Genomic DNA, 129,585 nt, shown 5'->3' on the forward strand with positions numbered 1-129,585 from the left:
CAAAGAATTCATTTAGTTTCTCTGCAATAGCCTTATCGTCTTTGCGTGTTCCTTTAGCATCTCTATCGTCCAGTGGCCCCACTGGTTGTTTAGCTGGCTTTCTGCTTCTGATGTATTTAAAAATTTTTTTGCTATTACTTTTGGAGTCTTTGGCTAGCTGTTCTTCAAATTTTTTTTTGGTCTTTCTAATTATATTTTTACACTACATTTGCTAGAGTTTATGCTCTTTTCTATTTTCCTCATTAGGATTTATCTTCCACTTTTTAAAGGATGCCTTTTTGCCTCTCACTGCTTCTTTTACTTTGTTTTTTAACCACGGTGGCTCTTTTTTGGTTCTCTTACTATTTAAATTGGGGTATACATTTATGTTGAGCCTCTATTATGGTGTCTTTAAAAAGTTTCCATGCAGCTTGCAGGGATTTTACTTTTGGTACTGTCCCTTTTAATTTCTGTTTCACTAACCTCCTTATTTTTGTGTAGTTCCGCTTTCTGAAATTAAATGCTACAGTGTTGGGCCACCATCCCTACCCAGGCCTGGCTGCCGGGGATAAGGGCCAAGTGAGCCGGAAACATGCAGGTGGGGAGGAAGAGGCGACTCCAGCTCGTTCAGCCCCTGTCCCCAGCAGCCGGGCCCAGGCAGGGGGCAGCCCGCCGCCACCTCCCCAGTCAGGCTTTCTTAGGCAGCTGTGGCACTGCACAGAGTAGTGACTCCAAGTGGACAGAGTGAAAAGTGGCTGGTCCTGCCCCTTACACTCCCTGCCTGGGCCTAGCTCCCAGGGACTGAGGCTGAGTGTGCCAGCAGGGGCAGGCACAACAGGAGGACAGAGTGGCTCTTCCTCCCTCCCCTCCCCCTGGCAGGCCAAGCAGCAATCTGGGGGTGGAGGGGGCATTTGATCCCACATGCCCCCCCATGTGTCACCAATGGGTAGCAGTCTGGAGTCACCAGCTTCCACACTGCAATTGCCATGTGTTTCTCCACAGAGATGGCAGCTCTCATTTTGGTGTCCTTGCGCCGCAGAGCTGGAGCAAGCTCCGCATACAGTTGCAGGCAGGTGGCTTTCCACATTCAAAAGTTCTGCAGCCACTGCTCATCATACCAGACCTGCATAACAATGCGATCCCACCAGTCAATGCTTGTTTCCCGAGCCTAAAAGCAATGGGCCACTGTGCGCAGTTGCTCCGTGAATGCCAAAAGCAATCTGGTGTTGCTTCTTTCCATGGCACACAGCTGGTCAGGAAACTCTGATTCCTGTTCACATAGGTACCTCATGATTAACTGCATTACCAGCTGTGACGAGTTAATGACAATCTCCACAACAGTAGAGAGCAGTGCAGGATACATCCTCTCACAGAGATGGCAGGCGCACAATTAAACAGGGGATGTTGAAAAATGCTGCGAAACGTAGTCAGAAGCCCATAGAATGCTGGGACCGAAAACAATGCATCATGGGACATTGAACTCACACCCATGAAGCACTGTGATCCACTCAACCTTCCCACAAGTCTTAGCAGCAGAAGGTGGCGAGTAGCACTGTGGGATAGTTACCCACAGTGCACTGCTCTTACTGTTGATGCTAGAGCACCAACTGTGGACGTGCTCGGACGACAAAGGGAGCGTAGTGTGAACATGCAATAGAGATGTTATTATAGCGCTTTTTTATCATTGACGTGACTTTTGTTGACAAAACTCTGAAGTGTAGACAAGACCATAGTCTTAGTACCTTTCCCAGACCTGAAGGAGAGCTCTGTGTTGCTTGAAAACTTGTCTCTTTTACCACCAGAGGCCACTAAAATATATTACCTCACCCACCTTGTCTCTCTAATATCCTGGGACTCACATGGCTACAACAACACTGCATAATACTACAAATCAGTCAGCTGTCACACAGACCTCTTATCTTCTCAGCTGATAACCACCAAAGGTTACAGTTTTAGCTTATCTAGTGAGCAGATTCAAGTGAAATGATTGATAACATTCATGTTTCTAGAGCCTTTCACCTGAGAATCTCAAAGCACTTTGCAAACATTGGCTAATTAAGCCTCACACAATGCCCATGGGAATTAGTTTACATCTCAATCCTCCAAGCTAATATATGTGGGTAGAGTTGTGTGCCTACATAGAGCTCCACTAATTTTAGTGAGTTGCTGCACAAACATAAGGGTTTCACCCACCCACCTTTAAAATCTCTTGGGCTCACCATGCAGAGATATATTCATGTGGATCAGTTTACTGGGCCTTAATGGCAAGTCAATGAAAGAACCAGTAGTTTGAATCCAGGATTCCTGATTCTCACACCCCTGCTCTAACCACTAACCTTACCATCTAAATCCAGTGCAGTAATTATTCCAGAATAAAGTCAAGAACGGTTACTTACCTTCTGTAACTGTTGTTCTTCGAGATGTGTTGTTCACGTCCATTACACATTAGGTGTACGCGCGCTGCGTGCACGGACGTCGGAAACTTTTTCCCTTAGCGGCTCCCGTCGGGCCGGCAGGGCCCCCTCCTTCCCGCCAGAGCGGCGCCCCGCTCCAGGGTATATATATCCCTGCCGACCCGACCCCTCCGGTTCCTTCTTGCCGGAGACTCCGACAGAGGGGAAGGAGGGTGGGAAGTGTAATGGACGTGAACAACACATCTCGAAGAACAACAGTTACAGAAGGTAAGTAACCATTCTTTCTTCTTCGAGTGATTGTTCACGTCCATTACACATTAGGTGATTCCCAAGCTTACCATTGGAGGTGGGTAGGAGTCAAGGTACAACTAACTGTAGCACAGCCCGACCGACCATCGCGTCCTCTCTGGTCTGATGATGGATCGCGTAGTGGGCTATGAATGTATGTACGGACGACCAGGTGGCTGCCTTACAGATCTCCTGGATAGGGACCTGCGCCAAGAAGGCCGTTGAGGACGCTTGGGCTCTAGTCGAGTGGGCCCGGATCTCCGGGGCCGGAATATTGGCGAGCTCATAACAAGTGCGTATACAATGCACAATCCATGCCGACAAGCGCTGTGTCGAGATAGGCAAGCCTTTCATACGTTCCGCAATAGCAATGAACAGCTGAGGTGTTCTGCGGAACGGCCTGGTCCGTTCCAGGTAAAATGCCAACGCCCTTCGGACATCCAGGGTATGTAGGCTGCGGTGGTGAGGGTCCGTATGGGGTTTAGGAAAAAACACCGGTAGGCAAATGTCCTGCCCTATGTGAAACTGTGATACCACCTTTGGGAGGAATTTGGGGTGCGGCCTCAGTTGCACCTTATCCTTATGGAGCACTGTATAGGGTGGTTCCGAAGAGAGGGCCCTCAATTCCGATACCCTTCTGGCCGACGTGATGGCCACGAGAAACGCCACCTTCCACGAGAGGTGCGTGAGGGAGCAAGTGGCTAGGGGCTCAAAGGGAGGACTCATGAGTCTTGTTAGGACTAGGTTCAGACTCCACGCCGGAACAGGCGGGCGCGAGTAGGGAAACACCCTTTCCAGCCCCTTGAGGAATCGGGCCACTGTGGGGTTGGAGAACACTGACACTCCCAACTCTCCCGGATGGAAAGCCGAAATCGCGGCTAAGTGAACTCTAATTGAGGCGGGCGCAAGCCCTTGATTCTTGAGGTGCAGTAGGTAGTCCAAGATCGACGGAACTGAGGCTTGTAAAGGCTGTATGCGTTGAGGCTCACACCAGTGGGAGAACCTTTTCCATTTTGCCAGGTAGGTCGCTCTTGTAGAGGGCTTCCTACTATTAAGGAGGATTTGCTGAACTTGGTGAGAGCACCTGTGTTCTGCATCATTCAGCCAGAGAGATACCACGCCGTGAGATGTAGCGAAGACAGGTTCGGGTGGAGTAGGCGACCTTTGTCTTGCGTGACTAGGTCGCGATGGAGGGGGAGGGTGATTGGATCGGCTATGGACAATTCCAGCAGGGACGTGAACCAATGCTGGCGTGGCCAGGCCGGGGCGATAAGTATGATCGTCGCCCTGTCCCTGCGGGTCTTGAGGAGAACCTTGTGTATGAGTGGGAACGGAGGGAAGGCATATCTTAGGCTCCCTCCCCATGGGATCATGAAAGCATCTGCTAATGATCCCCGGATGAGGTTCTGGAACGAGCAGAACTGAGGGCATTGGCTGTTGTCCCTGGTGGCGAATAGATCCACCCGGGGAAAGCCCCACCTCCGGAAGATCGAATGCAGGACGTCTCGCCTCAACGTCCATTCGTGCATTCGGTAGGATCGGCTGAGGCGGTCTGCTAAGCCGTTTTGAATCCCCGGAAGATACGTCGCGATGAGGTGTATCGCATGGGCTATACAGAAGTTCCATAATTGGAGTGCCTCGTGACAGAGGGGAGAAGACCGGGACCCTCCCTGCTTGTTTATATAGAACATGGCGGTAGTGTTGTCCATCAGGACTGCCACGCTGTGACCTTTTATGGTGGCGCGGAAGGTCTGACAGGCGAGGTGAACCGCTCTTAGCTCCTTCAGATTGATGTGAAGCAGCTTGTCTTCTCTGGACCACATCCCTTGGGTCCGCAGTTCCCCCAGGTGCGCCCCCCAACCCAGGTCCGATGCATCTGTTACCAACGTCAGAGTGGGCTGTGGGGCAGCGAAGGGGATCCCTTCGCATACCTGTTGGCGATCGAGCCACCAGCGTAGCGAGCTGAGCACCTGGTTTGGGATCGTGACTACTTGATCCAATGGGTCTCTGTTGGGGCGATGCGTGTGGGCGAACCACAACTGTAAAGGCCGGAGCCTCAGGCGTGCATGTCTGACCACGTGTGTGCAAGCTGCCATATGCCCCAGAAGCTGCATGCAACACCTTGCCGTTGTCGTGGGGAATTTTTGGACCGAGCTTACGGCTCTGTGAATTGACATGAACCGTGCCTCTGGTAGGCTCGCTTGCGCGGTTACCGAGTCCAGGGTTGCACCGATGAAGTCCAGCCTCTGTGTGGGGACTAACGTGGATTTGGGCACATTGACCCGGAGGCCGAGCTTGTCGAACGTCTGCAAGGCCAGCGTCATGTGAGATCGGACCTCGGCCTCCGACCTGCCCGCGAGTAGCCAATCGTCCAGGTACGGGAACACACGCATCCTTCTTTTTCGAAGGAAGGCTGCTACCACGGACATGCACTTTGTAAACACCCGTGGTGCTGACGCCAGGCCGAAGGGCAGGACCGTAAATTGGAAATGGCGCTGGTCGACAACGAAGCGCAGAAACCGTCTGTGGGCCGGATTGATTGCGATGTGAAAATAGGCATCTTTCATATCGAGGGCAGCATACCAATCCCCCGGATCCAGGGATGGGATAATAGTTCCAAGGGAGACCATACGGAAGCGCGCTTTGATCAGAAACTTGTTTAGATCGCGCAGGTCCAAAATAGGACGGAGGCCCCCTTTCGCCTTGGGGATCAGGAAGTATCTGGAATAGAATCCTTTTCCCCTTAGGTCTAGAGGGACCTCTTCTACTGCTCCTGCAGTGAGAAGGGTCTGTACCTCCTGTATGAGGAGTTGCTCGTGAGAAGGGTCCCTGAAGAGGGACGGGGAAGGGGGATGGCAGGGAGGGGGCGAGGAAAACTGGAGGGTATAGCCCACCTTCACTGTGCGCAGGACCCAGCGGTCCGATGTTATGCGCAACCAGGCCCGGTAGAAATGGGACAGACGGTCCTTGAAACCCAGAGGAGGGTCCGGTATATGAAGTGGTACGCTGTCCTCGGGCGTAGCTTCAAAAGCCTGGTTTATTTCCCGGCTGCGGCTTGCCCTGGCCATGACTCTGGCCTTGGTTAGGCGTATTGTTACGTCTCCGCCTGTTATCCCTGCCTCGACGGCGATAAGGCTCGTGCCGGGGGTGAGGGTGGTATTGCCTCTGTGGTGGCTGGGGCTTAAAGGGTTTACGCTGCGTTACCGGAGTGTGCATACCCAACGACTTAAGGGTCGCACGCGAGTCCTTAAGGCTATGCAGCCTGGCGTCCGTTTGGTCGGAGAACAAGCCCGAACCTTCAAACGGGAGGTCCTGCAGTGTGGTTTGCACCTCTGGCAGGAGACCTGAAGCCTGCAACCACGCCGAACGCCTCATCACGACTCCTGACGCAATTGTTCTAGCCGCAGCGTCGGCTGAGTCTAGTGCGGCCTGTAATGAGGTCTTGGCCACTGCCATTCCCTCATCCACCAGGGCCGTAAACTCCTGATGCGCGTCAGGTGGGAGGGAGTCCTTAAACTTGGCAACTGATGTCCAAGAGTTAAAATTGTGCCTGTTTAGAATCGCCTGCTGATTGGCGATCCGCAGCTGAAGGCCCCCAGATGAATAGACTTTCCTCCCGAATAAGTCCAATCTCTTAGCTTCCTTGCCCTTGGGGGCAGGAGCTTGCTGGCCATGCCGCTCTTTTTCGTTGACCACCGAGACCACCAGCGAACAGGGGGACGGGTGTAGAAAGAGGAAGTCAAACCCTCTAGATGGGGCGAAGTATTTCCTCTCCACGCCTTTTGCAGTTGGCGCACTGGAGGCCGGTGTTTACCACACCGTCTTATAGTTGGACTGTACTGTCCGTATAATCGGGAGAGCGACTCTGGAGGGGCCCTCTGGGCTCAGGATATCGACCATGGGGTCGTCCTGCTCTACAGTTGTGCCCGATGGTCAATCGGGGGAGGGCCGGACACCAGTGTGCCCGCTACCGCCTCGTCTGGCGAGGAGGAAGAGGTCGGGGCCTTCTGCCCATCCTCATTGTCCTGCAATCCGGCATCAGCCAGTTGTTCCTCTGCGGCCTGACCCGCAGCGTGGGATTGGGACGGCAACGTACTCGGTGCCGAGTCCACTCCTTCCCGCTCCGGTGGTCTAGAGACCGTTGCCTCCCTATACGATGGCGGGCGGTGCCGCGGGGAGCGGGAGCGGTACCGGGATGGCCAGGATCTCGAGGCCCTCGATGGGGGTCCTTGCGGGTGGTAGGCCCAGGGTGTCCAGAATGGCCATTGGCTCGGTTGGCCCCATTGGGACTGACCGTAGTCTCTGCTGGCCCGTGACCTATGGGCATACCCGCCGTACCGGTCTGAGTCAGCCCCCGAGACCACGGACGGCGACCTGGAAGGCCACGGTGGAGCCGTAGGATGGTGCCTGTCCGGTTCTGGGGAGTAGCGCCTCCGCGACCAGGACCTGGAATAGCGCCTCGCCGACCTGGACCTGGAACGGTACCGGTGATCGCGGGACCGGGAACGGCTACGACTGGTCGGCCTTGGGTAACGAACCGCCGACGCTTCGTGGTGCCGACTCGTGCTCGGTTGCTGAGTCGGTGCCGACCGCTTGTTGAAGCCCGACTACTGCGGTGCTTCCTGCGCCGAGGGCAACCGGGAATCCACCGAGGCGGAGCTCGACCGGGACCGGTTCCTGGAGCAGTGCCGAGACGGCGACCGTGATGGGAGCAACATGACCAGGTTGCCTCTACGCGGCAGCATCGGCGGAGCGCCCTCAGTGCGTGCTGGGGCCTCGACGGACAAAGCGATGAGGTCCTTAGCTGCCTCAAACGTGTCCGGAGTGGAGGGCTGTTCCACGAGCTCCTCTAGCCCTTCATCCTCACTCGACGCGCCCATCCCGGGGCTCGACGGGCCTTTCGGCGCCGGAGCCACTACCGGGGTCTGTGTTGGGGCCGTATCGGCCTTAGGGGCACTCGAGGTCTTTGCCGGTGCCGGCCTCTTGTGCGGGGAGCGTCCTTGGGCCTTAGACTGGCCCTTCGCTTTCGCCGGCGAAGACGATCAGCGTCGTGCATTTCCCCGCTGGGTCGGTGCCGCGGGCTTCGGGTGACCCGCCGGTGCCGGTTCCCGCACCGATGCCGGGGCACTCCGCACGGAGGCAGACGGTGCCGTTGAAGTGGAGGGCTGTAACGCCGTCTCCATGAGCAGCTGCTTAAGGCGAAAGTCCCTCTCCTTTTTAGTTCTGGGCTTAAAGGCCTTGCAGATCTTGCAGCGCTCTTTCTGGTGAGCTTCCCCCAGGCAACGGAGACACGAGGCGTGGGGGTCGCTCAATGGCATAGGCCTGCGGCACGTGGCACAAGCCTTGAAGCCTTGGGCGTGTGGCATACCCCGCCGCCCAGGGCCGGTGCCGGGGTTGAACAAACAACCACGGCAGGACTTTAAGTACCCTAATGAGCTGTTAACTACTGGCTCAACACTACTATAAACTAACTGATAACTGCTAGATAACACTAATGACTATTGCTAAGGGACACTCTCAGACGAGAGACAGAGTTGTTCCAACGCCGCCACGGACGGTAAGAAGGAACTGGAGGGGTCGGGTCGGCAGGGATATATATACCCTGGAGCGGGGCGCCGCTCTGGCGGGAAGGAGGGGGCCCTGCCGGCCCGACGGGAGCCGCTAAGGGAAAAAGTTTCCGACGTCCGTGCACGCGGCGCGCGTACACCTAATGTGTAATGGACAATCACTCGAAGAAGAACTTTTATTCCAGAATTTGAAGTCCACATGGGGCATTATATGACCATTGTTATGGTGGAATAATTATTCTGGGCACTTTTCCCTGTGTAGACAAGCACAGAGTAGCAGGCAGAGACTGCAAACCATGGTGGAGAGGGTTGCCAACTTTCTACTCACACAAAACCGAACACCCTTGCCCCACCCTTCCTCCGAGGCCCACTCTCTCCAACCCCCCGTCGCTCGCTCTCCCCACCCTCACTCACTCGCTTATTTTCACCAGGCTGGCTCACGGGGGTTGGGGTGTGGGAGGGGGTGATGGCTCCAGCTGGGGGTGTGGGCTCTGGGTTGAGGCTAGGGATGAGGAGTTTGGGGTGCAGGAGGGGGCTCCAGGCTACGGCAGGGGATTGGGGCATGATATGGGTGTGGGTGAGGGCTACGGCTGGGGGTGTGGGCTCTGGAGTGGGGTTGGAGATGAGGGGTTTGGGGTGCAGGAGGGCGCTCCAGGCTGGGATCGAGGGGTTTGGAGGGCATGAGGGGGATCAGGGCTGGGGCAGGGGGTTGGGAGGGGGTCAAGGGTGCAGGCTTACACTTACCTCAAGGAGCTTCCAGAAGCAGTGGCATGTCCCTCCTCCAGCTCCTACGCGGAGGCGCGGCCAGGCGGCTCTGTGTACTGCCCTATCCACAGGTGCTGCCCCTGCAGCTCCCATTGGCTGCCATTCCCAGCCAATGGGATCTGCAGAACCAATGCTTGGGGCGGCAGCAGCGGGCGGAGTCCCTTGGCTGTCCCTCTGTCTAGGAGCCGGAGGGGGGACATGCCACTGCTTCTGAGAGCCGCACGGAGCCATGGCAGGCAGGGAGCCTGCCTAAGCCCTACTGCGCTGCTGACCAGATTTTTAATGGCCCGGTCAGTGGTGCTGACCGGAGCTGCCAAGGTCCCTTTTCAGCTGGGCATTCTGGTCAAAAACTGGACTCCTGTCAACCCTAATGGTGGATGACCAGACACAAGAGAAAATCCCAATCTCATTTCACAACAGAGGGAGTGAGATTGAGGGGCTCAAGAGTATGAAGAGAGAGAACTGGCAGCTGCTATCTCCTGGGAAAGGGAAGGCAAGACAAATTTCCTCTTATTTTATCCCTGTTTGATGGAGATATGGGAGCAAGGACATGAAATTCTAGGGCCTCAGGGAAGGGAGTGGTTTAGGGGCAAACACTCTTTCATACGCCATTACTACTGTCACTTGCTAATTGACAGGGAAGGCCCAAGATGTTGGCTCAGGTACGGAGCCCCCAGGCAACGGAGGCAATGCTGCGGCCTGTCACTGTCATACACACACACACACAAAAGGTATTTAGGTTCCTAATTTCCACTGAAATCAATTGACAAATAAGCAATGGGGGAAAACTAGTTTGGCAGCAGCACTGCTGGAAAGGATCTTGGAGTTGTGATGGATCACAACCTCAACATGAGTCAGCAATATGATCCTGTTGCAAATAAAGCAAATGTAATTTTACGTTGCATTAACAGAGGCATAGCATGCAAGTCATGGGAGATGATAGCACAACTCTACTCAGCGCTGGTTAGGCCTCAGATGGAGTACTGTGTTCAGGGCCGTCCTTACCCATACGCAAAGTACGCAGCTGCGTAGGGCACCAGGGAATTTGGGGCACCAAATTTCCTGGTGCCCTGCACAGCTGCGTGCTGCTCCAGCCCCTGCTCCGGTTCTTCCCCAGGGCCCCCGCCCCTGCTCCGCCCCAGTCCCACCTCTTCCCCGCCCCAGCATTGCCTCTTCCCGCTCCCACCCCACCCCCGCCCCCATTCCCCTGAGGACTCCAGAAGCTGTCGGGCCTGCACTCACTGGTAAGTAGAGCAACCTGGCCCCAGCCTACTCCACTCCCCTAGCTCCGAGCTGTGCTGTCAGAGAGCCAGGGGAACAGAGCAGGCTGGGGCTGGGTCATTCCACTTCCCGCAGGAAGTGGCCAGCTCCCCTCCCCTCCCCACGGAGGCCTGGGGCAGCCCCCCCCGCTTCTCCCTGCGGAGGCCTGGGGTGGGGCCCCACACAGCCCCCCCACAGAGGCCTGGGGCCAGCCCCCCCTCCCCCCCCGGCTTCCTCCTGCGGAGGCCTGGGGCCCCACACAGCCCCCCCATGAGGGGGCTGCGTAGGACACCAAAATAGCTAGGGCCAGCCCTGACTGTGTCCAGTTATGGTAATCAATGTATAGAAAGGATGCAGAGAACCTGGAAAGGATCCAGAGGTGAGCGACAAAGATGATCAAAGGGATGGAATGCAAACCATACGAGCAAAGGCTGAAGGAACTAGGTATGTTTAGTTTGGAAAAGAGGAGATTAATGGGGGGACATGATAGTGGTCTTCAAATACTTGAAAGGCTGCCATAAAAAAGATGGAGAAAAGTTGCCATAGAGTATAGGACAAGAGGCAATGGGTTCAAACTACAGCATAGCAGATTTGGATTAAATCTCAGGAAAGACTTCCTAACTATAAGAACAGTAGGACAATGGAGGTTGTGGAAGCTCCTTCACTGGAGGTTTTCAAAAGGAGACCGGATAGTCATCTGTCTTGGATGGTCTAGACGCAATAAATCCTGAATCTTGGCAGGGGGTTATACTAGATGACCCTTGGTCTAACCTTATCTATAGCCTGGGTTTAGGTGCCTAATTCCAGGAGGGGGTGAGTCTAGGCACACCCCTGTCATTGGCATTTCCCACTGGCTATCTTAGACACCTCTCCACCTAACATGCTGGCTTTTTTTTAATGGGCCTCTCTCTCCCCATTCACTGGCTAAGGCACCTGACTCAGGCTTTGGGGATCCCATTTTTGTTCCTGGGATTTTCTAGATACCTAATAGGTATTGCAATGTCTAGTTCTCTTTGTGGATCTGAGGCTCACGCACTGGGTCCTGCCCTGATGGTTTTTACTTTCCCATATAACCCCCTTCAGGTCACTGACAGAACAAGAGAGCAGGGACTCCTTAGGGGACATGATGATGTTTGTGGCAGCTCAGACGGGGTTCTTCCAAGAGAGAGGGAGGGAAGGGGGCTGAATGATGCAGACAAGGGAACCACACATGGGCTCAGGGCAGATCAGATGAGGCTGACCCCTCTTTAACATCCTCTTAGAGAGAGGGGGGAATCACTGAGGGATTGCAGCTAACTCAGGTCATGGCAACCCCTCTAGCTTGTCCCTATTTAACCTTCTCAGAGACAGGAAGATGGAGAGCAGTGTAAGTATCCCCCTTTCTGGAGTAATGGCAGAGGTCAATACGGCATCTTTCTCTGTGGCTTGGACCCAGGAGGAGCGCTGGGCATGACACTCTGAAGCCTGAACAATCCCATGGAGCAAGGCTAAAACACTTGCAGGCAAACTATCCACATGGGAATAACTCCCTCTGCTGGTGAACGTTTACACCTGCAGCATGTGGAACAGAGACCCCAGCTGGGGAGAGTTTAGAGAAGTGGTTCTCAACTTTTTTGGGCTCAGAACCCATTTGTAAATGTTTATGGCCTGTCATTACCCAGTAAATGTGCAAATGGATCTTTGATGCCTTTCTGAGGGACAAGGGTGAGCTATGAGCTCCTAGAGCCTCTATCTCAGGGAGGGAAAATATGGACTTGAAGTTCTGTTATCATGGATATAGTCCTACTGGTGAAGCAGGAATGAGGCCCTGGGATTTCTCACTCATGGAAGACTACAATCCCCTAAAAAGGTAAACTGAGACTATCAAGGGAGCTCTAGTGGCAGGTGAGAACTGTTCAGGGCCGCCCAGAGGATTCAGGGGGCCTGGGGCAAAGCAGGGGAGCTGCGGCGCTTGTATTCACCCAGTAGCGGTCTGGGTCTTCGGCGGCATTTCGGCAGCGGGGGGGCCTTCAGTTGCTCCGAGTCTTCAGCAGCACTGAAGGACCCACCGCCGAAATGCCAGCAAAGACCTGGAGCGACTGAAGGGCCCCCCGCCGCCAAAATGCCACCGAAGACCCGGACCGCCGCTGGGCTAGGGCTCGCGGGGCCCCTGTGGGGCCCAGGGCCTGGGGCAAATTGCCCCCCCCCCGGTGGCCCTGGAACTGTTGTGGGGCTTAAGGCAAGAGGTACAGACACAGATACATGGAGTGAGCCTATGGGAATCTCCTATCCCCATCTGGCTCTGGGACCTGCAACAGTCCCTAAAAGATTGAGGGGGAGGCTCTTGTGGAACAGCCAGGGGCTCATATGTGACTTGGTAGTGTTTAAACTGGGGAGTGGGGGGGGAAAGGAGGGTCGCAAAGGGTTTCAGACCCGGTAATAACTAAATAAATGAGCTGGGGCATACCCTTTAAGCACTCTTTTACTAAAGTTGCTGCTTGCAGTTTGGGATAGACCCAAGATCATTTTAAGCATTGCAATTCTGTTGTGCTGGTTGCTGTCAGCCATCCTCTAAGCAACCAAAAATGACTCCACCGGGTCTCCCTCCCTGGCTTGGTGCTGCCCAGGGCAGGAACTCAATACCCATGCCACCTTCTGACCTGCCCCCAATTTGGAGCCAGGCAATGTCAAGCACTTCCTGGTTTAGCCTAAAATTAATCAAATTGAAATCCATTTTGGGAGGTGGAGGGAATGAGGAGAGTCAGCTGCTACTAACTCCAGTCATCAGTACCCCCTTCTCCACTCTCCTACCCTCCTCTGTGAGCACCCAGTAGCACCAAACACATTCTGCTCCCAGAAGGGGTTTGGAAGTGACAAAACATACTATTCCCTCAGTAATCCTGTGACAGTCCCCCAGGCTGGGAGGAGCCAGAGGCACTCAGCGCAGTAGGGTGACCAGACAGCAAATGTGAAAAATCGGGACGGGGGTGGGGAGTAATAGGCACCTATATAAGAAAAAGACCCAAAAATGGGGACTGTCCCTATAAAATCGGGAAATCTGGTCACCCTAGCACAAGGCAGGCATTCTCACTGGTCGGGGAGTTGGGATTAACAGCTCAGGGGAGAGGAGATCCCAGGACTGTGTAAGAAAGTGACGGTAATGTCTCCCTGGCCCCAGCAATACAGAGCACTTACAGTGCCTCAGAGAAGAAACCCCAGGGCTGAGTCTGCAGGAAAGGAAGGCCAGATCCTCAAAGTTATTTAGGTACCCAAATTCCACTCCTTTGAGGGTCTTGGCCTTCTTGTTTCCTTTGTCCCAGGGTGAGGGCTGCTATCAGTTCATGGATCCCAGGAATGAGAGTGTGGGGGATGAGACTGTAGCCTGGGACATGCTGACAATGCAGAGGGAGAGGAGACCGTTGGACAGTGTGTGCGTGGGGGGGTGGGGGGAGGGAGGGAGGGATAGATATTTTTCCTTAGCATCTGCAGGGGATGCTCTCCCCAGGTGAGAGAGTATGGACAATGCCCCAAAGAAGAGACCCCAGGACTGAGTGTGAGGAACTGCAAATGTCTCCCTCATATCAGCAAGGGATGCTCTGGCATTCAAGAGGGATTAACTCCTGCATTTTTTATGAGAAAGCCTGAGTCCCTTTCAAATCTCACCAGGAAGAGGCACTAGCGAGTCCCTCTCCCCCTCCCCTTCTCCCAGCAGTGCCAACAGCCCACCTGGCCCTTTGTTTGTTTCCCTTTATGAAATGTTGGCCCTAGGTCCATCTGGCTGTTCTATTCGCTCCAGCCCTGGAGTTAGCTATGGAATCCCCTGCCAGGGCTCTCACCCATGATCTCACTTCCCTTGGGTCTCTCACCTTCCCTCTGATGTTACTTTTTGGGGTTTACAGGTCCTGAGATGTCAGTAGCAGAGATAAAGTAGCTTCCCACAGACCCCCCTGCACCTCTTTGGGACAGCTCAGGGGCAAAGTCATGTGGGATATTTATAGAACAGAATTCTATGGCAGTGACCTAGGGAAGGGCAGAGAGAACCACAGCTGTGAAACCTAATGCCTGGCCTCCTCTCTGCTGAGGGCAGGAGCCATTGAGAGAGAGACAGGAGGAGGAGGTGGGGTGAGAACTGAGGCGGCAGAAAGAAAGAGAGAGATGTTGGGAAGAAAGTGAAGGGTCAGGGAAAGAGAGAGACTGAGGAAAGAAAACGTGCTAGGACAGGGGAAAGAGAGCTGAAAAGGAGAGAGAATTCGTGGGGAAGAGAGAGGGGTTGAACTGAATTGACTGTGTTGTGTATTCTGTACATAATCAGAAACTATCTCTTTAAGGGCTGAAGGAATTGCAGGACAGGAAAAGGCCAGTTGGCTCATCAGGGCTCTTCCCACTTAGCTTATCCTTGGCACAGGCAGCTGGTGAGAAGCTACACATGCTACCCCTCCTCTGCAGCAATAAAGGCCTTTTAGGTGTCTCTTTCTGTCCCCTCCCCCGTGATATTGTTTTTAAAAAGCCATCCCAGCTGGTGCATCCCAAAGGCAAAATATTTGCTCTTCCCAAGTTTCTCTTGAGGCAGGGGGATGAATCACCCTCCTTGAGAGTACTCAGAAAGAGGTAGGAAGGGGAATTCCTCCTCTCCTTTCAGAGACAATTCTCCTTTAGATCACTTTCCTAATTAGTCTTTTGGGGGAAATCCTACTGTGATTGCTCCTGCCTGGACATAACCTGCCATGCTAAAGTCATACCTGGAAAACCCTCTGTTATCATTATGCTGGAGATAGAGAACGAGGAAGCAGAGGAATGTAACAGTGGCACTTGGAAAAGGGAAGAGAGAGAGTAGGACCCACTGAGAAAAGGGGAGAGAAGGATGTGGTGAGGGAGGAGAACTGGGAGAGCTGGAAAGGGAAAGTGAGTTTTGGGGCAAGGAAGGCATAAGGGTCGGACACAGGTTTGAGTTGTTTTTCAGTCTCACGCAAATCATTAACAATGAGATTTTTTTCTAAATCTGCTTTTCAGCTGATGATAAATTTTAGCAACACGGAAAATTTTTCAGCTGGTGAAATGCAACCGAAAATGAAGTTAGAACTGAAACTGGTTTGCTCAGTACAGTATTCGCTTCCGAAGAAATGGTGTAATATTTGTTGACTACTGAAGCCCAATCTGAATGGTGAACATTCTCTGGGACTTCAAGAGAGGATACTTCAGCAGCAAAGTTTGGAATTAACATGTATCCATCATGGCCATGGGCCGCAACAGCTATTTGCATGTGTGTCTGCAATGTGCAAGATAAACAGTTCTTAGCACATGCAATCATGTCTCCCTCTCAGGATAAAAGACTTGAACGTACACCTAAGTGATTAACACTTTGTCTACACTTCACTTTCATTGGTAAATTTTTCGTCGGGTGGGGGTGTCAAAAAAAAACCCTGACCGACAAAAAGCACTGCTGTGGACAGGGCTATGTCGGTGGGAGACAATCTCCCGCCAATAAAGCTACCACCCCTAGTTGGGGTGGTTTTATTTTGTCAGTGGGAGAGCTCTCTCCTGCCGACAAAGAGGGGCTTCCCTGCATACCATACAACGGCATGGCTGTAGTGGCACAGCTGTGCTGATGTAAGGTGCGCTGTGTAGACATAGCCTTAGGGCCAGATTTTCAAGTCCTTAGGCACTTAGAGATACAGATAGGTGCCTAGCAGGGATTTCAAAAATGTCTAAGAGTATGTCTACACTGGCAGAGTTACAGCGCCAGTGATTACAGCGCCGCTCAGAGAGCACTAAAGGGAAATCGCTGTTGTGTGTTCACACTGTCAGCTGCCTGCACAATAGCGTGTTCACACTTGCGGCACTTGCAGTGGTATTTGGAGTGGTATTTGGAGCTGGGCAGCTATCCCAAAGAGCATCTCTTCCTCTTTTGCCGCTAAGAGTAGTGGGAAGGAGGAGGGGGTCATGGGGCATCCTGGGTCCTGTCCCAATGCCCCATGATGCATTGCTTCACATCCCAGCAACCCCTGTGCTTCTGTCTGCATTTGGCACCATCTTTCAACAGTTTGTGTACTGCGCACTGTGCCTCTTCAGTCCTCAGGAATGGATCCTGAACTGTTGACCAGTATGCTGCTCGCTCTGACTAACACATCACGAGTGGCAGTGGAGTTATTCCTTAAACTACAAAGGCAAGAGGAGTATGACATATCTCGCCACGCGTAATAGCTACAACACGAGATTGCGTGTGGCTTTCACGGAGGTGCTGACCACAGTAGAACGCTGCTTTTGGTCTCGGGAAACAAGCACTGAGTGCTGGGATCACATCGTCATCCACATCTGGGATGACGAGCAGTGGCTGCAGAATTTTCGGATGAGGAAAGCCACATTCCTGGGACTGTGTGATGAGCTTGCCCCAGCCCTGCGGCACAAGGACATGAGAAAGAGAGCTGCCCTGCCTTTGGAGAAGCACGTGGCGATTGTACTGTGGAAGCTGGCTACTCCAGACTGCTACCGATCGGGCACTAACCAGTTCAGAGTGGGAAAGTTGGACTCGTGTTGATGGAAGTGATGGAAGGGCCATTAATCACATCCTACTCCAAAAGACCGTGACTTTGGGAGAGGTTTAGGCTGGATATTAGGAAAAACTTTTTCACTAGGAGGGTGGTGAAGCACTGGAATGGGTTACCTAGGGAGGTGGTGGAATCGCCTTCCTTAGAGGTTTTTAAGGTCAAAGCCCTTGCTGGAATGATTTAGTTGGGGCTGGTCCTGCTTTGAGCAGGGGGTTGGACTAGATGACCTCCTGAGGTCCCTTCCAACCCTGATATTCTATGATTCTATGACTCTGGGCAAAGTGTGTGACATTGTGGATGGCTTTGCACAAATGGGCTTCCCTAACTGTGGAGGGGCGATAGATGGCACGTATATTCCAATTCTGGCACCAGACCACCTAGCCACCGAGTACATTAATCAGAAGGGGTATTTCTCTATGGGACAGAACCTCCTATAGACTTCAGACATTGGGATAAACTTGTCTAACGGGGAGTATGGAATACATTGGCTTAGTGTCTCCCTCGAGTAGCTGCCTGAGTATTTCTAACCATTTGCTATTTACAGCTAAAGAAGTTCTCCCTTAGCTCAAGTGGCAGAGGCTAGACTTTGGAGCTCTAGGTCTAGTCTTAGCTCTCCATAGGTGTGTTAAGCAATTTATATAATAGCTGTGTCTGCTGTCTACAGTGCATGTATTCATTACACTGGCAGTTGAAGAAAATTAATACTGCTATTGCTTGGAATCACAAGAGGTGGTGAAATGCTCCTTGTAAAAAATATAGTTTAACACATGGACAGCCACATTCTGCATCAGCTACAGTTTCCAAATGGTTTTAAGACATAGCAGCCTTGAGATGACAAAGGCAGGGATTGCTGGGGTAAGGTGCATATCCAAAGAAAAGACAGCAAACTTTCCAGCCAAGCTCAGATGAAAAAAAAAAAGTCCCTGCCTCTTGCTTCTTTGGACATCCAGAATGGCTGAGGAGCTCCTGGGTTGCCAACCTGAGTAAACTCCCTTAAATCCAGGGGATTGATGTAATCTCTACCATTTCTCCCCTTTGTACCTTAATCAAATCTACAAGCATCACCTCAGTCTGATCTGGGTTAGGTCTCCTCCATTTAACAAGCCCAGTCACAGACAGCTGCTGGGTACTGAGTCAAAATTACAAATTCCTTGGGATAGTGGCATCATTTTCTATTTGTCTGTAAACATGTTTATAGTACTATAGAAATAAATAACTGCACCAGCTGATGCTGCTAAAACAGAGATGTTTAGGCAGGTGTTAGCTGCATAGCAGAGGTACCACAGCTCACAAAGCCTCAGTATCTCCCAAAGGGTTCTGTGACAATTTTTGAGATAGGCAGGACCTTGAGTCACCTTGTTGCCTCCCTGCTTCCAGTCAGAGGGAGACTTATTTGTGCTTAACTGGCTCCTAGGCACCTCCAGTGTGTGTGAACCACCCAAACAATCTTCTCTGGGACATGCCAGCCCTTACTTTCCTTTGCAGGTTAACAAATAGGTGCATCCCAGTCCCCGAGTCCCTTTGAAGGGATCCCCTGTAGTGTCCAGTCCCTTAACCACTGAACACTCACGGACTTCCCAGGTCTGCTGTCCCAAGGAAACAGTGTTCACTCCACCTTGTATGATTGTACTCAGGGTCAACACCTAGCTTAACAGCACAGCCGTGAGTTATATGTATTGTGAAAACACCCGTAAGTTTATTTTCAAATATCAAGATTTAAGAGATAGTGAGTAAGGCTAATGGAAACAACAGGTTATATATAAAACAGTTATAATCACACTTTATAACTTAACAGGCTAACCTCCAGTCTAAATCAGTTTATCTCACCCCAAATGTCCTCTGCAGTGTTTTCAACCGAGTCTGGTTGAGATCCCATTTTCATGAATGTAAACATGCTGTCTATTTACTTCCTAGGTGCAGGATCAAGGGGTATCTTCCTTGCCTTCTTCTTACATCCCACAAAGTTCATTGTTTGTCCCCAGAGTCAGAATACCATCTCCCACCCTGTGGCTTATTCTCCAGTGCCCTGCCTCCTGCTAACTTCACATCCCTCCCTTGACTTCATATGTAAATAGGCCTTCCATTGTGCTAGCACATGTACATGTTGAATAATAATGAGACCCTGTTGAACCAGCCATAAGAAAGCCCTAAGAGCAGGTAAGGAATCACCCAATACTACGCTCTGGGAGATCTCAAAGGAAAGAATAGAGTCACTCAAGAGCAACTTGGTCTAATCCTACTGTGGGCTATCACCAACTACCAACTTGTAAAAACAACAAGGAGTCTGGTGGCACCTTAAAGACTAACAGATTTATTTGGGCATAAGCTTTCGTGAGTAAAAACCTCACTTCTTCGGATGCTACCAACTTGTAGTTAATGGTAACAAAGCAGCTGATAGAGCTATGAAAGGATGTAGTGGATTCGCCACCATCTTAAGCATTTAAACCAGGATTAAATGGTTTTCTAAAAAGGTATGCTCTTGTACAATCAGAAATTTGGGGGAGGGATAGCTCAGTAGTTTGAGCATTGGCCTGCTAAACCCAGGGTTGTGAGTTCAATCCTTGAGGGGGGCCATTTGGGGATTGGTCCTGCTTTGAGCAGGGAGTTGGACTAGATGACCTCCTGAGGTCCCTTCCAACCCCAATAGTCTATGAAATTATGGGCTTGATGCAGGAACTACTGGAAGAAATTATATGACCTGTATTATGCAAGAGGTCAGACTAGATGATCAGCCTAGACCTTCTGACCTTAAAATCTTTGAATTTAAACATTTCACCATGGACATTTGTTCTTCACTCCTAGGAGATCACTTACCACTGAAACCAGCACACAGCCTGCAACCATGGTCAAAAAAGTATGAGGCGACTCCAGGTGTCACCAAAGCTGTCTTCAGGAAAAGAAGACTGGGTGATAATTGGCAAGTCCATTACAAGAACTGGTTTCTTGAACAAGAGCCAAACACCCATTTATTTAAGAAATGCTCAGTCCTTGCATTTCCATAGAAAGCATTGACAGCCTCCTCTGATAACATACAAAGTACCTCCTGGCAGAATTTCACCTGCTGAGAGGGGTGAAAGTCCAGTTTACATGTCATTGCCCAAAGCTCCCTCAGCATATCCAAAAGCAAATCAAGCATCTCTAAAAAGATGAAGAAAAGTTGTTCTCTCTTGCCAAGAGGGCAGGACAAGAGGCAATGGGTTCAGACTATAGCACCGCAGATTTAAATTAAATCTCAGGAAAAAAGTTGCTAACTGTAGGAACAGTAGGAAAATGGAACAGACTGTCTAGGGAAGTTGTGGAAGCTCCTTCACTGGAGGTTTTCAAAAGGAGGCTGGATAGCCATCTGTCTTGGATGGTTTAGACACAACAAATCCTACATTTTGGCAGGTGGTTAGACTGGATGATCCCTGCAGTCCCTTCTAACCCTATAGTTCTATGTTCTAATTAAAATTCAAGTGGCAGCTGTGACAGAATTGGGACTATCTGAATCAAACTGTGAACTCCATTTTGTATTGTAAGCTCAATTTTGTATTACAACCTCCTTTCTGTGTCATATGCTGAATAGACAAAACAAGACACTTTATTGTAATCAACCAAACTTGATATCTTTTTATAGTGAGATTACAAGTTAGTTTGACAGGATCTATTTTCTATAAACTATACTGATTGGCAATAATTATATTACTCTCCTTTAATTCTTTACTGAGTCTCATTATCAGTCACCCCATTATCTTGCTCAGCTAAAGAAGCTAGACAAATTCAAACTGGAAATAAGGTGTACATTTTTAACAGTGAGAGCAATTAATCATTGGAACAATTTACCAAGGATTGTAGTGGATTTTATATCACTGACAATTTTTAAATCAAGATTAGATGTTTTTCTAAAAGATATGCTCTAGGAATTATTTTTGGGAAGTTCTTTGGCCTGTGCTATATAAGAGGTCAGACTAGATGATCACAATGGTTCTTTTTTGGCCTTGGAATCTATTAATCTATTTCTTGTCCCAGACCCAGCTGGCTTATAAGCAGGTGGGTCCCAATGATTGGGTCCACTTGCAACAGACTGATATCTCTCCACTGCTGTAGTGAACCAAACTGTGACAGAGACAATGAAGAGTAATGATGAAATTTCAGAGAAACAATTCTGGGAGTGGAGATATGGTTCTAGAATGCTATATTTTATTTATTATTACCACCGTAGTGTCTAGGAACCCTAGTCTTAGGGTTCTAGAATCTGAACTGTGGGGGGAAAAACAAGCACCGGTGCTCAAATGTAAAGATCAGCTTTGGGGAGTGGTTTGTTTGGTTACAATCTACATTTGAGACTATTTTAATGATTTGTTAATGCTTGGGAGGGTTGTGATTGTTTTATACATCTTTTATAGGCAGGATTATAGTTTTGAAAATAATTGGTCTGGACTTTCATTATTGTTATTAAGTGCCAGCAGCACTCTTGGCATAGTTGAGCTGGATCACATGTTTAAGTATATGAACATTGCATCATTCTTGTTCACATAGCTATTAATTAGTTGTGCTTCTCCTCAGAGCATCATCTGACATATACAGGCATTTGTCATTCCATCTCTTACTTCCAGCACCCTCTGCGATTCCAGTTTTGGGACAACATGCAGCTCCTGACAATATACCTTGACTGAAACATGCAGCACCCCCTTATAGTCAAGCCTTGTCCTCTTACACAGTTCTGCTAGTGCTACGGTCATGATCTGGAGCCCCTTTATAAATCCAGTTTTGGGGCTCATCTGAGCTCTAACAGTGGACGTCAGTCTTGATTTGCAGCTCCCACTGCTGTTCAAGTCCTGAGGTACATACATACAGTGATGAGCTGCCAAAAGCTTAACAACCGGTTTCCTCCTCACCCCACGAGGGGGTCATGGCCCGCCCCCACCCCCCGGGACTCCTGCCCCATTCAACCCCCCGCATTCCTTGATGCTCCCCCTGGGACCCCTGCCCCATCCACCCCCTTCCCTGTCCTCTGACTGCCCCCCACCACCCCATCCAACCCCTCCTCTCATTCCTGTTGGCCCCCGGGACCCCTGCCCTATCCAACAACCCCTTCTCTCTGTCCCCTGACTGCCCCTGGAACCCCTGCCCATGACTGCCTCCCACCGCCCCATCCAACCTCTGCTCCTTCCTGACTGCCCCCCTGGGACCCTTGCCCCCATTCAATCCCCCTGTTCCCCACCCTCTGACCGCCCCGACCCCTATCCACCCCCAACCACCACCCCAAACTCCCCCACCCTCTATCCAACACCCCCTCCCTGCTCCCTTACTGAGCTGCCTGGAGGTGGCTGGTGGCGCTACAGCTGCGTCGCTCGACTGGAGCCGGGCCACACCTCCTGGCTGGAGTCGGGCCATGCCGCCACCGCGCAGCGCCTGGAGCACCAGGTCAGGCCGAGCTCGCAGCCCACCGCCCAGAGCATACGCTGGCGGAAGGGTGAGCTGAAGCTGCGGGGGAGGGGGAACAGCTGGGGACTAGCCTCCCTGGCCGGGAGCTCACGGGCTGGGCAGGAGGGTCTCGTGGGCCACCGTAGTGGGTGCCCACCCTGCCCCACCCCTAAGAGCCAGAGGGACCTGCCATGGGGCGAGGTGGGGAGTCAAAGTCCCGGCAGTGCTTACCTGGTCCCTCTGGCTCCTAGGGGTGGGGTAGCATAGCTAGGGAGGGGAAAAGGGGGTTACCTGCCGCGGCGCGGGCAGCCCTCCTCGCACCCCCCTGCCCCAGCTCACCTCCGCTCCGTCTCTGCCTCCCTGGGTCTGAGCGCGAAGCCGCCGCTTGCTTCTCAGCCCTCCCAGGCTTCCCGCGCAAACAGCTGATTCGCGGGAAGCAGGGGGTAGGAGAAGTGGGGCGGAGTGTTCAGGGGAGGAGGCGGAGCGGAGGTGAGCTGGGGCTGGGGGCAGGAAGCTGCCGGAGCACCCACAGAGTCGGCGCCTATGGTGCCACTTTAAATTTAAAAGCCCTTGGACAACCTGTTCTAAAAGGGCTTCTAAATTTAACATCCGGTTCCCGCAAACCGGCTCCAGCTCACCTCTGCATACATACACCCAGTACTGCTGATGCACTTCAGTTGTGACCCGCAGCACTCCCAGCTATTTCAATCCCACCCACCAGTTGTGCTACATGAAAAGAATAAGGTATGTTAGTAAATTTTTCTCCAGCTCTGCCATTGCCACTCAATTCTGCAATACCTGCTATAACCCACTGAGCTCCTCCAATGCAGCCAGAAGACTGGAAGAAAGCTAATGTGCCAATATATAAAACGAGTAAATGGATGTCCTGGGTAATTATAGGTTTGTCAGCCTGATATTGATCCCAGGCAAAACAACTGAATGGCTGATATGGGACTGGATTAATGAAGGGTAAGGAGGGTAATATAATTAATACCAGTCAACATGGATTTATGAAAAATAAAACTTGACTAACTTCTTATTTGTTTTTTATGAGATTACAAGTTTGGTTGATAAGGGTAACAGTGTTGATGTAATATACTTAACCTTCTGTAAGACATTTGATTTGGTATTTCTTGACATTTTAATTAAAAAACTAAAATGATACAAAATTAACATGGCACACATTAAATAGATTAAAAATTGTCTAACTGATAGGTTTCAAAATGTCATTGTAAATGGGGAATCATCATCGAGCAGGTGTGTTTCTCATGGGGTCTCACAGGGATTGGCTCTTGTCCCTGTGCTATTCAACATGTTTTGTCAATGACCTGGAAGAAAAAAAGTTTGCAGGTGACACAAAGATTGGGTAAGTGGTAAAAACTAAAGAGGACAGATCATTGATACAGAGCAATCTGGATCGCTTGGTAAATTGGGCACAAGAAAACAATATGCATTTTAATATAGCCAAATGCAAAGTTATACATGTAGGAACAAAGAACAATCCATACCTACAGAATGGGGGACCCTATCCTGGGAAACAGTGACTCTGAAAAAGATTTGGAGGTTATGTTGAATAACCAGCTACAATGCTGTGACCAAAAGGATTAATGTGATCCTTGTACAGGTAAGCAAGGGAATCTTGAGTAGTAGTATGGAGGATATTGTATATGGCACTGATGTGATTGCTACTCAAATACTGTGCCCTGTTCTGGTGTCCACAGTTCAAGAAGAATATTGATAAATTGGAGAGGGTTCAGAGAAGAGCCATGAGAATAATTAAAAGTTTGGAAAACACACCTTATAGTGATAGACTCAAGGAGCTCAGTCTGTTTAGTTTAACAAAGAGAAGGTTAAGGGATGAATTGATAACAGTTTATAAGTACCTGCACCGGGAAAAAAATTATGATAACAGGCTCTTCAATCTAGCAGAGAAGGTACAACAAGGTCCAATGGTTGGAAGCTGAAGGTAAACAAATTCAGATTGGAAATGTGTACATTTTTTAACAGTGAGGTAATTAACGATTGGAACAGCACAAGGGTTGTAGTGAATTTTCATCACTGGCAATTTTTAAATCAAGATTGGCTGTTTTTTAAGGCATATGCTCTAGTTCAAACAGGAATTAATTCAGTCCTGTGTTACACAGGAGGTCTGACTAGATGATCTCAGTAGTCCATTCTGGTTTTATAATCTATAAATCTATTAATCTTAATTGCAGTTCTCCCAGATATCATCCTCAAACCTAGAGATTTACATCACCATAACTTGATACTAATGCTCAGCGCCCCCTGCTATTCCAATCCTGGGCTCCTCCAGACCACTCCACCAAGAAACCTCAGTTCTGACCTGTTATTTTAGTCCTACACTCTCCACCCAACTCTGCTAATAATTCAGTCCTCCTGACCCACTCAGTACGTCTTGTTCTTCTAGACTTGGCCCCCTGAAAGCTTAACCAATGCACACAACCTGCTATAGCAATCATGGGCTCCCTCCAACTCTGCCGATGCCCTCAGTACTGACATGCAGCACTCTCACCATTCCAGCCCTTGAGTGTTTGAGCAGAATGGTGTGAATTTATTCCATACATTTGAAAATTGCAGAAATAGGAACCAAAGCCTTAAGTCACTTAAAATCAGGATTTGAAATCAAGTTTTCAGAGGAGAAAGTAGTGTGGCTGACCCTAGAATTAAAACAGCTTCTCATTGACCTGGATGGAACTGGGCCTCAGGACAAGGCAGTGCTCGTTTGCAGCACTCAGATGAAAAGTATTAGATATTGCTTTCCCATCAGACCAAATGCAGTTCAGCCTGACAGCCTCCACCCCAGCACCTCTTCTATTGCTGTACTGTACAACACATACCCAGTGGGTCTGAGTGCCACTCAGCCACCACCATCCAGAGGAGGGCTAGGATTCCATCTGCATTATTCCCTAGTCAGTCTGGATGGGAGGACACTCCTCTTCCTCCAATAGTCAAAAGACAGGGTTTCTCCACTGCTGTGCAGATGAATACCCCTTCCTCTGACAGCCCTGGGGAGTGAGAGACCGGGGAGCACAAGGGACCCCAGTTTTCCTACTAAACACTGACCCTTAGAGTCTAACACACAGCACTGCAGAGGACTGACCCCTCAGGCCCCACAACACACAGTACTGCAAGGGACTGACCCCTTGGGCCCTGTAACACACAGCACTGCAGGACACTGACCCCTGCAGCACCCATAACACTAGACGATGTAGGTCACTGACCTCTAAAGGTGCCCACAACACACAGTAGTTCATATGACTGACCCAAGGGCACCTGTATCACAAGCACTAACCCTCTAAGGTGTCCATAACAAAGGACTATGCAGGGCAGTTGCCCCCTAGGACACCCATTATGAAGGATAGGGAAGGGCACTAACTCCTTAGGATGAGTATAACGGGGCAGGGGAGGGCAGGACACTGACCTCTATGGCTGGCTGTAACTCTCCCAGGGGAGCAAAAGCTCAGTTTGGGGACTAGCAGCTGGGTTTCCCATGCAGCAGTGCAGAGCACTCCCCCTTATAGGCACTGGTCCAACCTCCCAGGCATTCCCTTCCTGTCCTTCGCCAACTTCAATAGTGCCAGTTTACAGCACATTGGGAAATACCATTTCCCTCTCCCTCATCCTGAGGGGATATGCTTCTGGGGTAACTGGCTCAGGCAAACCCCCTCCAAGTTCTTCCTTGGGGGAATAAGGAAAGAGGGCTGGGGATAAATGAGCGATTTACCCCTTGTATGCAGGAGGGAGCAATCGTCCTAAAAAGCACAATCCTCTCCCCTCCTAGAAAGAGCTTGGGCAGTGCTCTCCTTCAGGGGGATTTGGGGAGAGGAAAGAACTGGAGAAACTATTCTAGAAGAACTGGTGTTTGGAGGCAGCAAGCTTGAAGATTCCCTGTGGCTCCCATGCATGGCCTTGTGAAAGGTTATCCAGCTAACCAGAAGAGAAGGGAACCAGAGATTGCCTCCTGCAGGGCTGTTCTGCTGGATATCTGGGGGCCCAGGTAGGAGACAGAGAAATGGAAGGAGACTAGAGGAGTCATGCAGGTGTCATACTCACCAGAGTCTGCTGGTACTGAAATGCCTTTTTCGGAGGGATGTCCCCAGTCATATCCAGAATGAAAAAATATTGGGGAGGGGAAGGTATGCGGGGAGGCGTCTTCCCTTCTGCCTCCCCACTGCAGGATTATGGAATGGGAAAAAACAGAGGAGGGAGTCGGAGTGCTCCAGCTAAGAGTCCAGAGAACCTGAGAGTGAAGGTTAGGGGCGGGGAGAGGAGAAAGAGGGAGAGTGTAACCAGAGACCCCCCACTCTGTCCATACTCTGACACAGCAGCCGCTTCTCTGCTCTAATATCTGTCCCTGCTGCACTGGCACTGGGACAGCTCAGTAAATTAAAAGGTGATAAGATTTCTGTCTCCCTGCTCAGACAGCATTGCTTCTCCATCCAAGGCCGGAGACAGGGAGGGGTGATTGAATGGCAGGTTCTTGGGGCAGAAGGGGCTTGATGGCACTTGGAGGCTGGCGGAGAGGAAGATTAAAATTGGAGGGGATGAAAGTTAAGAATCATCCAAACTAGATATAGGGAAACTGTCATCTAGGCCAATGCTTGAAGGTATTTATGCACCCAACTCCCAATGATATAAATGGAAGTTAGGCACCTTTGAGGATCTGGACCCTCGTCTATTGGGGCCTGTGCAGGATTATTCCCTACAGCACAGTCCCTAGTACAGTTTTGTGCATTTCAAATGTCCCAGATGATAAGACTGCTACAGCAACCCGTGGGAGACTATTCTACGTTAAATCTCACTGTGCACATAGATGCCCTCACATTCAGTGTACGTTTTTTTGTTTTTTAGTTATTTCCTATTACTCCTGGTTCTATCCCTTAGCCCACCCACCCCCGAGCATTTGTTTTCCCTCCTTGATGTTTACACTCTTGTAGCCAGTAATCATTCCACACTATCACCTTCATTTAGTCAACCTACGTTTACTACAACTCTTGTATTTCTCATTTCCTTCTTTCTTCTGAAAACCAATTTTTTCATCATGTCCACAAGAAGAAACTTTTATAACTCATTGTAGATAAACTAATTTAATGAAACCAGCTGGAAACATAAATGCCTTACTAGGCCACCTTACTATTGTCATCCACGTGCCTCCCTCTCTGCCATTTGTCTGTTGGGAGGCCTGTGGGAGGCCCGTGCTTGTTTCATGTCAAATTTAGATTGCAGGCTCCTCTGGGTCCTTTGTTTTGTTGAGGCACCTCCCAGTTTTGGGAGCACAGAAATAATAATGAATAGTCACATCCTCCACCGCCCCAATCACTTTTGTGGTTCTGAAAACCCTGCACTTCGGTAAGTGGGTGCCCAGAATGGAATGCATGCTCTAGATCTGATCTCACCACTACTATCTTTTGAAAAACTCTAGTTCCCTGCTCTTCGTGTATGGCTCCAAACCACAGTGGCCATTATGTCCTACCATATCCCATTTTGAAGATGTCTAATCAAGTTGCTGTTCTCTATCACATCGAATGCTCCACAGGCTCAGTGCTTCCCAGGTTTCTCCCTACTGTTAAATAATTGTATTTTTGCCTAGACTGAATTTTTCCAAGTTAAAACATTTTTATCCTGCCTATTTTTCTAATCTCTACAGGTTGCTTTAATTATCTCCATGTCCTCAGTGCTGATTGTAACTCCTTCCACTTTAGCCTCATCTGTATCATTAACATACTGCTTGTCTTCTCTTCCAGATTATTACCAAAGATCATAAATAAGAACAGACGAGACCCCACCCCTAGATACTTTCCCAGTGCAGCATGTCTTTGTTCTTCTGCCAGATTTCAACCCATGCAAATGTTGCTATCCAAGCTGAATTTAATTCATTTTCCAAATTAAGATCAGAGTTTCTGGGAGAAACAGAAGAAAATGGTAAATATTTTCCTTAACAGTGCCCCCCATTATCCCATTCACTACCTGCTGTGCTGCAGTGGAGAAGTAAGCATACAATATATACTTTGACCCCTGGGCAGATGATAATCATAGAATATCAGGGTTGGAAGGGACCTCAAGGGGTCACCTAGTCCAACCGCCTGCTCAAAGCAGGACCAATCCCCAACTAAATCCACAAATGGCCCCCTCAAGGATTGAGCTCACAACCCTGGGTTTAGCAGGCCAATGCTCAAACCACTGAGCTATCCCTCCCCCTGCATACATTGCAGTGTCCCCCTAAAGCCCTGTGCATTCAGGCACCAGCAGTATTTTGCAAAAAAGTGCAGCTCAAAGTTGCTTTAAAGGACAGGCAGCAGCACAGATGGACAACAGAAGATGTACAGATGGACGGAAACTACCCAACTGATAGATTTGTAAAAGGCTTATTTATAGGAACCCCTTTGGCTAGCATTAACTTTTTCTTGTGTGTCTTCTTTTCCCTAAAAGCCTTAAGTGATCCTTTTAGGGGTTTTTTTGTTTTTTAAATCAAATCTTAATAGTTTATTAAGGCACTTTGAAAATGAAGAATGCAAGCAACAGGAACAGCCAGAGGAATATAGCATTGGGTGCTTACTACTGCATCTTCATCTGCCTCAAGTACTCCAGTTCTTTTTACAATTCTCCAGTTACCTTCTACACTGCTGGATTTTAATAATTCTTCCATTGTACTTCACTCACAGATTTCTTCACAAAGTCTGGAAAATGAGGCAGGGAAGTACGAGGGGCACGGACAGCAGAAGAGACGGTGATGGGTGTTTTTGAGGGAGATGGGAGGAAATGGCTCCTTGACTTATCTACAGTTCATTTGTAAACTCTTTGGGGCTTAGTCACAGAAATGACTCTCTATAGAAGATTGAGTAATCTTTCACTGGTAATGGGACTGGGTTTTATCCCCTTCAGCCTTCTCTGCATGCATCTCTGCAGCCACTATGTGGCTTCCCATTGGTACTGCACTTTTGCCCCCATACACAGGTTGCAAAAACACTAAAAGCATGGGACAGGGAGATGTCATTCAGGGGAACCTTTATGATGCCCATTTCTGTGAAATTCGGTGGAGTGGGGGGCCTTGGGGAAAGAGATGATTAAAAAATCCTCTGCCTATATTTTTCCTCAGTGTGGGCACACTCCTTAATAAATAGACTCTCAGTTTTAATGGCAGGTGCTCTGAACAAAGGATAATACCCTCACTCTTGTGGGAGATTTTCCAGGACCTGATTCCATTCACATCTTACCAGGCATACCCACACTAAGGCTGATCACTGCTGTAAGGAAGTCTGCATCATACCGCAGTCCCACTGTTCCTCAGTTGGGCACACTCCCTACACCAGAATGCCTGGGCAATAGCACAAGAACACAACCCCCCAAGCAGAGTCCGTGGGCACATCTGAACAAAAGCTCATTCATAATTCTCTCATACACAAAGTTCCATTATGGGGGTAAAAAACAGAGGGAGCAGTGTTCCAGACAGGAAACGAGGCACAGATATAACCAAACATTAACTCTGTATTTTGGCATCCAGAGGCAGTACATACAGGCATACAAAAAAAGTATATATGAAAGTGGCAGTGACATTGAGACCTGGTGCAGCTCTACTGGATTTCCCTTCACCAAACAGAGAGGAGATGCCGCATTGACACGCATCCATTGCGAAACACCAGAGGAAAACTTCTCATCCAGAGAGGAAATACCCTTTGAGTTGCTATCTTGAGCTCCAAGGTAAGGTGCCAACTGGCAGACATGGTCACTAGTATTCTGCTCCTCAGCTGCTGTGTGTAGGTTGTATATCTGTGCAGCAAACCTTTTAACTGGAAGAATATGACCTTCATATCTGCTAGGCAGAGCAAGAAGGAAGGAGACAAGCAGCCTTCTGGCCTCCCTCCAGAAATATTTTAAAATAATTATTGTAGGAGGGGTGGGGAGAGTTTATAAGAAAGATCCTGGGAGAAGGAAAGAGTAATCCAGATGAGAGGACTGCTAACACACTGCCATGGAGTAGGGAAAAAGTAGGCTCAGAAATTCAGACCTTAATCCAGCACTCCTGGGATTTGCTTGCCATGAAACACAAGAGGACAACAAAGGGAGAGTGCAGAATGGCCCTCTATCTCCCTGATCACACTCAAGGGCAGGTCCTGAAGTGGGAGACATTTACAGTACTGTAACTCCTCGCTTAATGTTGTAGTTATGTTCCTGGAAAATGTGACTTTAACCGAAACGATGTTAAGTGAAGCCAATTTCCCCATAAGAATTAATGTAAAAAAATTATATACACACACTATAAGTTTTAAACAACAATTTAATATTGTTAAATCATCAGCAGGTGCTGGAGTCAGAGGGTGGAATATTTGTCAGGGAATGCCATAGTGCTGAATGATGAACTAGCACTTGGCTGAGCCCTCAAGGGTTAACACATTGCTGTTAATGTAGCCTCACACTCTACAAGGCAGCACAAATGGAGGGCAGGGAGACAGCATGGCAGACAGAGACACAGAGAGAGAGAGAGAGAGAGAGAGAGAGAGAGAGAGAGAGTGTGTGTGTGTGTGTGTGTGTGTGTGTGTGTGTGTGTGTGTGTGTGTGTGTGTGTGTGTGTGTGTGTGTGTGTGTGTGTGCGCGCTCCTTTAAGTACGCTGACCCCACTAAGTACATTGCCTTTTTAAGTAGATCAGCAAGTTGAAACAGCAGCTGCTGCTAGCAAGCTCCCTCCATCCTGAGCCCTGTCATGTCCCCCCACCCCCACCGAGATGGGGTAAGCGGAGCAGGGGGGAGGGGGACACCCTGACATTGGCACCCCTCTTCTCCCCTACCTTTCTCCCCCACAGCAAGCAGGAAGCTCCCGGGAGCAGCTCCAAGGCAGAGGACAGGAGTAGGGTTACCATATTTCAACACTGAAAAAAAGGGGACACTCCACGGGGGCCTGGCCCTGCCCCAACTCTGCCCCTTCCCCATCCCCGGCCCCGCCCCTTCCCCAAAGCCCCTGCCCCAACTCTGCCCCCTCCTCTGAGCACCCTGCATTCCCCCTCCTCCCTCCCGCTCTGATCTTGGTTGGGGGTTGCTAAGTGCTTCCCTGCTCCCCACTTGCCCTGCAGCCTCTGTGACCCCTGCCCCCCACTCACCCTGCAGCCCCTGCACCCCCCGCCTGCCCTGCCCCTGCACCCCCCAGGCCCCTGCAGCCTCTGTGACCCCTGCTCCTCACTCGCCCTGCAGCCCCTGCTCCCCCCGCCTGCCCTGCCCCTGCAGCCTCTATGCCCCCGCCTGCCCTGCTCCCCCGCTCACCCGGCAGCCTCTGCCTGCTGGGGGCTTCAGACGCTCGGCAGCGTGGGTCCCTGCAGCCCCGGCCACAGCTTCCTTCCTGCCGCCGAGCACATTCCCCGGCCTGTCTGTCCCCGCGGGAAACAGCTCCCGCGGCGCCTGGTTCCAAGCTGCGCGGGGCCACAGGAAAGGTCCCCCAGTGGCCGGGGGGGTCCCCGCCCATGAGGGAAGCCCGAGCCCCCCCCGTTCCCCACCTGAGCATTGTAGCTGAGGCAGCTGGGCTGTGCTGTGGACCCGGCGGATCGTGGTGGGCGGACCCTGGCTTATGCCTCCCTATTTCCCCGGACATGTCCAGCTCTTTGGAAATTCCCCCCGGACGGGGATTTGAGCACCAAAAAACTGGACATGTCCGGGGAAATCTGGACGTATGGTAACCCTAGACAGAAGCAGCACATGGCAGTGGGGGGAGGGACAGCTGAACTGCCAGCAATTGATAGCCCGCTGGACAGCAGCCACACAGGGAACTTAGGGGAGTGGAGAGCTGATGGGGGGCTGCTGGTCCATCCTGGTTCCAAGCCCCCACCAGTGAGCTGCAACAGGCTGCTCTTTCTGCAAGCGGAGGACAAAGCAGGCGGCTGCCAAACAACATTATAAGGGAGCATTGCGCAACTTTAAATGAGCATGTTCTCTAATTGATCAGCAATGTAACAAGGAAACAACATTAACCAGGACGACTTTAAGTGAGGAGTTACTGTACTGGAAAAGAGAATGCATAGATAGATTCCAACAGATGGAGTGTCCTACTCCATCGCTTCTCTCTGACTGGCCTTATGGACTGATCAGTGGACAAGCAAAGATCTCTAGCTGCCCATAGTTGGGGAAGCAAAAGTTAATGGGGGGGGGGGGGGGGAGTGAAACTGAATTCTGCAACTCCCCCCATTTTTTAAAGAAACTTTAAACAGAAAGAAAATCACTGTGATGAAGAAACAAAGTGACAGGCTCTTTGCAAAGAAAAAGATTTATACATTTCTTAACCAAAAGACAAGGAATCCACAAGCCTGGCACAGTTTATAGACTCATCAGAAGCCTGCTGAAGTATTTGAATGGTCAGAAAACCATAGGAATTAGATGTGGGTGTTACAAAAACTGTGCACTAACTCACATTTGGAACTCATGAGGGAAACAAGCCTGGAGTTCCCAGATTCAAAATATTTCCAAGACAGAATTAGACTTCTAAAATAGAAACATACCTTTGCTTTCAGAGCTAGATCTCAACAATGTCTTTTCCAGCTAATCTGAAATTCTCTCCTATGGCTATAGAAAACACATGCAAAATATCAGGACTTAAACACCAAACCAAAGTAGATGAGTGTATACTGGAAATGAAGAGAAAACCTTCACCATGGGACTTTCAGTAGTGAGAGATTCTGTTTTACTGGGAGGAAGGTCTCTCCTGACTTCAGGGAGGGGCATCCCTTCCTGTCCTTCACAGCTATAGACCCTGCTGCTTGGGAAACCAGGAAAAGAACTTTTTAAAAAGTCATAACAAGTTAAACGGTATAAACAAAATTAAGCAGCAATTTATAAAAACGATGTAGAACTTATTTTCTTTAGAAACAGACCCAAGTTTTCCAAAATTTAAAAAGGAAAGGCTGATTCTGATTTCACATTCCTGGCTACCAATGCCCACAGGTTTCCTTTCATTCAGAAGGTGCTGCCATCACTGCCCTGATTCCCCCATTGATTCCCCCTGGCCCAGCAGCTAAAAGTGAGACAAGCCAGTGGAACATTAAGATTTTAAACCTTGAACTGAGTTGCGGGTCACCAACAGTTGTAAGATTCTCCCAGACAGAGAGGAGTTAGCGAGATTCACACAAGCAGGAAGAGCACCCAATCTTGAAGGGACACTTCCCGTTGTGGGCTGCGCTGTCAGATGCCCAGACTGACAGCAGTAAAAGTATGGCTGTCCACATTAAAGCTTTGTCAGAACATCCGTCAGAACAAGAACAGCAGGGTTAGTTCCTAGGAACATAGCCAGGGAATAGGTAAAGGTCTTGGCAGAGTGTGCTACAGTACTCGGACATCTCCTTACATCGGTGGAACTCTGTGCCAGGGGCATAGCCTTCTCGCTGCTTGATTAGTCTATTCACCTGAAAGATGAAAGAAACAGGAGGCGGTTTGAGAAACAAAGGAAACAGAGCTAAGGAAAACTTCATTCCTGGGGTATAAGTGATACAAGCTCCAACAAACAGATCAACCAGTTAATCCAATCCAAGGCTCTCTCAGGTAGAGGCACCATAGAGAATTAGTTCTAGGGAACTGCCTCAGTTCCTCCTAGCAGGAGGCTCTATAGATAATGGTGCAGGAGCAATGGATGTAGGGGGCTCTGCCATGGCCATTCACAGCAGGAGGTACCATGGAGCAGTTTTTCCTCCAACTTATTTGATTGCAGCCCCTCTTCTGTGTGTTTGTAGTTGTTTATGCCCCCCACGCCACCACCACACAAGTATATACCGCTGCCCAGCTCTGAAGGCAGAGTGGAGAACGGCAGCTGCTGGCCAAGCATTGCCACCCTCCGCTGCTGCTGGCGATGGTGCTGTCTTCAGAGCTGGGTGCCTGGCCAGCAGTTACTGCTCTCCTAAAGCTTCTCACATCTCCTTAGAATACATTCTGCACCTCTCCCAGGGGTGGACGCCCCCTAGTTTGAGAACCTCTGCTGTAGAGTGTGAGGCAGGAGCACTCTTCTGTGGGCAACTCAGGCCTAAGAACTTGAAGCATAAGACACTGCAAGAACCAGGCAAATGTAGGAGAGGGGTGTCTCAGCTTACCTTCACCAACATGTCAGCCACATGCATGTTTTGAGAATCCTCGGCAAACACAGAAGTGAGAGCCTCAATATACCAGGATCCACGCTTGGTATTTCGCATGGCAGCTGTGCCTGAAAACATAAAAAATGCATCAGCCCATGGTGAAAATAGAGAGGGACAAACACAGGGAGATCCAGAGAAGGAAGTCTCTAGGGGACACACACAGGGGAACTGCTGAAGCTCAGAGGAGGGGCTACCACCTTTAACACCCTCACAGACAGGGAGATAGACACTTCCATGGGACCCTCCCTGATACCTTTCAGAGAGGCATAGCCACAGATCATGTCAGAACGTGTGGGCAAACGCAGCCTAGGATTCTCCTCTTTGTTGGCATCACTCTCCTCGCAGCCTGGAGAGTCAGAGCGCTCTTTCCCATCCCTCTGATCCACTCCCCGGTCTGTCTCATCTGAGGAGTGGGGGGTGGGGGAGACACACAAAAAAACAAAAACAGGGAAACAAGTTACTCCCAAACCTGTTGTGCAGTCTTCTCATATTCCCCCAGTCACTGAGCTCTATCTGCTTGTATAATGCTGGCTTCCTTTGTCCAGGACCCAACGCCACAGCTGTTAGCGCAAGAACACTTCTCTACAACTCCTGCATTTCTGTATCTGTCTCTTCTCAAATTTCAACAGAAAATCTCTTTTTCCTTGCCTATAACATTTAAACTCCTCTTTCCTTCTATATTTGGTCTTCTGTGATTACTGGAAGCAATAGTAACTCTGTTAATATAGTGCTGACTAAGCCCACACTATTATTGTAGTTAATTTAGTATCACTGCTGCAGTATCACTATCTGTTATTCAATGTCTATATATTACGGTAGCATAGCTTTATAATCACTGAGAATTTGAGTGTGTTGGGAAGTGGCAGCATTCTCTTTAAATCTTGGACACAACTCCAAATCCCAACTAAAATCCCAAATCTTCCCCTCAATCCCAGGATAGCAGGATGTTTCAGCTAAAATAGCAGTTCACAATGTCAACAGTTCCAACAGAACCCATTTAAAACTATTAGTTTTCTCTATCTGTAGATGAAATCAGGAATCCCTGCACTGGTTGTACTTTTGGACAGATTCTCTATACAGCCATAAAGACTAGAAATACTATTTAAAAATTAGAGCCTTGAAACTGCATGAATAGCTGGGGATACCAAAAAAATGCTAGCGTACAGCTCGCTGCAATGAACTGACTCAGTCTGACCAGACCAGGGATGACCTGAGTTCTGCATTCCCCTCTACACATCTAAAGGGGACCTGCAAAGAAAAAAAAAATAGTGGTTCTTTTTTAGTTCTTTATAACGTATGAAGACTGAAGGGGTTTTGGTTTTCTTTTTAATGTTTTTTCCCCTCCTGCATGTTTTCTACCTTAGACATTTCAAGGATATAAAGCCTGGTGTCTTCAGTGCTTTTTGCCAAGTGCTCTTTGGAAGACTCAGATCTGAACTGCAAGCTCTCAATCCTTAAATGAAAAGACCTGAGCATGGGAACAGAGATTGCCATACTGAATCAAACTCAAGATCCATTTAGTCCAGTGTCCTGTCTCTGACAGTAGCCAACTCCAGCTACTTCAAAGGAAAGTGTAAGAACATCACAGCAGGCTGATGGGAGATAAAGTCCCCCCTACATTAGGTCTCATGCAGGTCTTTAACTATCTTAAGTATGCTTAACATCCCTTCCAGAATTTGTTAGCATTAGTTGAGAATTCTGAACATTTTTATGGATAATTATGAAATGGTAGAGTTCATGATTCTAAGGAACGGTAGGAGGGAGAACACCACAATAAAGACAATGGATTTCAAGAAGGCAGACTTTAGCAAACTCAGGGAGCTGGTAGGTAAAATCCCATGTCTAAGGGGAAAAACAATTGAAGACATTTGGCATTTTTTCAAAGAGACATTATTAAGGGCACAAGAGCAAACTATCCCACTGCATAAGAAAGATAGTAAGTATGGCAAGAGACCATCCTGGCTTAACCAGGAGATCTTCAATGATCTAAAACTCAAAAGAGAGTCCTACAAAAAGCGGAAACTTGGTCAAATTACAAAGGATGAATACAAACAAATAACTCAAGTATGCAGGGACAAAATTAGAAAAGCCAAGGCACAAAATGAGATCAAACAGGCTAGGGACATAAAAGGAAACAAGACAACATTCTACAAATACATTAGAAGCAAGAGGAAGAACAAGGACAGAGTAGGCCCATTACTCAACGAGGGGGGAAAACAACAACAGAAAATGTGGAAATGGCAGAGGTGCTTTGTTTCAGTTTTCACCAAGAAGGTTGGTGGCAATTGGACATCTAATATAGTGAATGTCAGTGAAAATGAGGTAGGATCAGAATCTAAAATAGGGAAAGAACAAGTCAAAAATTACTTAGACGAGTTAGATGTCTTGAAATCACCAGGGCCTGATGAAATGCATCCTAGAATACTCAAGGAGCTGACTGAGGACATATCTGAGCCATTAGCAATTATCTTTGAAAAGTCATGGAACACACGAGACATTCCAAAAGACTGGAAAAGGGCAAATATAGTGCCCATCTATTAAAAGGGAAATAAGGACAACCCGGAGAATTACAGATCAGTCAGCTTAACTTCTGTAGCCGGAAAGATAATGGAGCAAATAATTAAGCAATCAACTTGCAAACATCTACAAGATAATAAGGTGATAACAGTTAACATGGATTTGTCAAAAACAAAATTGTGTCAAACCAACCTGACAGGGCAACAAGCCTTGGGGGGGAGGGAGGGGAAGAAAACAGTAGATGTGGTAGATCTTGACTTTAGTAAGGCTTTTGATACTGTCTCGCATGACCTTCTCATAAACAAACTAGGGAAATACAACCTAGATGGAGCTTACCATACGGTGGGTGCATAACTGGTTGGAAAATCGTTCCCAGGGAGTAGTTATCAGTGGTTCACAGTCATGCTGGAGAGGTATAACGAGTGGGGTCCCGCAGGGATTGGTTCTGGATCCAGTTCTGTTCAATATCAGTGGGGGAGGGATAGCTCAGTGGTTTGAACATTGGCCTGTTAAACCCAGGGTTGTGAGTTCAATCCTTGAGGGGGCCACTTAGGGATCTGGGGCAAAAAAACTTGGTCCTGCTAGTGAAGGCAGGGGGCTGGACTAGATGACCTTTTGAGGTCCCTTCCAGTTCTATGAGATAGGTATATCTCCATATATTATTATTATATTTAGATAAAGGCATAGAGAGTACACATATAAAGTTTGCGGATGATACCAAGCTGGGAGGGGTTGCAAGTGCTTTGGAGGACAGGATTAAAATTCAAAATGATCTGAACAAACTGGAGAAATGGTCTGAAGTAAACAGGATGAAATTCAATAAGGACAAATGCAAAGTACTCCACTTAGGAAGAAACAATCAGTTGCACTCATACAAAATGGGAAATGACTGCCTACGAAGCAGTACTGCAGAAAGGGATCTGGGGGTCATAGTGGATCACAAGCTAAGTATGAGTCAACAGTGTAATTCTTTTGCAAAAAAAAGCAAACATTCTGGGATGTATTAGCAGGAGTATTGTAAGCAAGACACGAGAAGTAATTCTTCCACTCTACTCCGTGCTGATTAGGCCTCAACTGGAGTAGTGTATCTAGTTCTGGGCACCATATTTCAGGAAAGATGTGGACACATTGGAGAAAGTCCAGAGAAGAGCAACAAAAACGATTTAAGGGCTAGAAAACATGACCTGTGAAGGAAGGTTGAAAAAATTGGGTTTGTTTAGTCTGGAGAAGAGAAGACTGAGAGTGGACATGATAACAGTTTTCAAGTACATAAAAGGTTGTTACAAGGAGGAGGGAGAAAAATTGTTCTCATTAACCTCTGAGGATAGGACAAGTAGCAATGGGCTTAAATTGCAGCAAGGACGGTTTAGGTTTGACATTAGGAAAAACTTCTTAACTGTCAGAGTGGTTAAGCACTGGAATAAATTGCTTAGGGAGGTTGTGGAATCTCCATCATTGGGGATTTTTAAGAGCAGGTTGGACAAACACCTGTTAGGGATGGTCTAGATAATACTCATTCCTGCCATGAGTGCAGGGGACTGGACTAGATGACCTCTTGAGGTCCCTTCCAGTTCTATGATATCCAGTCTCCTTTTGGATCTTGGGCACAATGACTGCCAGTGACAGAATTCCACAATCCAAAACAGTATTTCTTTATTGTGTCCTTTTGTTAGGAGACAGGACAACAGAATTACTCGCTCTACCTTCTGCAGACCCGTCACTGCAGACTTTTATCATGTGCACCATTGTCTCATTTTTAAGGAAGCAATCCCAATCTTTTCAGTCTCTTCATACAAGAGTTTTTCCAGGCCCTTAATCATTCTCCTCTCTTTTCTGAACCCCTCTAATGCTGCAATATCCGTTTGGAGATGGGATGACCAATGCTGAACACAGACATTATACATATGAGACTGCATACCATTCAGGGTGGATAAAAATCAATGATTTTTTTTTATTTTATTTTTTTAAATCAAAAATGAGATTTTTTTTTTATTTAAATAGGTTTTTTCCTCAAAAAGCATTTTATAAAAAAATCCGATCAAAAGATAGTTTTAACTAATACATAATAGCTCATATGTATCTCATCATGGAACAGGGATTATAAATTTTAATTCTATAGTATAAGACTATATATTCATGTAATGTTTAAGAAAAGGTTTGTAAATGAGTTCCAATAGTTCATCTTATGGGGTTCCAGGGGCTTCTGTATAGATTATTTAGGTTAATCTTTCTATCTACCCACTGGGACTCAGTGCTCAGTCTAGACAATACCATCAGAGAAGCTTAGTTTTGCAGTTCTCAAACTGTGGATTTGTGTTTCCAGAGATAACATGCTTGTTAACAGCAAAAATGTTTTAAAAATAAATAATATATAGAGGTGAGAAATAACAGCCCTCAACCCTACTGTCCCTCTGCAAGTTTGTATACAGAGTCAATCCCTTACCTCTCTCTAAAAGTGCAAAGTTTCATAAAGTTCAATGGATAGAAGATTGTTGGGGGCAGAATAGATCTGGACAAGGAGAATAAGTTTGGAGATAAATGTGAGAAGGGAGGGACAGGCAGTAGAAACAAAAGTGAAACTGTTTGAGCAGCATATTCCAGAAGTCTGAGGTCTTTCTGAGTGTAGCCTTCATTGATTTGAGATCTACCATACCATTCTCTCACTAGAAGGGAAAACCTATAATGGCAGCAGGCTGTAAAAGAGAGCCAGTTTGGGAATATTTTAATGAAGTTCCTCTACCTGTGGGTAAGACAGGCATGTGTGCAAAATGCAAGCAGTGCAACAGAGAAATGCAAGGCCTGGTTGCCCAAATGAAACATCATGAGAAGTGTTCCTTCTCAGGAGGAAGCTGCGTTGAAGAGGATGAAAGGAACATGTCTGAACATGCAGGATCTTCAGGTTGGTAGACTTTTATTTCATACTTCTTTCTTAAGGACTGCCTGCCTTCCTTCTGAACTATTCTTGAATTCCCATGTTTAAACAAAAAATAAATAAATAAAGTGTATATATATATATATATATATATATATATATATATAAAGTTGTGACTCTATGGTACTATCATTTTAGATGCAGTTGGGATAAAAAATAAGTAGCTGAAATAGGCAGATCTTTCTTTTACAATTTCACCTTTAAAGTAGTAATGAGTAATACTAAATGAGCAGTATGGTAATAATAATTAAATAACTGCATTGACTTATTTTGTTTAGGAGAATCCATCCTCAACATACAGGATTCTGAAGACTATCCACCTTCAAGATCACCATCATTTTCTATAATTTCAGAGTTATCTGCCAATGATAGTGTTTCAGTCACATCATGTATGTACAGTATATCACCTATAGCAAAAAGGAAAAAACAAAATCTCCATCATCCAGAAACAACCATAGATAAGTTTGTGATAAGAACCGGCAGATTACAAAGAGGTAATTGATGAAAAAAATTGCCCAGTTTGTTTATGCAACAAACTCTTCTTTCTACATAATTGAGAACCCACACTTCATTAATATGGTTCAGTCACTAAGACCAGGATACAGTCCACCCAACAGAGCAGATGTCACAGGCAAATTGCTGGATAAAGCGTACGAAAGAGAAATTGAGCAGTGCACAAAAGGTCTAGAGGGTAAAATTGTCTTGATGGGTGGAGCAATGTCCACAATGATCCTGTTGTATGTGCTTGTGTGACAACAGAAGAAGGGAATGTCTTCCTTACAGAAACAATTGATACATCAGGAAATGTACACACAGCAGAATACTTACAAGTAGCAGTAAAAGCTATAAGAAACTGTGGAAAAAAAAAATTCAAATGTCTAGTACGCAGCTTGGTCACAGATAATGCTGCAAATGTATCCAAAATGATAAGAGATTATTTAGAAGAGAGTCCAAAGCTAATAACATACAGTTGCAGTGCTCATTTGATTCACCTCCTAGCCAAAGACTTCAGTGTTCCAGAAATGAAGGCTAATGTTGTTGAAATTGCAAAATACTTCCATAACAACCACTTTGCAGCAGCTGCTCTGAAAAAAAAGTGGGAGGAACCAAGCTAACTCTCCCACAAGACACGTGATGGAACTCAGTACTGGGCTGTTTTGAACACTATATCAAGAACTGGCCTAATCTGATGACAGTTTGTGAACAAAATCATGAAAAAATAGATGGCACTATCACAGCAAAAGTTCTCAACATGGGGCTTAAGAGAAATGTTGAACACAAGCCTATTTCTGCAGCCTTGAACAAAATGCAAGGAAATACCTATTTTATTGCCGACACTGTTGAAATTTGGAAGGAACTGAGATCTTAAAGAGAAATATGCAACGACAGAGTTAAATTACAAGCATTACAAAAACAATGGGACAAGCACTATCTCCAGCTCATTTTCTTGCAAATATTCTTAACATTCAGTCCTAGTGTCAAACCTTAACTGCTGAAGAAGAGGAGTTGGCTATGACATGGACATCCAGCAATCATCCCTCCATAATGCCAACTATAATAAACTTCAGAGCTAAGGGTGAACCTTTCAAGAAATACATGTTTGCTGATGATGTTTTAAAGAAAGTCACACCAGTGAACTGGTAGAAGTCACTTAAGCAGTTGGATTCAGAGACTGTTGAAGTGATGATCTCACTTCTTCTGCCAGTGTAGAAAGAATATTTTCTCCCTTTGGACTAATTCATTCCAAACTGAGAAATCGTTTGGGACCTGAAAAAGCAGGAAAGCTTGTTTTTCTTTTCCAGATTATGAACAAACAGGAAAATGAAGGTGAAGACGACTGAGTTAGGTGCAGAAGCCAATATTTTACGTTTCTCATGTTGACCTAGCTGACAGTCAATTAAATGAAATATTTAAAAAAAAATTAAACTATTTTAGTTAAAAACAATTTTAACAAAAACCTGATTTTAAAAAACCCGAATGTTTAACTAAATTCAAATTTCATATGCTTGTTTTGTTAAAATATTATATGTTTGCTGTTAAAGAGAAAGAATCCAGAATACATAACGTTGTTTTAGTTAAATAAAAATTTAAATGTCTGTCTGGTGATGTTCGCCTCCTAGTGCAAGATGGCAAGAAAATCCTCCAAATATTAATGATTAACCTGCTAAATTGGAGATATTTATGAAGTCATTGGGAGGTGAATTATCTGCTTCAATTACCTTTGGTAAATGAAATAACTAAATCATCATTCATTTTCTGATATAGCTGTAAAACTAATCTGAAAAGTTTTCAAAATAAATCACTTAAATGTATAGTGTGTACTTTCTAAAAATGAAACCTACATCTATCTCTGAGTTGTGAGGAATATGTATTAAGGTTATAACAATCAACAAGAATGCACTTTTATGTAGAAATCCATGATTAAATAGAGTCTTCTTGACTAGTGTTTTAAATCATGATTTAAATCAATTTGATTTAAATCAAATCCACCCTGATCCTATTCTTTATGCATCAAAGCATCTTGTTTGTTTTTTAAAACCACAGCTGCACATTGAACAGAGGTCATCACTGAGCTGTCTATAATGCTGCCTAGGTCCCTTTCCTGAATTGACACAGTTAATTTAGAACCCTACAAGGCATATAAGTAGTTTAAATTTTTCCCTCTAATGTGCATTAGTTAGCATGCATCAACACTGAATTTCATTTGTCATTAAGTTACCCGTTCCCCCAGCTTGTTTTCTCCCAATTATTAGTCAGGCATTTACATTAAGCAGATGTTAACAAAAACCAGAAAAATTAATAATTTTAAATTGACTAATAAATAAATAAAGCTGTCTTCTCAATTGCTAAGGTTTCAGTCTTTGTATGGTCATACCCTAAATACTCTCTAGTCATCTTTAAAGACCGAAGACCTCGCGCAAGAACAGGGTAGATGAGGGTAGATATTTCTAATGGAAAAATAAGTGCAGGAGGAGAGGGGCTGGACGAGATGCTTTAAAACAAAAAACCTTTCAGAACTTCTTTACATCAGAAAATTTTTTAAAAAGGTACAAGCTCCTTTTTAAAAAAAAACATCTGCAGGTAACTCAGATGCATTTTCACTTCTGTACAAGAGAGCATCTGCTGGCACAACACAGGAAAATGTTATAATCACACAAAAATCTTACTGTATGTAGTTTCTACATCTACTACAGCATAACTTCAAGTCTTTATGATACTTTAAAAAAAGATAATCTGAACACCTTTTTGCCCAAACATTCGTATTTAGGTCCAGTTACAAAAATTTCTTTCAGAGATTTGGGAGATTTTCCAAGTCTGAATTAAATTCACCAAACTCAAATGGTGGACTTAATTTTGCTTAAACACTCCCACCTCCAGACATGAGCTTTCAGCCCAAAAGGAAAATTTGTAAGGAAGTAACAAGCAACAATGAAGAGGGGTAGAGACTTCAACAGGCATCTTCAGACTTCATTGCCACTGACAAAGACAGAAAGACAGCTTGTACGACAGATGCTCTACAGAGAGGCTGTGCTGGATTGTATCATAGCAACAGGGCCAAAAGGAGGATATCACTTGGAAAGGGTCCGCATGCTGTAGGGCCATGTTGGAGTTATGAAGGGACCAAGAAGTGAGAAGCATGGAGAAGAGGTAAGTGTGATGGCAACAGCACAGTAGAGAAAAAGGAGACAGCTACAAGATTAAGAGGAGATTGGAAAAGGGGCAATGAGACCAGTAGGAGACTGTGGTTTTGTCGACATTGGTGGCAGCATGTGGGGTACATGTAATATTATTTCTGGGGGATTTCCAAGCCAAAAAATTAAAAATTCTACGCACAATATTTTAAAATACTGTATATTTTATTTGTCAAAACACCACAATATAATCATGCCAGTTTCAATTATTTTGGTAATTTATTTCAAAATATCTGTCAGCAAGTATGTCTGTAACAATACAGACCAAAAAAGAGATTCTAGTAATTTTTTTTTTATTACACAAATAGATTCCTTACTAGGCATATTAATACAGAACTTTGAGTAATCCATTTATATTACAATACCAAATTGTATTTCCTGCACCTGTCAGAAGCAGTGAAAAAGCTTGTGGGAGTCAGAGGTAACGGAGGAGCTGAGGGAGAGGGAAGGAGCCTGGAGTGAACCTGGAGGGTTGTTGGGTGTGGGTGTGAAGTATAGAACAGGGTATTTTTTGTTTTTTTTTTGGGTGGGGGGGATTGTTAGGGAGTTGGGGAGCCTCCCCCATGTAGACCCCAAGCCTCTCCCATTCAGTCAGGCACATCTGTCCCTGTCCTGGCACCCGCCGTCCATTCCCATGGGTGTCTGCAGCTGCCTCCCGGTGTCCCTGCAGCCCCTCTCCCCCATCCTTATGTGACCTTGCACCCCCACTCCCATTCAGCCCCTGGTTCAAGGCTGTCACCCCACTAGCTCCTGAGCCTATGCCCCAGTCTGTCCCCACCCCACACTAGCCATTCTGAACCCCCCCCCCCCCCCCCAGTGACACCCCCCAGAAGCCCCATGTGCCCCACTCTGTCCTAACCTGACTCCATGGGCAGGGTGCTGTGATGAACTCCTCCTCTGGGAGTAATGACAGGCAGCTACACACAGCTGTGAAAAGCAGGCTGTGGTGTGGTTACATCTGGCAATGAAAGGCAGCAGGGAAAGGCTCCGGCAGCTCCACCTGCCAGAGCCTTTCCCAGCTGCCTCCCCACTGCACAAGCCTTTCCCTGTTGCTTCAGCCTTTCACTGTTGTGAGGAAAAGGCTCCAGCAGTGGGACACTACACTGCTAAAACTGGGAGGCATTGCTTGGGCATGTAGAGAGCTGCACAGGGTATACATCCTAAGGTTCAGGCAGGTGTCTACTCACCTAAGCAGTGCCATATCAACTACTCTATTTGTGCTAGGGGTGTGTGCAGTGTATATACTCTACATGCTGCCATAAGAGTAGACATAGTGCATGGATGGAAAAAGGAAAGCACTTTAGGAACAGAAGCAGACAAAGAGGTGGGAAGAGACACGGATGAGGGTTTGGGGCTAAGTTCCTGTAAGATGCGCAGCGGGCTATCAAAGCAGGCCCCTCTGCCAGCCGGCCCCAGCCCAGGCCCGCCAGAGCTGCCGGGAAGAGGAGCCCCTCCCCCAGCCCAGCCCAGGCCTGCCAGAGCTACCACATCCCAGAAGAGGAGCCCATCCCCCAGCCCGGCACAGCGCAGGCCCGCCAGAGCTGCCGCAGCCGGGGAGAGGAGCCTCTCCCCAGGCCCAGCCCAGGCCCACCAGAGCTGCCGGGGAGAGAAGCCACTCCCCCGACACAGTCCAGCCCAGCCCTGCCCTGCCAGAGCTGCCATGGCCCAAGAGAGGCGCCCCTCCCTCACCCCCAAGCTGCTGCAGCGAGAGGGCTGGGGGGAATCCTCTCTCCCCACTGCAGCCCAGAGGCAGCCTGCACCCCAAACCCCTCATCCCCAGAGCCTGCACCCCAACCCTGACTCAGCCTGAGCCCCCTCCTGCACCCCTCATTCCTGCCCCCCTAGATTCCACACCCCCAGCCAGAATCCTCATCCCCCCTGCATCCCAATCCTCTGCTCCCTCCCACACTCCAAACTCCTCAATCCCACCCCACATCACCTCCATATTGGTGCACATAAATTCATTCCGTAATGGATGTAAAAAAAAAATTAGAGGGAACACTGGTTTGGGGACCAGAAGGGAGGTAAGAGGAAAGGGCTCCGACATTAGAAGAAGCCAGTTCTGGGAGCTTAGGATAGGGAAAGAGTAGATAACAGCTCCAAGACATAGGGGGAAGGGGAAGAGGGAGAGGAGCAGGATTTCAGACAAGACTTGAGAGTACAGATGCATCACTCCATACTGCACAGGGATTTATGATATCATTATATGCCCCTATTCCCCCATGCAGGCACAGCAAGAGAAAGCCCCAAGTAGAAATGCCATGATGGAACTTGCCATTCCCAGGGTGCTGTGGGGTCTGTGATTCAATGCACACACCCCATGCAGAGTGAGAGGCACTTACAGAGCAACAGAGGCAGCAGCAGGGCAGAGGGAGGTGAATGTGGGTTCCGCTTACACCTGAGAGAAGCAAAGAGGAGAGTTGACAGCAAATTGGATGGGAAGGTGTGTGTGTGTGTGTGTGTGTGTGTGTGTAAAACCCAGAGTCCAGCTTTAATTCTGTGCCAAGTATCTGGCCCTCATGATCCCTGGCATCACTCACCTCCACGACAGGCCTGAATGAAGAACATTTTGGGCTTGTTCTGGAGACTTGGGCAGTTTGCATTATCAAAGAGCCTGAAAATCTCCTGCAACTGTGAGAAGAAAGAAGAGAACTAAGCACATCCCCATGGTACTTCCCCCTTCCTTCCATATGTGCCTCCTCATTACCACCCAATTTCCCATAGTTTCCCTTTATGCTTCTTACATGCGATTCTTCTCAATATTACATTGAGTTCCCCACCAATTCCCAACCACTCCACATGTGCTTCCAGCCTCCCATTACCTGCTTGCCCTGCCAATATCCCTCCCCCCCAGTACTGCTTCCTAAAGCTATGGAAGGGGTTAGTATGTAGGAAGGTACCTGCAGTAACTTGCCATCAACTCCATAGATCCCACCCTCGATGCCATGCGAGAGTAGAGCCACAATGCAGGAATCCACATCTCGGTGAGCTGGCAGCTGAGAGAACATCTGCAATGCCTCCTGCATCTCCTGGAAGGAAAGAAACACACTCAGTGGTCCCTTCAGAAAGGGAAACGAGTGGAAGGAGCCATGTGATACTCCTGGGGGAATTCTGTGCCACTGTGCATGCAGAATTTGCACAGAAATTAATCCTTTTTGTGCAGAATTTTCTTTTCCTCCACAGAAATGAGCTGCTGGCTGCCACTAGGGGCCGCTGGACCTGGCAGAGCACAGCTTGAAAATAAAAAAAGACACTGTCAGGGGGGAAGAGGGAGGGAGCACACCCTGAAAGGATGCAGCATGCAGGAAACTCCACATAGGCCCGGGATCCAGCATCAGGCTTGTTCTCCGACTCGATCCCTGGACTCTGAGGGGGAGGGTGTGCAAGTGTGTGGGTGGGAAGGCGGCGGGCCTACAGGTAGGGTCTGGGGATTCGGGGGTGCGTACAAGTGTCTGGACTGGGGGACACACCCCACAGCTGGGCTCTGGGGGCGGAGGGAGTGTGGGTGTCTAGCTCCCCTACTGGGCTCTGGGGGGGAGGGAGAAGAGAAACAGGAACTGGGTTGTCATAGGGATTTCTTTAACTCTACTCCTGGAGGAATGTGTGTGTGTACTGTTACCTGTCAGCAGCTGTGTCTGTATTTTGAAATAAATTACCAAAATAATTGAAAGTGGCATGATTATATAGTGTTGTTTTCACAAATAAAATATGCAGAATTTTAAAATTATTGTGCACAGAATTTGAATTTTTTGACACAGAATTCCCCCAGGAGTAGTGAACCACAAACCTAATTTAAGGGGGAGGAAGAAATATTCTAATACTTTTAAACAGCAGCAAAATGCCCTTATTTCTTTAGTATCTTTCATTCCCAAGGATCCAAAAACACTTTGTAGGCTCTACATAGGAATCACTCAACCACTTCTGAAATTCAGCTGCCTTAAGTGTGAGACACAGACATTTAAGAGATAAGAAATTCCATAGACAATTACCACTGCACAGGGAGCTTAGGTTGACAGAATATAATTTGCCAGAACCTGGTCAGGATACTGGGGCAGCTTTTGGGATAAGTGCCCATGGTAACTCAGGTACTTAGATACTAACAGTGATGAACATGGTAGAACTGCCAAGTATCAGAGGGGTTGCCAGGTTAGTCTATATCCACCAAAACAACGAGGAGTCCAGTGGCACCTTAAAGAATAACAGATTTATTTGGGCATAAACTTTTGTGGGTAAAAAACCCCATTTCTTCAGATGCATGGAGTGAAAATTACAGATACAGGCTGTATCTGTAATTTTCACTCCATGCATCTGAAGAATAAATCTGTTAGTCTTTAAGGTGCCACTGGACTCCTTGTTGTTTCTATGGTAGAACTATTTACAATGGATGGATCTTTAATAACCATGAGTAGACAGGTCTGTGGATTTGATCTGTTATCCAGAAAATGGCTTCTGGAGCAGCACAGCACCCCTTAGTGGGCATCATTTGGTTCAGTACCAACTCAGAGGGAAGAACACTCCTACTGAACTAGCAAATGAGGAACAAGTTTGCTGAGGAGACAGAAGTCTACTGGCAAGACCATAGGCCAGGAAGTCAAAAGACCTGGGTTTTAAGAGAGCCTCTAACCTTAATTTCCACAAGACTTTGTGCAAGTCACTTCAGTTTACAAAATGGGTTAGTACTTCACACCCTCACTGTGAAGTTTAATCAGTGAATATCTGTGAGGTTCTACGAGATCCTCAGAATGGAATAGAGAAATGCTGATTATTTAACCAGAACAAAAAAAACCAACCACGTCCTTTGTTAACATTACGTTAAGCTTGTTGGAGTAACAAATGTTAGGGAAAAAAAAAAAAAAAAAAAAATACTACAGCTGCAGTTAAACCCCCAGCTTTACTACTGAAGAGCATGACAGTAATAAGGTAACATCCCTAAAGATCTGAATCCTTCACAGACCATATATTCTCCAACACAAATATTTATATGGAAACATTAATCTTAGACCTTCCATACAGGGGCTCTCAAACACTATCATATTGTCAACCATATCCTAATGGAGAGAGTGTCTCATTGACACCACCCCTTATCATTACCCAGTTCCATCCTTCCCTTCCATTGACTCTCAGCTTGTCCTCAAGACACCAATGCAATAGTTACAAGCCCCCAACCCCCTCTCTAGGCAGCAAAGGAACCTCCTCACCTGCACAGTTTGATCATGCAGGACAGTCACCCTGTAGCCAAGGTGCTTGAAGAGCATCTCCAGAGCAGTGTAATCCACATCTCCACCCGAACGGAACTCCAGGTCCTTCTCACTGCTGAAATGCATGTTGCTGAGCACGAGTGCCAGGCCTCGGGGCTGTGATATCAACTTATAAGCCTGTTAACAACAGAGAAGGGCAGAAAATAAGTAAATCCAGCCATGTGGGAAAAGAAATAAAGTTACAGAGTACTACACACCCATTCCATTATTGTGATGAGATGTGCATGACCTTTGGGACACAAGAGATGCAAAGGTACAGATAGAGAAACGATCTTGAGCTAGAAACACTCTATTTAGCTTCCTTTATGGGGTGAAGGCTCCATCATTCATAACAGGTACTAAGACATACAGACCACCGTGGAGGATTAGGTGCTTCTCCCATAGGATTTGTACGGAATAGTCATCCAGTTCCTGTGAGCCTGGGGAGCAACTCCTCCCTTTCCAGCTGAGACAAAACGAAAGCAGCAGAGTTTGTCAGCCCCAACACAGATGAAACACATGTGCATGGACTGACAGGCACACGTAGTTGTGAATGCTGGCATAAAGAGTGAGACTGGAACAGCTGTCTCAAGAAGTTCCAGGGGCATGTGTTTGTAGCACAGGATTATGACACTGATCCAGGGTTTTCTTTGACTCTTGCTGGTGGGAGCCACATGAGGTGGACTATGGCGGGTAACACCTTTGAGTTACATGTGCGTCAATATGTATCTACAGCCCAAAAATGCATTTTTTCTTCACCAAGTCTGCTTGTGGAGTGCTCTTTCTTCAGCTCATCCAACCATCCCACCTGTAGGGGCGAGTACTCCCTCAGTTCCTGTCCCACCAAGTACTCACCAACGCTTGGTGAGCATGATAGAATTCTGGGGTGCATGGCTTCACCGGAATGCAAGGAGGACCATCTCCATTATCCAAGGAATGCTCCATCAGCTCTATTTGAGAGATACAGAAATCAGCAATGAACAAACGAAAGTTCTGGCTGCAAAACACATTTAACATGGAATAGCTACTTAGACATAGTATACAGTGCTTCGCATATTGAAAGCGCTGCACAAATGTTAACTACCTAATGTTAAAGTGTGGTTCTACTGTAAGATGTTTCCACTCACCTTTCATCCAGTAGGTCAGCCTCTTGTGGGTATTTGGAGTCAGCACTGTGACATGAATGAGAAGTTATTACTGCTTTTACTGCTGTTTGCCCTGCACAGACAATACTTCTCAGAGAAAGGAACTGGAGCCTATTGCTTCTTGTGCATCAACAGAATTGTTTACCAAGTTCCAATCAGTTACATCCATGCAAACCCATTAAAGGTAAGTGGGTTGTGGACAAGTGACAGTTTAAGTTATCAAGCTGGGCTCTCCCCTCCTCATCCATCACCACCAATTATGCCTTCAGTGACACTCATGCAATCCCATTGTTTTTAATGGCTTTTGTATCAGAGGAATTAACTGGAACTGCACAACAGGGAAGGGAACCTAGATCACGCCTTCTGAGCTATGCTGTTTCTGCAGCAGGAGAAAAAAAAGCAGTAGAATCTTTGCAGTTATTAAAATGAGTATATATGACTGAATAATACATATAGGAAGCAGTCTCCCAAGAGATCATTTTTAGTCACTTTTCAGTCACCTGCAGCAGGACTGGGATCCCATAATATGGCAGAACCAGCTGCCATAATAGTGGGAACAGGTAAAATGTATTTTGTTGCAGGCGTATTTTGTTGGGTGGGCAAAAAAAATAAAAATAATAAAAACAGACTGTGGTAATTTTCAGGAAAACACTAAATCTCTTGTCAGTTTACTAAAAGTAGCCTATTCAGGAAATTGCTAAATATTTTGACTGAGCCCCTCTCTCTCTTACATATGTTTATCTCCTTTGCCCGAATCCGATGTAGTACACCGGCTCAAGTCTGGTCAGAGAATCACACTCACAGGTTTTGTTGTTCTGTGATGTCACATACTGCCACTCACAGGCGCCAGCTTCTAATTTTCCCCAAGGGTGCTCAATCCCCATTCAGCCCCAGGCCCCACCACACTCCACTCCTTCCCCCAAGGCTCCATCCCTGCCCTGCCTCTTTCCGCCCCCTCCCCTGCTCCTCCCTCCCAGCACCTCTTGCACCGCATGCCACTGAACAGCTGCTCTGCTGCATACAGGAGAGAGGGGAAGGAGTTGATAAGGGGGGGGGGGGGGAAATAAGCAGGAGTGGGGGGAAGGGAGGGGAGCTTGGCTGCTGGTGGGTGCTAAGCACCCGCTAATTTTTCTCCATGGGTGCTTGGCACCTATGCTGTCACTGTTGTATCAGCTTACTGTCAGTTCTGTGAGCAGTTTTTCTGTGAATTTTTTTCAAAAAGCAACAGTAATCCTGATATATAAATAACTTGAATGGTACGTACGAAAGTTCTAAAAACGGTGCTTAAGCGGTTTAAACAATTCCAGTTTTGGGGTTTTTTTAAACTTACTTTTTATAATCATTAAAAAAATCTGCACCTTTTAAGGCAAAACAGTGGTGCAATTTGTTTTGACATTCCGTGTGATATATATAGAGATTGTCAGTGTTAGAATTAGAATTTCAGCAATGTAAAGGAAGTTTTTATTTTTTTAATTAAAAGTTTTTAATTCTTACATTTAAGCAAGGGATAAAAAGAGATATGATGTGCTAAGTTCCCTGTAAGCTGTGCGGCTATGCAGCAGCCTATTTAGCGCCACGCAGGTGTTTAGGGAACCCGCCCAGCCAGGACTTGCTGCAGCCAGGGGAGAGGCGCCCATAGGCACTGAAATTCCCCGCTAGCCGGGGAGTGCTCGAGCCCCCACCCCAACCCCTTCCCAAGTCCCTGCCCCCGCCCCACCTCTTCCCCAGACCATGCCCCGTTCCCCTCTTCTACCTCCCAGAGCTTCCTACACACTGCAAAACAGCTGTTTGCGGCAGCGGGAGGCGCTGGGAGGGAGGGAGGGAGAGGAGTTGGTCAACGGGACCACTGGCAGGTGAGAGGCGCTGTGGGAGGAGGGAGCTTGGCTGCCGGTGCATGCTGCTGAGCAGCATCTGCTAATTTTTCCTCTGTGGGTGCTCCAGCCCTGGAACACCCACGGAGTCGGCGCCTATGGGGGCACCCACTCAGCCCCAGACCTGCCCATGATGTTTCATTCTATATTCTTTATGACAATATGCCTATGATATGAATATGACTTTATGCAAGATGGCTCATAGGACATATCATTGGAAAGGTTCTGATCTACTGAATGTGATTATCCAATTTGTATGCCTCTATCATTTCTGTACCTGAAGTTAGGAATATTAACTATATATCTTAATCTTTAACTATATATCTGTATTTCAAATCTGTTACTTTGGGTGTCAGCCCCAACCAGCTCTTCAGGTACAACAATGGAAAAGCCAGACAGGGCTAATGGGCCATTAGCAGAGACAATGGACTGTGAAAGCACTTAGTCTTCTTGTGGACGCTGGAGACAGCCTACAGGCAATGGCTACCAGAGCCATGCAGAGTCTTGCGTCCAAGTCACCTGGTACTAGATACCCCTCCCTCCCCTTTTGGAATGGCAGTGTTTTTCCACTAGAAGACAAAGAGTTCCCGCCTTACACAAGAGCTATATAAGGCAGGGGAGTGACATCATTAGGAGTCTCCTCTGCCTCTCCACCCTAACTGAACTGGGAAAGAAGGATTGAGCCCAAGCTGGAAGGGCATCTAGCTTGTGAGTAATACTGAGGCTTCAAGCTGGAGACCACTGCATCTGCCTTTCAAGACTTTCTGTAATCTGCCTGCAACAATCTCTCCGGTGAGAAATTACTATTTGTAACCAATTTCTTTAGTGAAACAAGCTTAGTTTGCGTGTTTGGTTTTATTTCCTTAGGAATTTGCTTTGTTCTGTTTGCTACCCCTTTAACCACTTAAAATCTGCCTTTTATAGTTAATAAAATTTGTTTTGTTTCTTATTAAACCCAGTTTCTGTAATTTCAGGGGGGAGGGGGGCAGAAGAGAAGTTGTGCATACTTTCCTCCATATTGAGAGAGGAGGTGGATTTCATAATATACCTTTGTGTCTGCACTCCAAGGGAGGTGGACACCTGAGTGCTTGGGCAAGTCCCTTAAGCTGAGCCTTCCCAAATCTGATCTCAGGTGTCTGTTTCGTTCTGCAGTTGGGTGTGGCCCTGCCTGTGTGTTTGCTGGAGGAGGCTTAATGACCTGGCTCAGCAAGACAGGTAAAAAGGGCCTCAGGTTGGCATAACAGGCGGGCTCAGTGGTATCTCAGCACATCAGGTGGCATCCTAAGGGGTACAACCTGTCACACTGCATGGCTGGGGCAGGGGCAGCCCAGACCTGCTAAAGTCCATGCTAAGGTGGAACTGGGCACCAGAAGTGAAAGCAGGAAACCTGTCTGTTGGGGTACCATTAAAAGCAACTACATATCCAGGCCCTAAAATTGCACTCACAGAAAAATTTCTAATGAAGTTTCTTTGCAATGATTCACAAACAAAACTGGACTTTAAATTAAAAAAGTATTTAGGGCAGGGGTGGCCAACCTGTGGCTCCAGAGCCACATGCAGCTCTTCAGAAGTTAATATGCAGCTCCTTGTATAGGCACCAACTCCGGGGCTGGAGCTATAGGCACCAACTTTCCAATGTGCTAGGGGGGTGCTCACTGCTCAATCCCTGGCTCTGCCACAGGCCCTGTCCCCACTCCACCCCTTCTCGCCCCCTCCCCTGAGCCTGCCGTGCCCTCGCTCCTCCCCACCCCAGAACCTCCTGCACACCACAGAACAGCTGATCGGGAGGTTAGGGGAGGAAGAGGGAGGCACTGATAGGTGGGGCTGCCGGTGAGTGGAAGGTGCTGGGAGCAGGGGGAGCTGATGGGAGGGGCTGCTGGCATATTACTGTGTCTCTTTGGCAATGTACATTGGTAAATTCTGGTTCCTTCTCAGACTCAGGTTGGCCCCCCCGATTTAGGGGAAGGAGAGCAAGAAGTAGTCTATTTTGCCCCTTGAAGAAATGGCCAATTCAACCTTCACTATGCCATGGATTACTCACCACCAATCTGGCGTGGTCTCTTTGGTGAGAGGCAGGATTCACGAACTGGGAACGGGTCACTTGACTCATAATCTTGGCCCAGCTGCAAGAGATCATACAAATCCATGAAGTCACCAGTCAAAGATTCCTGTTAATCTGTCCAGTACAGAACTGTAGGGATTGAGTAATTGAATATAAAGCTTTAAACCTTTAGGTCACCAACTCTGATCCAGATCTCAGTCACAAGGAATGCATGGCTCAAGAGAATTAGGCTATGTTTTCTTTAAACTCAAGATCTCGTCCTCTCCATGCTCACCTAATCCCATCTGAATCCCCCTGTAGAGTTCCCGCTCCTCACATTCAGGATACCTTCTCTGGATTCATCTTTAATCTCAGCTATATACCCAACTCAATCTCTCCCCATATTCCCCTCTTTTAGACTACTTTCAAAGGGTTTTTTTTAAAATTGTGCTGGTGCTTCCCCCTGCCCTTGCCTCTTTATGACATATACAGAATGCCTGGGAAGTGTTGTATTTTGACCAAAAGGATTTTTCTGCTTGTTTTTAACAATCAGGATTGTAAAAACTGGTCTTTCCCCAGTATAAAGTGCTTATTGAGAGATCTTATCACCTTAGTTAATATAGTAATGGTATTGGTATTGAATCTTTAACAAAGGCTTCCTTTATTCAAACATTAGCCACTGTAAATAAAAAAAGCAAAAACAAAATCCCTCCCTTCATAACAACTCACTTTCACCAGCTCTCTAGTCAGAGAATCTTCCAGCCTAGACAGGACCTAAATTTTAAACTTAAAAAAAAAAAAAAAAAAAAAAACCCACAACAAACCTTTTCAGGCCTTTATGCTTCTTCACAGTATATGAGTCCAATTCACATTAGCCCCACAACCCTTTTCTTATCACTTATTACACTCAGGTTCTCCCCCAAAGCCAAAAGTTTCTTTTGTTTACATTCAAGGTACACCTGCCCTTCATGATCACATTTATTCCCAAATGAGTTCCATTTTCCCGATTTTGTAGTCCTCTTACCCTTGCAATCCCATTGTTCAGGCTGGGTATGGCGTTCAAGAGCATTTCCTCTAGGTGCTGCTGTTTGGTTTCTCGTAGAGCTTCACAGAAGGCTGAGAAGGCTGTGGGGCCCCTCTTGGGCAGCAGATTCAGTAACTCTACATTTTGGCTAAAGCTCCCAGCCTTGGCCTGGATCCACAGATAAGAAAATTAAGAAGCCAGAACAAAAAACTTCTCCAGAATTCATTAATTACATCTCAAAATGAGTTTCAAATCCTCTTCCCTCATCTGAAATGCTCCATCATCATGCCCTCTAGGCTGTGTATCTTCCATATTTTTCCTCTACACGATTCTTACCCCACCACTTCCCTGTACAGTATCTATCCTGTTCCTCCTTTATTCCACACTCTACGTTCAAACATAATTTCCATCATATCCCAACCACCCAGTTCCAGGTCCCATACATCTATATACAAATCCATCAGAAAATGTGTTAAGGAAACATTATGTTTATACTGTTAATTTGAAAAATGTTACAAGATGCTATACACAAGTATCTAAACTGGTAAGAAAAAAGAACTATGACATACTATTTCTCAAATACTATATGCTTGCATAATTAAAGACAAATGTAATAAGGAATGTTAACACTTGTAGGAGCATTAACAGTTTTTTGGATGAAATTTCTTAGGGTTTAAAAAAGAAAAACGGTAGGAATTAGAACCTCCATGTCATGGAAATTTATAACTGGAGTTCATCAGAATGGTCTATCCCACATACCTTATGAATGATGTCCAAAGGACTCTGCACTTCACTACATTTTTTACACTGTGCAGGTAAATTAGCTATACACATACATGCACATCAGCCTTCTGTAAGGTGAACCTACTATGAGCTGCAAACTACATAGTGAGATTTACTAGCACTTGACCTAATCAAAACCAATTTTGAGCAGGATACTCAGATTTCTTCTCCTTGCTAAATGTCAGCTATTGTTTTATCACTAATGCTGTTTTTTTAAAATAGGTCCACAGGAATATTTCTATAGCGGGGAATTTCTTTTCTCTCTTTGTAGTTCAAAACAGTGGAGCTCTTTTTGATCTACCTTTCAATTTGTTCCCTTTTAAGCCAGAGATGAAGCCCCAAAAACTCCAGCCTGAAAAGTGAAAAATTTGCAAAGTTATAGCAACTTTAGTTGCTTTAGTTTATAAGTAGGGCTGTTGATTAATCACAGTTAGCGCACACGATTAACTCAAAGTTAATCGCAATTGCAGTTTTAATTGCATTGTTAAACAATAGAATTCCAATTGAAATTTATTAAATATTTTTGGATGTTTTTCTACATTTTCAAATATATTGATTTCAGTTACAACACAGAATACAAAGTGTACACTGCTCACTTTACATTATTTATATTACAAATATTTGCACTGTAAAAATAATAAACCAAAGAAACGGTATTTTTCAATTCACCTCATACAAGTATTGTAGTGCAATCTCTTTATTGTGAAAGCGCAACTTACAAATGTAAATTTGTTTATTACATAATTGCACTCAAAAACAAAACTTTAGAGCCTACAAGTCCACTCAGTCCTACTTCATGTTCAGCCAATTGATAAGACTAACAAGTTTGTTTACATTTATGGGAGATAATGCTGCCCTCTTCTTATTTAAAATGTCACCAGAAAGTGAGAACAGGCGTTCGCATGGTAGCCGGCATTGCAAGGTATTTACGTGCCAGATATGCTAAACACATTCATATGCCCCTTCATGCTTCGGCCACCATTCCAGAGAACGTGCTTCCATGCTGATGATGCTCGTTAAAAAAAATAATGCATTAATTACATTTGCGATTGACCTCCTTTGGGAAGAATTGTAGGTCTTCGGCTCTATTTTACCTGCATTCTGCCATATATTTCATGTTATAGTAGTCTCGGATGATAAAATGAACAACATGTGCTGAGTTAAGAATACTTTCACTGCAGATTTGACAAAATGCAAAGAAGGTACAGATGTAAGATTTCTAAAGATAGCTACAGTACTCGACCAAAGGTTTAAGAATCTGAAGTACCTTCCAAAAATCTGAGAGGGATGAGGTGTGGAGCATGGTTTCAGAAGTCTTAAAAGAGCAACACTCTGATGTGGAAACTACCAGTGCGATTAATCGCATGACTAATTGCTTGACAGCCCTACTTATAAGAGATGACTGTCCCAACTGATCAGTCTACTGCTCTAGCTAAGATAGTAACAGCACTTTGCTCTTCTTAGTACCTATCTGTAATCATTAGACCACTTGCTATCCAATCTTTTTAAAGCAGTTTACACAACATTAGTTTTTTTAACAATTTTATTGGAGAAGCAATTAATGGCCATAATCAAGATTGGCCCCATATACAAGCACATAAAGTATTTCAGCATTATAGCACCCTTTTGAAGGCAGGTGTTATTCTAAGGAAATTGAGTTGAGGTGAAGTCAGGGCCGGCACCAGCCCAGCAAGCAGATGCCTGGGGCGGCCAACAGAGAGGGGCGGCACGTCCGGGTCTTTGGCGGCAATTCGGCGATGGGTCCCTCACTCCCTCTTGGAGCGAAGGACCAGCTGCCGAATTCTGAAGCGGTAGAGCTGATTGTGGCTCCCCCCCCCCCCCCCCCGGCTTGGGGCGGCAAAAACCCTGGACCCAGCCTTGGGTGAAGTTACTTGCAAAGATCACACTGCACATCTATAGCAGAGATATGATTACAATGATATCACACCGATGACAATTAGACCTGTGTTTTAAAAATAACATCCAAACCCTTCTTGAGTTTGTTCACCTTTTCAACTTCTGAGATTCATGCTCCATGAAGATCCACTTTTGTTTTACTTATTTTTGTCAAAACCACTGCTTTCATCAAGACCTATTAAAAATAGAGGCTCTGACCCCACCCCCTCACAGAAAAATCTGAGAGGATTTATGCTCTGCCCACTGCTGACATTAGTGTTATTTACATGGCAAGTGGATGCAAATAGCATTCTGTTCTCTCTTCTTATATACATTTGTTTGGTTAAGCTTCCACACAGCTGCCTCATCATTGACACCGTGTCCTACAGTTGACCTCCACCAACTAACACCTATTTAAATATGACTTGTCCTTGCCTATGCTATGTGCCAAATCAAGTTTAACATATTAGTTAAACTATTTTAGAACACAATGCTTTTCTTTAACAGAGAAGACATAGCCAGAGTTTTCAAAGTACTGGGGGTGAAAGAGGACACAGACCAGCTCAGACTGCAAACCTGAAATTAATATGAACATGGGTTTGGTGATGTCACTATTTCACATAAGACAAAATTATACAAACTGCTGAGGCCAAACAGGAGTGTGAGGAATACCTGTATAGTTTCCATCATTTCTATGGTGATAATGTCCTTCTCTATCAGATGCTCCAGCAACTCCTTCAACACCAGCTGCTTTGCCAGTAACACACGGTTCTTCTTTAGCACCTCTTGGTGACGTTGTTGCATGCCACATGTACCCAGCATCCTGACAGAGGGAAAAAAGGGGAAGGAAAACACACAAACCCCAGCATAAGGGTCACCAGTTCTCCCCACACAGCACGGGTGTGGGTGTGTGTGTGTGGGGGGGGGGGGGAGACAGCATTAACAAACCTAGAAAGAACACCCTCATCCATCCAGCTGGCAGCCAGCAGTCCCACCCCACCATATTCCATCACTGGGCAGGGCACCTAGCTGGGTGCAATTTCACCTCCTGACACGTTACCACCTAGGCACTGGTATATCCCAGCTAACTCTTGGCATCCTGCCTCGATGTCCCCAGTATGTCTCCTCCCTACCCCATAGGGTGCTATAGGCTGCCACTCACCTCCCCCGCCCCTAGCCATCCCCAGGGGGCTCTGCTTCCCTACGTGGGCTGGCATCACTCTCCCTAGGCAGGGCTATGGGGCACTGGCTGCCAGGGTGGGGCATAGCCCCTGCTCTCCCAGGGCACATTTGCCCTGACGCACCCGGCTACTAGCTAGGCTACCTCTGCGCCCAGCATAGGGATCACGGGCTGCTCCCCCGCCAGGCCTGCTGCACGGGTGGCCCTGTCCCCCACGCTCCTAGGCCCCCAGCTGCTGCTGTTCCCGCCGGGGGTGACTTACTGACTGTTCTCTCCCCTCCCCCCGTAAGGGGCGCTAAGGCTGTTCCACTTCCGTCCCCTCGTGCTGAGTCTCTTGCACGGATCACTCACCTGCTCCGCCCGCGCGCTGCGGCGTGCGCTCCCTCCCAGCACCCGGCGCGCTCCCGCTTCTCTGCGCCGGGGATTCAAACAAGGCACCCGCTCCTCTGCATCACGTGGGCCAGACTCGTGTACGGGAACCCCTCCCTCCGAGATAACCTCAACGGCCCTTAGCATCTAAACAAAGTTGGGCACCGCCTCCATGCGCATGCGTAGCCCCCTCAGCTTCCTCCTGCCCCTCCCCTTCCCGTGGATGCCATGGGTCCTGCAGTCGAGAGATTTTCAGCCGTGTGGAGTTTACGCGCATGCGCTTAGATTCCTTCAGGGAAGGAGAGGGGTGTGGTTTGGGCGGGCTGGGACGCTGTGCGCGTGTGCCGGGCTCGGCAGAGTTGGTTGCAGAGGGGGGGGGGTGGCTCGGGATCTGTGGTGGCAGCTTTGCCGTGGCGGCCGGGCGAGGGGGACCCGTGAGCCCCCTTAGTGTTTACTGCCACGTGGTAGGGCAGCCCGACCCCTATTCTGGGCAGTCCTAGGTTTACAGTGGCGCCATGGGGCCGGGCCCACGCTCAAAAGGGGCCCCGGCCCGCCTGATTTGCGCTGTGTCCTTGAGCCGCTGACTTCTCTCCACCACTTGACCTGGGTCGCCGGCTCTTCCCCACCCCCTGGTCACTCCTCTCGGACAGGGGTCATACCACCATGTTGTTACCGAAATATCGGGTCCACCTAGCTTAGGGTTACCATATCTCATAAATAAAAAAAGAGGACCCTCCACGGGCCATGGCCACGCCCATTTCCCCACCCCTAGCCCCGCCCCAACTCCACCCCTTCCCCCACCCTAACTCCGCCCCCTCCTCCCTCCCACTCCCAGCCAGGGGGAAAGGGCTGCCCCAGTGCTACCAGCTCCATGGTTTCCCGGGCAGCCCCCAGACCCTGCGCCCCCAGCCGGTGCTTCCCCAGCGCAGCTGGAGCCCGGGAGGGGAAGCACCCAGCCGGGGGCGCAGGGTCTGGAGGCTGCCCAGCAAACCGTGAAGCCGGCAGCGCTCAGGCTTTGGGCAACCCCTATGCCTCTGGACCCTGTGCCCCCAGCCGGGCACTTCCCCCCCGGGGCTCTGGCGGCTCTGCGTAACTTACACTGTATAAGTTACACAGAGCCGAAGAGGAGCAGAGCCCCCGCAGCTGGAGGCTCTGCTCCTCTTAGGCTCTGTTTAAGAGCCGGGCTGCCCCAGCGCTACCGGCTTCGGGCAGCCCCGTGCCTCCGGACCCTGCACCGCCGGAGCCCGGGAGGGGAAGTGCCCGGCTGGGGGCGCAGGGTCTGGAGGCAAGGGGGCTGCCCGAAGCCAGTAGCTCTCGGGCAGCCCGGTTCTTAAACAGAGCCTCTAGCGGCTGGGGCTCTGTGTAACTGACACTGTGTCAGTTACACACAGCCCCCGGGGGCTGGAGGCTCCAGCCACTGCGGCTCTGTTTAAGAGCCGGGCTGCCCCAGCTCTACCGGCTTCGGGCAGCCCCCGTGCCTCCGGACCCTGCGCCCCCAGCCGGGCATTTCCCCTCCCGGGCTCCGGCGGCGCAGGGTCCGGAGGCACGGGGCTGTCCGAAGCCAGTAGCTCTCGGGCAGCCCGGCTCTTAAACAGCCTCCAGCGGCTGCGGCTCTGTGTAACTGACACTGGGTCAGTTACACAGAGCCCTGCAGCTGGAGGCTTTTCTCCTCTTTGGCTCTGTGTAACTGACCCAGTGTCAGTTACACAGAGCCCCAGCCGCTGGAGGCTCTGTTTTAGAGCCGGGCTGCCCAAGAGCTACCGGCTTCGGGCAGCCCCGGTGCCTCCAGACCCTGCGTCCCCAGCTGGGCACTTCCCATCCCGGGCTCCGGCGGCGCAGGGTCTGGAGGCACGGGGCTGCCCGAAGCCGGTAGCGTTCAGGCAGCCCGGCTCTTAAACAGAGCCGCCATTTTCCCGGACATGTTCTGCTTTTTGGCAATTCCCCCCGGACAGGGGTTTGAGTGCCGAAAAGCCGGACATGTCCGGGGAAAAAAGGACGTATGGTAACCCTAACTGAGAGCCAATAACAGCCAGACAGGGATAAGGAAGAGTTGCTTTGTTCTGCAGAAGAAAAGAGAGCTTTGCACCTTAGTACAAAAACTCTGTCTTACACACATTTTACAGATCCTTTATACACATTCAGACAAAGGTCCTTGCAGCGTTAACACTTGATTGGTGGTTGTCAGACCCGTGCTTTTGTTATCTGGTCAGTGAAAACCGGCTTGGGACCATCTCCAACTACCTTAAGGCCTTGAAGGGAAGACAGTTGAAAAGTTCAGGCTACTGTGTACTTGAAGTGTCTGCTTCCCCCTAATGGCCACTGGTTGACATAAAGGCTGCTCTGTTAAGGGGGGGTCACTAGTAATTTTCACAGTCCCCCCTTCGAGCCTGACAAATTCAAAAATTGTCAGGCCCTTTACGCAATTTGCGATCAAGCTGAAGGGACAGATACTGTGTTTTCTTATGGACAGCAGAGCTTTTGATCATAGCATTACACAGGCATTTGGCACATTGTATCATTTTTCAAATAACACATAGAAAGAAAAGAATCCATTTAACAATTGTTTGAAAGAGCCCCATAAACCATGACCCAAGGTCTGGAAGGAGGTCCTCAAAACTAAAGGTGTGATCAAAAGATAAAGCACGGAAAACAACAGCAGCATTCTTAATGGCTTGTAAATCCTGCTCAATTAAGCCAGAATGATTAACATAGAAACAACATTTTTCCCCGATGCGAGCACAAGTCCTCCCCTAATTGGTTTATATGCTTGGAAGGAGCATTGAGAATGTTTGTACTTCCACCCAGAAAGTTTCCAAGTATGTTGTCATAACTATAAAGGGAAGGGTAACAGCTGTCCTGTGTACAGTACTATAAAATCCCTCCTGGCCAGATACTCCAAAATCCTTTTCCCTGTAAAGGGTTAAGAAGCTCAGGTAACCTGGCTGGCATCTGACCTAAAGGACCAATAAGGGGACAAGATACTTTCAAATCTTGGGGGGGGGGGAAGGCTTTTGTTTGTGTTCTTTGTTTGGTTGTGTGTTCGCTCTCGGGACTGAGAGGGACCAGACATCAATCCAGGTTCTCCACATCTTTCTAAACAAGTCTCTCCTATTTCAAACTTGTAAGTAAATAGCCAGGCAAGGCGTGTTAATTTTCCTTTGTTTTCTCAATTTGTAAATGTACCTTTTACTAGAGTGTTTATCTTTGTTTGCTGTACTTTGAACCTAAGACTAGAGGGGAGTCCTCTGAGCTCTTTAAGTTTAATTACCCTGTAAGGTTAATTTCCATACTGATTTTACAGAGATGATTTTTACCTTTTTCTTTAATTAAAAACCTTCTTTTTAAGAACCTGATTGAGTTTTCCTTGTTTAAAATGCAAGGGGTTTGGATCTTGATTCACCAGGAGTTGGTGGGAGGAAGGAGGGGAATGGTTAATTTCTCCTTGTTTTAGATCCCAGGGGATTGGATCTGTGTTCACCAGGAGTTGGTGGGAGGAAGGAGGGGAATGGTTAATTTCTCCTTGTTTTAGATCCAAGGGGATTGGATCTGTGTTCACCAGGAGTTGGTGGGAGGAAGGAGGGGGGATGGTTAATTTCTCCTTGTTTTAAGATCCAAGAGGTTTGGATCTGTATTCACCAGGGAATTGGTGAAGGACTCTCAAGGCTATCCAGGGAAGGAAATTAGCCTTGGGATGGTGGCAGCGGACCAGAGCTAAGCTGGTAGTTAAGCTTAGAAGTTTTCATGCAGGCCCCTACATTTGTACCCTAAAGTTCAAAGTGGGGATACAGCCTTGACATATGTCTCCATGGCCACAGATCAGATGGTACTCCTGATGTGTCTGTAAGGGCAGTGGGCCAAGCCTGATGCTCTAGATCATTTCGAATGGCCATTAGCTGGTCATTCAGGAAATCCTGAATTTCTGAACATGCTAGATCCCACTGCAATGCCTTCCCAGCCTCAGTGATATTCAATACCATTTCTATCAGCAACTTCTGGGTCATCGAACTAAGGGCGGAGATAACATGTAACTCACCAATTCCAGCCTGTACCTGGGTTAGCTGTGCCCCAATTTCTCATCATGTTTTGGTTCTTAAAAATATTCCAAACTGCTGCTGCATTATTGGCCCCATCCCACAGGGATCCGGTCAAGTCACTTTTCTTTCTAGAGGAAATAACCCAAGCCCTCTGTTGTGCTAATCTAATGGCAGCCCCCTGTGAGCAATTTGGGTATATAGAGGGGATCTGGAAACTGAATAAGGGTAATGAAAATTTAACAGTCCCTAGTGTAGTGTTAATCACAGTTCATTGATATCCTAATACATTTCTTTTTGGTGTAGTACTATATCACATTCCCAAGCATGGGTCCCACAAGTTTCTTCCTGCCAGTGTATAATTCTTTGTTTCTTCACCAGGGTCAGTTCTTAATGTCTCTTGTAGTCAGGAATCCCTGGACTTTGGTGGTTCCAATAAAGCAAGTGTTCCTTCTTCTCTTTTCCTGAAACAGTGTGGTTTAGCGTCATACAGGGGAGAGGTTACTAGCACATCACCCTGTAATGGTTTTGCTTCTTCTAGAAAAATCCAAAGGCACAGTAGGTCTGTCAGTGGACAAGGGAGAGGTTACTAGCACTTCACCTTGTCTTTTTTCCTTTTTCCTGCTGTCCAGAAGGCATAGCAGAGCTAGAAGGAGAAATAGGCTTATCAGTCGGAGAGTCCTCCCGAGGTGGAGGGGTCTTTTTACAGTGAGAAGCATGGGTTCAGGCAGATAGTTCTTGGCTCTTCACAGCGGTGTTGGTGGTTAACAGGACTTGGAAAAGGCCTTTCCAGTGTGGAGCCAAAGCAGTCTTTCGTTGATAGACTTTACATAGGCTCAGTCTCCTTGTTTCAATGAATGGCAGGGCTGCTAGGGTCTTTGGGTAGCACTTCTTTTATCTGTGAGAAAAGAAACCTAACACATTTCATTAATGCCTGGCAGTGTTTTGCAGATCTCATAGTTGCTTGGGCACATTCAGCCCCCCCTTTTCTTGGCTATCAGCCAAGTCTTAGCTGTGGGCAGTGTCCTTGGATTGGGCCAGCATCTTATCTTTGGACTGAGCTTGCTAGCTATTTTTTTTTCCAGTTAACTCGTTCTGTTCTTTTTCCTTCTTCCCTTCTTGGCTTCTTTTAACCGACAAAGGAAACTTCCACTCTTCACTCATACACCTTTTCCCAACAATGAACACATACACATTGCCATTATACAGCACATTAGTCTTATTATTCAATGTATGCCACATATACCCTTTCAGTAAAATAACTTTATTACAGAGCTTTGGAGCAACAAACCAGGACAAGCACACCCACCTTTGAGGAGTTCATTCGGTACAACCTCTGGTGTCCAATAGCTTTCCTCCCTCCCCAGCCCTCTGGCTAGAAATCTGAGGTAGCCAGAAGGATCCCATGGGCAATATGGGGAATGGGTTAACCTTCCATGTCCTTGCTTCCAAAGACTGTTGGTATGCAAATTTTAACAACAATTTTGGCCATAGAACACAAAAATAATTCCTATTGTGCCAGTAAATGCATGGTACATTGAATGCTGTTCAGCTGGCATCCGTTTTCTCTGATGATCTGAAAGACAAAAGAACAGAGGTCTACCCCTTCTGGGCAGTCAGTCATTGCTTAAAATATTTCCTTTATATACACATACTCTTGTTGATTTTAGGCAAAACAGAATTACCCCATATTTCCTTGTATTTATTTCATAGGCAGCCCAGGTTTCAGTGGCTTCTACATTATTAGTTAGAAAATTGCATTAATACAGATGCTTTCTGGCTTGCTTCCAGATCCAAAGCTATCCACAGCTTAAAGATTCTTACTTAAAAAAAAAAAAAAAGGACACAATTAACTTTCCCAGACTTTTGATTGCCTTTTACTTCTAACTCCTGCTTTCAAACACCCAGTGATCTGCAAAAGACAACACAACCTATATTGGTAGGTTTGCATTTCTTTTACCTCAGCTACTATATACACTGCACATGTTCTGGGGAAAATGCACATCCTCTCCACAATTCAATTTCCACAACACTAGCCACATCAATTTCTACACAAGGTCTAACTATTTCTTTTTAAACACCGGGTAGAGACCATTTACTTAACATATAATCTAAAGGGCTATCCTCAGAGGGTTTTACCAGAGACCCACCCATCTGCCTGCTGACACTCTAACAGAGAATTACACAGAGAACAGAGGGAATTATGGCCTAATAGGATCCTATTACAGGAATTTCTACTAATACTGACCGCTACAGGGGACAAGACAGAAGGATCCCAATTCAACCTCAGAGCTTCATCACACGTGATGGCTTTCACTCTGAGGAATTACGAATGAGAGGCTCAGTTCTGTCCACACACCTAACGCCCAAATGTATAAGACAGAAATTCATTAACCGGTTAACCAGACGAGAACCAGATAGTGTCTCCTTATCCTATTAGGACTCACCTTATCGGAGCACGAACCCCAGGGGCTGCGGTGAAGCAGAGAAAAGGGGCGAAACACCCCATTGGCGCCGTTCCCAATTCGCCGCAGCCGTCCGGAGTCCAATGTCCGAGCTAGGAGAGTCCCGGCGGAGTCGCCAGAAACTGTTACCGAAATATCGGGTCCACCTAGCTGAGAGCCAATAACAGCCAGACAGGGATAAGGAAGAGTTGCTTTGTTCTGCAGAAGAAAAGAGAGCTTTGCACCTTAGTACAAAAACTCTGTCTTACACACATTTTACAGATCCTTTATACACATTCAGACAAAGGTCCTTGCAGCGTTAACACTTGATTGGTGGTTGTCAGACCCGTGCTTTTGTTATCTGGTCAGTGAAAACCGGCTTGGGACCAGCTCCAACTACCTTAAGGCCTTGAAGGGAAGACAGTTGAAAAGTTCAGGCTACTGTGTACTTGAAGTGTCTGCTTCCCCCTAATGGCCATTGGTTGACATAAAGGCTGCTCTGTTAAGGGGGGGTCACTAGTAACTTTCACAATGTTGTGCACTGGATGCTTGACAGAATTACCGTACTTAGTGACACTGGGGGGTTATGTCATTCAATTTTTTGAAAAATTACCACAGACATCAACCTTTTTATCTTGGACGCTTGTATCCACCTACTGACACGTTGCTGACTCCGGGGCTTGGGTCAGCCCATCGGCTAGCTGAGGGCTCCTCTCCATCATCCCACTCACTGGCAGGCCACTGGGGGAGAGGGGGTGCTTCCTAAATTTCTAACTGGATCCCCTGGGGCCAGGGCCAGGGCCGGCTTAAGGCCGATTCAGCCAATTCGGCTGAATTGGGCCCTGTGCTAAGAGGGCCCCGCGCCACAGCTCTCCACCCCGCCCCCAGCTCACTTCCCCCTCCTCCCCTCCGCTGCATGCTCCGCCCCCTGCTCCTCCCCCACCCCTGCTTCCTGCGAATCAGAGGTTCGCGGGAAGTCTGAAAAGAAACAAGGGCGGGCAGGCACCACCTGGTAAGCTGAGTCAGGGGTGTAGGAGGGGGACGTGAGAAGCGCTCCGGGGAGGCGCGGCCCAGTCCGGCCCCGGCCAAGCAGCTCCGGCCCCAGCAGCTCCGGCCCCGGGGCGCCGGCCCGGCCCGCTTGGCTTGGCTCCGTCCCGGCCCGTGCGGCTCAGCTCGGCTCAGGTCCGGCCCAGGCCCCGCAGCTCGGCTCGGGTCCGGCCCAGGCCCCGCAGCTCGGCTGGGCTCCGGCCCGGCTCCCTTGGCTCGGGCCGGGCCCGGCCCCTGCAACTCAGCTTGGGCCCGGCCTGGCTCAGCCCGGCCCCCGCGGCTCAGCTCGGGCCCGGCCCCCGTGGCTTGGCTCGGCTCAGGCCCGGCCCCTCGGCTCGGCCCCCCAGCCCGGCTCGGGTCCAGCTCATGTCTGGCCCCCCGGCCCGGCTCGGGTCCGGCCCACGTCCGGCCATCCGGCTCGGCTCGGTCCAGTCCGGCTTGGGCCCGGCCCCCCGGCTCAGCTCCAGCCCGGCCCCGGCTGAGCGGCTCCGGGCCAGACCCAAGCCCCACGACCCCGGCTGGAGCTCCGGCCGGAGCTTGCGGCAAGCCACGCCCCCAGGAATCGGGCCCCGCTCTTGCTAAAGCCGGCCCTGCCTGGGGCCCTGCCTCCCACCCTATCTCTTCTCCCGAGGTCTCTTCCCCTGCTCACTCCTCTCTCCTCCCATGCCCTGTGGCTCCTTGCTTGCTGCTCTTCTGTCCTTCCCCCTTCTAGGTTACTGAATCTTCTCTATTTCCCCCCCTCCACCATCAGTTGGGGGCCCTCTGCTCTGGGGCTGGGATGTGAGCTTCAGCCCCTGATGTGGAGCCTTTCAGCCCATGAGATGCTGACACCCTCCCCCTCCTCTCCCCTTTGTGGTAACCGGACACAGTACTGGTCCCCTTTTGACCAGGCTTTCCAGTTGAAAATGAGGCACCTAGCAGCCCTAAAATGCACCCACCTTCCCTTGGGCAACCAGGCACTTGAGAGCCCCACCCTGCCACTCTCTCCACTCTGCTTTGCTCACATAGTTTGGGCTGGGCTGCCAACTTGCATGATTTTATCAGCAGTCTTGGGATAGTTGTTGTTTTTTTGAAAGCCTCAGTTCCTGGAGTCCTGGGATTGTGTAATAGTCTCAGCTTTCGTTAAAAAAAAAAAAAGTTTTAGCCTTCCTGGTTCAAGAAAAACTTGAAATTGTGTCCCACATAGACTGTGACACCAGAAGACAAATAGAAAGAACCCAAAGTCATTTTTTAAAATAGCTCATTTTTAAGCCAATTTTTTTTTTTTTTTGGAACCTGACTCATGAATTTTGATGGTTGTGGTTGGCAATTTTTTTTTGTATATATACACCTCTACCTCGATATAACGCTGTCCTTGGGAACCAAAAAATCTTACCGTGTTATAGGTGAAACCGCGTTATATCAAACTTGCTTTGATCCGCCAAAGTGCGCAGCCCCGCCCCCCTGGAACACTGCTTTACCCTGTTATATCCAAATTCATGTTATATCGGGTCGTGTTATATCGGGGTAGAGATATATTACTCTTGTGCCAGTGTTGGTGCTTAGGATGGAATGTAGTCTCTTTTGTTCCATTCTGACATTTACTGCTGCTTCTGTCTGCTCTGTGGTGCTGACATCAATTATTCAGTCCTCACTGCTATAGGTTTTTCTTAAGGTTTATCTTGGACATCCTCATTTCCTCACACCAGTTGGTTCCCACTTGATGACTTCATGTGGGAGTCCGTGTGTACTTGCTCTAAATGTGTCCAGCACTTTCTTCTGATTCTGGTGAAGATTTTTCAAATCTATTTGTTGGTGAAAGTCTCTCCAGCCAATGCCCAAAATCTTTCACAGGCACTTATTTTTTAACGTGTCTAGTTTTCTGTCTGTTGTTTTGGTGGATCTCCAGCTCTCATAGCCATATGTTAGCACTGAGATTATGTTCAAGTTGACAATTCTCAGTTTTGTTCTGGTTTTGCGTATCTTTTTGATTTCCATGCTTTGTCAAGTTTAGCAAATGCTGTGGATGCCTTTTCTATCTTTGGTGTCCCTTTCTTCTTGAGCTGGCCATTGACTAATAGGGTATGTGAACTGTTATACTTTCTTGATATTTTTGCCTTCTAATATGATGATGTTGCCTGATGTCAGGGTTTCAAGGAGTTTCTTTTAGCATAACTGATTCTGAGCTCTGTTTGGCCTCCTGTTTTTACCAAGTTGTCTTAATTTGTAGCTTTTTGGAAGGTATCACTCAGAAGCACAATATTGTCAGCAAAGTTCTAAAGCATTTGCCATCTATCCATGCTATACACCTCTACCCCGATATAACGCGACCCAATATAACATGAATTCGGATATAACGCGGTAAAGCAGCGCTCGGGGGATGGGGGGGGTTGCGCACTCCGGAGGATCAAAGCAAGTTTGATATAACGCAGTTTCACCTATAACGCAGTATGATTTTTTGGCTCCCGAGGACAGCATTATATCGGGGTAGAGGTGTACCAGAGTTTGTGTTGCTCATATACTGGAGAAATGGTCTGAAGTAAATAGGATGAAATTCAATAAGGACAAATGCAAAGTACTCCACTTAGGAAGGAACAATGAGTTGCACATGTACAAAATGGGAAATGACTGTCAAGGAAGGAGTACTGCAGAGAGAGATCTGGGGATCATAGTGGACCACAAGTTAAATATGAGTCAACAGTGTAATACTATTGCAAAAAAAGCGAACATCATTCTGGGATGTGTTAGCAAGGGTGTTGTAAGCAAGGCATGAGAAGTAATTCTTCCACTGTACTCCGTGCTGATTAGGCCTCAACTGGAGTATTGTGTCCAGTTCTGGGCACCACATTTCAGGAAATGTGGACAAATTGAAGAAAGTCCAGAGAAGAGCAACAAAAATGATTAAAGGTCTAGAACAGAGGTTATCCTGTGATCCGTGGATAGTTCCTTCTAAGGTGCACGCCTGGGTGGCCGCACACAAGAGAATGAAGGACCATCCACCTAATTAGTGGAGCCACGCAGGCTTGGCTCCACTAATTAGGTGCCTGGACCGGGAGAAGACCCACATGTAAGGTGAGGTAGTGGCCTTGGGGGGAATAGGGTGAGGTGGGGTGGGAGGAATTTGGGATGAGTAGGGCTGCAGCAGCCAGAGAAAGAGGTGACTTTCCCCATCTCCAGGGCTGCGGCTGCCAGGGAGAGACAGCCCTCCTTCCCAGCCCCAGCTTTGGTGGCTGCCGTGGCAGGAGAGACCTCTCTTCATTCCCAGCCCCAGCCTGGGGGCTGCCGCGGTGGGGGATAGATGGAGAGACCCCCCTCCTCCTTCCCAGCCCCAGCTCGGGGGCTGCCGTGGTGGGGGAGAGAGGGCACATCCATCACATTAGGTAGGTAAGACTACTGATATTAAAATATGAGTTGTGTGCTTTTATTTGTATGTAGCCCTTCTATCCAAAGCACTTTACAATAGTTAGCTAATGGTACAAACACCATTTGGAAAGATCATTAAGTGGTCTGCCAAGACCCTCAGCAATTTTCAAGTGGTCTGCGAAAAAAAAAAGTTTGAGAACCATTGGTCTAGAAAACATGCCTTATGAAGGAAGATTGAAAAAATTGGGTTTGTTTAGTCTGGAAAAGAGAAGACTGGGAAGGGACATGATAATAGCTTTCAAGTACATAAAGGGTTGTTACAAGGAGGAGGGAGAAAAATTGTTCTCATTAACCTCTGAGGATAGGACAAGAAGTAATGGGCTTAAATTGCAGCAAGGACGGTTTAGGTTTGACATTAGGAAAAACTTCCTAACTGTCAGAGTGGTTAACCACTCTTAAGCTTAAGCACTGGAATAAATTGCCTAGGGAGGTTGTGGAATCTCCATCATTGGGGATTTTTAAGAGCAGGTTGGAAAAACACCTGTCAGGGATGGTCTAGATAATATTTAATCCTGCCATGAGTGCAGGGGACTGGACTAGATAACCTCTCGAGGTCCCTTCCAGTTCTATGATTCTATGATATCCAGTCTCCTTTTGGATCTTGGGCACAATGACTGCCAGTGACAGAGTTCCACAATCCAAAACAGTATTTCTTTATTGTGTGAAATTTCACACCTTTTAATGTAATTGGCTTTCCCTTTGTCCTTTTGTTAGTACACAGAAGAACAGAATTACTCGCTCTACCTTTTGCAGACCAGTCACTGCAGACTTTTATCGTGTGCCCCATTGTCAAGGAAGCAATCTCAATCTTTTCATACAAGAGTTTTTCCAGGCCCTTAATCAGTCCCCCCCACCAGAGCCCCCCAGCCCAGACACTCACGCCCTTTACCCCCCAGAATCCAAAGATCTGGAGGGAGAAATAGACTCATAGACTATCAGGGTTGGAAGGGACCTCAGGAGGTCATCTAGTCCAACCCCCTGCTCAAAGCAGGACCAATCCCCAGACAGATTTTTATCCCAGTTCCCTAAATGGCCCCCTCAAGGATTGAATTCACAACTGTGGGTTTAGCAGGCCAATACTCAAACCACTGAGCTATCCCTCCCCCTGATACCTAATGCTGGGTCCCAGGGTTGCATAACTTTGATTTCTATGCCTGTTACTTATAATCACTTACAATCTACCTTTCTGTAGTTAATAAATCTGTTTTATATTTTACCTAAAATAGTGTTTTGGTTGAAGTGCTTGGGAAATCTCTGCTCAGTTTACAAAGGCTGTCCTCTTCACATCGAGGGAGGGTGTGACGGGGCAGAGTGGCCCCACACTGGTACCGCAGGAGTTAACCCTTCTTTCCTAGCAGAGGAAGCCATGCCCCGGAAGCTCTGCTGGGCATGCTCCAACTGGAGAATAAAAGCCTGCAGAACAGGTCAGTTGGGGCTGACCACTGGAGAAGAAGGAAGCGTGCTTTTAGCTCCTGAGGAGGGATAGCTTGTGCACCAGGATCCAGAGGCTAACCAAGCCAGGAGACTCCCTGATACCTAGGCAGAGGACATCACAGGAGGGGAACAGACCGGAGGGCCCCCTGCAGCAGAGAACCTGGCATTTATGGTAGGAAGTGACCCAAGGGAACTTTAGAGGCAAACGGTGTTAGAGCTGCATAGGCGCTTGGTGTGTTGCGGGTGGATGCCTGCCGAGCGGGTGGCAAGGGGAGCTTGCCACTACCAGGGCCCTGGGTTGGGACCTGGTGGAGCGGGCAGGCCTGGGTCTGCCTACAATCTCTCCCCCCACCCCCACTGTGTGAATCCTATGGACACCGGCCACTAGGCTGCACTACCCTGCTTGCAAGGGGGATTGCAAGGACTCTGGACATTAGGCTGCACTGCTCCCACGTGGGGGAGGAGGAGTTATATGGACCCTAGCCATTGGGCCACACTGTCCCAACACTTCAGGGCGAGTTACCTGGACTCCGGCCACCAGGCTGCATGACCCCGATCAAGGGGTGACTGTGTGGAGGGAGGCCATTAGGCCGCAACCGGCCGCCCGCAGAAAGGCTTATCCAGGCTTCAGACTGTCAGCCATGTCAAGGTGCAGCAGGTAGGTTTGGCAATAATAGGGGAGAATAAAAAACAGACCCATGTTTTTACCTGGAAATTGAGCTAGTGAAGGAAGAGCAGAAAGTTAACAGCCACAGGTATTTTCCCCAAACCTAAAAGAAGATCATCAGGGTTAATTTGGGAAATCCACTCCCTGATCTCTTACTTTCTGTATGTATTACTGTGTGAGATTATTTATATTGTAGTAGTGCCTGGGGGCCCACTCTTGGTTGCGGTCCCTTAGTTACTGAGCAAACATAGAGAATGAGACAGTTTCTGCTCCAAAGAGCTTACAGTCTAAATAGACAAAACAGATACAGGATTGGGGGAAAGGATGCAGCACATAAACAGAATGAACAGATGTGATGGTTTGCAAATGTCATGTTACCTGCATGATTTTTTGTTTGTTTGTTTTTATTTGAATTTTTTGGGTAGGGTTTGTTGGGAAGGGATTAGCTGAAAGAAGAGATAAGGAAGGTAGAAAGGAGTAAAGAACGAGGGGGAGTATGGAGGCCATGTGGTGTGGTGTTGAAGTTCAGAGACTGGGTATGTCTACACTGCAATGTCTATACTGCCAAAAAAAACCTGCAGCACTAAGTCTCAGACCATGGATCAATTGACTTGGGCTGAGGGGCTAAAAATAGGGTGACCAGACAGCAAGTGTGAAAAATCGGGACAGGGGGTGGGGGGTAATAGGAGCCTATATAAGAAAAAGACCCAAAAATCGGGACTGTCCCTATAAAATCAGGACATCTGGTCACCCTAGCTAAAAATGGCAGTGCAGATTTCCAGGCTGGAGCCTGGCCTCAGATTTCAGAGCCTGGGCTCTAGCCCAAGCCCAAATATCTACACTGCTATTTTTAGCCTCACAGCCTGAGCCCTGTGAGCGTAAATCAATTGACCCAAGCTCTGACACTTGGCTACACAGGTTTTTCAGTACTTAAGACATACCCTCTGAGGGAGGGAGTGGGAGCAAACAATCAATCAGAAGAGGGGAAAGAATGTTCTGTGAGAACCAGTCACTGACTGTTGACATAGTCAGTGGCCCCATGTCTCTGCTTCCACTACTTTTTTCTCTGCTCCAGTTGGCTGAGTTTAGGGCTGGCTTTTCCCAGCAGTTTCTTTTGTCCCTGAGCTCACATGGCTGGGGACACTGGGTAGTGTTGGCTGGGTCTCAGGACTCCGCACCTTGCCTGGTGGTAAAGCTGTACCTGTAAATATTGTGATGGGCTTCCCCTGGGTTGTTGGTTAAGAGAGAAGATGGGGACTCAAAAGTGAAACAAAGTGGTGTTTTGGGAGGCAGTTCCACTTCCTGCCAACTCTAGGGAAGGTGGGCACTGTGGTTTGAGGGCTCGGGCTGCAGTTCAAGGTGGGGGTTTTGTTAGTTAGCTAGTTAGTTAGTTAGTGTGGTCCTGTCTCATTCCTTTGGATACTGCTGATACTACCCTGGTGTGAGAGGTGGAGTGGTGATCATGAAATGAACTGAGGCTAGGGTCCCCCATGGTACTGATAGACAAGAAGGATGGCACAGCACAGTGCTGTGTTGATTACACATATTCAAATGATGTGTGCAAGCTCCCGATGGTTCTTTTCACTGAACCTCCAAAGCAGGTATTGGTAAGTTGAGGGTGAAGAGTCTACCTGTGTGAGTCCTTTCCCACAGGCCTGGGCTTGTGGCTCATCACTGTAATGACGTTGTATTGTGTGATGCATCACACACCAGTTACATTTAAGCTATTAATGGAGCAACCTTGGGGAATCAACCATCAGCTTGATATCAAGTGCCATTGGAGAACATCCTAGTTCACACAGGTTTTAAGGTGTCAGAGCTGTGACCTGGATGGGGGCCCCTGGAAGATCCAGGGCACTGATACAACAGTACAATTTAGGGGCACAAACTGAGTGAGTAGCCATCATCATGCTGAGACGCCCCTCAGTAACTGAAAGGAGAAATTGATTCACCCTAGCTGTCAAGTGGCCACAGAAATTTTCCTTTCCTAAAAGGAAGCAACAATAGTTACTAAGGCCCTGGTGGATGGCTTTACCTCATGGTTTGTTGTACCTGGAGAACTGCACAACAACCAGGGGAGGAACTTCGGAGCAGAAGAGTTCCAATTCAACTGACTATTGCAGATCTAGAAGACTGCATTCCCCAAATGATAGCAAGGTGATCTATAACTATACACTGGAAGCACCACTCTGTATTGTCAGAGTGTGGGGGGACACAAGGCCCTGCACCTCCGACTTCCTGCGATTCACCATGACTCTCAGCCAGCCAGTAAAGCAGAAGGTTTATTTAGACGACAGGAATACAGTCCAAGACCGGTCTTGCAGGCACAGAACAGGACCCCCTCAGTTAGGTCCATCTTGGGGTCTCAGGGCACCCTAGCCCCCTTGGGAGGTCAGAGCCCCATCTGCCTCCGAGCCATGTCACCAGCCAGCTTCTGAAACTCTCCCCTCAGCGACCCCTCCCACAGCCTTTGTTCCGTTCCTGGGCAAAGGTGTCACCTGGCCTCTAACCTAGGGTTACCATACGTCCGGATTTTCCCGGACATGTCCGGCTTTTTGGGCTCCAAATCCCCGTCCGGGGGAAAAGCCCAAAAAGCCGGACATGTCCGGGAAAATCGGGGGGGCCGGGCCGGGGGCCAGGCCGGGCCGGGGGCTTGGGGGCCGGGCCGGCGGAGCGGGGCCGGACCGGGCCGGGGGCTCGGGGGCCGGGCCGGCGGAGCGGGGCCGGACCGGGCCGGGGGCTCCGGGGCCGGCCGGCGGTGCGATGCCGGGCCGGGGGCTCCGGGAGGGGCTCGGGGGCTCCGGCCGGGCCCGGGGCTCGGGGGCTCCGGCGGGGGCTCGGGGGCTCCGGCGGGGCCAGGCCCGGGGGCTCCGGCGGGGGCTCCGGTGGGGGCTTGGGGGCTCCGGCGGGGCCGGGCCGCGGGCTCAGGGGCTCCAGGCCAGGGGCTCGGGGGCTCCAGCGGGGCCGGGCCGGGGGCTCGGGGGACGGGCCGGCGGGGCCGGGGGCCGGGCTGGGGACCGCAGTGCTGGGCGGGCCGGGGGTGGTCGGCCGGGGGCCGGGCCCGGGGCCAGCCTGGGCCACGCCTCCTCCCCCCACACTCCCCCTTACCTGCTTCAGGCTTCCCGCGACTCAAATGTTCGCGGGAAGCAGGGGAGGGGGCGGAGACTTTGGGGAGGGGGCGGAGTTGGGGCGGGGCGGGGCTGGGGGGCGGGGGCCCGTGGAGTGTCCTCCTTTGGGAGGCACAAAATATGGTAACCCTACTCTAACCCCTTCCTGGGTTCTCATGTTACATGCTCAGGTATTCTGTCGGTCAGTCTCCCATCCCCCAATGCAGACTATCCTAGCCACACTCCCCTGTCAGCATTCAAAGACCACAGTAAGAACAGTCCCAGTTCGTCACATATATTTATAGAGCAACACCAACATGATTGAGACATGCAAGTCTCTTTGTTCTTGATGGCATACCATACTGCTGTGCATCAGAAAAAAGGCCTGAGAGCAAGTGATACATTTGTTTAGGGTTCTATTTTAAAATGAATTTTAATTCTTCAACTAATTAATGGATTTACTTGTAAATCCTCAGAAAATTAATTCTATACTAAAAGAATGTGTGTGGTAATTTTGGAGAGGAAATGCTGTATTTTTCATATATAAAGATGTTGAGGCCCTGCTTTATGTGCAAAACTCAACTTAGCTTTAACTATGGAGCCACTATCTATCCCATCCCATATTTGACACCATCAGATCAGGATTAAACAAAGACTGTGAATGGCTATCCAACTACAGAAGCAGTTTCTCCTCCCTTGGTGTTCACACCTCAACTGCTAGCAGAGCACCTCACCCTCCCTGATTGAACTAACCTCGTTATCTCCATACTGATTTATACCTGCCTCTGGAAATTTCCATTACTTGCGTCTGATGAAGTGGGCACTCACCCACGAAAGCTTATGCTCCAATACTCCTGTTAGTCTTAAAGGTGCCACAGGACCCTCTGTTGCTTTTTACAGATTCAGACTAACACGGCTACCCCTCTGATACTCTCTATCCCATGCTTGTCTCTGTAAAAACTGAGCACTTTATACACTTTGACAAAAGTGCACATACTCTCAGTTTCTTTCTCTTTATACCCCATAGAAGGGAATGTTTGCGTATGTGTAACTATTGTGGGATGGCTAGGTCAAAGAAGGATGTTTTGCTGTTGCCTTTAATCCTTCCTTTTTTTTTTTTTTTTTTTTTTAGTGTTCCTGTAGGGGGTGCGCTGGCCACATCATGCCAAGCAGGAGTAGAGAAAAGATCGGTAGTGACTTCCATAATTAAGGTTGAGCAGAACTTTTTGTTTAAAAAGGCTGATTTTTTTTTCCAAGTGCTTTAAAATCCACATGCATGTTAATTGTCTTGAAAATTCTTATGTCAGTTGAGGGACCCTGGAGAGTTAGTGGTACAAGTTTGGGTTCATTTCCTCATTCTTCTTGAGCTACAGGCTCTCTCATCCCCTTTCATCCTCCCCCCCTCCCCCCCAAACGACCCTATTTTAAAATTTGCTGGATCTTAAAAAAATTTTGCCCAAAGCTAGGGGAAAATGCTATGGGCAGTATCCACATAAAAACCATCTCACTGGACTACTCTAGGATTCTGGGAGGAATCTGAGGAAATCTTTCCATTTAGTTGGAAATGGGCAGGTGTGAGGCTGTGTGAAAAATCTTGAGGAAAATCTTCTCAGAACCCCTCAATTCTAACTTCAGGCTATGAAATGCTCTGATCAAGTAACACCTCCTTCTCTGGCCAAGACAACCCTGTCAGCCACCAAGCTTGAGTGATGTGGAGAGAAGGTGAGGCACAATATTACAAGGAATATTTATTCCCAAAATGAGTTTAATGAATTGATTTAAATTAAGTGGTAAAGGGCTGGATTAATTAAAAATACATTCACATTTATAGGGCTTTGCATGGTCACAGGGCCGGCTCCAGGGTTTTGGCCGCCCCAAGCAGCCAAAAAAAAAAGCCACAATCGTGATCTGCGGCGGCAATTCGGCGGGAGGTCCTTCGCTCCGAGGCAGAGTGAGGGACTGTCCGCCGAATTGCCTCCGAATACCTGGACGTGCCACCCCTCTCCAGAGCGGCTGCCCCAAGCACCTGCTTGACAAGCTGGTGCCTGGAGCCGGCCCTGCATGATCAAAGTGTTTCCAAACATTAACCACTTAAACGTCACAACGCTCTTTTAAGTATGATTATTCCAGCTTCACAAATGGGGAAACTGAAGTGACTGAGGTCTGGTCTACACTACAGTGTAACTACATCCAGGGCCAGTGCTTCCACTAGGTGACCCTAGGCGGTCGCCTAGGGCAGCAGGATTTGGGGGGGGTTGGCATTTTGCTGCCCTCGGCAGAAATTTGGTGACGCAGGGTCCTTCCGCTCCGGGTCTTCAGCGGAAATTCAGCGGCGGGTCCTTCACTCACTCTGGGACCCACCGCCGAAGTGCCCCAAAGACGTGGAGCGGAAGGACCCCTGCCGCCGAATGCTCAGAGGAGGAGCGCTGCCGCCTAGGGTGGCAGAAACCCTGGCGCCGCTCCTGACTACATCACTCGGGGGTCTGGATTTTCAGACCCCGAATGACATAATTATACTGACCTAACTCCCCATGTAGACAGTGGTATGTTGACAGGAGAGCTTCTCCCACTGACATCACTACCACCTCTTGGGGAGGCGGATTAACTATACGCCAACGGGCGAGAGCTCTCTCAGTGGCAGAGTGTCTTCATTAAAATGCTACAGCAGTGCAGCTGCACCAGTGCAGCTTTTTAAAAGTAGACTGGTCCTTACCCAAGAACATGGAGTGAATCAGTGGCAGAATTAAAAATGGAACTCTTCTCCTTGCTCTAGGACAGGCCTGTCAAACAAACTGCCTGCATGATGGATCTGGCTGAACTTAGGTGATTTTGTGGCCTGCATGACGTGTTCACATTCTCCAGAATCTAAACTGTCATTTTTTAAAAAGAGTAAGTTTCTAGCCCTTCTGGCTATAGGGCTAACCTTCCAATGGTGAAGAGAGTGTAACAATACAGTGATAGGTTTCAGAGTGGTAGCCATGTTAATCTGTATCAGCAAAAAGAACAGGAGTACTTGTGGCACCTTAGAGACTAACAAATTTATTTGGGCATAAGCTTTCGTGGGCTAAAACCCATTTCATCAGATACAGTGATGTCTCCTTCAGACAATTTGAAACAATGGCTCACTCCCCAGACCCCTATTAATCTGATTGGAGAATCAGGTCTCATCCTAATGATACTACTTCACTGTCGACATTGAGTAGTTAATCCCTGATTATTTTATTGTATGGGATGAGGGTTAAGATGGAAGTGGAGTAGCATGACCAGATGTCCCGATTTTATAGGGACAGTCCTGATTTGGGGGGGCTTTTTCTTATATAGGCAGCTATTACCCCCCACCCCCATCCTGATTTTTTCACACTTGCCCTCTGGCCACCCTAAAGTGGAGCTCACTGAGGTAGGAAATGGGAGCAGCATTGGAGAAGGAAATGCAGAGGAAAGGACAAAGGAACTCAATAGGGCCAGGGAAGGTGGGGAGAAATACAGAAAGGGGGATGGGAAGAAAGAGACAAAAGGTGCAGAGATAGCAGTGGTCCAACTGGGTGCAGGTTTCCTTCCCCAGTGGTGAATGTGATAAGACACTGAACAAATTAGAAATAATCACTGAATATTTAGTTACTATATAAAGGCCATATTCTCCCCTTGATCTCTGTACAAACCCTCCACTGTGCATTGTGGGGCTATATAGTCCTGAATTATAGCCTGGAACAGAGCAGAATTAAACATGGAATTTGGTTCTTTTCTCCAAATGTGTTTGATACCCCCTGATTAGGGTGACCATATTTCCCAAATGGATAATGGGATATTGTGTTGGGCTAGCCCAAGCCATCCTCTCCCCAACCCCCATGCAGGGCTGGCCTGAGCCACTCATCCAAGCCCTGCTTCTCCTCTTTCCCCGCCCCCTCCACACAGCTTGAGGTTGCTGCTTGCCTGAGCCCAGCCTGAGCCCTGCCTCCCTCCCTGCATGGGGTTAGCATGGTTCCTCCACACCCTACTTTTTTGACAAAAGTGGGCATTTGCTCCATTTTCTCTTGGCAACTGAGCAAGTCAGCAAGAGCAAACAGGACAAGTGCTCACTTTTGTCAAAAAAGTCAGGAGAGCTTAAAAAAGGGACTGTCCCAGCCAAAACTGGACATATGGTCACCCTACCCCTGCTGCTGGCCCTGATACCTCATTGTTTGATCCAGGGTTTATTCCTTTAGTCCACTGTGCTTTGCAGTGTGCATCTGGGATTCTTGTTCTAGATCATACTGCTTCATTCTTTATGTCCCTCTATGCCACTTCTGCCAGGAGGGACCATTGCAGTATTGTTTTGAACATGCAAAGGATTCCAGTAGAATCAAAAGCTTTATTTCTGAATTTCTAGTCTGGTTCAAGAAGTGGTAAGATAGACTTGCTGCTGTTTTAAGTATGAAGAGTACTACACCTCTCTCTCTCGGCAATAGTGCCTCTATGGGAAATAGAATTAATATATTTCAAGGCCAAAAGATTGCCATATAAGGTGTGTCACACTTTTTTTTTCTTCCCATCCATTGTCTTGTAAGCTGTTTGGGACAGCAATTGTCCTTTACTATCTGTTTATCAGTGCCTAGCACAATGAGGTTCTAATCTTGGTTGGGACATGTAGCCATTACTGTAATACCAATAATATTTAATAAGAAGTCACTGGGAAGTGAAGCTTTGGCTGAAACACACTTAATTGTATTTTTAAAAAACCGTAAATCAACAGCACTAAAAAATAAAAGTTTAAAAAAATATATAAATGCAAAACTGTAGTAAGTTGGAACCTAGATTTTGGTTATTCTCCAAGGATGCAGGGCAACTTGGGCTCCTGCAACTGATGCAGCTGCACTGGGCTCTGGCCTTCAGTGGCTCCAATATACTTTTTGCAATCCGTTCCACATGCACAGACCCATCTGATTCTGGTCCCAGCAGTTCATGGCAGACAGTTAACTCCCTTCATTCCTTCTCCCGGCTTCCTCTAAGACAGTTGTTTCTTCTCCACCTTTTGGCTCCAGGGAGAGAAGGCAAAAAAATCTGTGGGGCCCCATAAATAGCTTTTTCAGAAGGGGATGCAGACAGACAGGGACTTTGTGGGCATGCAGAAGGAGTTGGATGGGGCCTCACACTTGTTAAGTAATGTAGGACCCTATAAAATGTAGGGCTGTCTCTAATAGGTTGTGAATGTCTTTGGTACCTGCTGGTGAGTAGTCACTCATTTCTATTTCTCATCTAAGACTGCCCTGTTTCTGAACAACCCACTTTAAGGGACAGTTTCTAACTCATAGCCCATCAGTTATTGTATTGTTTCTGGAAAAACCCAAAACTTCGTTTCTGAGGAAGATGCCAAGACAGCATGAAATCTAAGGAATGATTCAGGACACTGGCAAATGTGTGTGTTTGAGGATAATAGGTAAGTGGGTGGACATTCATGTGGACAGGGAGAAGTACATAGTACATATATGTGTGTTGGAAGTATTAAGAGTGTTTGTGCAGGGCGTAGCAGATAATGTGAGTGTGTGTATGAGAGAGCAAGTCAGTGTGTGTTCATGAAGGGGATAGTAGGTAGTTTGTCCATGTAGGGAGGTAATGGATAATGTGTGTGTATATGTGTAGGAAATAGCAGGTGGTGTTGGAGCGGGTAGTGAGTAGTGTATGTAGGGGCGTAAGGAGAGAATGAGCAGTGTGGGTGGAGAGGTACAGAGTGTACTGTGTGTAGGAGCAGGGGTCTTTTGTGCACTGTCCTCTTCACACTTCCAGACTACAGCCCTGGGCTCAGTGTTCTATCTCAGTGTTGGGCCCCTTACTGAATGAGGGAGGCAACCTAGTGACCGAGGATGTGGAAAAAGCTAATGTACTCAATGATTTTTTTGCCTCTGTCTTCACGCACAAGGTCAGCTCCCAGATTGCTGCACTGGGCAGTACAGCATGGGGAGAAGGTGGCCAACCCTCTGTGGAGAAAGAAGTGGTGCGGGACTATTTAGAAAAACTGGACGTGCACAAGTCCATGGGGCCGGATGCGCTGCATCCGAGGGTGCTAAAGGAGTTGGCGGGTGAGATTGCAGAGCCATTAGCCATTATTTTTGAAAACTCATGGCGATCGGGGGAGGTCCCAGATGACTGGAAAAAGGCTAATGTAGTGCCCATCTTTAAAAAAGGGAAGAAGGAGGATCCGGGGAACTACAGGCCAGTCAGCCTCACCTCAGTCCCTGGAAAAATCATGGAGCAGGTCCTCAAGGAATCAATTATGAAACATTTAGAGGAGAGGAAAGTGATCAGGAACAGTCAGCATGGATTCACGAAGGGGAAGTCGTGCCTGACTAACCTAATTGCCTTCTATGATGAGATAACTGGCTCTGTGGATGAGGGGAAAGCAGTGGATGTGTTATTTCTTGACTTTAGCAAAGCTTTTGATACTGTCTCCCACAGTATTCTTGCCACCAAGTTAAAGAAGTATGGGCTGGATGAATGGACTGTAAGGTGGATAGAAAGCTGGCTAGATCGTCGGGCTCAACGGGTAGTGATCAATGGCTCCATGTCTAGTTGGCAGCCGGTTTCAAGTGGAGTGCCCCAAGGGTCGGTCCTGGGGCCGGTTTTGTTTAATATCTTTATTAATGATCTGGAGGATGGTGTGGACTGCACTCTCAGCAAGTTTGCAGATGACACTAAACTAGGAGGCGTGGTAGATACACTAGAGGGTAGGGATCGGATACAGAGGGACCTAGACAAATTAGAGGATTGGGCCGAAAAAAACCTGATGAGGTTCAACAAGGACAAGTGCAGAGTCCTGCACTTAGGACGGAAGAATCCCATGCACTGCTACAGACTAGGGACCGAATGGCTAGGTAGCAGTTCTGCTGAAAAGGACCTAGGGGTCACAGTGGACGAGAAGCTGGATATGAGTCAACAGTGTGCTCTTGTTGCCAAGAAGGCTAATGGCATTTTGGGCTGTATAAGTAGGGGCATTGCCAGCAGATCGAGGAACGTGATCGTTCTCCTTTATTCGACATTGGTGAGGCCTCATCTGGAATACTGTGTCCAGTTTTGGTCCCCACACTACAAGAAGGATGTGGAAAAATTGGAAAGAGTCCAGCGGAGGGCAACAAAAATGATTAGGGGTCTGGAGCACATGACTTATGAGGAGAGGCTGAGAGAACTGGGATTGTTTAGTCTCCAGAAGAGAAGAATGAGGGGGGATTTGATAGCAGCCTTCAACTACCTGAAGGGGGGTTCCAAAGAGGATGGAGCTCGGCTGTTCTCAGTGGTGGCAGATGACAGAACAAGGAGCAATGGTCTCAAGTTGCAGTGGGGGAGGTCCAGGTTGGATATCAGGAAAAACTATTTCACTAGGAGGGTGGTGAAACACTGGAATGCGTTACCTAGGGAGGTGGTGGAGTCTCCTTCCTTGGAGGTTTTTAAGGCCCGGCTTGACAAAGCCCTGGCTGGGATGATTTAGCTGGGAATTGGTCCTGCTTTGAGCAGGGGGTTGGACTAGATGACCTCTTGAGGTCCCTTCCAACTCTGATATTCTATGATTCTATGATTCTATGATCTTTGCCCCACATCCTCTATTGTAGACCCCTTGGTGCTCCCATGACATGGCCCGCAGCACTGAGCTCCTTTCTCCAGTTTGTGGTGGCACTAGATGGGTTTTGTGCCTCATCCATAATAAGCAGACTGTCTATTTAATCATTGTCTTGAGGGTTGGAAAGCTTCTGCAAAGACATCATCATCAGTGGGACTCTCATAAGCAGGTGGTGGAGTGAGTGGCTCCAGCCGCTCCAGCCTCTCTTCAGCACCTTTGACGTCATGGATATCTGAGACAAAGCGCTGCATCCTCGGGGGCAGCACCAACCTAAGGTGCAGCCTGGAGCCTGCATCTGCCTCAGAGGCGCGCCTGATGCCTGATGCCACTGAGACGCTGAAGGTCTCTGCCCCAATTGCCGCCATACGGGGCGGCTCAATGACCACACTGTATGGTGGGGGCTCCCCCACTGTTGAGGGCACTGTGCCTGAATTGGAGGTGATCGTCCAGACTGTTGGGGCTGGTGTCATTGTCACCACCTCCTCATAGGCTGGTGCTTCGTAGGCAGCATTCACCCTACACACAAAAGATAGGGATATTGACTAAATAGGTCATCGTGATGTTTATACTCTACACGGAGATAAACCCATGAGGGAGGGGATCTGAGTCCTCCAGAATGAGGGCCATGCAACAGACAATAGAACAGGTCAGCAGTGCTCAGATCATTCGTCCATATGGTCCTGTATGCCATGTCCTGCCACTCTAAATTAGAACACTGGTCCATATAATTCAATATCCCACCTCCTGTTGTGCAGGATCCAAACAATGGTTCATTTAGTCTGGTAGTTCAACACTTGCCACAATGGCTCATACCACTTGTCTATCTAGTCTGGTGTCCTCCTGACCCACCAACTGGTGCTCAGCTTAGCAGACATAGCAGATTTACCAACATTTAAATCAATTAATAGGGTTTATTTTGGGAGAAAAAAACACTGCATCTTTTAGCTCTATTGTACTATATCAGACTGGCAATGGTGGGGTTTTTGAAGACAAAGAGGGAGGAAAATAAGAAATGCTGTATTTTAGTTTAAATAATAAAAGGGACTTTCTATTCCACGTAGAGTTAATAGGGGTATTTGTCAGGAGAACTGACAACCCTTGTCATTTTTATCCTAGGTAACAACATTGTAGATGCAGTTCTTCCTAATAATATTTAATCTTTAACTCTCATGAGCTATTTGCCTCCAGAATACCCAGCAGCAATGAACAATATCTGAATTTTTTTAAAATCAGTCTTTAATGTTGCCTTTCTAATAATAAATAATCTTTTCCTCTTATACAGCATCTGAGGATCTGAAAGCATTTTACCAAGATGGATAACTTATTATTATCTCTGTTTTACAGATAGGGAAACTGAGATACAGAGAAGTTAAGGCCCAGTGTGGTCTCTATTTTAAGGTGCCTAATTATAGACAATTTGGGTCTAATTTATGTAAGTGCTGAGCACCTACAACTGTAATTGAAGCCAATAGAAGTTGTGGGTGTTCAACGCCTCTCAAATTCAGTCCCTATGTGTCTCAAGTTGGACAGTCAAAACACAGAGGCACCAAAAATTAGAGACCACTTTTCTAGGGAATAATTGCCCTGGAGATGAGGTTTGGAGAAGAGAGCAGCACAAACCCAGCTGAGATTCACCATAGCATTTCCCCAGCTATTTCTATCTTCTTCCTTGTCTGGCTCATTTTGTTGCAAGACAATAGTTCTGTTCTGGCTCATTAGTGATGCTAGCATTCAGGAAAGAGTTGCAGGGAAGATTGGGGTAAGATGTGATTACTCAGGGGCAGAGAAAACTGAGCTGGATCTATGTGGCCTCTGAAATGGGCTCTGAGTCAGTGAAGGGAATACCATGAATGTGATTTCTGTGTTGTACAGTATACTTAGCCCTGTATTAACACAGGAGGATGGACAAGATGACCTCTAAAGCAGTGTTTCTCAACAGCTGGTCCATGGACCAGCGCCAGTCCCTGAGATCTCCCTGACACAGTTTAGGAAGGCAGCAAACCAGTACCTGGTATCAAAAAAATTGAGAACTGCTCTAGAGGACCCTTCCAACCCTACTTTTCTAAAATTCTGTGACTTCGGGAACCTCCATATGGGAGGAGAAGAGATTACTGTGCCTCCTGGAATGGACTTTTGAGTTTTGCCTCTTGGGAGAAGGGTAGCAGAAGGATGATGAAAGGGAAAGATTAAAATGGTTGTGGCTGAAGGAAGGGGTAAATAAAGGGAAGTAATAGATATAGTTGCTTACCCTGCCTGGCTCTGTCTCCTTGTGGCTGCCTGATTTGTATCCTGTGGGTGCCGATGCTTTAGGAAGCATTCCACAAACACACTCAGCAGGTAGCCAATCAGGCACACGCCTCCCACCCCCAGGAAGAAGAATCCCACTGGGTTGATGTTAGAGGAGATAGCCAGCATGGTGACCCCAATGAGAAGTGTGGCGGTGAAGACAAACAACAAAGCTTGGCGGATGCCTCTCCAATGTGACTCTACCCACATGGTGATATGGATGGTGATGGCAGGCAATGGGAGAAGGCTGGGCAGCTGGGGGAACAGAGATCTGTGGAAGATATGGAGGGGTTTTGAACATGAAACATGAGACCACAAAACATGTCAACATGGGTGCATGCCTGTGCAAATACATGCCAAGACAAGGACACACCAACATGAGAGCACACACACAAATACATGCCACCACAAGAACATGCACAACACAGGGACACATATATCAATACATGCCAACATCAATACAAGCCAACATCAATACACATCACCATGAGGACATGCTTATCCAAATATACACCAAATGTAGGAGACACATGTGCAAACATGCCTAGAGGGCAACATACACATGCACAAATATGAGGAAATTAGTGTGGACAAATGTACACATGCAAATACTCTCCTATGAGGGCATATATACAACAAATGGACATGCAAACACAACAAAGTAACAAAAGATAATGGAATGTGGCATTCCACATTCAAGTACACACTTGAATCCTTGAACACAGGAATATGAGCTGCCTGAGCATAAGCATCTGTTGTCAGATAATGTGCAATATGCAGCCATATACCTAGAGCCCTGTGTGACTACATAATTTGTATCCACATCTGATCAGTAATCTGCAAAAAATGGTCTGTGGATATCCACATCCACAGATGCGGATATCTGCAGATATAAAGTGGATATCCGCAGATTTTCAGGGCTCTACACATACCCCATGGCTGTGACCAGACTCCGCTTTGATTCCAGCACATAGGCAAAACTCAGCACAAATCTTGGTTTATTTTAAATACACTGTGACCCCTCCAAATTCCTTCCTGTTGGATGGCTCCTGCCCACCTCCATGTTCCAAGTACCCCAGTTCTCCCCACGCCCCCCAGTTGACTCCTGGGTCATCTTTTCTTTGCTGCAGGAGACAGTGATTATCACTCTGTTGTAGCCTGTATGTCACGAATACCAGGGACCTCTGTTTGGTGCTGAGGCAAAGACCAGAAGTAAGGACTTGTCCCCTCCTTTCCCCCACTTAGTGGGAAAACTCATGAGAATAGAGCAGCCAAACCTCAGGGTCAATATTTACAGCACAGCGAAATTACAGTGCAAGGATGCCCTCTATCGTCTGACACTAGCACAAGTCTACTTTAACAATTGGCCAATCCTAGGGAAACACCTGAAGGAGCCCTCTCCTTGCTTTATGCTGTTAGTGAACATTGTTCCCATAGGCCAGCCACAAGCTCATCCCAGGCTAGGGAATGCTCTCCTTATGTGAAGTCAATGCTGTATTGAACACTGCTTCTGCAGCACTCCCCTGCCAGGATGTCCTGGTCTAAGGCCACTCTCCCCATCTAAGATCACCGCAGACTTAATTAGCAAACACTGGAGAGTTCCAGGAACATTCTACAGAGAGAGGGCCCTTGCCTCCCATGTTGCTAGTGCAGAGCCTGAGACTGAATGCTGCATACCTAGTAAATCCCAGACCAGGGCCAGGGAGAAAGGGACAGAGAATAGGAAAAAGACAGAAACAGTGACACAGAGAGGGAGAGAAGTGATAGGCATACAGACCCCAACGCTGGCCATTTGCCTGAACCTATCACAGGATGTTTTTTTGGTTTTGTAATCAAAATCAGATTTCTCTTTATTTAATGCTTACTCTTGCATTCACATAGATTATACAGATTCACACACCTTCGAACACACACACATACAAACCACAGATAAAAACACAGTTGCATACATACACTCATAGGCATACACTTGCATATACATGTATTCACATGCAGGTGAGTACACCCACACAGGCATGTACACATTCACAAACAGGCACACACATGGACACGTTCATGCATGTACCCAGACATAACATAGACACACAGTAATATAGGGAGACAAACACATCTACTCCAAGCACACTCTCAAGTATTCTCACTTAGACAGGCACACTCATAAACAAATGTTCATACACACTTTGTGTCAAATGCCATGGCTAGATTTAAAAAAAAGAGATGGATGATATTAATGAGCATTAATAGTTGTAATTATACAAACCAGACTAGGGCTAATCAAATCTTATGTTTCAAGACATCAGGGAATATCCTCATAACATTTGCCTTTCTCTGAAGCACCTAGTATATGCACTGTTCCAGTGGGGCTAATCCTGTGAACCTACTTACGTGTGCAGTCTCTCACTCTGTTTTACACACCTCCCTCCCCCCATAGACAAATACACAGCGTGGTATGCGTACAGTTATACCTATGCACATCTGCACTCCTGCAAGCACAGATGCACATTCATACACGTTGATACACGCAGCAGTCACACAGACACACATTCTCCAGCTGCCTCCATCAAGACAGTCCCTTGCAGCAGCCTTTGTGCCATCACTTTCAGCATGCACTCACCAGAAAGAGCCTTCTGGAGCCAGTACCAGCCATGTCCTCTTGCCTTCTCTCTTCATCCCAAGGAACTATCTGTAAGCCTCTTTAGAATCTATTTCTTGCCTTCCTTTCCCTGACCTGAGGAAGAGACACTACCAAAAGCTCTTCCTTCTCTTCCCTTGACTCCTTTCACACTCTCAAGAGAGCTCTTTATATCCTGGTGAGCAGTGAATATGGGAAGGTAGCAGACCACAGGGAGACCTGGCCTCCTTTTTCCAAGCACTGACTCCAAAGTTTCACTTCTGTGTGGTCGTCTATTTTCTCCTTTTTCCCTCCTCTCTTCTGTGCTCCTTCTCGCTCCTCTCTTCTCCTCCCCGTTCTTTCCCTTGCTGTTCTGTCCTAGCAGAGCAGGAAGCTAGCTGGGGGAAAGGGCGGGGTGTGTCGTGTGGGTGTGCTTGTGTCTGTGTTTCTGGCCCACCTCCCTCTACTAATAAACGTTCTCTCCTTTCTCAGTGAGAATTTTATTCTCTCTCTCCCTGCCCTGCAGAAAGGTCCCTGATCCCTGTCCAGGTCCAGCCCAGAAGCACCATGGCCCATACGTAAAACTTTTATGAGCTCTATGAAAATGTAAGGTATGTACCCGCATTGGTTGCTGGGTCTCACATACTAGTTTATGCTCTTTTGGACTTTAAGGACAAAAGAGGAGAAGCAGACAATCAGGTTATTAACTCCCAGAGGGCTGAAGTGGAGATCCTGCTATCATGGACACATCTGGAGATCAGGAGTACAGATATGTGGGAGGCCTGCATTGAAATCTTCCCCAAATCTAGTGATCATTTGAAGCCTTGGTAAAAAGTATTGTAAACTCTCAAACATGGATTTTCCACATGAATGGCCTCCAAAAACTGGCAGTTGCAAGGGTCTGTCTAACAATGATTGTTAACAATAGTTTGCCCCTTGCACTTCCTTCAACTGGAGCTGAAAAAAACATTTTGGCTGCTAGCATAGATGGAGCCAAAGCACTTTCAGCTCATTTAGTTTTTGTGGACTGAGGCCTGATTGTCCTGACTTACACCTGTAGGAGAACTCCATTGAAGTAAATGGATTTACATTACTGTAAAGAAGGGACAATCAGGCTCTGGTTTCTAGCACACTTTTTGCAAGGTTTCCATCTACAGTAAAATCTTGGTGGAGCATGATGTCTAGGGCTCGTTTACAACACAAATGATGCATTATTGACAATGATTGTCAAGGACAGGTGCAGTGTTGAAATCAGTTTAGCTGCAGTATAGGCAAGGATAAACAAATTTGAGCATTGTTTCAGAAACTACGTCAGCACAGTGGAATATGTGCACTGTAGACAAGACTTGAAGATGACTCTGTCTCCCCTGCTGTGCCTTCACTAGAGATGTGAACCATTGCTAAGCACCCTCACTGATGGACCACTGGAATTTTGCCACTCCCCCCATGTACACAAGTGCTCTTGTACAGCATTGCAGTAATATTTCTTTGAGAGCTTATCCCACAATTCCTGGCACAGCTCCCAGAAGTAGTGTTTTCTAGGAGATTTTGAAAAGTCTTCTGGGATTCTCAGGAAGTTGGAAATTATGAGAGAAGAGGTCAGAGTCCCAGAATTCCCTGTGAAGCTCCCCAAAGTCCTATAACTCCTTTGGTGCCAGTGCCAGGAGGTTCATGGATATGTACATAGGGCAACCAGGCAAAATGGATGATATCCGGATTTCCAAAAATTCTGGACTTTTCAATAGTGGATGATGTTGAACTCTCTTCCCACTGAACAACAGTGACATTAGTGGCCCTGCATACTCACTAGTGCCATGGCTTGTGCAGTCTTGTCTTGACTACTCAAACCTGGGGAGATGATTCTTCATCTATACACCAAGCAGGTCCAGGATTGTGTTTTTCAGAGACTGAATATGAGCTGGAAATGGCTCTGGACCTGCGGTGACTGTTCAGCAATTAAGGTTGTCATTATCATATCTGCTTTCTGCATTGTGCATTTTGATGTGCAAAGTACATGGACACTTTCGTTAAAAACATGCTTTGTTATATACTTTAACACTCTAGCAGGCTGGCTGTAGACACCATAAAAATCCTTTGGACAACGGCAATGTTATTGTTATAGATTGGGTTAAACCTCTTTGAAACTGGTGGATGTAAGAATAACTCCTCATTCCTGACAAATGTAAGAAACAATTAAGTTTCTTTATGGAACCAGATAGCTGAAATAATAGGGACCTCCACCCAAAACAAAGCCACATGCAAGGCTGGAGTAGAAGCTGAACTATACAGCCCAGTGGGGTTCCTCTGTGATCTAATAAACTCCGGAGCAGGGGATTGATTGGCTTGGAGCGATGTGGCTGTGTATGAGAGAGAAGCAGAAAAAGAGAAACACCAGAGAAGCATCAGAAAGCCAAAGATCCAGCCAGAACAAACACTTGGAATGTGGTCCTGAGCAAAAGTATAGAGAGAGTGAGCATTTGAGCTGTGATGGCTAACGTGGGGCTTGGTGCAGTGAGCAAATACATTGATTCCTGCTGTGTTCAGGGAAACAGCAGCTTTACATTCTTTGTAAAGAAAATGGATTGCATCAAAGAAATACCTGAATCCAACTTTAATTTCTCCTTCTAATAACCCACTCAACCCTGAATTTTGGCTAGCCATTTGTTCCAAAAAGAATTAAAAGTAGAATAAATATTTCTTCTTCCCTTTTTTCTGGTGATGAAGGTGAATGCCTGGGGAAAGTTTGGGAGGGAGCAGGAAAATAAAGGGCAGGCTAATATGACGAATTATCTAGATTATTGAGAGCATGGTATTGGGTACAAAGAGTTGATGCAAGGGCCAGTTGCTGTGTTAATGCTCTTGTTAACTATTTTTTAAATAGTCATTATGCTGCTCCACGGGAATTCTCTGTGCTTCCTAGGTTTCTCCCTCTTGTTCATTAGATATTCCTGCATTCATTCTTTGTCCTCCTACTGATATTGTTCCTGTCTTTCTAACAGTGTTTCATGCTTTTCCAAGGTGAACCTCATCCTACGTGTAACTCATAGGTCAGTGTGTGGTTTGTGTCCTACTCTAAGCCCAATCAACAGGAGAGGTGAATCTGTTACAGCACTCAGTTTGAGAGTCTGGCTCTTTAACGCAAGCTATACAGACTCACTATTGTTACCTCTGGAGATCCCCAGTTCAGTCCCCAGGGTGCTGGCCAAGATGGTGGCCATCACCTATGCTCCTCAAGGAGTATGTTTGCTCTGAGTTCCTATTCATGTCCACGTGCAGTTCCATGAGAAGACCCTCAAAATGATTAGACTGCCATGATCAAGGAAACAGCCTGCCTGGTCCTACCAGAAGGCCCACCATCTGGGATAGACACTGTACTGGGAAACAGCAGCATTATAACCAGAGCAATTACTCATACAGTCCTTGATACACCAAAACATGAGATAAAAGTAACGCTTTTGTTCATTCTTTGGAGGCTAGCTCCTTCAAGAGCTGAAAATGGGGAGGACATACAATTAGAATCCTTAATTTAAAAAAAGATGTGGTGAGGGAGCTTATTCAATAGCAGAATAGGTAGGCAATGGAAAAAGCAAGAGACTGGGATGCATGTGGTGGTCATTGCAAATGGGGCCACAAGGGGTTGCTTATTAGAAGCAAACAGGACCTTAGAAAATATCTGTTAGGAATCTCAGCAAATGAAAGAAGGGAGTTGTCAGAGTTAAAAAGCTGGGTACATAGGCATTAGTTATTGGAGGAGAGGCTTTATTAGATTTTGGGATAAGTGGAGAACAATTTGCCATGCCTAAAAATGTAATAGCGAGATTGGCTGACTTGTTTTATGAAAGATTTCTTGATATTGGCATTGAAGATCAGGCAGAGATTAAAGTAAGCTGGTACGGTCCAGTCTGGCATACTGGCAAGAGCCAGTACGCCGTGTCAGACTGGACCAGCTTCCACGGCAGTGATTTAAAGGGCCCAGGGCTCCAGCCGCTGCAGGGAGCCCCAGGCACTTTAGAGTGCCGCCGGAGCTCCGGCAGCCAGGCTCGGGTGGGGATTTAAAGGGCCCGAGGATCCCCGCAGCAGCCGGAGCCCCGGGGCTCCCAGCCGCCTCTGCAGCTGGTAGCTCCGGGGTGATTTAAAGGCCATGGGGCTCCCAGCCACAGCCGGAGCCCCAGGGCCTTTAACTCTTGAAAGGCCCCGCCTCTTCCGGTTGAGGCCACACCTCCGCTCAGGACTCTGGCGTACCAGTAAGTCCTTTAAGTTACTTTCACCCCTGAGATCAGGGTAAAATAAAGGCTAGAATTAATAGATATCTCTGCTGGATTGTTGTTTTTATCTCAGTGGTCATGGCCTGTGTTACTTGCACATCTGTTTAATCAATATCTGCTATATAGAGTATTAATGGAATTACATAAATAGCTGGACTGAATCTGCTTAGGACTGATTGTCATGCATTCACGAGGAAGACAGGTTGTAATGCAATTGTAAATACACAGTGAGCATTTGTTTCTGTTGCTGCTGATGGCTGGCATATGGACTCAGAAATACAAACCAGTGTAAATATTTTGACCATAATAGCCAACACATAATTTCTTGTAATAAAATGCTCCTATTTTTTGCCTCTTTACATGATGATTTGGTGTTACTTTTGGCATTTTTCCTCCTTTGTCTGCTCTTTAGAATCTCTCCATGTGGCATGGCTCAGCCAGCTGCTGTGGACTGAGCTGGCCACATCACCATGACTGGGAACAGTCTACCATACAGCCAAATTGAGAAGTCCATGGAAATTCCAAGACCTGGGGATTTAAAGGGGGACAGGATAGGTGAGAAAGAAAAGGCTTTGCAGGTGGTTAATACAGTGACCATGAAGGAAGGGGATGTTATGTGTAGGGGGAGACATGGACACCTCTACTCGCATGTGAAGCTGTATCTAACCTTTCATGGACACTAATGGCAGTGTTCGTGGAATCTGGAAATCTCCACCTCGCACGCACGCACACACACCCCCCAGTCAGCAAACTCAGGCCCCATTGATATGCTTTACAATAAAAAGCTACATATCTGCTGCAGAGGGTCCATCATCCCCAGATTCCTCCTCTTTGTGATAAATTGGCTTGGCTGCACTATACACTCTTGCGATCTCCCCTTCCCCTCCCACTCAGAACTCCTGTAATCCTGGCAACATACTAGGTATCTTCTGATGTGGCTCCTTGGTCCCCAGTTTTCCTAATTGGAAGTGTGGGGGGTGTTTTCTTCCCCTGCTCCTGGCCCACCCCATGGCTACATCTCAAGGCACTTTGGGGCTGTCTAAGCATCTCCGGCTGGGTGAGAAGAGAGTCCTGATGGACTGTTTAAGTTAATCATAAAATGGGCAGAATTCCTATGCAGAGCTTGACTGATTATTCTTAGCCTTGCTATATTGTACTTTAAGGACTTTACTGTTCTCACAGCATGGCTTGCTGGTTCTGGTTATACTGAGCTTGGCCAGGATATTGCTAGTTACAAGGCTCAGTTGAGTCTGGATCTCCTCCTCTTCTCAGGGCCCAAATGTCAGCGGGCCAGCCGGCAGCCTGTTCACAAAAAGGTCTCGTCTAGCCTTACATTACATGCGGTAATGGCAATCAAGAGCATGACAAACAAAGTTGATCATGGTGGAAGTGCTATTCTGGCAGAAGAAATTGCACATTGTGGACAAATGTTCCAGCTGACTTCCATGGTGTGTGCAGAGCTGTTTGTACAGGTAAGTGGCATCCAGCCAGGCAGGTCTGTGTACAGTGGAGTGCAGCAAAAAGAGCAGGCAGACCACCTCAGCAATGAGAGGTTCAGTGTGGCGCAGTGTTTTTCCCCACATGCTATTCTGTCTGCAATTTTTGTCCACACTAAAACTGGCACCACACAGACTAACATGATGGCTAGCCTTGTTGGAATCAATTCTAATTAATACACATGTCAACTGTTGGAACCCTTTCAGTGTATGGTCACCAAGTGTGGTAGAGGCAAGCTCAGGTGATCACACATTTCTTTAGTGTAGACAAGACTATCACTTCTCTCTCTCTTTCTCACAGTATCTGTCTGTCTTTATGTAATTCTTTCAGTCTCTGGGTAGTTATTCACCTCTTCTCTATTTCCTCTCACCCTCTAATTTTCCCCTGCCTCTTGTCCAGATTGCTATTAATTAACCTGCTCTTTGCAGCAAGCTCTCTTATCAAAATAGTCTGGAGGAACTTGCTCTGCTCCCTAGGGAGATGCTGCTGGCATGTCATAGATTCCATGAAACCATTAATCCCTATATAATTAGAAGGGTTAATGTCACTGATGGTATGTAGAAAGAAATTACAGAAAGCCAGAGCAACCACCTTTGGGACCCATGCATGTCCAGAGGGCCTGGATCCCTTCTCTCTGTTCTGCTGAACTCCTGGGCATTCTCTGCTCCGGGAACACAGTGCCTTTGCATCTGCTGCTTCCCACCCCTTTTCTACTCCTTTCTCATAGGTCCTGCCAAGTCGGCCTGAGGGAAGGTGACTTTGCTTTTCCTTATCAGTTTATGATCCATAAGTCATGTGGCAGCAGATGAGGTGGCAGACATGGTACTCCTCCCTCTAGGCTATCCTGAGTGAATGGGGTGGGGGAGCAGAGTCCCAACTAAATTATGCTACTCCTCCTCAGCACTTTAGAGAAGCATGTGGAATGTCAGTTGTGCTTGAGCTGTAGCCTGTCAGAGGGTGACTATTCACTTTTCTCCTAGTAGCAGGCAATCTCCTTCCTGTCCTCTGACTCACTCCAGTACCTGTGGGCTAGGTATACACACCATAAAAACCTCTCACCTCCTTAGGCAGCGAGTTATATGGGCCTGTGGTGCCCGTGTTCCCCCATATTCAGGCCCAGGTCCACCAATGTTTGGGCTTATATTTTCAGAGCCATCCTGTCCATAGGATGGACCAGGACAACCATCCCAGGCCCCACGCTTTGTGGGGCCCCGTGCTTCAGGGAGACATGGGGTCCAGGACAGCCTGGGGGGCTAGTGGAGGGCTTGGTGATGGCAGCAGCGAGTGACCCAGTCCCAGCCCACCCCACTCCGTTCCATCCCACCCCACCTCTTCCCACCCCCTCACCGCCCCCATTCCACCCTTTCGCCCAAGCCCCCACCCTGCTTCTTTCTGGCTTCTGCCCCCTCCCCTGAGCGATGCTGGGAGCTGGTGGAGTGGAGCAGGGTGGGCTGAGGCTGGGTCATTTGCTGCTGCCAATGCCAGGCCCCCTGCTAGCTCCCCCCGGCTGCCCTGGACCCTGTGTCCCCCTGAAGCGCAGGGCCCCCCAAAGTGCATCCTATGGAAGGGATGGCTCTGCTTTGACCTGTTCTGGGCACCACCAAAAATTATGTAAACCTGGCACCCATGCTCGCCTCTCTGGGTGGTGCCTGGCCCCTTTTTGGCAGGGTCAAAGTCAGGCCATGGAAACAGAGCTATCCTCTATGTTCCTACTATATAAGGGTTAAAGCACATTGGGAGGGGCTCTAGTGTTGCAAAGGACACCTGCACTGCTGCTGGAGCCTCGCCAGTTTTGGGGATACGCAGAAAGAGAGAGATTGCTCAGACAAATGGAAGCATTGCATTCCTAACAGAATTCCTCAAGCCTGCACATGCAGAGTTGCATTTGAGGTGAGGAGTTGCTCCAGGATTGCAGGTCTTGAAAAGGAACTAATTAACCAAGACAAAAGATTTCCAGGAATCCTCGGCACTTATCCACCCCAAGCATTCAAAATTCACGAGTTAGGCCCCAAGATCATGAAAACAGTCCCCAAATTGTGAGATTTTACAAAAATAATGAGTGTTGAGTTCTTTTTCTTTGCATTCTGCTTTCCTAGCCTCTAGGATGCATTCAGGTCACATTTTCAAGCTTTTCTCTACAACAAAGAAATCTAGAAACTTTTTTCTTTTAATGAAAGCTGAGAGTCTCCTGTAACCCTGGGCTCCAGGAACAGGGCTCTCAGAAAGAAAAACAAAATATCACAAGACTTGTGATAAAATCATGAGTGCTGGCAACACTGTTGGTCCTAGTAATGACCCATCAGAGCCCAGTGGCACCATGGGATGAAGGGGATATGTACAGATATAGATTTTAATGTAGAGCCAAACATGAGCACACTGGAGAGGGCATCCCCTCCGGGAAAAGTCAAGTAGAATTGAATATGGATAAAACCTGTGAGCTTCTACAGACACTACTCTAAAATCCAACATGATTTAAAAGAGAATAAGATCCTTTCATAGGCTCTTATGACCACTCCATGAGAATTCTAGAGCAAGAACAATAATATTTAAGTTCTATAGGACTGTTTAGAAAACCCATAAAGTGTCCCATTTTCTGTTAAATTCTACAGGACTTTTCCCTAATACATTTGTGCCAGAATCCCAAAATGAAAAGGAACTGGTGGGAAAATAATCCCTTGAGCGGGTATACAGGATTCAGATCTAACATCTCTGCAACCCAGACAAACTCTTTGTTTTACCTTTTATTATTTTTTAGCTGTCTGTGGCACTTCAGGCACTAAACATAATAGTGTCGAGTTCCCAGTTTAAAAGAACATGGGTTACAATAGATTATGAGCCAGGTTTTCTGAACAGAACAATGGTGTGCTTCTAAGTGTACCATATGGTATATGCAGACTGGCTGGGTGCTGTATGAAGTGCACAGGCCACATCCAACATGTCAGTGTCTTCCCTCACCCCTGTCTAGGGACACCAACTATCAACACCTAGTGGTCTTTCTCACCTAGTGAAACAATGGCACCCAACTTCTGGGGCCTGTGTTTACTCCTGGGTGGAATGCTGCTGTTGCCTTGGCTTCTGATGCTGGAGCTACTGGTGTGGTGCTGCGAATAGAGGGAAAACCAGGGTAGGAGAAGAGGATGGAGGAGGACTGCAGGGAACCAGTGTCAGGAGAGCTGGAGGGGACCCCTTGCTAGAAGATGGTACAAAAGGAAGGAAGAATGGAGTGCTATGGGAAGAACAAGACAGGTTAACCGAGGAGGGGAGAAAGCAGATAAGGGAGACACATGGTATATCTACACAACAAGTGCTAAAGTGGCACAGCTGTAGCCTTGACACTTACTATAGTTATGAAAGGGTTTTTTCCTGCTGCAGTGGTAAATCCACCCCCTTCAAGAGGCCATAGGTGGAACAGTGGAGAATTCTTCTGTCAACCAAGTTGTGTCCCACCTACAGTGGGAGTTAGGTCAGCATAGTTATGTCATACTAGGGCATGAAGTATTTTACAGCCCTGACTGATGTAGCTAGGGCTCTCTAAATTAGGTATATAGAATATCAGAGTTGGAAAGGACCTCAGGAGGTCACCTAATCCAACCCCCTGCTCAAAGGAGGACTAATCCCCAAGCAGATTTTTGCCCCAGATCCCTACCTGGTCCCCTCAAGGATTGAGCTCACAACCCTGGGTTTAGTAGGCCAATGCTCAAACTACTGAGCTATCCCTCCCCCCAGTGTTGTTATAGCAATGTTGATCCTAGGATAGTATATAGACAAGGTGGGGGAGGTAATATCTTTTATTGGACCAACTTCTGTTGGTGAGGAAGACAAGCATTCGAGCTTATGCAGAGCTCTTGAGTTCTGTGCAGAACAGCTCTGTGTAAGCTCAAAAGCTTGCCTCTCTCACCAACAGAAGTTGTCCAATAAAAGATATTACCTTACCCACCTTGTCTCTTTAAGTTTTAGGTGCAGACCAGGCCCAACTATTGTGACACTAGGCAGCCCAGGCTGCCTTGTCACTCTGTGAGCCAGAGAGAACTATAAGGTCTGTCTGTGTCCCACAGCCCCAAAAGAGAATAGCTTTTGCATTCATAAGAGTTCTGTCTCTTCTCTGTCAGAAATAACACAGATATCCCCTTACAGTTACAAGAATCCCCAACTGTTTTACAAATGATGTATACCAGCATAATCGCCCACCCCTAAAATGCTGCCACCTCTGGGGTGGAATGCCACAGGTATTTAACAATTTACAGTAACAGTAAATAACATCTTAAGGCAGGGAATAAAAAAAGGATGGGGGGGGGTAGGAATGCAGAATGTCATTATCAGAGCTGGAATTTAGCCTAGATCTATGTAGTTTTTTGGAAGATATACCTATCTCAGAACCGGAAGGGACCCTGAAAGGTCATCAAATACAGCCCCCTGCCTTCACTAGCAGGACCAAGTACTGATTTTTTTTGCCCCACCTCCCTAAGTGGCCCCCTCAAGGATTGAACTTACAACCCTGGGTTTGGCAGGCTAATGCTCAAACCACTGAACTATCCCTGCCCAGAGGTGCTATGGGGAATGGATATGGGCCACATTATATCAGCTAGAAATTGACTAGGGTGACCAGATATCCCGATTTTATAGGGACAGTCCCGATTTTTGGGTCTTTTTCTCATATAGGCTCCTATTACCCCCCACCCCCTGTCCTGATTTTTTACACTTGCTGTCTGGTCACCCTAGAAATTGACACTCCATATTTGGCAATACTAAGGGTAAGAAAAACAGCTCCGCTGAGCTCTGATCCTGCATAAGAAATGTTACAGTGTTTGTCCCTTGCTCTTGAGCAAACTCAAACAGGTTTGCAAAGTTTATTAATGCCTTAAACAACTTAAATATAAACACTCACCCCACTGGGACTCTAAATCAGTGACTCCCTTGCATAGTGTGCTGCCTTCCTGGATTTTTATCAGTAGCTGACAGGCTGATTTACTACCTGGGTGGGCTGATTGATTAATTAGTTAATGATTGAACTGTGCTTTGAAGTTGTAGAGCACTATAATATTAGTGATAATGATCATTTATGGAGTGTTGTACACTTTACAAATATAGTGCAGAGTGAGGCATATTCCCTGCCCTAGAGAGTTTACAGGCTGAGCCTTACTTTCAAAGCTAAAAAAAGGGACATTTATACTTTGGGGTAACTAACACATGTGAGGTATCCTGAGGTAAAAGCACAGTGAAGACAGTGTGGAAGCAGAGAAAGAACTGACAAGAAGGGGATTGCAATGCATGACAGTTTGTTAGCAAGAGTCGGGCTAACTGTAACCCTAATAATGCGAGATTTATAGAAGCGAGGAATGTGTGAGGTGAGTAGGAAAGAACTGTGTGAGAAGTTGTTGCGACCTTGTGTAAACAATATGGAATGTAGACTAAGGGCTGGTCCACACTAACCCCCCAGTTCGAACTAAGATACGCAACTTCAGCTACGTTATTCACGTAGCTGAAGTTGCATAAGTACCTTCGTTCGAACTACAAGGTACTTACCGCGGGTCCACATGCAGCAGGCAGGCTCCCCCGTCGACTCCGCGTACTCCTCTCGCAGAGCAGGAGTACCGGTGTCGATGGCGAGCACTTCCGGGATCGATTTATCGCGTCTAGACAAGAATATCGATCCCAGAAGATCGGGATGTACCCTAAGAGTCTACCTAAGTGAAAAAAACAAGATATCAGAATGACCAATGTATAAACAAAGTGCAGCTGTTGCTTATTATTGTCTGGTTAAAAAAAAAAAAAAAAAAAAGTATAAATGCTTGCTGTAATTGTTTACCTGTGACGAGACCTGACTAGGAGGGGGAGACCCTGTGTCCTAGTGCACTCTCTTCCTTTACACAGCTGTTAAAGAGAATAAAGTATCTGATTTGCTGTACCCAAACAAAAGAGTGAACTGTGATATTCTCCGACAACAGGCTACTTTAGTTTTACTGTGAGGTAAACTAGATGAGGTCAACCCCAAATAGAGTAACAGGGGTGACCTTAGTGAATTTACCTGGTGGTAAAACTAAAGTGCTTGGTCTTCCCTTTGTTTTTATTTCAGGATAGTTATCTGAGGTAAAAAACACACACCTTTTGTTTAGCAGTGAAGACAAGGCCTAAGGCAGGTGAGACAAAGACAGAGAAGCAGGCAATTCAAGTAAGGGAGGATGTGGAGCGATTACTGATGAGGGCAACAAGGTAGGAAAGGTTCTTGGAAAAAGTACATTTTAAACACTGGCTTCACTTGAAAAGTGAGTCTGTAAAATTAGCACCTTCTGGCCTACTAGACCATCTCCATTCAGAGTTGCTGGGCTTAGTGACAACAATAAGTTTTCCCTGCTTCTTACTCCTGTTTGTTTGCGTGCCTAGCCAGCACCGCTCAGAAAGAAGGAGATGAAGACTATTCCTTCCCATGCATCATCAACTGAATTCATTTCTATATTCCAGTCAGTTGCACCTGTGCAAATAGGACTCCTGAGGGGTCACTCGGGGCAGAGTTTGCACGGTTGGGAAGAACCTAACTTGAATCTCAGTTCCTTGAGGCAGTTTGCAGGTTTGGCAGTTAGAAAAATGTTTTATCTCCCTCCCTGTAAAGTGAACACATTTGATCTGGGTGTAATTGAGACCCAATAAACAGGAAGTCAATGAATTCCCATTTTTACAATCACTTTTCAAAGCAGAGCTGCACTTCCTTAACACTGGCATTTTCTGACTTTGAATGCTGTTTGCAGCTCGAATGTTCTCTTAACATTGGGTTTGTTCTATGGTTTGTAAAGCTCTTCATAATGAAAGGTAATACATATACAGATTAAATATTTATATTAATTATTATTACTGTAGAAATAAGGAAATGGCTCTATCTCACTGGGCTATCGCCTTCTCTCTGTGTTTGTTCAGCAGCACCCAGCTCTACCACAGTACAGATATTTACTACTTCTACAGTTTCCATCACTTTGGCAGGGGTCCACTGATGTTTACAGTTCCACACATTTCTTGATGTAAGCAGAGTCAGGATGAGCTCTACCCTGACATCTGGTGGTGAATTATGGCGAGTGTGGAAAAGAACTCCAGGGGCTGATCTTGTTTGCATAGGCACACCCACTCGCCTGGCAGGAAACAACAGCAACTCAAAGTGGTTACTTTGGCTGGTGTGGGATCCCCAGTTTCTCTGTTATTGGGGCAGGAAGAATAAAGTTTTGTTACCCTGATTCTGTGAATCAAGGCCAGTGGAACTGGTGTATGACAGAAGGACTGAGTGAGTCATTCACCATTACCTAAGTAGCATTTGCTTGTCAAGGGGCATGGGTTACAAAACCCAGTGAATTGAGAGAGGTTGGGGGCCAGTATTGATACCTGGTGGTGTGGGTCCCTTTTGTGGGCCTGAAACACCAATTGCACCTCCTTCTCTCTCCACTGTTGAATGTCAGAGCTAACTTTGATTCTATTAGGAGTCTAGTTACATACTGCTGAGCTGAATTTACTCTGGGCCAATAGTGCACCAGCACTGGGGCTCCCCTACTAGGAGCTGAAATCACTAAGAGCTGAAATCACAAAAGAGCTAAAGCTATTTAAGAGCTGAGATCACTGAGGCTGTGTTAACTAGTGGGGGAGCCTGAAGCTATATTGCTAAGCTAACTTAGCTTAGCAGGGGCGAGCGGAGCGGCTCACAGGTCGGTGAGTGGAGCGGCTGGAGGAGCAGCTAGCAGAGCAGAGCAGAGCAGAGCAGAGCCTTGTGGGAGCAGCCCAAGGGACGGCTGGAGCAGAGCGGAGCGGAGCAGTGCGGCTCACAGGTCGGTGAGCGGAGCGGAGCGGCCTGGCTCACAGGTCGGTGAGCGGAGCGGCGCGGCTCACAGGTCAGTGAGCGGAGCGGAGCGGCGCGGCTCACAGGTCGGTGAGCGGAGCGGAGCAGCTGCCAGAGCAGTTCGTGGGACGGCAGGAGTGGGACTGCGGGTGGAGTGGAGCAGTTCGTGGTAAGGCTGCGGTGGAACCCCACGGAGAAGCAGCCGGGTTGGCCTCGGATCACGTAAGGTGCCCCTTAACACCCTGCTCACCCCCCCCTTTTTGAACTCTGGGGCTGCACTGATCAGGGACAGAGACTTTGGGGGGTTGTCGGACTTTTGGGACTTTTGTGATTCTTGGGTTGCTGGACCCAAGAGACTTTGGGATCGGTGGACTTTTGGGACTTTGGTGATTCTTGGGTCGCTGGTTTCAAGAACCAACGGGAGAGGACACGGCCCAATTTTCTGGGGTGGGTCTTCGCTCATGGTTTGGTCTATGAACTCTAGTTGTGGTGTTTTCCCAATTTAATGCTATGTCGTTTACCTCATGTTATTAAACATTTTCTGCTACACCGAGGCTCTGTGCTTGCGAGAGGGGAAATATTGCCTCTTCGAGGCGCCTAGGGGTTTGTGTAAGATTTTCCCAGGTCACTGGGTGGGGGCTCGAGCTGGTTCTGTGTCACGCTGTTGGGAAGGGACCCCTATGTACTGAACCCGGCCCTTGCTGCTATCAACTTGGCCTGGCAGAAGGGTTACATTTAGGCCCTGACACACATTAGGAAAGACGAAAACAGCTTGCTCTTCCTTTAGCCATTACAGTTCGTTTTAGTTGCAGTAAAGGAATTGTTGGATGTTCCCTAACTAAACGATACAGGTCATCATAGCATTGCTAATCCTTCCTATTTCCATCCTTCACTGCAGTCTAGAAATTATTGGATGCTCCCTTTTCCAGCCATACCATCACTTGAAGTCTACGAACTGTTGGATGTTTCATAGATTCTAGGACTGGAAGGGACCTCAAGAGGTGATCGAGTCCAGTCCCCTGCCCGCATGGCAGGACCAAATACTTGTCTAGACCATCCCTGATAGACATTTATCTAACCTACTCTTAAATATCTCCAGAGATGGAGATTCCACAACCTCCTTAGGCAATTTATTCCAGAGTTTAACCACCCTGACAGGAACTTTTTCCTAATATCCAACCTAGACCTCCCTTGCTGCAGTTTAAGCCCATTGCTTCTTGTTCTATCCTTAGAGCCTAAGGTGAACAAGTTTTCTCCCTCCTCCTTATGACACCCTTTTAGATACCTGAAAACTGCTATCATGTCCCCTATCAGTCTTCTCTTTTCCAAACTAAACAAACCCAATTCTTTCAGCCTTCCTTCATAGGTCATGTTCTCAAGACCTTTAATCATTCTTGTTGCTCTTCTCTGGACCCTCTCCAATTTCTCCACGTCTTTCTTGAAATGCGGTGCCCAGAACTGGACACAATACTCCAGCTGAGGCCTAACCAGAGTAGAGCGGAAGAATGACTTCTCGTGTCTTGCTCACAACACATCTGTTAATACATCCCAGAATCATGTTTGCTTTTTTTGCAACAGCATCACACTGACTCATATTTAGCTTGTGGTCCACTATAACCCCTAGATCCCTTTCTGCCGTACTCCTTCCTAGACAGTCTCTTCCCATTCTGTATGTGTGAAACTGATTTTTTTCTTCTTAAGTGGAGCACTTTGCATTTGCCTTTGTTAAACTTCATCCTGTTTAACTCAGACCATTTCTCCAATTTGTTCAGATCATTTTGAATTATGACCCTGTTCTCCAAAGCAGTTGCAATCCCTCCCAGTTTGGTATCATCCGCAAACTTAATAAGCTTACTTTCTATGCCAATATCTAACTCGTTAATGAAGATATTGAACAGAGCCGGTCCCAAAACAGACCCCTGCGGAACCCCACTTGTTATGCCTTTCCAGCAGGATTGGGAACCATTAATAACAACTCTCTGAGTACAGTTATCCAGCCAGTTATGCACCCACCTTATACTAGCCCCATCTAAATTGTATTTGCCTAGTTTATCGATAAGAATATCATGCAAGACCGTATCAAATGCCTTACTAAAGTCTAGGTATACCACATCCACAGCTTCTCCCTTATCCACAAGACTCGTTATCCTATCAAAGAAAGCTATCAGATTGGTTTGACACGATTTGTTCTTTACAAATCCATGCTGGCTATTCCCTATCACCTTACCACCTTCCAAGTGTTTGCAGATGATTTCCTTAATTACTTGCTCCATTATCTTCCTTGGCACAGAAGTTAAACTAGCTGGTCTGTAGTTTCCTGGGTTGTTTTTATTTCCCTTTTTATAGGTGGGAAGTATATTTACCCTTTTCCAGTCTTCTGGAATCTCTCCTGTCTTCCATGATTTTCCAAAGATAATAGCTAGAGGCTCAGATACCTCCTCTATTAGCTCCTTGAGTATTCTAGGATGCATTCCATCAGGCCCTGGTGACTTGCAGGCATCTAACTTTTCTAAGTGATTTTTAACTTGTTCTTTTTTTATTTTATTCACTATGTTAGGTATTCCTTCAGACTTCTCGGTGAAGACTGAAACAAAGAAGTCATTAAGCATCTCTGCCATTTCCAAGTTTCCTGTTACTGTTTCTCCCTCTTCACCGAGCAGTGGGCCTACCCTGTCTTTGGTCTTCCTCTTGCTTCTAATGTATTGATAAAAAGTCTTCTTGTTTCCCTTTATTCCCGTAGCTAGTTTGAGCTCATTTTGTGCCTTTGCCTTTCTAATCTTGCCCCTGCATTCCTTTGTTGTTTGCCTATATTCATCCTTTGTAATCTGTCCTAGTTTCCATTTTTTATATGACTCCTTTTTATTTTTTAGATCATGCAAGATCTCGTGGTTAAGCCAAGGTGGTCTTTGGCCACATTTTCTATCTTTCCTAACCAGCGGAATAGCTTGCTTTTGGGCCCTTAATAGTGTCCCTTTGAAAAACTGCCAACTCTCCTCAGTTGTTTTTCCCCTCGGTCTTGATTCCCATGGGACCTTACCTATCAGCTCTCTGAGTTTACCAAAATCCACCTTCCTGAAATTCATTGTCTCTATTTTGCTGTTCTCCCTTCTACCCTTCCTTAGAATTGCAAACTCTATGATTTCATGATCACTTTCACCCAAGCTGCCTTCTACTTTCAAATTCTCAACGAGATTTGTTAAAATCAAGTCTAGAATTTGTTCCCTCTCCCATCCACAGAGTTCATTGCAATCAAGCAATTATTGGATGTTCTCTGTCCTAGCAGCCCAGTTCACTACAGTCTATCAATTGCTGAATGCTCCCTAGCCCAGCTGTTCTTTTCAGTCTAGTAAAAGTAGATGCTCCCTCTCATGGGTGTATAATTTTAGGCAGAACAGTAGCTGCTCATATACCAGGGATTTCCCTACACTCCCCTGAATTTCCCCAACACACACACCCTCCCTGTTTTATGAACTAGTTACATGCAGTGTTGCCAATTTAGTGATTGTTTGGAAATTTGAATTGAAATTGAAATCTTAATACACACTTTAAAAGCATATAAAGTGTATGATAAAATATGTGTATCTGAAAAAGTATAATAGATTTGAAAAGTATGAACATAGACTAGCTTCCTTATACAGCTTTTGTTTTTATGACAATGTCAGTGCATTCATTTCGGTGATGTTGGCCAACCTAATAATTTCAAATTATGATTTGTAAGCAAAGTCTAAATGAGCTCTCCCTGACAGCTAGTGATCAGCTGGGGCTGGGGGGAAAGGCTTCAGACCAGATTGTATTTACATTCACACCTAATCGACCTAGGTATCCAGCAAACAGAGCTGTGTTGCCCAAGTGATAGATTTTGGCTGGGGTTGGGTTACAAATCACTTCAATAATATCAGGGGGTAGCTGTGTTAATCTGTATCCATAAAAACGACAGGGAGTCCGGTGGCACCTTAAAGACTAACAGATTTATTTGGGCATAAGCTTTCGTGGGTAAAAACCCACTTCTTCAGATGCATGGAGTAGAATTTTCACTCCATGCATCTGAAGAAGTGGGTTTTTACCCACGAAAGCTTATGCCCAAATAAATCTGTTAGTCTTTAAGGTGCCACCGGACTCCGTCGTTTTAATCACATGAATGCGCGGGGGGGGGGGGGGAACAGGATGGGGAGGGTAATGAAATGTTGTTGTTGTTCTTATTGTATGAGTAAAGGGCAGTAGAACTGTACTTAGCCTGTGCTGATTGAGGGAATCAAGAGGGTGGGGACAGGTCTTTTGCTTGATGGTCTGCCTGAATCACAAGTACTGTTTGACCTGCCCCTCTCCACTGTTTAAAGACAGAGCTGATTAGGCTCCATAGATAGTCTTTTGTTTTGTTAAGTGACCACTACAGCTGAAATCACTGATAATCAGTTCTAAGTGCTTAGACCAGCTGTGGAACAGTGTTTCTGTGGATGAGACGGCCCAGTCTGCACTAGCAGCGAGATTCCCCTACTGAGAGCTCAGCTGAAATCACTGAGCTGGGTGGAACCTCAATAGACTAACTCGCAGAGGTCACAGTGGCAGGTGGCAGTAGAAGGTGACTGCACAGGGCCATGGGCAACAGAGCGATGGAGTGAACGGTGGCACAATGAACAACAGTGGCCAGAGCGAACAGTGAGCAGCTGGAGGAATGAGCAAGGTGCCTTCTTGGCCCTCCTTCCCCTCCCCCCCACCTGGGAGGTGAACTCATGTGAAAGCACCTCTGAACTCTGAGTCTCCACTGACCAAGGACAACACCGGTCAGTATTAATGAGGCTGTTAAGAATGCTGGAGACACAACACCATTTATGCGAACAAACATGGCTGTGGCATCATTCTTGCTTAAATAGAAAGTGATACCACACACTAAAACTGGAGGCCAATGTCAAGTGCATTATCATTTCTTAATCCTGAAGTTGAACACTGGTTCTGAACAAGACCAGCAAATGCTCACTATCTATCTGCAAGAAACTCAAATGACTGGCTAGAAGCATGCTGTGCGACAGTGAAGGACTCAACAGTTGAAAAAGTGAAGAACTCTCTCACCACATTCAAAAAATTTGCATACATGGCTGATGAATGCACTAATGCAAATGGGCATCCAGTAGTAAGTCATTGTGTACTGTGACAAAGTTCCTCCTCTATCTTGGTGGGTCCTGCGCTTATTGGCGGATTTTCTTGCCTCAGAGATTCACCATGTGGGTTGGGGAACAGCCCAGAGACCTTCCCCTCTGGAAGAACCCACAGTCCAGGTCAATTGGGAGGTTTGGGGGGAACCTGGGCCCGCCCTCTACTCTGGGTTCCAACCCAGGATCCTGTGGACTGCAGCTGTCTATAGTGCCTCCTGTAACAGCTGCATGACAGCTCAAACTCCCTGGGCTACTTCCCCATGGCCTCCTCCAAACACCTTCCTTATTTTCACCACAGAACCTTCCTCCTGGTGTCTGATAATACTTGTGCTCCTCAATCCTCCAGCAGCACACCCTCTCACTCTCAGCTCTTTGTGCCTCTTGCTCCCAGGTCCTCACACTCACACCACAAACTGAAGTGAGCTCCTTTTAAAACCCAGGTGCCCTGATTAGCCTGCCTTAATTGATTCTAGCAGCTTCTTCTTAATTGGCTCCAGGTGTCCTAATTAGCCTGCCTGCCTTAACTGGTTCTAGCAGGTTCCTGATTACTCTAGTGCAGCCCCTGCTCTGGTCACTCAGGGAACAGAAAATTATTCATCCAGTGACCAGTATATTTACCCTCTACCAGACTCCTGTACCCCACTGGTCTGGGTCTGTCACATATCCCTCCCCCCTGCTCAACGCCAAGGGGTTGGGCAGCTTGGGACGCCAGACAGTGCACACGTGACAAGCCATCGGCGTTGCCATGACGGCTCCCTGCTCTGTGTTGCACCCGGAACTGGAAAGGTTGGAGGGATAAGAACCATCTGGTCACCCTTGTGTTCTTCTCCTTGTTCTGCTGCATCCATTGAATAGGGGCATGGTGGGTCACGAGGACAAATCTGCGCCCGAGCAGGTAGTAGCGCAATGTTTCCATGGCCCATTTTCCAGCGAGGCATTCTCTCTCCACCACTGCATATTTTTGTTCCCTTGGAAGGAGTTTCCGACTGAGGTATAGAATTGGGTGTTCCTCCTCCCCGACCATCTGTGATAGAATGGCCCCAAACCCTACTTCTGATGCATCCGTCTGCAGGATAAACTCCTTGGTGAAATCAGGGGCTATCAGTACGGGGTTACTGCAGAGGGCAGTCCATAGGTCTGTGAATGCTTCCTCTGCTGCGTCAGACCATCTCACCAGATCAGGTCCACGGGCTTTCACTAGGTCTGTCAGGGGGCTTGCCCTTGTGGCAAAGTGGGGGATAAATCGTCGGTAATACCCCACCACACCTAGGAACACCCGGACTTGTTTCTTGCGACTTAGTCGGGGCCAATTTTGGATGGCCTCTAACTTGTTCACTTGGGGTTTTACCAGACCTTTTCCCACAATGTAGCCAAGATATTTGACCTCTGTAAACCCTACAGCGCACTTGGCAGGGTTTGCTGTAAGGCCAGCTCGCCTGAAGGTATCGAGGACTGCTTCCACCTTCTCCAGGTGGGTTTCCCAGTCTGGGGTATGAGTGACCACATCGTCCAAGTAGGCAGCAGCATACGGGCGTAATAGCTTGTCCATGAGGCACTGGAAGGTAGCAGGGGCCCCATGTAGAATCATAGAATATCAGGGTTGGAAGGGACCTCAGGAGGTCATCTAGTCCAACCCCCTGCTCAAAGCAGGACCAATCCCCAACTAAATCATCCCAGCTAGGGCTTTGTCAAGCTGGGCCTTAAAAACCTCCAAGGAAGGAGACTCCACCACCTCCCTAGGTAACGCATTCCAGTGCTTCACCGCCCTCCTAGTGAAATAGTGAAATAGTGTTTCCTAATATCCAACCTGGACCTCCCCCACTGCAACTTGAGACCATTGCTCCTTGTTCTGTCATCTGCCACCACTGAGAACAGCCAAGCTCCATCCTCTTTGGAACCCCCCTTCAGGTAGTTGAAGGCTGCTATCAAATCCCCCCTCATTCTTCTCTTCTGGAGACTAAACAATCCCAGTTCCCTCCGCCTCTCCTCATAAGTCACATGCTCCAGACCCCTAACCATTTTTGTTGCCTTCCGCTGGACTCTTTCCAATTTTTCCACATCCTTCTTATAGCGTGGGGCCCAAAACTGGACACAGTATTCCAGATGAGGCCTCACCAATGTCGAATAAAGGGGAACGATCACGTTCCTCAATCTGCTGGCAATGCCCCTACTTATACAGCCCCAAATGCCGTTAGCCTTCTTGGCAACAAGAGCACACTGTTGACTCATATCCAGCTTCTCGTCCACTGTGACCCCTAGGTCCTTTTCTGTAGAACTGCTACCTAGCCATTCGGTCCCTAGTCTGTAGCAGTGCATGGGATTCTTCCATCCTAAGTGCAGAACTCTGCACTTGTCCTTGTTGAACCTCAGCAGGTGTTTTTTGGCCCAATCCTCTAATTTGTCTAGGTCCCTCTGTATCCGATCCCTACCCTCTAGTGTATCTACCACGCCTCCTAGTTTAGTGTCATCTGAAAACTTGCTGAGAGTGCAGTCCACACCATCCTCCAGATCATTAATAAAGATATTAAACAAAACCGGCCCCAGGACCGACCCTTGGGGCACTCCGCTTGAAACCGGTTGCCAACTAGACATGGAACCATTGATCACTACCCGTTGAGCCCAACGATCTAGCCAGCTTTCTATCCACCTTACAGTCCATTCATCCAGCCCATACTTCTTTAACTTGGCGGCAAGAATACTGTGGGAGACCGTATCAAAAGCTTTGCTAAAGTCAAGGAATAACACATCCACTGCTTTCCCCTCATGCACAGAGCCAGTTATCTCCTCCTAGAAGGCAATTAGGTTAGTCAGGCACGACTTCCCCTTGGTGAATCTATGCTGACTGTTCCTGATCACTTTCCTCTCCTCTAAGTGTTTCATAATTGATTCCTTCAGGACCTGCTCCATGATTTTTCCAGGGACTGAGGTGAGGCTGACTGGCCTGTAGTTCCCCGGATCCTCCTTCTTCCCTTTTTTAAAGATGGGCACTACATTAGCCTTTTTCCAGTCATCTGGGACTTCCCCCGATCGCCATGAGTTTTCAAAAATAATGGCTACTGGCTCTGCAATCTCATCCACCAACTCCTTTAGCACCCTCGGATGCAGCGCATCCGGCCCCATGGACTTGTGCACGTCCAGTTTTTCTAAATAGTCCCGAACCACTTCTTTCTCCACAGAGGGCTGGTCACCTTCTCCCCATATTGTGCTGCCCAGTGCAGCAGTCTGGGAGCTGACCTTGTTTGTGAAGACAGAGGCAAAAAAAGCATTGAGTACATTAGCTTTTTCCACATCCTCGGTCACTAGGTTGCCCCCCTCATTCAGTAAGGGGCCCACACTTTCCTTGACTTTCTTCTTGTTGCTAACATACCTGAAGAAACCCTTCTTGTTACTCTTAACATCTCTTGCTAGCTGCAACTCCAAGTGTGATTTGGCTTTCCTGATTTCACTCCTGCATGCCTGAGCAATATTTTTATACTCCTCCCTGGTCCAATCTTCCACTTCTTGTAAGCTTCTTTTTTGCGTTTAAGATCAGCAAGGATTTCACTGTTTAGCTAAGCTGGTCGCCTGCCATATTTACTATTCTTTCTACACATCAGGATGGTTTGTTCCTGCAACCGCAATAAGGATTCTTTAAAATACAGCCAGCTCTCCTGGACCCCTTTGCCCTTCATGTTATTCTCCCAGGGGATCCTGCCCATCTGTTCCCTGACGGAGTCAAAGTCTGCTTTTCTGAAGTCCAAGGTCCGTATTCTGCTGCTCTCCTTTCTTCCTTGTGTCAGGATCCTGAACTCGACCATCTCATGGTCACTGCCTCCCAGGTTCCCATCCACTTTTGCTTCCCCTACTAATTCTTCCCTGTTTGTGAGCAGCAGGTCAAGAAAAGCTCTGTCCCTAGTTGGTTCCTCCAGCACTTGCACCAGGAAATTGTCCCCTACACTTTCCAAAAACTTCCTGGATTGCCTGTGCACCGCTGTATTGTTCTCCCAGCAGATATCAGGGTGATTAAAGTCTCCCATGAGAACCAGGGCCTGCTGTGGTAATGTATCATCCTTACGCCAACCTAATGGAAAGTTCCATGAGGAGAAAAAGGGTCACGATGGGACACTTGCCAGGCAATGGCTCATGGCCTTGTAAGACAAAGGCGCCCCCTGGTAGTCTAGGGATTATATAAAATAAGGTAAACAAGGTGATAAATCATGGCCTTATGTAAGGAATGGTTGAACCAATCGGAGTGGGGCTATACATGTGATAAACACATGATTCTCCTTCTTGTCCAATCCGTAGATGTGTGATTATAGCCTAATTGTGTTATGTAATGTTGAGAAAAACTATAAAAGAAAGCTTGCAATAAACAGAATTCGAATTCAGCTTGCAACCACATTGGTCGTGTGCTTTATCCGCTCCTCATGGAACCCCACAGCCTGCGATCTAGCAACTTCTGCTAGTTGCCAGAAGAAAGCCTCGTCCACCTCATCCCCCTGGTCTGGTGGTCTATAGCAGACTCCAACCACGACATCACCCTTGTTGCTCACACTTCTAAACTTTATCCAGAGACTCTCAGGTTTTTCTGCAGTTTCATACCGGAGCTCTGAGCAGTCATACTCCTTTCTTACATACAACGCAACTCCCCCACCTTTTCTGCCCTGCCTGTCCTTCTTGAACAGTTTATATCCATCCATGATAGTACTCCAGTCATGTGAGTTATCCCACCAAGTCTCTGTTATTCCAATCGCATCATAGTTCCCTGACTGTGCCAGGACTTCCAGTTCTCCCTGCTTGTTTCCCAGGCTTCTTGCATTTGTGTATAGGCACTTAAGATAACTCATTGATCGTCCCTCTTTCTCAGTCTGAGACAGGAGTCCTCCCCTCTTGCGCTCTCCTGCTTGTGCTTCCTCCCAGGATCCCATTTCCCCACTTACCTCAGGGCTTTGGTCTCCTTCCCCCGGTGAACCTAGTTTAAAGCCCTCCTCACTAGGTTAGCCAGCCTGCTGGCGAAGATGCTCTTCCCTCTCTTCGTTAGGTGGAGCCAGTCTCTGCCTAGCACTCCTCCTTCTTGGAACACCATCCCATGGTCGAAGAATCCAAAGCCTTCTCTTCAACACCACCTGCGTAGCCATTCGTTGACTTCCATGATTCGACGGTCTCTACCCAGGCCTTTTCCTTGCACAGGGAGGATGGACGAGAACACCACTTGCGCCTCAAACTCCTTTATCCTTCTTCCCAGAGCCACGTAGTCTGCAGTGATCTGCTCAAGGTCATTCTTGGCAGTATCATTGGTGCCCACGTGGAGAAGCAGGAAGGGGTAGCGATCTGCGGGCTTGATGAGTCTCGACAGTCTCTCCGTCACATCGTGTATCCTAGCTCCTGGCAAGCAACAGACCTCTTGGTTTTCCCGGTTAGGGTGGCAGATAGATGACTCAGTCCCCCTGAGGAGGGAGTCCCCGACCACCACCACCCTCCTCCTCCTCTTGGGAGTGGTGGTCGTGGAACCCCCATCCCTAGGACAGTGCATCTTTTGCCTTCCAATCGGTGGAGTCTCCTTCTGCTCCCTTCCCTCAGATGGGTCATCTAGTCCACTCTCCGCATTAGTACCTGTAGAGAGAACATGGAAACGATTGCTCACCTGTATCTCCATTGCTGGTGCATGGACGCTCCTCTTTCTCCTTCATGCTGCCAAATCTCTTCACCATCCTTCTGTCCCTGCTGCGCCTGCTCTGAATCTTCAGAACATTGTGGCCGTAGAAGCATCTCCTGATGTCTGTCCAGGAAATCTTCATTTTCCCTTATGCAACGCAGAGTTGATACTCGTTTCTCCAGCCCTCGAACCTTCTCTTCCAATATGGAGACCAGCTTGCACTTTGTACAGACAAAGTCGCTTCTGTCCTGTGGAAGAAAGACAAACATGGCACAACCTGTGCAGGTTACAACAGCTGATCGCTCACCTTCCATATCACCGTCCTCTTAAGAGCTTCCTCAGCTGTTGCAGGAACTACTCAGAGAAACCTGCAGATGAAAACCTCAGTGAGCTCTCCCCAGGCGAACTCCCAGGCAAACTCCCTCTGTTAGCCTCTGCTGTTCGCAATATACTGCTGTTTCAGTATATTGAAAAAGACCCTCTGGTGTAGAGAACGCAGTCTTTTCCTTTGCGTCTTCTGCAAGGGGAATCTGCCAGTACCCCTTTGTCAAGTCTAGGGTAGTCAAGTACTGGGCATTACCCAAACGGTCCACTAGCTCATCTATGCGAGGTATGGGATACGCGTCAAACTGGGATACTTCGTTTAGTCACCGGAAGTCATTGCAAAATCTTGTGGTGCCATCAGGTTTGGGCACCAGCACGATTGGGCTGGACCACTGACTGTGGGATTCTTCGATGATCCCCAACCCCAGCATTTTTTTTACTTCTGCTCTTATTTCCTCCCTTTTTGCCGCTGGCACCCGATAGGGCCTCATTGTTACTCTGGCCCCAGGGTTCGTGATGATGTGGTGATATGTCTCGATTGTTCGACCTGGTTTTGTCGAACACATCTTGGTTCCGGAAGATCATCTCAGACACCTTATTCTTCTGGTCTGGTGTTAAATCGGGAGACACTCTCACCTGTTTGGAAGGTTTGTTTTCCTGGGTTAGGTCTTTTTGGACAGTTGTGCATGCCTCTTGTGCATGCCAGGGTTTCAGAAGGTTAACGTGATAAATCTGTTCTTGTTTTCTGCATCCTGGCTGCCGCAACTTGTAGGTTACTTCCCCCACGGGTTCAACCACCTCATAGGGCCCCTGCCATTGGCCAGAAGCTTGCTTTCTGCCGTGGGTACCAACACCATAACCCGATCCTCTGGTTGGAACTGTCACACTTTTCCCTGGCGATTGTAATGGGTTCGCTGGGCCTCCTGTGCCTTCTCCAAATATTCCCGTACAATAGGGGTAACCCAGGCTATCCAGTCTCGCATCTGCATTACATACTCTATTATATTTCTCTGCCCAGATCTCTTTGGTGATATCTAGTATGCCACAGGGGTGACTCCTGTATAATAACTCGAAGGGGGAAAACTCAGTTGAGGCCTGAGGTACCTCCCGGATAGCGAACATAAGGTAGGGTAGTAGGGTGTCCCAATCCTTCCCGTCCCGACTTACCACCTTCCTTATGATAGCCTTGAGGGTTTGGTTAAACCTTTCTATCAACCCATCAGTCTGCGGATGGTAGACCGAAGTTCTCAGGGTATGTATATGGAGCAGCATACAGAGGTCCTTCATTAGCTTCGACATAAATGGGGTTCCTTGGTCTGTTAATATCTCCTTCGGTAGCCCCATTCAGGCAAAGATCCCCACCAGCTCTTTGGCTATAGTTTTAGAGGCCGTGTTCCGCAGGGGGACAGCTTCTGGGTAGCGAGTAGCATAGTCCAAAACAACAAGTATATATTGGTGGCCCCGAGCCGTCTTCTCCAGGGGTCCCACTAGGTCCATGGCTATTCGCTCGAAGGGGACCTCTATGATGGGAAGGGGTACTAAAGGTGCCCTCAAGTGGGGATGGGGACTGTGCAGCTGACACTCCAGGCAGGAGGCACAGTACCTCCGCACTTCTTCATGTACTCCAGGCCAGAAGAACCGTCGTAGGACTCGTGCCAGGGTCTTCTCTACCCCCAAATACCCTCCAAAAAGATGACTATGAGCAAGAGTTAATACAGCATTCTGGTGTTTTTGAGATACTAGGATCTGCTGTAGCTTCTGCCCCTGTACTGGTGCAACCCAGTATAAGAAATCCTTCTTCATTATGAAGTAGGGTCCTGGTCCCTGGGTTTTCCCTTCCACAGGGACCCCATCTATTTCAGTCACCTCCTTCCTAATGTTGTCATACCTTGGGTCTTCTGCCTGATCCCGTCCAAAATTTCCTCTCCCGGGGCTAATCTGCCCAAGATCTAGGGACCCAGTCTCTGTTGCCTCTACTGGTTCAGAAGCATTAGGGTGGGGGTCAGACTCAGGTGCTTTTCCCTTCTGTGTGGCCTCCTTTTCAGCTGCGCGGGTCCACCTACCTACAAGAGCGACCATCTGGTTTTGGGTCAGTGTTCAGGTTCCCAAGGCCTTAGCTGCCCTTCTTTCCCTTTGTCTTTCTACCCTGTCTGGGAATGGAGAACAAATCTGGGGATATTTTAGAGAAGATTGGGGGTTGACAGTCTGCTGTGGATGCCTCACCAATTTTAGGGTCCCCATCTTTCTCCAATCCCCCTACTGGGAGTAAGTTTCCAAACCCTGGGAAGTCCCTCCCTATGAGCACCGGGTATGGGAGTTTAGGGACTACACCTGCTGCTACCTCAATAGTGTTCCCTTGGATCTCGATTTTTACTGCGATGGTGGGGTAGTAACTAACTGTCTCATGGACACATGTTATCCCCGTACGTTTAGCCTGCAGCAGCTGACTACGCTTCACGAGCTTCCCTGAGATGAGCGTGATAGCACTCCCCGAATCAACCAGTGCCGTGGTCCCTACCCCATTTAGTTTCACTGGTCTGGTATACATATGTGGGGTTAGTGAGACCCCCACAAGGTGGACTAGGGAGCATGGATCTGCCCAGTTCCCCAGGTTACACTGCATAGGCTCCTCAGCATTGGGATACTGTGCAGCTATGTGTCCCCACTCCCCGCAGGCATAACATCTGTATGGAGCCCTAGGCGTTCCCCGGTCTCTTGGTTTGGGCAGTCTAACATCACGATCCTCTTCTCCCTCAGTGCTCCGACTCTTTGTGGCCTCTGATGGGCCTTCAGCCTCTCTCTTTTTCCACCTGGGCCCTCCTGGCCCAGTCACCCGAACTTTAGGGCTCGGTGCTGCTAGTTTAACCCAGGGTGCCTCTTCCTTACCTTGTCGGGTCAGCTCCTTCGCTGTCCGTCGTCTCTCTACCAGGGTGACAACCTCGTCATAGGTGGAGGGTTCGTTCTGGCTTACCCAGGCATGAAGGTCTAGTGGTAGTCCCCTCATGTATCGGTCGATGACCAGAACTGCTAGTATCTCTTTCGGACTCCGGAACTCTGTTTGCAACCACTTTCGTGCGAGATGGATGAGGTCATACAATTGGGACCGTGGGGTTTTGTCTTCCTGATACCTCCAACCATGATACTGCTGGGCCCCCACTGCTGTCGTTACCCCAGATCTGGCCAGGATTTCTGCTTTCAGCTGGGGGTAGTCTGCCGCAGCCTCTTCAGGCAGATCATGGTAGGCCTTCTGGGCCTCCCCACACAGGAATGGGGCAAGGATGCCAGACCACTGATCTCGAGGCCAGGCCTCCCGTAGGGCTGTCCTCTCAAAGGCCAGAAGGTATGCCTCTACATCATCCTCCCGTGTCATTTTCTGCAGCCAATAGCTGGCCTGTATGAGCCGTGTCCCATCATGGCCGCGATTCAGCTCTGTAAGGGACTTTACCTGGTTTACCAGTTCCCGCAGCATAGCTCGGTCTTGAGCAGCCTGGTCCATCAGCAGGCAATTAGTCTCTTGCTGCAGCCGCACTGCCTCCTGTTGGGCTGCTGTCTGGACACGGGTAGCCTCCTGTTGGGCCACCGTAGCTTGTATCAGTGCCCGCGCTACGTCATCCATTGTGGTAAAAAAAAATAAACCCTCTCCCTTTTTTTTTAAATCACCCTCCCTCTTCCGCCGCGCTGTGCACCCCAAGATCCCACCTCTGACACCAGTGTGACAAAGTTCCTCCTCTATCTTGGTGGGTCCTGCGCTTATTGGCGAATTTTCTTGCCTCAGAGATTCACCATGTGGGTTGGGGAACAGCCCAGAGACCTTTCCCTCTGGAAGAACCCACAGTCCAGGTCAATTGGGAGGTTTGGGGGGAACACGGGCCCGCCCTCTACTCCGGGTTCCAGCCCAGGGCCCTGTGGACTGCAGCTGTCTATAGTGCCTCCTGTAACAGCTGCATGACAGCTACAACTCCCTGGGCTACTTCCCCATGGTCTCCTCCAAACACCTTCCTCCTGGTGTCTGATAACGCTAGTGCTCCTCAGTCCTCCAGCAGCACACCCTCTCAGCTCCTTGCGCCTCTTGCTCCCAGCTCCTCACACTCGCACCACAAACTGAAGTGAGCTCCTTTTAAAACCCAGGTGCCCTGATTAGCCTGCCTTAATTGATTCTAGCAGGTTCCTGATTACTCTAGTGCAGCCCCTGCTCTGGTCACTCAGTGAACAGAAAACTACTCATCCAGTGACCAGTATATTTACCCTCTACCAGACTCCTGTACCCCACTGGTCTGGGTCTGTCACAGTACGTTATCTTGATGTCAGTGGTAGGCCAGTAGATGCATTTCTAGATGTTCAAGACACATCGGCTGCATCTGTGACAACCCACATCTTAGAAGAGTTAAATGTTTGTCAATTGGACCCCAAACAGATGGCTGCTTGTGCATTTGATGGAGCTGCAAACTTCTCTGGAAGACATTTGCTCAGAGAAAAGTGTAACCCTAATCTCTCCTATACACACTGCAGAGGCCATCTACCCCAACTAGCACTAGTACAAGCTGCAGACTCTTCAAAATACATTTAAAAAGCTATAAATTTAATGTCTTCATTATATTCTTTTTTTTTCAGCGAGAGTTCAAAAAGACTGAATATCTTGGAAAATATAGGAGATACACTGGGACTGAAGTTCAAATTAGTCCAACCTGGGAAAACCCTCTAGCTTTCTCATGAGTGATCCTTGGCTGTTGTCTTAAAATTAATCCAGCCATTATTACTGACTTTGGAAAGAATCTACCAAGATGGAATGGATCTAAGTATTGAGACTGGTGGATTAATTTTGCTACTACATTTAGAGAAGACTATTGCAATTCTCTGTCTTGTAAGTCTACTGTTGAAACCACTTGGATCATTAAACAATGGCATCCTGGCATCTGCTACAACAGTAGTAGATCTTTGTCCAGCAATAGAAGAATACATTTGGATCACTCAGAGAGCTATCCATTGAAAAAGTACTGGAAGAAGCAAAGACTTTAGTCCAGAAGTTGACTAATGAAGGCATTTATATTGAATCCTTAAGTGAAGAGGACAAGAAGACAACTGAAAAAGTACACAGACTTCATTCTTAAAAGTCTACAACAGTGACTTCTAGCTTCTACTCAACCTCTACGTAACTTTTACAGATCCCTGTCCTATAACACACCAACAGTTGAGTGGAGCGAGGCACTACCAGCAATGGGGCTGCCATGTGCTCAGAACAGAATAGAGAATTTGAACACAGAGTGGAATATCATATGATGAATGAATGAAGATTTGACTTCAACTTCTTTTTTATCATCACTAGTGGCTCGACCCAATCTTTATGCTATGTTTCCTGGGATGAAAGAAGTAGGAATTCATCTCTTGCTACTCCCAGTCACAACAGCTACAGTTGAGCATTTTTTTTCATCATTGAATAGAATTTTGTGTTCTGAAAGAAGTCACTTTCTGCCTGATCATGTGAATGAACTAATGAGCATATCAATTAAAGAAATGGAAGTACCGGACACACGAGAAGCCACCAAACATGAGCGCATTGCATTCAAGTTCATTAATTTGTGTGATGATTTTAAAACGTGAGTTAATCTAATGGTCATGAAACATTTTTCAGATTTTACTATGGTGCCATACAGCCCCTCTTCATCCTCACAATCTCACCCCTCATCCGCCCTGACCTCCCCCCTGTAAATTCGAACACCCCCCCTAATTTCAATTCCTGGGGGAAACACTGCTATACTAATAAAAATCGCATTTATAAATGAGACAAGGACTCCGCTTTTGCTGCAGCCCTAGTAGTGGAAATATATGATTATTATTAATCATTATTATTTATATTTTGGTGGAGCCCAGAGGTGCCAATCAGGATTGGGCCACATAGTGCTAGGTGCTGTACAAACCCAAATAAGAGACAACCCTTTTCTTAAATAATTTACAATCCAATTGGCAAGACAAAGCATTGGAGAAAAGGATGCAGATTGCAAGGAGAACATATAACACACAAAGACCTGCCTAACTAATAAGTTTCATAGGAATTCAGCATTAGTGGATGGTTCGTGGCTTCTTTCTCTTGGTCCTTTCACTGGTGGACAATCTCTCCCTGAATGCTGTGAGGCTGTAAATAGTAAGATGCATCCTATCTTGTCTGTATTGCAGTAAATAGTGGTAGCTCTAAGGCCCTACTTGAATTGCAGAATGATCTTCAAATAATTGCAGCTGAGTTGCAGATAAGACATGAAAAATCACAGAAAAGTAATAATTGACCTTTATCAATAGCAGCAATTTGGAAAAGCCAGAGTAGACATATTTGATTAAGAAAAATTTGCTGGAACGATATAATCCTCAAGTATTACATTATGTTTTTGATAACCAGACATTTTGCTGCAACTATATTACATTCATTAAAAAAAAAAAGTACAATATAAAATTCAAGAGACTAAAAGTCTTAACACAGCTACTATAGAAATCAAATCCAGTCACTTTAGCCTTTTACATTTTACAGGCATTGGACATTAGTGCAGTACTAATTGCATACTCAAAATGTATGCAAAATTGTGCACTGTGCAAAGTAAGCTAATTAAAATCAAAATCCCTGATATAGCCTTATCAGTATGCAGTGTAGTTGTAGCCGTTTCGGTTCCAGGATATTAGAGAGACAAAGTGGAGGTATGTCTACAATACGAAATTAGGTCGAATTTATAGAAGCCGGTTTTATAGAAATCGGTTGTATACAGCTGATTGTGTGTGTCCCCACATAAAATGCTCTAAGTGCTCTAGTCAGCGGACCGCGTCCACAGTACCGAGGCTAGCGTCGACTTCCGGAGCATTGCACTATGGGTAGCTATCCCACAGTTCCCGCAGTCTCCGCCGCCCATTGGAATTCTGGGTTGAGATCCCACTGTCTGAATGATGCAAAACAGTGTCGCGGGGGGTTCTGGGTACATGTCGTCAGGCCCCTCCCCCTCTGTCAGATCACCGGCAGACAATAGATTCGCGCCTTTTTACCTGGGTTACCTGTGCAGACAACATACCACGGCAAGCATGGAGCCCGCTCAGATCAGCTCACCGTCACCATATGTCATCTGGGTGCCGGCAGACGTGGTACTGCATTGCTACACAGCACTAGCAGCTAACTGCCTTTTGGCAGTAGATGGTGCAGCATGACTGGTAGCCATGGGGCTGGCAGCCGTAGGGCTGCATTGCACCAGCCCCTTGCCTTTTGGTAGAAGATGGTATATTATGATTGGTATCCGTCGTCATCGTACTGCAGTGGCTGTCAATCATGAGCACCTGGGCAGACATGCAACTGTCTCGATGATGATGGGTATCAGTCGTAGTATGCTATTTTCTGCCAATCACCCAGTATTTTCTGCTAAGCACTCAGAAGAGGCCGAGGGCGATCTGGGTGCTGGCAGACGTGGGGCTGGCAGACATGGGGCTGCATTGCTACACAGCAGCAGCCCCTTGCCTTTTGGTAGAAGATGGTATATTACGACTGGTAACCGTTGTCGTCGTACTGCAGTGGCTATCAGTCATGCTGCACCGTCGGCTGCCAGCTTAAGATGTAAAAAATAGATTTGTTCTGTATTCATTTGCTTTCCCTCACTCTGTGAAATCAACGGCCTGCTAAACCCAGGGTTTTGAGTTTAATCTTTGGGGGGGCCATTCTGTGTGACAGTTGTCTGTGTTTCTCCCTGATGCACAGCCACCTTTCTTGATTTTAATTCCCTGTACGCCATGTCGTCACTCGGTCCTCCCTCCCTCCTTCCCCTGGTCCATCAGATACTAGTTTCGCGCCTTTTTTCAGACCAGGCGCCATAGCTAGCACTGGGATCATGGAGCCCGCTCAGATCACCGCGGCAATTATGAGCACTATGAACACCACGCGCATTGTCCTGGAGTATATGCAGAGCCAGGACATGCCAAAGCGAAACCCGGACCAGCTGAGGAGGCGATTGCAGCGCGGCGACGAGAGTGATGAGAAAATTGACATGGACATAGACCTCTCACAAGGCACAGGCCCCAGCAATGTGGAAATCATGGTGTTACTGTGGCAGGTTCATGCCGTGGAACGCCGATTCTGGGCACGGGAAACAAGCACAGACTGGTGGGACCGCATCGTGCTGCAGGTGTGGGATGATTCCCAGTGGCTGCGAAACTTTCGCATGCGTAAGGGCACATACCAGGATGAGAGCAGCCCTCACAGTTGAGAAGTGAGTGGCGATAGCCCTGTGGAAGCTTGCAACACCAGACAGCTACCGGTCAGTCGGGAATCAATTTGGAGTGGGCAAATCTACTGTGGGGGCTGCTGTGATCCAAGTTGCCAGGGCAATCAAAGACCTGCTGATATCAAGGGTAGTGACTCTGGGAAACGTGCAGGCTATAGTGGATGGCTTTGCTGCAATGGGATTCCCAAACTGTGGTGGGGCCATAGACAGAACCCATATCCCTATCTTGGCACCAGAGCACCAAGCCACTGAGTACATAAATCACAAGGGGTATTTTTCAATGCTGCTGCAAGCCCTGGTGGATCACAAGGGACATTTCACCAACATCAACGTGGGATGGCCGGGAAAGGTACATGATGCTCGCGTCTTCAGGCACTCTGCTCTGTTTCAAAAGCTGGAGGAAGGGACTTTCTTCCCGGACCAGAAAGTAACCGTTGGGGATGTTGAAATGCCTATCGTGATCCTTGGGGAACCAGCCTACCCCTTAATGCCATGGCTTATGAAGCCGTACACAGGCAGCCTGGACAGGAGTCAGGACATGTTCAACTACAGGCTGAGCAAGTGCCAAATGGTGGTGGAATGTGCATTTGGACGTTTAAAAGCGCGCTGGCGCAGCTTACTGACTCGCTCAGACCTCAGCGAAAAGAATATCCCCATTGTTATTGCTGCTTGCTGTGCGCTCCACAATATCTGTAAGAGTAAGGGCAAGACATTTATGGTGGGGTGGGAGGTTGAGGCAAATTGCCTGGCCGCTGATTACACGCAGTCAGACACCAGGGCGGTTAGAGGAGCACAGCAGGGCGCGGTGCGCATCAGAGAAGCTTTGAAAATGAGTTTTGTGACTGGCCAGGCTACGGTGTGAAACTTCTGTTTGTTTCTCCTTGATGAACCCTCTGCCCGCCCCCCCCACCCGGTTCACTCTACTTCCCTGTAAACCAACCACCCCACCCTCGGCTCCCCACTTCGAGCACCACTTGCAGAGGCAGTAAAGTCATTGTTACTTCACATTCATGCATTCTTTATTAATTCATCACACAACTAGGGGGATAATTGCCAAGGTAGCCCAGGATGGGTGGGGGAGGAGGGAAGGAAAAGGACACACTGCATTTTAAAACTTTAACTCTTATTGAAGGCCAGCCTTCTGAAGTTCTTGGGAAGGAGAGCTGTTGGTTACACAGGGGCTGTAGCAGCGGTCTCTGCTCCTGCTGCCTTTCCTGCAGCTCAACCATACGCTAGAGCATATCAGTTTGATGCTCCAGCAGCCGGAGCATCGACTCTTGCCTTCTGTCTGCAAGCTGACGCCACCTATCATCTTCAGCCCGCAACTTGCTCTGTTCATCCCGCGATTCAGCCCGCCACCTTTCCTCTCGTTCATATTGTGCTTTTCTGTAGTCAGACATTGACTGCCTCCACGCATTCTGCTGTGTTCTATCAGTGTGGGAGGACATCTGGAGCTCCGTGAACATATCGTCCCGCGTCCTCCGTTTTCTCTTTCTAATGTTCACTAGCCTCTGTGAAGGAGAAACATTTGCAGCTGGTGGAGGAGAAGGGAGAGGTGGTTAAAAAAGACACATTTTAGAGAACAATGGGTACACTCTTTCAGGTTAAATTTTGCTGTTCACATTACACAGCACATGTGCTTTTGTTACAAGATCGCATTTTTCCTCTTATAGTGAGGGCCTGCCGGTTTCGTGTGAGAGATCACTCACGCAGTGCCAGGCAACAGACTTCGGCTTGCAGGCAGCCATGGTAAGCCACAGTCTTTTGGCTTTTTTAACCTTCTTAACATGTGGGAATGGTTTCAAACAGCAGCGCCCTCATTTCCCATATCAAGCATGAATTGGGTTGGCCATTTAAAATGGGTTTGCAATGTAAAAGGAGGGGCTGCGGTTTCCGGGTTAACATACAGCACAAACTCAACTAACCCCCCTCCCCCACACACCCAATTCTCTGGGATGATCACTTCACCCCTCCCACCACCGCGTGGCTAACAGCGGGGAACATTTCTGTTCAGCAGAGCAGGAAGGGGCACCTCTGAATGTCCCCTTAATAAAATCTTCCCATTTCAACCAGGTGATCGTGAATGATATCACTCTCCTGAGGATAACAAAGAGAGATAAGGAATGGATGTTGTCTGCATGCCAGCAAACACCGGGACCATACGCTACAATGCTTTGTTATGCAATGATTCCAGACTACGTGCTACTGGCCTCGCGTGGTAAAGTGTCCTACCATGGCGGACGGGATAAGGCAGCCCTCCCCAGAAACCTTTTGCAAAGGCTTTGAGAATACATGAAGGAGAGCTTTCTGGAGATGTCCCTGGAGGACTTCCGCTCCATCCCCATACACATTAACAGACTTTTCCAGTAGCTGTACTGGCCGCGATTGCCAGGGCAAATTAATCATTAAACACGCTTGCTTTTAAACCATGTGTAATATTTACAAAGGTACACTCACCAGAGGTCCCCTGTGTGCCCTCAGGGTCTTGGGTGAGTTCGGGGGTTACTGGTTCCAGGTCCAGGGTGACAAATATATCCTGGCTGTTGGGGAAACCGGTTTCTCTGCTTCCTTGCTGCTGTGAGCTATCTACATTACCTCCATCCTCATCTTCCTCGTACCCCGAACCCTCTTCCCTGTGTGTTTCTCCAGTGAGGGAGTCATAGCACACGGTTGGGGTAGTGGTGGCTGCACCCCCTAGAATGGCATGCAGCTCCGCGTAGAAGCGGCAAGTTTGCGGCTCCACCCCGGACCTTCCGTTTGCTTCTCTGGCTTTGTGGTAGGCTTGCCGTAGCTCCTTAATTTTCATGCGGTACTGCTGTGCGTCCCTGTTATGGCCTCTGTCCTTCATGGCCTTGGAGACCTTTTCTAATATTTTGCCATTTCTTTTACTGCTACGGAGTTCAGCTAGCACTGATTCATCTCCCCATATGGCGAGCAGATCCCGTACCTCCCGTTCGGTCCGTGCTGGAGTTCTTTTGCGATCCTGGGACTCCATCACGGTTACCTGTGCTGATGAGCTCTGCGTGGTCACCTGTGCTCTCCACGCTGAGCAAACAGGAAATGAAATTCAAACGTTCGCGGAGCTTTTCCTGTCTACCTGGTCAGTGCATCTGAGTTGAGAGTGCTGTCCAGAGCGGTCACAATGAAGCACTGTGGGATAGCTCCCGGAGGTCAATAACGTCGAATTCCATCCCACACTACCCCAATTCCGACCCGCTAAGGCCGATTTTATCACTAATCCCCTCGTCGGAGGTGGAGTAAAGAAACCAGTTTAAAGGGCCCTTTAAGTCGAAAGAAAGAGCTTCGTCGTGTGAACGTGTCCAGGCTTAATTCGATTTAACGCTGCTAAAGTCGACCTAAACTCGTAGTGTAGACCATGCCTGGGGGAGATAATCTCTTTTATTAAACCAACTTTGGTTGGTGAGAGAGTTTGTCTCATCAACAGAAGTTGGTCCAATAAAAGATAAATGTCTCTTCAGTAGCCTTATTAGTTCAGTAATTGATAGGGATCATCTATCTTTGTCTTTTGCCTCACTGCAATTGACAGACAGTCCCTGACAGTATCTTGATGTGTAGTAAATGATGGACACTCTCTAGCTGGTTTGTCATGGTTAGGGCCCTATCAAATTCATGGTCCATTTTGGTAAATTTCATAGTCATAGGGTTTTTAAAATCTTAAATTTCATGGCTTCAGATATTTACATCTGAAATTTCAGTGTTCTAACCATGGTGGTCCCAACCCAAAAGGAGGCTGGGGGGTGGGGGTGGGGGAAGGTATCACAAGGCTATTGTAGAGGGGTCATGGTATTGCCACCCTTATTTCTGCATTATTGCTGGCTGTGGTGATGCCTTCTGAGCTGGGCAGACAGAGAGCGGCAGCTGCTGGCCAGGAGCCCAGTTATGAAGGCCACCACCAGCAGCAGCGCAGAAGTAAGCATGACAATATCATACAATGCCATCCTCACTTCTGCGCTGCTGCTGGTGGTGACACTGCCTTCAGAGCTGGGCATTCAGCCAGCAGCCGTCACTTTCTCGCCACCCACCTCTGAAGGGAGAACAGAAGTAAGGGTGGCCACACTGTGACCCCCCTACAATAGCCAGGTTTCCTGGGGGAGACTAGATATCATGGTCCATTATGTGTTTTTCATGGCCATGAATTTGATAGGACCCAAGTCATGGTGTAGTAATGTGGGGATACTTCCTAGCTGAAATCTCTTGATGTAATAATTGTGTATATTTCCCATATTGTTTTCTACGCTGCTCTTGATACCCACTTCGGTATTGCCTATCCCAAATGTTCAAAAATCATGAGTCAGGCTCACCAATATCATGAAATTGGCTTTAAAAATTATACAATTATGCAAAAATAATAGATTTGGTGGTCTTTTTATTTGCCTTCTATTTTTTGAGCCTTTAGGGTGTACTAGGGTCACATTTTGAAGCTTTCTCCACAGCCACGAGGGCTAAAATCTTACTTTTTCTTTAAGAATGAAGGCTGAAATCATCACATACCCACTTGACTCTAGGAGCTGGGGCTTTAAGGAAAACAATAATTATCATGAAACTCATGACAAAATCATGAGAGTTGGCAACACAGTGCCACCTGTCCTGTTTTTAACAGAATACTCCTTAATAGGTGCCTAGTATTCATAGAATATTAGGGTTGAAAGAGACCTCAGGAGGTCATCCAAGTCAGTCCAATCCCCTGCTCAAAGCAAGACCAACACCAACTAAATCATCCCAGCCAAGGATTTGTCAAGCCGGGCCTTAAAAACCTCTAAGGTTGGAGATTCCACCACCTCCCTAGGTAACCCATTCCAGTGCTTCACCACCCTCCTAGTGAAATAGGGTTTCCTAATATCCAGCCTAGACCTCCCCCATTGCAACTTGAGACCATTGCTTCTTGTTCTGTCATCTGCCACCACTGAGAACAGCCTAGTTCCATCCTCTTTTGAACAGCCCTTCAGGTTGTTGAAGGCTGCTATCAAATCCCCCCTCACTTTTCTCTTCTGCAGACTAAATAACCCCAGTTCCCACAGCCTCTCCTCGTAAGTCATGTTCCCCAGCCCCCTAATAATTTTTGTTGCCCTCCGCTGGACTCTCTCCAATTTGTCCACATCCCTTCTGTAGTGGGGGGACCAAAACTGGACACAATACTCCAGGTGTGGCCTCACCAGTGTTGAATAGAGGGGAATAATCACTTCCCTCGATCTCCTGACAATGCTCCTACTAATGCAGCCCAATATGCTGTTGGCTTTCTTGGCAACGAGGGCACACTGCTGACTCATATCCAGCTTCTCATCCTCTGTAATCCCCAGGTCCTTTTCTGCAGAACTGCTGCTTAGCCAGTCAGTCCCCACCCTGTAGTGGTGCGTGGGATTCTTTCTTCCTGAGGGCAGGACTCTTCACTTGTCCTTGTTGAACCTCATCAGATTTCTTTTGGCCCAATCCTCCAATTTGTCTAGGTCACTCTGGACCCTATCCCTACCCTCTAGCGCAGGGGTGGCCAACCTGAGCCTGAGAAGGAGCCAGAATCTACCAATGTACATTGCCAACGAGTCACAGTAATATGTTAGTAGCCCCACATCAGCTCCCCCCTCAACCCCCCAGGCTCCCAGCGCCTCCCACCCATGGGCAGCTCCACCAATCAACGCCTCCTCCTCCCTCCCTCCCCATACCTCCCGATCAGCTGCTTCGTGGTGTGCAGAAGGCTCTGGGGGGGCGGGCAACGAGGGCATGGCAAACTCGGGGGAGGGGATGGGAAGATGTGGAGTGGGGGCAGGGCCTGTGGCAGAGCCAGGGTTTGAGTAGTGAGCACACACACACACACACGGCACATTGGAAAGTTGGCACCTGTAGCTCCATCCCCAGAGTCGATGCCTATACAAGGAGCTCCATATTAATTTCTGAAGAGCCGCATGTGGCTCCAGAGCCACAGGTTGGCCACCCCTGCTCTAGCGTATCTACCTCTCCTCCAAGCTTAGTGTCATCTGCGAACTTGCTAAGGGTGCAATTAATCCCATCATCCAGATCATTAATAAAGATGTTGAACAAAACCAGCCCCAGGACCAACCCCTGGAGCACTCCACTTGATACTGGCTGCCAACTAGACATCGAGCAGTTGATCACTACCCGTTGAGCCCAATAATCTAGCCAGCTTTCTATCCACCTTACAGTCCATTCATCCCATCCATACTTTTTTAACTTGCTGGCAAGAATACTGTGGGAGACCGTACCAAAAGCTTTGCTAAAGTCAAGATATATCACATCCGCCACTTTCCCCATATCCATAGAGCCAGTTATCTCATCATAGAAGGCAATCAGGTTGGTCAGACATGACTTGCCCTTGGTGAATCCATGTTGACTGTTCCTGATCACCTTCCTCTCCTCCAAGTGCTTCAAAATGGATTCCTTGAGTACCTGCTCCATGATTTTGCCGGGTACTGAAAAGGGGCTGACCAGTCTGTAGTTCCCTGGGTTCTCTTTCTTCCCTTTTTAAAATATGAGCACTATATTTGCCTTTTTCCAATCGTCTGGGGCCTCCCCCAATCACCACGAATTTTCAAAGATAATGGCCAATGGCTCTGCAATCACATCAGCCAACTCTCTCAGCACCCTTGGATGCATTAGATCTGGAACCATGGACTTGTGCACGTCCAGCTTTTCTAAATAGTACTAAACCTGTTCTTTCACTACTGAGGGATGCTCATCTCCTCCCCATACTGTGTTGCCCAGTGCAGTGGTCTAGGAGCTGACCTTGTCTGTGAAGACCGAGGCAAAAAAAGCATTGAGTACTTCAGCTTTTTCCACATCATCTATCACTATGTTGCCTCCCCCATTCAGTAAGGGTCCCACACTTTCCCTGACCACCTTCTTGTTGCTAACATACCTGTAGAAACCCTTCTTGTTACCCTTCACATCCCTTGCTAGCTGCAACTCCAATTGTGCCTTGGCCTTCCTGATTACACCCCTGCATGCTCTATTTTTATACTCCTCCTTATCATCTGTCCAAATTTCCACTTCTTGTAAGCTTCCTTTTTGAGTTTAAGCTCACCGAAGATTTCACTGTTAAGCCAAGCTGGTCGCCTGCCATATTTGCTATTCTTTCTGCACTTTTGGGATGGTTTGTTCCTGCACCCTCAGTAAGGCTTCTTTAAAATACAGCCAGCTCTCCTGGACTCCTTGCCCCCTCATATTAGCTTCCCAGGGGATCCTGCCCATCAGTTCCCTAAGGGAGTCAATGTCTGCTTTTCTGAAGTCCAGGGTCCGTATTTTGCTACTCTTCTTTCTTCCCTTTGTCAGGATCCTGAACTCAACCATCTCATGGTCACCATAGGCACCAACTTTCTCCGGCCCTATCCCCATTCCATCCCCATCCCCAAAGTCCCTGCCTTCACTCCTCCCCCTACCTGCCCCTATTGGATCCCTTCCCCAAATCCCCACCCCAGCCCCGCCTCTTCCCCCAGCGCACCACGTTCCCCCTCCTCCTCCTCCCTCCCTGCCCCGTGAATCAGCTGTTTCGCAGCGCAAACACAGGGAGGGAGGGGGGAGAAGCAGGACGCGGCAGCACCCTCATGGAGGAGGCAGAGGCGGAAGGGGAGGTGAGCAGGGGGCGGGGCGGGGCCAATTTTTTTCCATGGGTGCTCCAGCCCTGGAGCACCCACGGAGTCAGTGCCTATGGTTGCCACCCACTTCTACTTCCCCTACCAATTCTTCCCTATTTGTAAGCAGCAGGTCAAGAGGAGCACAGCCCCTAGTTGGTTCCTCCAGCACTTGTACCAGGAAGTTGTCCCCAACACTCTCCAAAAACTTCCTGGATTGTCTGTGCATTGCTGTATTGCTCTCCCAGCAGATGTCAGGTTGGTATGTCAAGTATTGTCATGTCAAGTATTCCATGACTTGAGTCTAATAAGCAGTAGTAGTAAGGAAAGTGGAAGGAGGGAAGATACTGTTGTGGTTGGTTGAGGCAATAGACTGTAGTTTCGGGTTTCATTTTCTGTATGCCTTCAGGCAAGTCACTTTATCCCTCAGTTTCATGTATGTAAATAGGGATAATAATACTACCTCGTATATCTTGTTTATTTAGAGAATAAGCTCTTCAGAGTGCCCTTTTGAACAAGCTTTATGCTTATATTTTGCATATACTTGCCCTTTATTTTCTTTGCTTGTAGATGGTCATCCTGCTGCTTCTCATGATGCAGTGATTTGTGGATGATCCCTACCTCTGTGTCCCACTTCCCCCTCCCTCCAGCCAGCTCATATACTGCAGTGGATCGTGCTGTCCACACTAATAAGCAGCCTTTCTTCTCTTAAAGGGCCAGCTTCACCTTTCTTGTTCCCCAAAGCTCCGTCAGGATGACAAGAGTTGTGCGGGGGCGGGGGGGGTGACATAATCTCTCTGAGAATGCAGTGTATCTCCAGATATTCCCACCCCCCAAAGGGATTGTCACTCACAACTTCCCTGTCTGGGAGTCGCTGTCTCCTAGGTTGAGGCTGCTGCAGGTTCATTTTAGTCCCTTCTAGTGCTCACAGAATGAAACAATCTCCCTTCAAGCTCCCGCATCTCAGGCTCGAGGGGAATTTGCTGGGGAAGTTAGTAGGGAGTCACTGGAGCTAGATCCAATTTAAATGGATGTGGAGACATTAATGGAATTTTTTTTTTTACTTCTAATCCACCCCTCTGCCTGAACCCCCGCCCCAAGGAACTAACTCTCCTGATTCCCCTCCTGCCTAAAACTGACCCAAACTCACTCTCTGCTCTCACCATGAACTCTTCCACCACTTTCCTGAAATCCCCCTTCCCATCTCCCACTCTGCCCAATATGCACTCCCACATCCTCCTGCCTCCTCACAGACCTCTTGCTTTCTTGGAAACTGCCAGCCTAAAAAGCACATGTTTGGAGGCAGTGTACTTAGGAGAGCAAGGGAGTCTCTACACAGGTAACCTAGGTTTAACTCCTTGCTTCAAATCAGACTAGAGTTAGGACTAGAACGGGGGTTTCCCACATTCTAGATGAGTACTCTAACCATTAGGC

The 129,585-nt window shown here is 47.6% G+C and overlaps 2 protein-coding genes and 1 long non-coding RNA gene across 10 annotated transcripts; all 3 read right to left on the minus strand.

Annotated features, from left to right (window-relative positions):
- Window positions 1-23,484: 23,484 nt before the first annotated feature.
- On the minus strand, window positions 23,485-59,081 carry CASP2 (caspase 2). Of its 6 annotated transcripts, XM_054041133.1 has the most exons (13): window positions 58,992-59,081; window positions 58,133-58,283; window positions 54,782-54,949; window positions 53,758-53,839; window positions 49,828-49,872; window positions 49,556-49,650; window positions 48,662-48,838; window positions 46,364-46,492; window positions 46,004-46,094; window positions 34,576-34,725; window positions 34,281-34,390; window positions 33,545-33,602; window positions 23,485-23,531 (listed from the first exon to the last, which is right to left on the minus strand). In XM_054041133.1, the coding sequence occupies exons 2-13, from the start codon at window positions 58,280-58,282 to the stop codon at window positions 23,524-23,526; spliced, it is 1,263 nt and encodes a 420-aa protein (XP_053897108.1). In that variant the 5' UTR covers window position 58,283; window positions 58,992-59,081; the 3' UTR covers window positions 23,485-23,523. The 6 variants fall into 6 exon arrangements, with proteins under 6 accessions (XP_053897108.1, XP_053897093.1, XP_053897083.1 ...); XM_054041118.1 differs by lacking the exon at window positions 23,485-23,531 and having other exon boundaries at window positions 32,353-33,602; window positions 46,364-46,489; XM_054041108.1 differs by lacking the exon at window positions 23,485-23,531 and having other exon boundaries at window positions 32,353-33,602.
- A 1,968-nt stretch (window positions 59,082-61,049) lies between these two features.
- Window positions 61,050-66,333, minus strand: LOC128843984 (uncharacterized). The gene is made up of 2 exons (XR_008446404.1): window positions 64,350-66,333; window positions 61,050-63,938 (listed from the first exon to the last, which is right to left on the minus strand). It is a non-coding gene; the product is annotated as an uncharacterized LOC128843984 (long non-coding RNA).
- Window positions 66,334-81,912: 15,579 nt separating this feature from the next.
- TMEM139 (transmembrane protein 139) lies at window positions 81,913-98,933 on the minus strand. 3 transcript variants are annotated; one of them, XM_054041177.1, is made up of 3 exons: window positions 98,909-98,933; window positions 84,975-85,283; window positions 81,913-83,242 (listed from the first exon to the last, which is right to left on the minus strand). In XM_054041177.1, the coding sequence occupies exons 2-3, from the start codon at window positions 85,220-85,222 to the stop codon at window positions 82,831-82,833; spliced, it is 660 nt and encodes a 219-aa protein (XP_053897152.1). In that variant the 5' UTR covers window positions 85,223-85,283; window positions 98,909-98,933; the 3' UTR covers window positions 81,913-82,830. The 3 variants fall into 3 exon arrangements, with proteins under 3 accessions (XP_053897152.1, XP_053897143.1, XP_053897133.1); XM_054041168.1 differs by lacking the exon at window positions 98,909-98,933 and adding an exon at window positions 98,271-98,309; XM_054041158.1 differs by lacking the exon at window positions 98,909-98,933 and adding an exon at window positions 87,627-87,957.
- Between the last annotated feature and the right edge of the window lie 30,652 nt (window positions 98,934-129,585).

The sequence above is a fragment of the Malaclemys terrapin genome, chromosome 1 (genome assembly GCF_027887155.1).
Source record: "Malaclemys terrapin pileata isolate rMalTer1 chromosome 1, rMalTer1.hap1, whole genome shotgun sequence".
NCBI classification, from domain to species: domain Eukaryota; kingdom Metazoa; phylum Chordata; order Testudines; family Emydidae; genus Malaclemys; species Malaclemys terrapin.

Coding starts and splice junctions, on each gene's coding strand:
- TMEM139 (XM_054041177.1), bottom strand. CDS start 85,222: ATGTGGGTAGAGTCACATTGGAGAGGCATCCGCCAAGCTTTGTTGTTT. Junction 83,243..84,974: donor AGGAGACAGAGCCAGGCAGG/GTAAGCAACTAT, acceptor TTTTGTGTGTAG/GGTGAATGCTGCCTACGAAG.
- CASP2 (XM_054041108.1), bottom strand. CDS start 58,282: ATGCTGGGTACATGTGGCATGCAACAACGTCACCAAGAGGTGCTAAAG. Junction 46,095..46,363: donor TTGATGGCAAGTTACTGCAG/GTACCTTCCTAC, acceptor TTCTTCTCACAG/TTGCAGGAGATTTTCAGGCT. Junction 34,391..34,575: donor TGGCTATGCCTCTCTGAAAG/GTATCAGGGAGG, acceptor TTATGTTTTCAG/GCACAGCTGCCATGCGAAAT.